Consider the following 121,359-nt stretch of genomic DNA (forward strand, 5'->3'; position numbering starts at 1 on the left):
AATTTGGGCTAGATACATGTGGGCCGGCTGTTGGATTGGGCTGAGCTCAATTGAAAAATCCAATCTGATTTCGCTGAATCCAATGAGAATGAGAGGCTGAATTCAATCTGATTTGAGTCAACTTGATTTCCGATTCGAATCTGACTCAAGCCAATTTAATTTCTTTCAATTTGAACCTCCAAAATTCGTTATCTTCATCCTAATTTTCTGCCAAATAAATTACCACAAAATTAATATCCATAAATATCTCAAAAATGATAAGAAAAATAGAATGAAGACAATCATTAATCCAAGGTAAAGAAACAAGTTAAAAGCCCAATTTATAATATAAAATGCGATCAAATCAGTCCAAACTATCCCTAATTTACCCGCAGAAAATGCCCTTCATCAGATTCCCAACTCAACCCGACCCGACCCGTTAACGAGCTTAAAGGGATCGGGCACTGTAGATCCCGATCGCGAGCTGCTTCTCCTTTCTCCCGATCGCGCGTGACATCAGTCCTTGCTTCTTCGCTGCCGACGCCGCACACGAAGGCTGGACGCCAGTTGAGTGAGCTCCATCGTCGGTGCCATACACAGGAGGAGAAGAGCCGGCGATCGGGGTTGACTGGTTGGAGCTCGAATCGGCAGTGAAGGAGCTGCGAGCGGCGGCAAATCGGAGAAAAGGGAAACCGATAGGTAAGGCTAGGGTTCAGTTTGTGCTAGGGTAAACTTAGATCTATATCCTTTGCTGGATCTTGATTGTGTTCTTCTCCCCACAGCTCAAGCTGCCGATTGGGGCTTGCGTTGAGTTGAAGCCGCAAGAACAAGAAGAAAGGGGGATTTGGTCGGCGGCTAATAGGTAAGGGATTCGTTGGGATTTCTTTAGTTGTCCGTGGATCTTTGGTTTTCTGGATTTTCAGAGTTGGGATTTCTAATCAGGAGCTTGATTTGGAGTTTGGTCGTCCGGTGGAATCGTTGGGTTTCACCGTGAAGAGGAAGAAGGTAGGAGACCACGGATCTAGGGCATCTATTGCTATTAGAGGTGAGACTCTTACCTTGTATTTGGCTATTCTTGTTCAATAGAAAATCTTGTAGGTTAGATGATCTCGGTTCGGTGAAAGGGGTTACTGTTGAATTGATTTGTGTTGGGTTCTTGAGATTTGATCTGTGGTATTTTCAGGCTTCTGAAATAGATCTTGAAGCAGAGGATTTCCTCTAGTTTTGGCAGAGAAGGGAGATCAAAACTGGTCCTAGGACAGGAATTGGTTGGAAAGAAGATAAGGTTATTTTTTTAGAATTTAATTAGCTATGTTGGAGTTGCTGTTGATCTTGTTACTGTTGGATCTATTAGCTTACTTGGATAGGTTTAACCGTGGGATTAGGTTATACTAGATGGGCTAGTTTAACCCAAGTGTTGGATTAGGATTTATTTCCTTGTAATTTAATATGGGTGTGTATTTAGTGTTACTATGTTGTAATTTGCAGGATTGTGACTTACGATCCTATTATTACACAGAGTTTGGGTTATTTTCTAGGGTTCGATTGTTGACAGACATCGAATTCAGGTGGGTACCCTGTACTTGGTCAATACAGGTTCTCTACAGTGCATGTTTCTTCCTGTTGTTTTCTACCACGTTGAAACTGTTGTTACTTAGTTTATTTACTCCGTTGACATCTATTGATACTCGATGCTTGATACTTTTTGTTGAACTTCATGATGATCGGTATTTATACTATCCTGTTCACATGTTAGAGACATGGTTGATATCTTATACCGTTGATACTTGACACATGCTGGTTGACCTTAGGATTACCTACCTATTGTTAGGATAAATCTTAATTGTTGTAACCCTGACCGATGATGTCCTTTAGAGATTCATGTTGAACATGTTAAATGATTGTAGCTATTACATGTTGGGATGATCACCATACATTCATAATAGTTGTAGTTGTTGTTGGTGGTGGATCTTACCTGCACCGTGTTGTGGTGCCACATAGGTAAGAGGTTGCAGATCTTACCTGCACCGTGTTGTGGTGCCACATAGGTAAGAGGTTGCACTATAGTTGGGAGCAACCAGGACTAGCTTCATAGCCCTCCTGCCACACTGTCACTCCCTACTTATTTTAGTGGTCAGTTGTTGGAGGTTGCGCAGTATGTCCTGTCGTGCACCCCACTTCACTGCCATGAGGAGTGACTGGGGACGACGAGTGCAGACAGTGACGGATATTTTGATTGCTATGGTTGCTACGTATTTACATGCACCGTTGGTAGGTTGATATATATATTTAGTTTACTTTCATCATATGCTTACGATTGTTGCATTGATATGTTATGATTGTTGCACTGTGTGCCATGTCATACATGATACATGTAGATTCTTTTATCTGTTGCATAGTATGACTTGTTCCTGATTACCATGCTGATATACCATGACATATCCCTGATTCATGATACCTGTTGATTATGTATACATGTTGTACAGTAGGATTTACTCCTATTTTGTTTTGTTGATATACCATGATCCATGCTGATACCTGTTAGCTGTAGTTTAATTCTTCCTCAGTTTATTCCTGCTCACTCCAATTGATTCTTATATTATTTCTGCTGTTGTACTTTACATGCACTTCTTCCTGTACCCACTGAGTATTTAATGCTCACTACCCAGACCCTGGGATTGCATTGATTTCTCCCCAGGTAGCAGATAGATTACTTGGAGCTTGGAGAGGTTGTCTGATCGTATCCATCTCACCTGTAGAGGTTTTCTGTTGGTTTGTGTTCAGAGTTTTCGTTATTTCGTTATGGTTTATAGTGTATTTGGTTATGGATTTGTGGTTTGAGGACATGGACTCTTTTATGGTTTATTGGAGATGTTTGTCGTTGTTTGGTTGTATTCCTACTTCATACATGTTTCCATTTGTCGCATATTTGGTTATCTGTGTTGTGGTATGGTTGTATGGCTGTGTAAACCTTTTATCTTCAGTATTATATTTTTGTATCGCTTGTGGGACGTGTAGTCCTTATTCCGGCCATATGTGGCCGCGTATATTTGTCTGTATTTTTAGGAATTGTCATAGTTACTAGGGAGATGCTGTCGAAATTTTTCAGACGGCCTCCCGGGACGTGACAGATTTGAAGGGCCGAATGTCTAGCAGTGGAAGTCCTCAAGGCTGAGGGTCAAATGTTGAGCAAAAGTTCAATAGGTCTCGAGAACCGGGTTGGCAAAGGTAAATTCTCCTGATAGGAGTGGGTGAGGACGCATTCTCGGGAAGAGAATAATAGGCGTCGATCTAACCTAGAGTTTCACTGGAAATCTAAAAGTCAAGACCAGACAATTGTTAAGACTGTCATTTTCTTACTTTATTTATTTTGGACTAACCTTGTGATGCAAGAAAGGAGGGACCGAAACTTTAGGTTCGGGGCACCCCTATCTGGATCCAGGCGATTGGACAGTTCAGGCTCCTGAAAGAGATCCAGGCTCTTAGACGTTAGCTGATCGAGCCAACAAGGCGGATGAGGTGGCAAGTTCCTAGTGTTCAAGGCACCTCAGCCTCCACACATCCAGAAAAGCTCTAGGGGCCCGAATATGGATAAGACATTGTGGAGCCAAAGTTGATCTGGTAACCTCCACGTTAGCATCCAAGCGCTTGGAAGGAATATAGACGCCCAGAAGATGGCAAGTCAGTGTTAGAAGCGGATCGACGGGATGACGTGAAGACACCCGAAAGGAGTACCAGGCGTCCAGATCGACCTATATAAGCAACTGCGAGGGGAAACCCTAGAAGACACATATACGCTACTACGACAACTGTTCTACATGACCAACACATCCGAGATGTCATCGTAACACCGAGAAACTACACCAACTTCTGCACTAATCTTCTACTCCTTTAGTCGGTAACTTTATTTTCTCTTTCTTGTACTTAAATCTTTAGAACGGTAAAAGTTTACCATTCCTAACATCTTTGTAAAAGCGAAAACTCTCTCTTGTAAGAAGGAAGTTTCATAGTGAATTGCCCGTCGAAAACGATCAAGGATCGTGGGTCTTAGAGTAGCAGCCTATGGTTGTGAACTAAGTAAACAAAAGTGTTAACATCTTTCTTTTTACTGTATTTCACACTCTAGTTTTACATGGTTTTATGAACTTGTGAAAAAGTGACAAACGTGCTATTCACCCCCATCTAGCGCTCACCTCGATCCTACAATTAGTATTAGAGCGAGGAGTGCTCAAAATTAGTGCAACCACTAATCGAGCAAATTTATTTTTTTTACTCTAATTTTTAATTTATTTTCCTTCACACTACTAATCCAAGATCAAATCTTAGAACATATTTTTGTTTATTTTCTTTTTTGTGCAAGTTAATGACCCATCAAGAAGACTACAGTATTGTTAGACCCCCTCTCTGCTCCGGTGAGGACTTCATCTATTAAAATGGGAGGATGGAATACCACCTAAAGATGTAGGTGGAGATGTAGATAGTGATCCAGACCGGGCTCACTCTCCCAACTGATGTAGATGGCATCCCGTAGCCATGCGAGAAATGGGACACCACCATAAAGCGTAAAATAGAGGCCGATGCGAAGGCAACTCAAACTCTACAATACGACCTCGCCAAAGAAAAGCTCAATCGAGTTGGTCCCTTTATAAGTGCTAAGGACTTATGAGACAAACTCATTGAACGACTAGAGGGAAAGCCAGACACAAAAATAAGTAAGCACAACCTCCTTTTAAATAAATTATATAACATTAAAATGTAGGATGGTGAATCCGCGAGTAGATTATATGCATGGATTCGAGACCTACTCAATGGTCTGCATGTCATAGGATAACCTATGAAAAATAGAGATGTAATTAGGTATGCTTTGAAAGTGTTCCCTCGGAACACCTTATGAGCATCAATGGTTGATGCGCATAAAATTTTTAGGGACCTTTCCAAAATTAAATTAGATGAACTATTTTTAGAATTTGAGTTACACTAACAAACTAACGCCAATCCGGCTAAGAAAGAGATTGCACTTCTTGCATGGCAATTAAAGGAGCACAAACCAAGATGTCGACTCGAGCTCGAATTTAAAGACATATCAGATTCTGAAAGCAATGACGAAGTCACCACCGAACTAGTTAACCTAATTTAGAAATTGTTCAGAAAAAAGAAAGGGTTCAAGAAGTCAGACATGAGGAAGGGGATTGATGTAGTGTTTTGCTATGGGAAATTTTATTTTATTATTTATTTACATTATTTCCCTTTATTATAAATGTGTCACTTACACCCATCAAAATTAATTATTTATTTATTTACCAAACCTCTTTAATATCGTCTTAAATAGTACAAAAGGGTCCGGGTCGTCTCTCTCTCGGACTCAACGACAGGATGTTATTTTAAAACTGTTGCGGGGTTTTTATTATTGCGAATCTTAGTTATTCCTAACAATCTATTTAATCCTCTTATTCCCAATTTAATTCTACAAATTACAAAAGAATAATAAGTACACATATTATACATTCCTAATCGTACATTTACTCAAACAACAACACATTTATACAAATATACAAATCATGCAACATACATCGATTACAACATACAATATACAAATCATTTATACAACATTCAATAGCTCATTTTATTAATACAAGTTTAACATACAACATGAAACACACATATAGTTCAATTTGTATATATTATACAAACATACATGAATTCTACAATATACACATACACAACAAATATTACAACATACAATCCTCAAATACATAATACTAATATACACAAAGCATACAAACAAAATAACTTATTCTTGAACATGAATCAACTTTACAATATTCATCTACATGTGATCATACATACTGTACAACATGACTAAACTACCATAAAACATACATCCTACACTCTACACACCATACAATTGGCCAACCTAAATAGATAGTTCCACTTCAATTCATGACACAAGTTTGAATTTAAATTCCCATCATACACAACCGGTTTCAACAACTATCCATCCATGTACATTTAAACAAACAACCATCTTACAATTCATTCCATACATCAAGCATTTACATGATTCATCTCATTCAAACTTAAACTAACCAGTAACATTCCCAAGAGAACTTCATGCTATAGAACCAAACCAAACACTACATGATCAATCCACAGAATCAGGGTTCTTATTCAATTAACAAGTTAACAGATTACAACACCAAAGAATAGATTAGGAATTAGAGTTAGGAATTAGGGTTAAAACAGAATTAGGGATTAGGATTAGCAATTAGAAAGTATCTACAGTGTAAAGGGGGTTCCCAATTCAAGTAAAACAGAAATAAAACATAACGAACAGCTAACGAAAAGCTACAAACAGAAAAGTAATGGATCAAACAGCAATCTAGGGTTTAGAGATATCGTTCCCCAATCAACCACAGAATGAATGCCAGAAACAATGAAGATCGATCTGTGCCAACGAAGGTGGACCTCGCCGCTAGCCTCATGGCGAGACAGAATCGGAGAAGGGAAAAGCATCGAGGAAGTCCACCGTGATCTGCCATCCTGCTACAACCGCAGACAAGTCAGTAAACCAAGATAAACCAATCGTACTTACCCTTATCCGGCGACAGTGGAGAGGTGGAAGAAGAGCGAAGACCCTCTGCTACAACCGCAGACAGAGGCCAAGGGGAACCCTGCTACAACCGCAGACAGAGCCCAAGGTTGCCTTCGTGCTTCTGTGGAGACGGATGCAGTGGCTGTCGCCGGCGACCACCGGATGGAACAACCTCTCACAGCGACGGTCTCGAACGACAGAGAAGAGGGCTTGCGGAGGATATGATCTTCGTCGACTATCGGGATGGCCGGCACTGCATCGTAGTTGATCGGGGACACAGAGGTACGGCGGTGTGGCGGAGAAGATGACCGGAGCTCGGCGAAGATGAAGAAGAGGCGGAGAAAGAATCGCGAACCCTAGCTTCCGAGCCCCGTTTGCAATCGAGCCGGCGACGTTCTTTTTATCCCTTCAGTGAACCGGCCCTCTGAACCCGGCTGAACCGGACCCAAGAGCTTGAACCGGTTGAATCCAATGTGGGTCGGGTTTAACTTGAGTTTGGGCTGAATCAGATTGAATTTGGGCTGAGCTTGTTAATTGGGCTGGCTGAATCACTTAAATTGAACCTTGGGTTGGACTTGAACTGAGCCATTTAAATTGAACATGAATTTGATCTTGAATTGCACTCAAGTTCAGTCTAGCAGCTTAAATTCAACCAATTTCGAATCCGATTGAACCAGTTTGACTCTGAATTGACCCGGACTCGAACCAAAATTGTAATTAAGCCCTCCAATTATCATTATCTTCATTCTAATTCCTGCAAAATCAAAGATCACAAAAATTAATACAATAATTACCAAAAATTCTTGAGAAAATAGAAAGAAGGCATAATTTCACCTAAAATACGAATCAAGCTCAATAAACCCAATTTCGACATAAAATGTAATCAATTTAGTCCAGACTAAACCCTAATTTACCCGATAAAATAGACAATTATCAGTGATCCAGAAAGTTGGATCAAGCAAGACTCCAATCAACAAGGGTGAAGTCACATGCAACGACTACAACGAGAAAGGACACTTCAAAGCGGAGTGTCCTAAGTAAAAGAAGGAGAAAAGGATCAAGAAGAGGACACTAAAGGTCATATGGGATGAGTCCTCCTTAGAAGTCTTAGAGGAGGAAGAGAACATGAGCTTCCTGGCTCTATTGGCAAGAGAAGAGCTAGCTGAGAGCGAATCTGAAATCGACACTGAATAAGCAGCTGAGTTTGAATCAAGCCACAAATCCGTATCTGATTCAAAAAGCTTGAACACCACTGTAAGCAATGAATAAGTGAAAAATTATATTCCATTATTTATTGTTTATGTAGGAAACTAGCAAAATCCACTATCCAGGTTAAGTTTCTCCAAAAGGAGGTAACACTCCTTAAGGAGAAAATTAACTTCAGCTCTTCAACTGAAAAGGTTCAGATTGAAATTTCAACTCAAGTCCAACTTAAGAAAAAAAATTGTAATCTAAAAATTCAAGAAAAAGATCTGAAAAGATCATTAAAAAAGTTTACTTCAGGCTCTAAGTATCTTAACATGATGTTTGAAACTCAAAGGGTTGTATACAATCAATCTGGACTTGGACACAAATCCAGACATAGATCGTATTTGTCGTTATTGAATTGAACCCAAAACCCTGAGTCTGAGCATGGGTTCCTAAGTCTAGCCTAATTAATTAAGTTGGACAGAACCAATACTGAGTCCCTAAGGATCAGAGTCACTATCTGATCAGACCCAACAGGGGTCATGATCTAGGTGGATCCAAAATCATCTTAGCTAAATAAGACTTGCTTGATTTTAATTTTTAATTTTTGTTTTAAACTTAGATTGAACCTAGGCTAGTTAAAGATATAGACCTGATTAATACTTGCCCAACCTAGTACCAAAGTGGGACGAGATGATAGTACGCTAGAAAAACTCGATCTAGGTAGTCAAGTAGGGTAAGGAGTACCCTATTTGATTTGCTTAGCTGAGTGGAACTAACCAAAACAACCTCACCAAATCTTAAACTAGTTAGACCAAAGTCTTTCCTTAGATTAACTAAGTGTATAATTTTATGAATTAGCTTTGTCTTAGAAAATGGTTGTTGTTCCGATATCTAAGAAGGCCTATGTGCTTCGCCACTATCTTGAAGCTAAAACCTGAAATGTGTACTTAATTAGTCGACAATTAAACTTGAATCTAACTTAAGGTTAATCAAGTCTTAGGAAATCATATTTTGAATTAATTAAGATAAAATTAAAAAATCATCTCACACAACCAATAGAATAAACTGGTTGATAATTGATGTGTGTGTGTTTTGGGAGTTTTATTTATTTATTTTGTTTTGTCACTCACACCCATTAAAATTATTTATTTATTTATTTACCAATCCCTTAACTATCGCCTTAAGTAGTATAGAGAGGTCCGAGTCGTCTCTCTTTTACTTAATGACCGGGAGTTATTCTAGACATTTGGTGCAAAATTTTTATTAGTTGAATTTTATTCATTCCTAACTCCATTTATTCACAATTAAATCCTATTTCACATAAAATACAACAACGTTATAAATGCTAGAACATGTTCATTATTCAATTAATGGCCATCACAACAATTAATTATCAAACATACAATTATTCAACAACTTATTTCATTTACAATAATGATTAACTTATTACATGAATTTTATTCATACAACATACATCTTCATACAACAAATTCAATACACAACATACTTCCATTTATATAACCTACAACATGAATTCCAAGTCATACATCATGTACAAACGACTTAACATACAACATATAAAATATTATGTACAAACAATATGCACAACCGTACAACATCACACAACCTATGCATGCATCTTAAACATGTTCAACTCGAGTTCACCACTAACCACACCGAATTCAACACAACCAACCAAATCAAATGAAACATGTTCACATTCTGTTCACTGCCCAAACAATCCAATCAACAACTAAAGTTCACATTCTAATTCATCCACAACTCACAACTGAATCATTAACAATCGATTTATCACAACCAACAAACAACTAAATCACACTTCATGCATGAAACAAAACCGATTAGCCATTCAAATTCTAACTCATTCGTCCAACACAACAAGAACAGAATAATCAATCGAATTGGGGGGTGTTTTGATGCTAACAGCTAACAACAGATTAAAGAAAACAAAGGGAAAAAATAAACTAGGGTTAAAGTTCCTTCCCTTTTGGTTCGGAACAGAGGAGATAGTGGAGAGTGTGGAATGGTGGATGGATGGTTGGTTCTAATCGGCACAGAACAACAGCCTTAGCACCATTTTAATCGAGTAACACCAACATGGACGGAAGAACGTCGCCGGAGATGGCCAATTCCGACGAGCTCAAGTCGGAGAAAACCACAAGCTTCGGTCATTGCTCAGCCGCTCCCTTGCTGCAAATCACAGACAAGTTAGAAATCAAACAGAACCTTACCTAGCATTCTCGATGGAGGAGACGGTCGAAGCACAGCCGGGCATCCCGTGCCGAGCTTCGGTGGATGCGGAAGGGTAGAGAACTCGCCGGAGCAACCACTCATGGTTTGCTCTCTATTTTGCGGAAGGGACGTCGCTGCCAATCGCTAGAGCTGGCAACTCTCAGCAATCTTCCATGGCTGACGGGGACTGGAAACCTCGCGTTCGCAACCACGTCGACGAAGCTTCTGCGGTGGCGTCGGCGCTTGTCGACCTTTGTGGACGCCGGCCACAGCTCTATGGCTGATCGGAGAGGGAGATGGAGGCAGTGGAGCACGCGACGGGGCTCGGGATCACGGCGGCGGTGAGGAGGAGGATGATGAACAGTGCTCGCGATTTTGGGAAGCATTGTAACTTCTCAACATCGCGAGTGAGCCCCCCATTCTGCGAAACCCTGAATCCCTTTTATCCCGCGTCGGAACCGGCTGACCAGATGTGATTTGGCTTGAACCAGATTGGATTTAATCAGATTGGATTTGGATCAGATTGGATTTGAGTTGAATCAACTGTATAGGGTTGAATCAAATGTGTTTGGGCTGAGCTGAACTGAATTAAATCGGGTTTGACCCATTTCAATTGAATCTGATTTATTGAACCAATTTGAACCCAAACTAAACTCAAATCATGCTAGAACCGATTTTTGAACCTAGTTGAGTCAAATTGAATCCGATTTGAGTCCAACTCGAACCAGAACTGATTTTTCTCCAAATTGAATTTCTTGCAAAATAAATTACAACCAATTAATATCCATAAATATCATAAATTAATGGAAAAAAATAGAATAACACCAAAACCTCATCCAGAAAAAGAATTAGCCCAAAAACCTTATTTATGATATGAAATACGATCAAATCGATCCAATCTAACCCTAATTTATTCGCAGAAAATACTACAAGCTCCTCATCGCCTCCAAATATCAAGAAATATTCTTTAGTTCTTCTCAAGTACTTAAGAATATTTTTGACGGCTGTCCAGTGACTGTCACCTAGATCTGACTGGTATCTGCTCGTCATGCTCAAAGCATACGAGACATCAGGGTGAGTACATAGCATGGCGTATATGATAGACCCTATAGCAGAGGCATAAGGGATCTGATCCATGTGGTCCCTTTCTTTCTTAGAAGAAGGGCATTGAGCCTTCGAAAGGCTCACACCATGTGATATCGACAGAAATCACTTCTTGAAATTCTACATGGCAAAACGTTTAAGCACCTTGTCAACATATGTACTCTGACTTAAGCCAAGCAATCTCTTAGATCTATCTCTATAGATCTTAATGCCTAAAATATAGGTTGCTTCACCTAAGTCTTTCATTGAGAAACAATTTCCAAACCAAGTCTTCACAGACTATAGTGTAGGGATATCATTTTCAATGAGAAGTATATCATCCACATACAAGATAATAAATACAACTGTGCTCCCACTAACCCTCTTGTAGACACAAGGTTCATCTTCATTCTTGATGAAATCAAACTTTTTGATTGCATCATCGAATCAAAGATTCTAGCTTCGAGAGGCTTGCTTTAGTCCATAGATGGACCTTTGTAGCTTGCATACCTTTCCAGCATGCTTTGGATCAAAATCAGTCATTAACCAATTAATTCTTTTACTTCCTTCAGGACACCTTCTATCTTCCCAATATTTCTCTTTAATTCCTCAATTAACCTTACAGCTTCTTCCTCAATCAGCTTAGGCTGTTTAGAGATTTCTAGCACAAGCTTTCTTACTTCAGCCTTAGTCAAAGGTTTATGAGTCACAAAGTCTTTTTCAAGATTTTGCACAGATTGTCGTAGTTTAACTACTTCTTTCTGTATTCTTAAATTCTCTTCTTCCAAAAGGTAGAAATGTTTCAAAGAGACTTTTGACAACAAACAGACTTTGTTATGGATTACACTTAGGTTTTTGGCTAGATCAAGTTGTGTTTCTGCTAAATCAAGATATTCAAGGTCTTTGGCTCGGGTTTTCTCATACCAATCCTCTATATTTTTCTCAACTCTTTCAGACATAGGGGTCTCATTTATTAGTGACTTATCCTTACGGCTTAGGGAGTCCTAAAACTTTCTTGCTCACCCGACTGGCTAACTACCTCCTCTTGAGGACTTACGTTGCTCGGCGGTCTTTTGCAATCAGTTAATTCCTCCGGTCGCCTTATCAAATAAGTATTTAATAAAAGAGCCTCTCCTAGGAATTTGAATGAAAACTTGAACTACTTCTGGAATATCCTTAATTGAAATCTTCAGACTTACCGCCTTACGCACTTACTAGCCTTACTTAAGCAGTGAAGGATGCTTTTCGGGTCTCCATCTTTTAATTTCATAATTCTTTCCAGAGAGTAGCTTAAAATTTTCGAAAATTCCTGGTAATTAATAAATTTGAGAAAACTCTATGAAATTTGGTATAATCAATTTACCCTTACCTCGACCTTGAACAAGATTTTTAACCTGTCATGAGCTTAGAAAATCCAAGCTCTGATACCAAAAATAATAGGATCGCTCCTAGTATTGAAATTAAACTTGAGACGATGCTCAAATTTTTATTTCACTCCAGGAGACAAAGCTCACACACACAAAGCTCAAACACTTGGACTCACTTATTCTGCTTTGATTCTCCTAACTTTACTCAATATCAACCACGATCATGATGGCTAGGGTTGGCAAAATCTAAATATATGTGATGAGAATTGATCCCCTTACCTTAGTCCTCTTGCCCCTTTGAAGTGACCATATATACCTCCATTGATTGTTACTAAGAATGAAATGGTGGTGATGCACTCTATGATTCATGATGTGAACACCTATAACACCTCCTGTATAAATTCCATTGAACTGAGTCAAAAGCTTTTTGCAAATGGATTTTTATAATACACCTTAGGGAAAGTCTTTTTCTTGTGTATCTTCTTAACCGTTCTTATGTCAAATGAATATTATCCACAATTGACCTTCCTTCAACAAATATTGCTTGACTTGGGCAATCTTGCTTTGCTAATATTTAAAAAATTACTTTATAAAATACATTACAACAGGATATTAACCTGCAGTCACTTACTCTGGTTGCATAGCCTCTAGTCACCTACTTTGCAAAATAGAAATCAACAGTATTTACTGATTCTTGCTGCTTACACCGAATTCCTGTTCACTGACTCGTACTCACTAGGTTTCTTCTTTCTTCTTTGTCAAGGAATTGACCAGACTATACTCTTCAGATGCCAGCCCGTATTCACACAATTACATCTACATGGGAATCTATATACATAAAAGGAGAAAAAAAAAACATGACACTTGAGTTACAAGCTTTCTATAATGTACAAAGTGTATATTGTATGCAACAGTGTCCAGAATCACGTCAGTCAAGTGTTAAAAAGGATGGCGGATCAGATCAAGCACATCAAGAATCGAAGCAATAAATCTGGAGAGAAAAAAAATGCACCGTTATGATCATGTACATTGGGAACTAAGAACACCTATCTATCTATATATATATATAAACTCAAAGATCAGTAGAACTGCAAAGAAGCATTGGCAAAAACTCTTCCATAATTTAGAAGAAACTATACGGTTAAGCGTCTCTATGCCTTGTTGGATCATGTAGTATGAACCTTGGGTAATCAGCACGTCTCAAATAACCAAGAAAAAGTATTATATCTATCACGAATTGTAAGTTAAAAATTTATCATGAGCTTTCATTTTAAACAAAGACATCACGCATTATGAACATTTTTTTTTTTTGAGGAAATAAATCATTACTCATTGTTCCATAACATTTTAAGTCATTTCTACACCTTATTCAAATTTAACTATAACCAGGTTTCACTCATTTTTCTTAACCAAATTATGGTTAAAATTGTTGAATTAATATATGACAAGATATAATATTCATCAGAATGATAAGAGTGTCAATTGTATGGTTAGAAGTAGCTCATACATTTATTAAAAATGAAGGTTTCTGATAGATTTATTAAAATCTCAAAAGTTTAGGTATTTTTTCCCCCAGAAAACGAAGAGGGAAGAATGAAGACATTATAAATTTCGTAATTAAAGGCCTAAGCAATAATTGATTCCTTGAACGATAAACATTAAAAAAAGCATAAAAGGCTGAACCTGAAACCGACCAAAATATATCACATGATATCAGAATTATACATACCCAAATCCATTTTACAGCACCAAAATACAGATAAAAGTAATATCTAGAGTGGGTATGAATTTCAGTAGGATTTTTTTTGTTTGTTTACCAGAGAACATGATATTGCAAATGATGATAGACAGTTAGAGAATAAAATATTGTATTAGTGATGTATAGAGTCATAATACATAATTAATTCCATCTAAACCTCAAACATAACACTAGGTATACCAGATTAGTTGCATTTATTTATGTTCTGCTTTTTATATAAATTATAAAGGGTTCATAAAAATGAAAAGACAAAATCACTAAGACGCTTAAAAATGACCCAAAAAAAGCACGGTACTGATACAACATGTAGATGCAAAACTCTGGAATGATCTTCTAGAGATGGCAGCAAGATTGTGATTGTTAAGAGAAGTTAATTAAAATCTTTGAAGTTGCTATCCGTGTTTCTTTTTGTATTTAGTTGGTGTTTCTATTTAGCCCTTTATGATGTTTGCATATGGACAGATAGTGCAGACAATACAAATGAAATGTCTTACAACAAGTGGCACCCTTCTATGCGAAGGGAGTCATTCTAGTTGTGACACTCCTTCAAGTCGATCCTCAATAACCTCTCTACAAAGCATTATCACCTGCTTACTTGGAGGCTGGATCTAGGGTTTCGGAGGTGATGTGAGAAGATCAAGTTTTGAAGTCTAATTGCAAATTGGGGTTTCAGTCCCCAATCTGAGCAACACAGTTGTGTCGAACAAAGTGTTGTTCACTCTAAGGAAGAGGCAGAGGAAGGAAACAGAGAAAAGTAGAAGATGAGGAAGCCTGCTTGGAGTAAAGTGGCATCACTAGGGGAAAGAAGAAAAGCAGAAAAAGAGGAAGCCTACTTGGAGGGAAGTGGCATCGCTGGAGCTGGAGAAATCTGAGTCACAATACATGATCATACATTAGAGCAACTTGAGTCATGATATGCGAGCCAACACTAGAGAAAGCTAGAGTTACAACGTGGAGGGTTTAGCAGAGGATTAGCCAATGGAGATTTTTATGATGCGACTTCTAGCATGGAGGGTTTGACATGGAGGAGCCAATTGAGGCTTCTTGCAACATGACAAAAGGACAATTCAGAGCTTATCAGATGAGCTATGGATTAGGATCTCGACACAATGAACCATTCAGAGAAGTCAAAGCTTCTCATGGAAGGCATAGATGAACAAAGCATCTAGCAATTAGGTTGCAAAAGCAGAAGTTAAGTTTTATTAATGCACCGGGGATTTTGTGGCTTCTCGCATGTCAATTGGTAGGTGGAATAAAAAATTTCACCCATGTTAACTAGCTTGATCAAGATTTTTTCTTTTTTTGATCCATAAATGTAAATTTCATTCTCAAGGAAATATGTACATCAAAACTTGTCACATATTGACACTATTAATGCATGTAAGCTATGTGTGTCTCTAAACCCAAAACTTCCTCATCCTCCTTCCCATTGTACATATAACTCCTGGACCTTAGGGTATAGGCCAAACAAAATCTTGTACATCTGTACCTTAATTTTGTGAATGATTCACTCTTGGATCACAACACTCCCTCAACAGACCCGTTTATTCTGGTTTATCCATATTTGGTACACCATGGAGGCAAAAGCAATCTTCTTGGCCCAGTTCTACTAACCAATTCCTCGTGCTTCTTGAATTCATTTCATGGCACTTTGAAGCATGATCATTTGTCTCTGGATTCCCACCTAGTTTCACACATGCTCCCATATGGACCTGCTGAACTCACAGTTGAAGAATAGGTGTTCCTTAGTTTCAAACTTGATGTTGCAGTAGTCACATGATCCCGTGAACTGCTAGAATGTAATATGATCCTTGGTTAGCAAACGACCTTTTGCTCCCAACCACAGGATGGAGGCTTATTTTAGCATTATACAGCATGGCCGGCTACACCCTCAGTTGGTCTGAAAAACTCATAGGCTTGAACAGTACATATCTAGGTTCCTTACTCCAGCTTGTGATGAGGTTAATGGCTGAATCTACCGAACCCATACTCTGTATAATCCTTCCTGACCTTCATCGGTTGCTTAAAAAATGGTGAATCCCCTTTCTTCGGTTGTCTATACCACAATGATTGTGAACGGAGGTATATTTTATTGATCCACTTGACCGATTGTGTGTCGGCCTTTGCATGGATGTTCCAAAGCACCTTGGAGAGTAGAGCCTGATTCCAACTCCTAGTATCCCTAAAGTGCAGTCCTCCCTCTGCTTTGGGATAGCACATATTCCTCCACACCACCAGAGACCTCTTGGACCCCCACAGGAAACAATATGCAAAGTATGGTAATCCAAGTAACTACTCCTGCTAGCATCGAGAAAACTGATAACTCCACTCCTTGCAACACTGATCGAATCAGCTCAGCTCTAGCGGCATAAGACAAGGATTTGCTGTCCAACTATTGGTTAGAGAAGGTGCATAGTGCATAATCTTGAGTTTGAATGCTACAATCTATAAATGATTATTCTTTTTTTTTATTATCTAATATCATTCATGTTGTATATGTTTCTGCAACATATACAACATGAATGATATTAGATAATTTTTTTAAAAAAAAACCAGCAAGAACTCCATATTGTGGCTTAAATCACACTAATTCGTCTTAAGAAACTCTACCCTGCTTTCACCGGTGGATCAAACACATGCGCCGAGAACTTCTGCCTCATGACTGTCAAAGCTAACAGAAGATTTAGGGCTACTGCTTTAGAAGTAAAGAAGAGAAACTTCACTTTTGCAGTGGAATAAGTAAAATGGGGAAGGAGATCTTCTTGCTACCTTGTTGTTGGAGGTAGTTGTGAACTGCAGCAACCAACAATAGTTGGTGGCAAACCAGAACAGCTTGCTGCTATGATGGGCATCGACAACAACAACGGCGGTGTCACTGACAATAGCGACGGCAGCGTTGATGGGCAACGGCAGCGTTGGTGGGTGACGGCGTACGACGATGTGCAATGTGCCACGGCATGAAGGAAGTTAGGATTTCACGAAAGATCAAGGGGCGATGCAGGAGAAGGGTTTGTGGGTGGGAGAAGGTGGGTTGGAGAAGATTAGGATTAAGGATCCTACAAGGAGCAGGGCTAACAAGGGAGGAAGAATAAAAGTTTTGGAATATACACCTAAGCCGTTAAAAATTTAAACAATATAACATCAAATAGTATAACCATCTTATTACATCATATAGTTATGCAGCATACCACTAAAATCTACTAATCACAATGAACATAATTAACCTACAAAAATCAGAACATATGAAACTAAGTTTGTTATGAACTGAAAATATGTCAATCAACAAAAAAATGTCTTTTCTACCAATTTGCATTCATGTTAAAATTTTAAATGAAGTGTAACAAAGAAGAATACCTTGATATCTCTATTGGAAAATCCTGCAAAAAGTCTCCCATGCCAGTACAATAAACAAGTTACCACTGAGTCACAGTTAATAGACCCAATATTACTAACTTCTGCTTCTAGTTCATTTTCTGACAACACCTGTAGATATCCACACAATAGAAATTGAATTAACAGATTTAGGTGATGCATAGTATGATACGAGATTAAAAGGATTATTTATCTAAATCTCTGTCGAAACACAGACCTGTAGATGAATGATTCTATCCCACCCACCAGTAAAAATTGACCCTTTATCTAAGTTAAGTGCAAAAATAGCACCATTATGAATTTGTTGTGATTTAAAAAGCTCATCGTTTCTCCACACCTGATAACAACAATTACAGGAGAAAAAAATAAACACGTATATATTCACAGGCCACAACTATAATCTTATCAGATAAAATGTCAATACAACACAGCTGCAGGTAGACAATTTTTTAAATGTACTTAGAAATGACTACTTTCTTAAAATAAATGTTCAATAGTAACTTTGCACAAACACTGCACATGGGGTATTATCAAGCTCTATACACTAAAAAAATTAATATTCAACAATTTATCAATGGGCGAATCCAATTTTAATGAATATCCAAAGGGCACACCGTAGTTTGGAATTTATGGAAGGACGTATTTGTTTTCCAAAATATCCTTTAGGCAACCTGCTTTGTCAGATCCATTACTGCCCAAACCAACAATCAATAAACCAAACGTCTAGATATAATGCCAGTGGATTGGCAAGTCAATTCTGATCAACTGGTGTCAAGTACTTTTGGCTAATAGGTTTAGTGACTATATGATTAAACTATAAATGGAAACCTCAGGAGTGCAACTATGCCTTTTAAGCGTGAATCTGAGGCTTCTAAGGTCATCAAATATTTTTTACTTTTAGCCAAAAGTGCTTGACAACGCTCTTGGAGTTTCCCCAAGTCTTTCTATGTTAATTTTTCCTAAGGACAATCAAGTACTTTTGGTCACAAAGTATTTTACAGCAACCAGTCAACTAGAGTAAAAATTAATTAGAATCACATCCAGTCGATTAGCTAATCAACTAGTCATTGTCAAATATTGTTGCACTCTCTTGTTGAACCCTATGACTGCAACAGTGCTCATTTGACACAAATTCAAGATCTCTATGATCGTTAAATATTTTAGCCAAAAAAATTTAACACAGCTCTATAATTAAAAAAAAATTATGTGAACATGAAAAAACGTATAGGAATGTCAAGAGTACAATAGTATACATTTGATATGAATCTATAGCCTCTACGACCATCAAGCATCATCTTAACATAATTGCTACTGCTCTATTTGAAAATTACTTTTATTTTTGTTTAGTTAGTCGACAGTTTTTAATTGCTTGTGTTTAATTAGCTTTTCTCATAATTTATGCATACCATCATATATTATTAAAAAATATATATCTTCATGTCGTCTGATAAAAAAGAATACCATTATTAGCATCTTCTTTAACTTACATTTTAATTTGTTTATTTATCGTATTGCTTTATTTTATAATCATCAGTAAATATATGAGAGATAAAGATTTTAGGAGTGAAAATATCAACCAAACTATATTTTTTTATGCAAACTAATATTCAATCAGATTATATGATAGCTAACGAAGAATTATTTTACCAAACATAATTTATTGTACATTTATGTTAGAATATATCAATGTTATAAATGGCGAAATCGAACTTTGTTGGACATGGTTAGGTCAATGATGAATCATGCAAGTCTTCCCAAATCCTTTTAGAGTTATGCACTCGAGACAGTTGTTTATTTGCTAAATAGAGTCCCGACTAAGACAGTCTCTACTACTACATATGAGATATGGAATGGTAAGAAACCTCATTTATCTTATTTGAAGATATACGGCTATCCTGCTTATGTGAAGAGGATTGTATCAAACAAAATAGATGCGAAGTTTGATAAATGTCTATTTATTGGCTACCCTAAGGAAATTAGGTGTTATCCTGCTTGGAACAAAAGATGTTTATTTCAAGACATACTATATTTTCTAGAGAAAGAATTTCTCTTGCAGGAAAATAGTGTGAGTGAGATTGAGTTAAGGGTAGTTCAAGAGACTAATAAACGCAGAAAAGATGTCTAATCAAGACCCACAGTTTGTTGCTCATAGGGATGAGATAATGGTTGAACTTGTTGGTACACTGCCACTTCGTAGATCTAGTAGGGTACATATAATTCCCAAGAGATATAGATTTCTCATAAGTGAATTGAGAGACGCGTTGCTCATTGAGGATGAGGAGCCTACTAGTTATGAAAAAGTTTTGAAAAGTTCAGAAAGGAACTCATGATTAAAAGTCATAAAATCAAAAACAAATTCCATGTATGAAAATCAAGTTTGAAACTTGGTAGAACCATCGAAGGAATAACACCTATTAGATTCAAGCGAGTTTTAAAAAAAATTGACATAGATAGTAATTTGATTACCCATAAAGCAAGATTGGTGGCGAAAGATTATCGTCAAAAATATGGTATTGACTATGATGAGACCTTCTCATCAGTAGCTATTCTTAAATCCATTCGGATATTCCTAGCCATAGCAGTTCATTACGATTATGAGATATGAAAAATGGATGTAAAAACAACTTTCCTTAACGGGAATCTATTTGAGGATATGTATATGATATAACCCAAAGGTTTCACATCAGTTGATAAAAATAAAATATGCAAACTTCAACGGTTCATTTATAGACTAAAGAAAGCATCCAGGAGTTAGAATATCCGTTTTGATAAAGTAATCAAAGAGTTTGATTTCTCACAAAATCCAAATGAATCTTGCGTGTACATGAAGGTTGGTGGGAGCACGATCGTATTCCTAGTATTATATATTGATGACATATTGCTTATAGAAAATGATGTGTCCGTTCAACAGTCTGTTAAAGTTTAGTTGTAAAAAACATTCTCTTTGAAAGACATAAGAAAAACAACCTATATCCTTGGGATTAAGATCTATAGAAATAGATGAAAAAATTATTTGATCTTTCACAGTCTACATACATCGATAAAGTGCTAAAACGATTTAGCATGAAAGAATTCAAGAAAGATTTCATTCCAATGAGACATAGGATTCACCTTTCGAAGTCTATGTGCCCGTGCACACAAGACGAAGGATTTAAACCAAATCTCATATGCATCAGTTATGAACCAGATCTCATATGCATTAGTTATAGTCACGAGTAGATACCAGTCGGATCCTGGCACGGATCATTAGCTGGTTGTCAAGGCAATCCTTAAGTACTTAAAAAAACTAAAGATTTATGCTATGTGATATGATTATACTAGATATATTGGTGCCGATGTATCATACGTATTTATCTGTAAATGTCAACAAGATTGTTGTTAATTCCACCACTTAGATATTGCAGCTTCTGAAGTAGCAAAGGAAGCGAATGTCATTGAACTTGGTGTGGTTTCGAACATTGTTAAAGCATTACAAATTTACTGCTAAACAATGGGGTCATTGCTCAGGCCAAGGAACCTAGGTCTCATCAACGATCCAAACATGTGTTTTGTCGTTATCACTTGATTAGGGATACACCAGTCCTTTTATAAGATGTATACGTTATGGTCACTTGTCAGAATTATTACTTGTAAGTCTTTGGTTAAAAGCAGAAATACATCAAGAGGATGGTGCTCTTGGATAGATGTTTGAGTTATTTGAATCCACAGGATAAGGAACTACTGCTTGGACTACGTGTGACGTGGTCAACCTAGTGGGAAATGACACATAGACTATATCCTGAATTAATCGGGTATAAGATGAGTGAAAAGAACAGACGCACGAACAATTATAATTGTTGAAGGGTTGAAAAGTGATTCTGGAATCAACTGTGATTTTTCGATTAATTGAGGGTCATGATTTACTACTAGATGTCACTCATGATTGATCAATAATTAATGGTTAATTATGGACGACCAACATAAACCGAAAACTTATAAGGTCATATGCACTACAAGATTATCTAAAAGACATAAAAAGAGTTTGAGAACTAAATTCTCAAATCGAGAGAGATTAAGTCTGGTTAGACCAGACAAAAGACAAATATGGAAGATATTTTGTTGAAATAGAAATGCGGATGGGCGACGTCTTTTCAAGACAAAGTAGACCCTCTTTGGTTTAATTATAAATTAAATTGGTTTGATTTTAATTAAAAAGTGATTTGATTTTAATCCAACATAATTTGGTCTTGAACCAAACTTAAGGCTATTGGTTTGGATTTTGGCTAATAGATACAAGTTTTAGATTCGCGAATCAAACCCATTAAAGATCTATAAATAGATCTCTATGGAAGAAAAATTTAACGAATTGAAAAACCTAAGGGTTAAATTTTCTCTTCTCCTCTCGTCTAGCCGCCACCTACCGCCCCTCTTCCTCCTTGCATCGTCGACCAGCACAGGTGCTACCGCCGCCGTCCAAGGTGTTGTGCCAACACCGACCAAGGGTGCCACCGATGGACTATCCTCCACCGGCCAATCATCCCCCTCCGGGAGAAGCAATTGGTTGTCTCAATCGGGCCCCTTTCCACTAGACAACAAGAGTTGTTCCAACGCGAGTTATTCCTTCGCCCTTGCTATTGTTCCGCCTAGCAATTATTGTTGTCAGAACTGTGACACCATTAGGCCTGCTGCCTATCGTCGGCAGCGAGCCATCCGACCTTCGAACGGCGGCTTCATCGCCTCCGTTCAATTCGTTTCATATCGTCAGGTTGTTTTGAGTCGTCGAATACCGAATCGAACCGTAGGTTCTCTCTCGGATCACTTTGTCTCCTTCCTTCAACTAGTATTAAAACAGAGACATGACACGTGACTTAGCAAAGTCGTCTTGCGGAGATCTCGACGTGGATATTAGTAAAGCAACTTTTCTAAGGGTTGTTAGTTGATGTCGTTTCCGTTTCACGTCATCCAACAAGTATAATTTAATTATGTCATCTATTTCTATGATTATGTATGCACACGTGTGTATCCTTGTGTGGTTTTTTGATGTGTGTGTTGTAATAATTTAGATTATTATGCTTCCGCTGCTTGTTTAGTGAAATAAAATTTTAAAACACGGATAGAGAAACCCAACAATTATTTCTTTTTCTCTGCTTGTAATTCTACTCTTGTGCCAAAAATTCTCCATCTAAGGAATTTTGTTAGAGATTTCTCCACTTCCAAAAAGGTATCTAAGAAGTCAGAGTAGGAAGTAGGAGTTTGGGTTTCTAAAACATGTAAAAATCTATCTTATTAGCATTACTTATTTTATTGTTCTTGTTAGAATATTTAAGGATAAATATTCATATTTTCTTTATAGAATAATTTTTTTCCTAGAATAGGTCCTTATACTCATGTATAAATAGGGACCTATGTCTTGTAATATCCCAAGATATTCCATAATATTTTACATGGTATCAGAGCCAGAGGATTTAGGTTTATCCGCCTAACCCTAATTCTTTCTCCTCTCTCTCTCTTCGCCGCCGCCTCCCGCGTCTCGACGTCACGCGCGCGTCTCTTCCTCCCAGCTTGTCTTTCCAGCAAGCGATGCGCCGTCTCCTCCGTCTGCAGCAACGCGCCGTCTCCGCTGCCTCCTCCGGTCACGCTCTTCGTCGCGCGCGAAACCAGCCACCTCCTCCGGCCGCGCTCTCCGTCGCGCGCGAAACCATCGGCATTTTAATTTTCTCTGTCTGTTCGTTTGGACCCGTCGCTAGGGTTTCCGTCTCCTTCGCGTCGAGGAAGATGCACATGGCTTCCTGTGCTCGGGCTCGGGATCACGAGAAGCAGCACATCTCCTGGTGCAGCAACGACATTGCCTTCTACTCTTCGATGTCCCTTAACCTGCTGCGCTATCCCTTAATCTGCTACTCTCCCCCTTCTTGTGGGTGTTGCAAGCAAAAGCGGCAACAGCTCTGGCTGTCTGCACCAGATGGCTGTCCCTTGTAGTGGACAGAAGCGTGAAGGCAAACAGAACAAAAAAAAAACAGCAGCCAACCCAAAACAACAAAACAGCAAGTCAAAATTAGATCCTAGGGCAGAAAATGTGTTTTTTTGGGCTATGCTGCAAATCGCAAAGGCTACAAATTCTTTAATCCTCTCAAAAAACGTTTCTTTCTGAAAGTAACCCACGCCACTTTCATGGAAACCTCAAAAACCATATTTTACCAAAAATTTGATTCAGGGGGAGAATCTAAGGGAACCAAATTTTTGGGAAATAACTAAAACTCTTCCAAATTTAAGTTATTGACCAGCCTCCAAAATCTCAAAATGGATTCCAAAATGAAAATAATGGGGAGTCCGAACCCACAATTGTCAACCATGAAATTGATCTATCGGAAAAGGAAATACTTTGAATGGAAAAAAACCGAAATATCCTTGAACCTTTGGTTTATTCTAGGCGAAATGTCCTTGGAAGAAGTAGAGATGAATTAACCATTCCAGCACAAGCCTCATTGGAAGCCTCGGGCAAAGGAATTGTGGATACTCCAGGTACCTCTCTTTTCCCTAACTCATATAAAAACTCCACTTTACCTATTATTCTTGAGCCTTCTAGTCCAACCTCAATTGTCCCACAAGAAAATGACCTTGACCTTCCCATTGCCCTTCGAAAAGGTACCCGAACCTGTACCAAACATCCCATTGCCAGATATATAACCCATGACCATTTATCCGAAACACATAAGGCATTTACTATTAATATTTCAAAACTTATTGTACCTAGAAACATTCAGGAAGCACTGGAGGACAAGGATTGGAGATTAGCAGTGTTTGAAGAAATGAATGCCTTAAAGAAAAATGGTACTTGGGAAATTGTTGAAGCACCTAAGGATCAAAAGATAGTAGGGTGCAGATGGCTCTTCACTATAAAGAGTAAACCAGAAGGGAGTGTAAAGAGATATAAGGCAAGGCTTGTAGCAAAGGGCTTTACGCAGACATATGGAATAGATTACCAGGAAACATTTGCTCCTGTCTCAAAAATTAACTCAATTCGAGTTCTTCTGTCACTTGCAGTCAATCTCAAATGGCCCTTGTATCAGCTGGATGTTAAAAATGTCTTCCTAAATGGAGATCTAGATGAAGAAGTACTTATGAGTCTCCCTCCGGGTTTTGAAAGAAAGTTTGGAGTCGGAAAGGTGTGTAAACTGAAGAAGGCCATGTATGGTCTGAAGCAGTCCCCAAGGGCATGGTTGGAACGCTTTGGCAAGGTTGTGAAGCGACTTGGTTATGTTCAAAGTCAAGCTGATCACACCATGTTTTACAAACACTCAAAGGAAGGTAAAACAACCGTGCTGATTGTGTATGTTGATGATATCATCCTAACAAGGAGTGACTACAAGGAACTTGAAGAACTTAAAGGAAAGCTTGCAAAAGAATTCGAAATCAAGGACTTAGAAGTGTTAAAGTACTTTCTTGGAATGGAGTTTGCAAGATCCAAGGAAGGTATATTTGTCAACCAACGAAAATATGTCCTTGACTTGCTGACCGAAACTGGTATGCTCGGATGCAAGCCGGCTGAGACGCCTATGGAGCCTTACGTCAAACTGCAACCAGCAGCGGCAGAATCAGTAAAGGAAAGGGAGCACTATCAAAGACTTGTCGGGAGACTGATTTATCTATCACACACTCGACCTGATATAGCATTTCCGGTAAGTGTAGTTAGCCAATTCATGCACTCGCCTGGGTCTGAACATTTCGACGTTGTGTATCGAATCCTAAGGTATCTAAAGAGAACACCCGGTAAAGACCTTCTGTTTAAAACCCGGGGACATCTGCAAGTTGAAGCCTACACTGACGCAGACTGGGCAGGAAGTCTAACTGATAGAAGGTCTACTTCGGGATATTGCTCGTTTGTGGGTGGTAATTTGGTCACTTGGCATAGCAAGAAACAAAATGTGGTAGCTCGAAGCAGCGCAGAGGCTGAGTTTAGAGCCTTAGCTCACGGGATATGTGAAGTTTTGTGGATCAAGAGACTATTATTGGAATTGAAGATATCAAAGTCAACATCAATAAAGATGCACTATGACAACAAAACAGCAATTTCGATTGCACACAATCCAGTACTTCATGATCGCACAAAGCACGTGGAAGTCGACAAGCACTTCATCAAAGAAAAAATAGACAATCGTGTGATTAGTGTGGACTATATCCCTACCATTGAACAGGTAGCTGATCTACTTACAAAGGGGCTACACAAGAGACAATTTGAATGTTTAGTAAGCAAGCTAGGTATGGAAGATATCTTTAAACCAGCTTGAGGGGGAGTGTTGAGAATACAGATTATTTAGGAAAGCTCTGAGGTGTAAATTATGCAAATATGTACCAGCTAGCTGTCTTGGTTATTCTTAGCAAGTCTTGGTTATTCTTAGCAAGTCTTGTTATAGGATGATTTATGTCTATCTTTTCTGTGATTTCTTCCCTCTAAATCAGTGATTCTAATCCTGATATTGGGCTGTAATTATGCTGTAAATTATTATAAATACAGTCTCAATAAAAGAGAATATTATTCCCTCAAGTCATTTCTTTCAAGTATTTGCTAAATATAGAGTCCCAACTAAGGTAGTCTCTACTACTACATATGAAATATAGAATGGTAAGAAACTTCATTTATCTTATTTGAAGATATGGGGTTGTCCTGCTTATGTGAAGAGGATTGTATCAGACAAAATAGATGTTAAATCCAAGGTTTAAAATATCGAGCCGTGCCAGAGTTTCGGTCCCGGACCGGAACGATACAGTTTCGGTACCGTATCGTACCGTGCCGGTATAGTTTCGATATTTTTAAAATATAAAATATATTAATTAAAATTAAAAAGTTAATATAAATATTTAAAAATAAAAAATAAATTTTTTGATAATTTTATAGGATTTAATAAAGTCTATTTAAATTACCCCAAATTATAATTTTGAACTATAGCTAGGAATTGATTATTAAAATCCAATTAATACCTAAGTTAAAAAAAAAAAGGAAAAATGATCGCGATGCGGTGCGGGCGGCTGCGCGGAGTGTCGCGGGGCCCCGGCGGCATCGCCGGCCCCGGGCGGCGCCTCCGTCGGCGTCGCCGGCCCCGGGCGGCGCCTCCGTCGGCGTCGCCGGCCCCGGGCGGAGCCTCCGGCGGCGTCGCCGGCCCCAACTTTTCCCCGATCTCGGCACGCGCGGGCAAGATCGCGAGATCGCGACCCTCCGGACGTGGTCGTGTGGTCTCGCGACCCCTTCGGCGCCGCCGCCGGGGTCGCACGACCACTCCGGCGCGGTCGCCGGAGACGCGCGACTCTGGCAGCTGGGATGGGCTGGTGCCGGGCCATGCCGGTGCCGGTCGGCGGGCGGAACGAAAAGTTTCACCCGTTTCGACCAGCTCGGCACGAGATTTTAAACCCTGGTTAAATCTGATAAGTGTCTATTTATTAGTTATCCTAAGGAAACTAGGTGTTGTCCTGCTTGGAACAAAAGGTGTTTATTTCAAAGCATACTGTATTTCTAGAGAAAGAGTTTCTCTTGCAGGAAAATAGTGTGAGTGAGGTTGAGTTAAGGGTAGTTCAAGAGACTAATAGATGCAGAAGAGACGTCTAATCAAGACCCATAGTTTGTTGCTCATAGGGATGAGATAATAGTTGAACTTGTTGGTACACTGCCACTTCGTAGATCTAGTGGGGCACATCTAATTCCCAAGAGATATAGATTTCTCGTAAGTGAATTGAGAGATGTGTTGCTCATTGAGGATGAGGAGTCTACTAGTTATGAAGAAGTTCTGAAAAATTCAGAAAAGAACTCATGATTAAAAGTCATGAAATCGAAAACAGATTCCATGTATGAAAATCAAGTTTGGAATTTGATGGACCCATCAATGAATAACACCTGTTGGATTCAAGTGAGTTTTAAAAAAAAATGACATAGATAGTAATTTGATTACCCACAAAGCAAGATTGGTGGCAAAAGACTATCGTCAAAAATATAGTATTGACTATGACGAAATCTTCTCACCAGTAGCTATTCTTAAATCCATTCGAATATTCCTAGCCATAGCAGCTCATTACGATTATGAGATATGTAAAATGAATATGAAAATAGCTTTTCTTAACGAGAATTTATTCGAGGATGTGTATATGATATAACCTGAAAGTTTCACATCAGTTGATAAAAATAAAATATGCAAACTTTAACAGTTCATTTATGGACTGAAGCAAGCATCCAAAAGTTAAAATATCTGTTTTGATAAAGTAATCAAAGAGTTTGATTTATCACAAAATTCAAATGATCTCGGCGTGTACATAAAGGTTGATAGTAGTGCGGTCGTATTCCTAGTATTATATGTTAATGAGATATTGCTTATAGAAAATGATGTGTCCATTCAACAATTTGTTAAAATTTAGTTGTCAAAAACATTCTCTATGAAAAATATGAGAAAAGCACCCTATATCCTTGGGATTAAGATCTATAGAGATAGATTGAAAAAATTATTTAGTCTTTCACAGTCTACATACATCGATAAAGTGCTAAAACGATTTAGCATGAAAAAATCCAAGAAAGATTTCATTCCAATGAGACATGGGATTCACCTTTCGAAATCTATGTGCTCACGCACATAAGACGAGAGGGGATTCACATGAACCAAATTTCATATACATCAGTTATAAGATCAACCATGTATGTTATGTTATGTACTAGGGTCGATGTATCATACGCTCTAAATATCATGAGCAGATACTAGTCGAATCCGAGCACAGATCATTGGGTGGTTGTCACGACAATCCTTAAGTACTTTAAAAAAAACTAAAGATTTGTTCTTGACATATGGAAAGGGTGATATGATTATACGTGGGTATACTGATGCCAGTTTTCAAATGGATAAGGATGATTCTAAGTCCCAATCTGAATATGTATTTACCTTAATGGAGGTGCAGTAATTGAAAAGGTTTCAAGCAAGAAATCGTTGTTAATTCTACCACTTAGGCGGAATATATTGCAGCTTCTGAAATAGCAAAGAAAGCGGTTTAGATCAAAAAGTTCATCACTGAACTTAATGTGGTTTCGAGCATTGTTGAAGGATTACCAATTTACTGCGACAACAATGGGGGCATTACTCAGACCAAGGAACCTAGGTCTCATCAACGATCCAAACATGTGCTTCACCGTTATCACTTGATCAGAGATATACCACTCCTTTTATAAGAAGACGTATACTCTATGGCCACTTGTCAGGATTGTTACTCGTAAGTCTTTGATTAAAGCATAAATACGTCAAGAGGATGGTTCTCTTGGACAGATGTTTAAATTATTTAAATCCGCAGGACAAGGAACTACTGCTTGGACTAGATGTGACGTGGTCAGCCTAGTGGGGAATGACACATAGGCTACTAGGTGTCACTTATGATTGATCCATAATTAATGATTAATTATGGGCGATCAACATAAACTGAGAACCTATAAGATCATATGTACTGCAAGATTATCTAAAAGACATAAAAAGAGTTTGAGAACTAAATTCTCAAATCGAGAGAGATTGAGTCTGATTGAACCAGACGAAAGACAAATATGAAAGATATTTTGTCGAAATAGAAATGTGGATGGGCCACATCTTTTCAAGACAAAGTAGACCTTCTTTGATTTAATTATAAACTAAATTGGTTTGATTTTAATTAAAAAATGGTTTGATTTTGAACCAACATAGTTTGGTCTCAAACTAAACTTAAGGCTATTGGTTTGGATTTTACCTAATGGATACAAGTTTTAGATTCACGAATCAAACCAATTAGAAATCTATAAATAGATCTCTATAGAAGAAAATTTTAACGAATTGAAAAACCTAAAAGTTAAATTTTCTCTTTTCCTTCTTTTCTAGCCGTCGCTTACCGCCCCTCTTCCTCCGTGCATCGCCGACCAACATAGGTGTTACCGCCGCCGTCGAAGGTGTTGTGCCAACGCCAACCAAGGGTGCCACAAACGAGGTTTAAAATATTGAGTCGTGCCGAAGTTTCGATCCCGGACCGAAACGATACAGTTTCGGTACCGTTTCGTACGGTGTCGATATAGTTTCGATATTTTTAAAATATAAAATATATTAATTAAAATAAAAAAATTTAATCTAAATATTTAAAAATAAAAAATAAAATTTTTTAATAATTTTATAGATTTTAATAAAGTCTATTTAAATAATCCCGAACTATAGCTAGGAATTGATTATTAAAATCTAATTAAACCCTAAGTTTTAAAAATCAATAAAAATAAAAATCGCGAACACAGCGCGCGACCGGGTACGTGCAACCCGCATGCGGAGGCGTCGCGGGGCCCGAACGACGCCTCCGGCGGCGTCGCCGAGGCCGCGCAACGCCTCCGGAGGCGTCTCCCAGCCAAAATTCCTATGCCGGCGTTGTGCCGGTGCCGGTGCATCGGCGGAATGAAATTTTTTACCCGTATCGCCCGATACGGCTCGAACTTTCAATCCTTGGCCACAGATGGATTATCCTCCACCGGTCAGTCATCCCCCTCCGGGAGAAGTAACTGGTTGTCTCAATCGGAGCCCCTTTCTGCTGGACAGCAAGGGTTGTTCCAACGTGGGGTCTTCTTCCTTTGCCCTTGCTGTTGTTCCGACTAGCAATTATTGTTACCGGAATTGTGACGCCATTAGGCCTGCTGCCTCTCGTCGGCAGTGAGCCATCCAACATTCGAACGGCGACTTCATCGCCTCCGTTCAATTTGTTTCGTATCATTGGGTTGTTTTGAGTCGTCAAATACCGAATCGAACCGTAGGTTCTCTCTCGGATCACTTTGTCTCCTTCCTTCAACTAGTATTGAAACGGAGACACGACACATAACTTAGCAAAGTCGTCTCGGGGAGACCTCGGTGTGGATACTAATAAAGGCAACTTTTCTGAGGATTGTTGGTTGATGTCGTTTCCGTTTTACGTCATCCAACAAGTGTAATATAATTATGTCATCTATTTCTATGATTATATATGCACACGTGTGTATCCTTGTACGATTTTTTGATGTGTGTTGTAATAATTTAGATTATTATGCTTCTACTGCTTGTTTAGTAAAATAAAATTTTAAAACACAGATAGAAAAACTCAACAATTATTTCTTTTTCTCTACTTGTAATTCTACTCTTGTGCCAAAAATTCTCCAAGGAATTTTGTTAGAGATTTCTCCACTTCCAAAAGGTATCTAAGAAGTCACAGAGTAGGAAGTAGGAGTTTGGGTTTCTAAAACACGTAAAAATCTATCTTATTAGCATTACTTATTTTATTGTTCTTATATTTTGTATTTGTTGCCTTTTTGTTGTTGTATTATAATCAATTGTAAAAGATCAAACTATCGGTTATTTACCCCTCTCTAGCCTCATATATCGATCCATCATATATCCCTCTTCTCTGCTTCTTGCAACTTTAACTTTATCCATCTCTGTAAAAAATACCACCTTATCTCTCATGTGTTAGGTCCCTCCTCTCTAACAAAATTGGATCCTAGTTCATTAGCACTTATATCTATTTGTAAACTCTAGAATGCATTTTGAGTGCAAGGATCACTACTCTGAATTTATAATGATGTCATAGATCTCTAATTGTTCTTGAGCTCCTTTATATGCATCTTATCACAACCAATCTAATTGATATACTATATCTAAAATCAGATATTGATTCATCCTACCCTTACACATAAACAAAAATATATACTTTTATAAAGTCTAAATCATAAACATCTATCTGATCATTCTTTCTCACTAAGTGGTCACTAGGGTAGTCAATTGGATATTTACTTGATTGGATACTGTTACTAATATCTTTGTAACAGTCACTATATTTTCATTCATCATTATCATTTAGCATCATTTCAAATGAATAGCAAAAACATAATAAAATGCTTTCTAAGGAACATAGATCCATCAAGCACTAGAGCATCATAAATTAGTGTTTTATATTATTTATAGTGTGTATAATATATGCATTGAGTGCTAATTTATTTTTTTCTTAGAAATTCATCACAACGGTAAAGGGGAGCCTTAGCGCAATGGTAAAATTGTTGTCGTATGACTTTGTCTTCACGAGTTCGAGTCGCGGAAATAGTCTCTTGCAATGCAAGGTAAGGTTGTATACAATAGACGCAAATATGGTCCAACCCTTCTCCAGAACCCACATTGACGAGGTGTTTCATGCACCGGACTACCCTTTTTAGAAATTCAACACAAGATGAGGCCTTGAAATTTGAACAATAAGCATTCAACAAAAATGTAAATCTAAAAGTTCAAGATGTTATATGCAGGAGTTGGATACCCTAATTGAAAATTTCTAGCCACTTGGATGGATATCACACCATATACAAGTGCCTAAAGGACTCCTAGAATTTTTGACATGGGAGTGAGAAGATACCTATTGCGCTCCAACCTAACGCAAGCTTTGCCATATTAGGAAAGAGTTCTTAATGACATGCCTAACAAGAACCTATTGCCTCAACAAACCACTTTTGTGGTAATGGTAATTATTTGCTTACCAATGGCATAATGTACTAAGAAAATCCAATCTATGGCCCATCACTAAAAGTTTGTGATGTATTGATACAACTTGAAGTACAGAACAATTTCAAAAGGCACCATATGCGCCTCTACATACATCAAAGGATTGTCTTGCATATTTGCATGTACAAGTTCCTATACAAAGTTGGCTTTAATAGGAGAGGCAGTGGTCTATGTAGTTGTATATGTGGCCTATGTAACTCGCACATATAGATACTCAAAAAAAGTTAATTATAGTTATGATTCAATTGATTTATTTTGAGTCAAATTAAAATAAATCTATAATTATAACTTGCCTAAGACTCTTCTTAAATATTAAGGGCCCTCCACCACCACCGCCCACCCCCTCCACCACCCTCCCCCACCATATTACATTTTATGCTTGTTATGAAACAGAAAAGAATAAATAGAGAAGAAGGGTAGTGAGAGTTTGTGTGAGTGAGAGTCAGAGGAAAAGTATTATAATTCCTAAATTGCAATCTAAAAGTGTCAAGTATATATCAATATATAGGCTTTACTCCAAAAGCAATGGGTTAGATTTTGGTAAAGTTTATATCTTGAAAGTGTTTTTGCATTTATAAGGACACCATAAATTTCTACAAGAATGGATCAGAAATATAATGCCTTAACACCACTAACCTTAAGAATGCCATTTTCATGGGCTGAGAGAAGGAAATTGTTTTCAATTGAAATGGATAAAATTGGGGCTGAAATGCCTGGTTCCTCATGTCCTAAAACTGCCAATGGACTGTGGTCATGGAGCCACCATGATCTGATGGTTCCATCCCAACTTCCACTATAAAGAACCCCATTAGCAACTGCCAAAGAAGATACAATGGATTTATGACCAGTCATGGTGAACGAAAGGGTGTAATCCTGGAAACACAACAAGAAGGGACACAAGTCAAAAGAAATTAATCCAAAATGATGGAGAACATTTTTATTACTAGAGAAGAAAAAGGCATAACACCTGCAAGGACCAGGCTTTAATGGATTTGTCTCCTCCACCAGTATAGAGATATCCTGTTGGGGAAAGGGCTAAACAGTGAATTCCGCTATAACGCCAATCATTATGTTCATACCATTTCTTGCATGGCTCTTGACCAAGAGATGCACCAATGTTCCAAACAAAAATGCCACTTCCACTGTCACCACTTATGCAAATTGGCATGTTCGTGTCATCTAAAACAAGGATAGCCATCACTCTGTGCTCATGGCCCTTCAAAGATTGAATATAAGAAAAATCCTAAGCAACACAGACAAATTTGACAAAAAGATAAGATCATTAAAGATGTTCCTCAGGAAGAATTTGAAATAAAATGTGAAAATCAAAATTCTAGAAGAGTTAGAACAGTATCCTTTTCGCTTACAGTCAGGCATTAACATGTGTTATCAGGGCAATTTTGGGAGGTGTATGTATTACAATGTAGATCATCACCAAAAAATATTAGCTTATGTTGAATAATCAGATACAATGTTAAAACATGGCTTTATTTCCCACAATTGTGCACCACCTCCTAGTCTCTTACTTCGGTCAAGAATAATCATATAGTTTATTTTTGCTTTCAGCTACCTCTCATCGTGCAAGAGTCTAGATACTTTTATTAGACATTTGTCAATGACACCCAGACTTAACAATAAAATACGATGGTTTATCATCCAATAAAAAGTGCAGCATGCAAAGAGCGTACCTGCAAGGACCATACATGGATTGTCTTGTCAAATGAAGAGCTAAACAGAAAATCCCCTTCAAAGAAGATACATTGGCCGTCAGTTCTAACTTTCAACTTCTTATAGGATTTGAAAAACAGGATGAGAAAGTGACTTTGTAAATCTCATGCATAAAACTATTATCAAAGCAAGAAGAATGAATATGTTTATGTTGTAGTTGTCAAGCAACAAACACACAAAAGAAAAAACAAATGTAGAAAACGTAAGCCAACAACATATGGAAATTTAGTGGAATAATTGTTTACCATGTATAGCCAGTCCAGTTACACAATCACTGTGGCCCTGAAGAGTCAGGGTTTTTGGGCAGTGTCCATGAATCCTTTTGACAAGGTCCTCATCAATTTTCTCCTGTTGTGGATTTTGGTTATTGGACACATTGCTACCTATAATGTTCATATCTGAGGTACTACAAGCACTTGAGCTGCCAGCATGTGATGATTTCTTAACCGAGCAAAGTGAATTCCCGAGAACAAGGCAGCACAGTAAAGTATCTTTTGCTGCAAATCCATCTAGAGGAGGAACATAATGAAGAAAAGTTTTTGATGAAATAAGGACAATGCAATGCCAAATATCAGAGACTTTAAGCCGATCATGCAAGCCATAACTCAAGCCCAATGTAAGAAGATGAAGAATTTGCTCGAATTGGGTTCCTAGTAACAAAAGTTTCAATTTAGATACGACTTTTTCCTTCCAAGCATCATACAGTTCAACAAAATTCTCACATCTCCCTTTTTCAAGCATTGAAAACCAACCATCAAATAACTCAGGAGAAATAAATTCATCCCCAGTAATAAGCATGGCCAAGATGCAGGCTAATGACCAAACATCTGAAGCATATTGAATTGGACCATCTGATCCACAATCCTTGCCAGAATCCTCATCATACACAAGCAGCGTCTCAGGGCTTACAAACAATTGGTACTTGTCCTTGGCACAATGCTCCCCTCCTTTTCTGGATACAAAAGACCTGATATCTTCCTGGGTTCTCCAACTTGTTAGCAAAACTTTGTTAAAATCAATATGGCAATACCCAAACTCATCCAAAGAGACGCAGGAAAGAGTTAAGCAACCACAGACAATGCCCTGAAAATGTAAACCCATCACTGCTTCAGATAGGTCCAAGCCTATATTAACGAATGCAAGAAATTTGTCAGTTGTATCTCCAGAAATATTAAGCTTACTCTCACCCTTCAATACATCAGAAAGGCTTCGATCAAAGGTTTCAGAAATCAAGTAAAGATCTGAACTTTCTTCCTCCGGTTTCATCCACAACCCATAAACCTTACAAACCCCGCGTCTTTCTTTCCAGGAGGCGTCTATTAGAAAACGCAGTGAAGCTCTAGTCCCGTCATCCAATTCACTCAGGGCCTCCAACACGCGCGCGATATAACTGAGACGAAACCACTCAGATTTTTTAGACACAGACGAGACAGAGGCGACCGGAAGAAGAGTTACGAGCTGGTTGGCGCGAGAGAACCATGGGCGACCGAGAGGAGAGGGCATACTAGCCACCAAAACCTCTTCAGTTCTGGTCCCAGCGGGGACAGGGTATATTGCTTCCTGAGGCAAGATGGAGTCTTTCCAGATGGCGTAGTGGCGACGATGGATTTCAGAGACAGGAAAGAACTCCAGTGTGCGAGATGGTTTGGATTTAGCACCGGAATCGGGGGAAAGGGATAAAGAGGAGGACGAGGAGACAGGAAGGACGCGGAGGAGATCGATGTTCTTAGGTAGGGCGGCGGGGCCAAGGGATCGGGAAAAGGGGACGATCTGGGTGCAAGCAGGGCATCGGAGGGCGTCAGGGAGGGCGGGGCTCGGAGGGGGGAGGACGACGACGCACTGCTCGCAGATGGAGTGGCCGCAAGCGAGGACTCGCGGCACGGCCTGCTGCTCGTCGTACGGCTGCAGACAAACAGGGCACTCCGGCGACTCCATACCACGCAACCCACGACGAAGACTGGGGTAGTAATACAATTTTTTAGGGAATTTTTCTAAGAGCATTTGTATGAAAATTTATTTCAAGTATAATAACAATTTTCTTAAAAAAATTGATCATTTTCTATTAATATTTTTTTAAAATATTTTCAACACATAAAAAAATATTTTTCTCTCTTTTAAATATTATATAATTATTTTCTTATAATTTTTGTTCCTTATTGTTTTTTTTAGTTGGTAAAAAAAGATATCTTTATTTTTATTATATTTTTCATTTTAAAAATAGTCTTATTCTAACTATTACAGTAGCTTTATCAAAACTGGTACAACGTATAATAATGCATAGTATTTTTATGCTATAACGTTAGAGTAATTTGATTAAAATTGTGTTCCAATTTTGAACAAAATTGATGCATGTTCTAAGTAGTTTTAATAAAACTAATACGTGTATAATAATTGATCCAGCGAGAATAATTCATAGTGACGTGGAAAATGAGTAAAATCCGGAGAAAATACCTGACCAAGAGGTGGACTAAGGGTAAAGGGATCCCGCTCTCGTAAGGTCATAACAAAGGTAAAAGAGGACCGCTAAGAGGATAGCAAATTCCTCAATACAATATCTAAGGTCTTCCTGACCTTCATACAAAATGTCCAGACCTCCCCTCCTCCTAGGTTCAATACTCTCACCCCGAGCAAACCGCCTACCTCACAAACTGCCGACCTCATTAAAAGGTCGGTGCATACCTTGATACTTTAGACAACCCCTTGAATTTTCAGTTTACGTCCGACCTCATCAGAAGGTCAAATCTCTCCAGCTTCTTCCCCTACAGAGCTCGGTATCGCACAATAATTCATCACCAACCTCACCAAGAGGTCGGCACCGGATTAGGATTTAAGGTATAAACCGATCTCGTCCTAACCTCAGTATTTATATGATCTGACCTCATACGATCATAGTAGTATCAAACTGACTTCATAAACCAACTCCGTCATAAAGTAGTTGCATGCCACAACACTTGGAACAATGGTATATACACTCTGCCCTTTTTCGACAAGCTCAACAAAGCATAGGTATCACATACCGACCTCATGACTTGGTCCTGGTATCACATACCGACCTCATGACTTGGTCCCGGTATCACATACCGACCTCATGACTGTTGGAATCGTACGTCCCAGTGCAATGCGCATGTCTACACATTTCGTAAACGTGCGTAGCGAAAATAAAACAATAATTAAAATTAATTATCATACAACACACGCATGCTAAGCAGGAATTAAATATGTACAAGGCATGACAGGAAATTAAAATTTTATAGAATAAAATTATTCTACTTGCACAATTAAAATTTACAGAATAAAATTATTCTAAACGTGTACCTCGCGATGACGATGTTGAGCCGTGTTGAATCAATCAAGCGATCCTCGTCCGAGTCCCGCCTCTACTGGTGATCCACGCCAAGCTCCCGTCTGGACGGCTTCGAAAGCCACGAGTCGCGTCATCGTCTTCGGTACTAGCCGATGACCAATGACGATCGAATCGAGAGGAAAGTCTAATTCCGGAAGCTACGTAACAACGTGTGTTGCGATCTTTCCGGGGCTTTCTAACTATCACCGTGAATCGAATTCTTAATGTAGTTTTCGATGGTCAACCGTTGACCGCCGATAACAGACAATCGACCGAGAACTTATTCCGATCACGATGGAATAATTTTCGAAACGCTTCATAAGCTTCCGAAAATAATTAGATGGCTATTCCATTCTTCTTCTATACTGGGGCGGCCCAACTGGCGGCCCAACTGGTGACCCTTATGTCGTCAACCGACGACCCTTGGCGGTGCCGTTACTCACTAGGTCTTTCCACCCCTGGCCAGTGGATTTTTGCCTTCCCCAGGATTCGAACTCTAGACCTCCAGGTTAAGTACTAGAGTTTATGAACTCTAGACCTGGAGGTCTAGAGTTCGAATCCTGGGGAAGGCAAAAATCCACTGGCCAGGGGTGGAAAGTCCTAGTGAGTAACGACACGGCCGAGGGTCGTCGATTGACGACATAGGGGTCGCCAAGGGGGCCGCTAGTTGGGCCGCCCAAGGGACCGCCGATTGGGCCGCCAATTGGGCCGCTAGTTGGGCCGCCCAAGGGGCCGAGGGGCCGGGTCGTTACAATAAAAGGCGCCCAAGGGGCCGATTGGGCGGCCCAACTGGCGACCCCTTATGGCTTCTCACTTGGCTACCAGGATTCACGATGGATTGTCTGAGGAAAAACTTGTGCAATGGCCTTTGTCATAGCAGGATCTTGATCTGTGATGATAACTTTAGGTGCACCATTGGGCATAGCTTCAATGAAGGTTTTAAGTAGCCAAACAAAAGAATCAGCTTTCTCATCACTTAAAAACCCGCAACCAAATATAATTGTTTGATGATGATGATTAACTCCTACAAATGGTGCAAAAATCAATCCATATTTATTGGTGTTATATGTTGTATCAAATACAACCACATCACCAAATACACTATATGCCCTCCTTGAGACATGATCTGCCCAAAAACATCTATTAAATCTTTTATCTGAATCAGTCTCATATTCATAGAAAAAACCACAATTCTTCTCTTTTTCACATGCAAATAGCTCAATTAGTGTTTCGGCATCAATACCTTTTTCTTTTTCTCTTAGCTCCTGCTCATAGTTTCTAATATCTCTTTCTGTGCAACCTACTAGCTCAGGCCCCCCATACTCTATCTCCAATATTCGCATTTGTTGACAAGTTGGCACATTGGCCTCTGAAAACTGTTGTGTCAATTTCTTTTTTGCGGCTGAAACATTACGATGTGAGCGTAATAAATGGACCTTTGAGGGAGTTGACAGTGGATGATTATGACTTTCCACGAACGTAGCGACCTTCCAATTAGATCCAGTTTGGTTCTTTACAAGTGAAATCATTGACTTACATCCAGTTCTAACTTCGCCACGTTGTCTTTCCTTTCTTTGTTGAACACCTTCACCTTTTGTCTGTTTATTCCGTTGATCATCAGTAAGTCCTTGTTTAAAGCATACAAATGTTTTCCAAATTACTTCATTTGTCACCCTATCTCTCTTGCTATTATTAATCCTTGCACTAAATCCGGCTTCTCTTGCATATTGGTTGTAAAATGCAAATGCCTCCTCTAGTGATGTGAATTCCATCCCATTTTTTGGCTTTCGATCATCTGCCACTTCAGGAGTATATAGATCATCATTACCATGATTTCCTTCCATTGTTGGGAAATTTCAGATTCAGTTTAACTGACCCTCTGCATATTACCATATAGTAATAACAATATTTTAAGTCAAATATACATAAACAAGATAAGATGACAAAACAGTTAAATTAAATTCACTCTATTTTCTTATAGAAACACAACATACTAATTTTCTAGAAGAGGAGCCGACGAAGGCACGGGCAGCGGCTTCTTCTCCGGGGAATGGACGCCGACTGCTCGCAGCGATTGTCTCGCGGGGGCGCTGCGTCTGCTACCGGCTACGGAAGGTAGGGAAGTTCGAAGACGAGTCGGCCGACGAAGGCACGGGGGGCGGCGTCTTCTCGCGGAGAATGGACGCCGACGGCTCGCAGACGTTGTGTGGCGGCGGCGGCTTCTCGCGGCGTCTGGTACCGGCTACGGAAGGTAGGGATCCAATCGCGATTTTCGCCCGACGCCGTGGAGCAGATGAAGATTCAGCCGCGCGATTTTGGGATTTTGGAAAACGCGGGATGAAATTTCGGCTTTTGCTAATCGCCACGCTGTCCACGGAGCTGAACAGTGAAACTCCTCGCCACGTCAGATGTCGCGGACGGATCGCGCAAACTGTTCGGGCAGGGTATCATTCCTGTATATATATATATATATATATATATATTGAACTTCAATGGAGAAAAATACTAAAAAAAATAAAAACTCTAAGCTTAGTCTTATATTTAGCAATCTGATCACTTAAATGAGGTTGTGGTAGCAAACGACCACTCACAATTAATATATATTTATGCAAGAGAGTTATATTGTTGTATATCACAATGAGAATTTCAACTTGTATGTTAAATGATATTATTACACTACGAGAACACTTACTCTAGTAATACACTTCTTAGAGGATTTATTGGTGATGGGTACACAGTGATATAGTTTTTTATAACAATTTTATAGGTAGCTCCAAATGGTGATAATTAAAAAATCTTCTTAACTTGTGATAAAAGATGATGATATTTCAGAGTAATAAGAGGAATACTAAATGTTGAAAAATAACTAGAATGAAAAATAGTGTTGGATTGAGAAAGCGCTAGAAGGTGGTGAATAACCACTACAAGAAAACCTAAATTTAGTGACGGAATTAGCAACGTAAGTTAATTTTCATCGCTAAATTAGTGATGGTTATAAAACTTCATCACTAAATTAGAGACGAAAATTAATTTTCATTATTTTATAATTTAGCGACGGAAGTTAAGTTCTATCACTAAATTAGCGACAGAAGTTTATTTTGCATTGTTATATTGGCGATGGAAATTAACATCCGTGGCTAAATTAGCGACGAAAATGAACTTCCATCGCTAAAATTGTGATTTTTAGGATTTTCGCCTGATTCTTTGCCCCTCGTTCAGTCAATCTCTCCTTCTGCCGATCTTCGATCTCTATCTCCGGCGTTCCGATCTTCAACGTTCCCAATTCTCCGGCGTTCCTGACTCCCCGACCTTCTCGAGTCTTCGGCGTTCCCGATTCTCCGCGATTCCTAGTCTGTAAGCTTCGATCTCCCCTCTTCCCTCGGTTTAATTAGGGTTTAGGGTTTGCTGACGTAAGGCTCAACCTGGGCGTGCTCATCAGCCTAGGCTAAGCTTGGATGACCTGAGCGATGGCGTTGGGCGAGCTCGTCGACGTCGAGCCCAACCTGGCAATCTTGGCCAAGCTCGATGGGGTCAGGCCTAACTTGGGCGAGCTCGTCTGACCTTTTTTCTTCGTGTCATGTGTGCATGTTGGGTAGGATCTTAAGGTTTAGAGGTTTTAAGGCATAGTGTCCTTATGTTTATTTTAATATGCAACTTCTCTCCTCGCAGTTGTTCGATAGACGTCGTTCGAGAGACTCCAAGCTTGTTCTTCCATTTATATTATAAGTGCTATTTTTTCTGCCATTATATTATATATCACTTTGTTGTTTGTGAATTTATATACTTATTGACACTAGATGATTGTAATGATGTTATAGAGTTTGTTATTGAATTTGAATTATATGATTGATATATGATTGTTAGTGCACGATATTAAAGCAAAACCTATGAATAGAATAGATCGCCAGCCATGGGCTCGACCTTCCCATACAACCTGATCAACCCTTTCATCATTAATTTTTATAGAATAGCATAATCCTTTCATTATTAGAATGCAACTAACATTATAATAAATATTATTAATTTAAAGTTAGTATAGTTTAGTAGAGTGCTTGAAGGATAATTTTTTTTCTTTTCTCACTCTTATTTTTTAAAATATCATGTTACTTATTAACCAATATTAACTATAATTTATTGGACTTATGGGACATACAAATTTGTTCGACTTACAAATTTAAAAAGGTTATTATTAATTATTATTTATTGGACTTACAAATTTAATACAAATAGGATAACATTAACCTTGTCAAAAACAAAAATATAACATGTAGGTTCTAGTGATTTAATTAAACTTTATATAGCTTGGTCGTGATACTTTTCCCTTGGCTAATCACAATATTAAGGTTCAAACTCAAACTGAATGTTTAGTTTAAGTTTAAATTTTATTGATAGTATTAAGTCTAAGTGCTTAAGAATTAGTTTAAACTATCTGTGTGTTTAGTTTTATATATTATTTCTATTCAATGGAAATTTTGTGTTACAAAAGGTTACAATGTATATGAATAAAGCTTGGATGCACAATAGATTAAAAAATAGATTTATTCGAGCTGAATATTATGCTGGAGTTAAAGAGTTTATGAACTTTACTAAGAGTCATCCAGAATGCATGAATGGTGCAGAGTTACATTATTTGTGTAATCATTGCGCATGTAGAAATAAAGCTATCCGTGATTAGGATAACGTGAAAGTACATATATGTAGAAATGATTTTGTTCCAAATTACTACAATTGGTACTGTCATGAAGAGTCTTATCTGTTTGATCCAATTAAAACTTCAGCTGCTTCTTCATCTGACACAACTATTTTAGGGGAATCAACATCTAATGAGAATGTGATGCAATTAATGGTTTATGACATGATGAATGCAGTTGATTATTCCAATGTAGATGAAATACCAACACTTGAAGTTCAGCAACTATATGACATATTAAAGGCTAGTGAAAGAGAAGTGTGGAAAGGTATTCCATCTGGTCATTCCCAACTATCAACTACTACAAGGTTATTAAATATCAAGGCAGATCGTCATTTCTCAGAATGATGTTATGATGACATTTGTCAATTGATGTTAGAGTTCCTCCCTGCTGATCACCAAATAACTGATAGTTTCTACAGTATAAAAAAATTGGTGAGGGATTTAGGGTTGCCCATAAAGAAGATTGATTATTGTATAAACAACTACATGATATATTGGAATGAAGATAGTGAATTGATTGAATGTAGAATTTATACTCACCCTCGTTATAAGCATTGTAGTTGCATACCAGGGAAGAAAAAGAAATATATTGCATGGAAGGTTATGTATTACTTCCTGTTAACTGCTAGACTTTAACGCTTGTATGTATCTGCCGTGACAGCTTGCCACTTAAGGTGGCATCATGAGCATGTGCACGAAGGAGGTATAATGTGTCATCCTTGTAACTCCCTTACATGGAAACAACTTGATACAACATTTTCCTCCTTTACGATGGAACCACATAATGTGAAATTGGGATTGTCTACAAATCGATTTCAACCATTTGGTCAGTCAGGACAGCAATATTCATCTTAGCCAATTATATTAACACCATACAATTTACCACCATGGATGTGCATAAAAGATGAATTCATGTTTCTGACTGTGCTTGTCTGTAAATGGATTTCAATCATTTGGTCAGTCGGGATAGCAATATTCATCTTGACCAGTTATATTAACACCATATAATTTACCACTATAGATGTGCATGAAAGATGAATTTATATTTCTGACTGTGCGTATTTCAGGTCCAACGAATCCGACAAAGAAGATAGATATTTTCTTACAACCTTTTATTGCCGAGTTAAATGAATTATGGAATGTAGGATTAGAGACTTATGATATTACAAATAAAACTAATTTTACCTTACATGATGCCTTATTGTGGATAATTAGTGATTTTTCAGCATACTTAATGTTGTCAGGATGGAACACGACTAGTAAGTTAGCATGGCCACATTGCATGATAGAGTTTGATGCATTTTCATTACCTTGTAGTGGGAAGATATCTTGGTTTGATAATCATCGCAAAATTTTACCAGTTGAATACTCTTTCAGGAGAAATAAGAAAAATTTTCTAAAGAATATTATAGTAAAAAAACTTCTGCCAACAATCAAGTCAGGTGCAAAAAATATTGACTAAATAGACAACTATGAATTTCTACCAGTATATGAGCCTAATTCTGATGAGATAAATAAATATATTGTTAGGATGTGCAAATGTGGTTGGAAGAAAAAAAGTATTTTTTGGGAGCTATCATATTCGAAGTATTTATTGATTCGACATAATTTAGATGTGATGCATGTCGAAAAAAAATTTGATAATATCTTCAATGCAGTGATGAATGTTCTTGGAAGAACTAAAGACATCATAAAATCACGTGAGGAATTAAAAGAACTAGTTAACTAACTTGAGTTACATCAGGATAAAGAAACAAATCAATTTCCAAAGGTTTGTTATACATTAGAAAGAGAAAGTAAGCAAATCAAATTCCCTAATGAATATGGTTCCAATATAGCCTGATGTGTGGATATGAATAACTTAAAAATATTTAGAATGAAGAGTCATGACTGTCATGTGTTCATACAAAGACTTATTCTGATAGCTTTCCATGACCTGCTACCTAATAATGTTTGGCAAACACTTACAGAATTGAGTCTATTTTTCAGAGATTTATTTGCAAGGTGTATTATGACAGTCAATATACTTAAGCTAGAAACTGACATTGTTGTAATACTATGTAAGCTTGAGCGCATAATCCCATCAAGTTTTTTTATTCAATGGAACATCTACTCGTTCACCTACCTTACAAGGCACAACTAGCTGGTCCTGTACAGTATAGATGGATGTATCCATTTGAATGATTTTTAAGAAAATTAAAGAATAATATTCGTAACAAAGTAATAGTCGAGACGTCAATATGCAATATCTATTTGGTTGAAGAAGCAACTTGTTTCTGTTCATATTATTTTGCTGATAATGTCAAAATCAGACACCATAAGTATCCTAGAAATTCTGCTGATACTTAGCCAATTGACCCAACGATGCTTTCTATTTTCAAGTTTCCTAGTAAGCCAATTGGTGTATCTATTTCGAGATAATTAAATCAACAAGAAAAACATGTTACAAGAACATACATACTCCTGAATTGTAAAGAGGTCAAACCCTACATAAAGTGAGTTGATTGATATAATCAAACACTAATCCCTTTTTGTTTGTTTGGCATCCCAATTGTCTTAAATTTACCTTTCATGCATCACAACTTCTACGAACAACAACTTCAGTATCAAAATTCATCAATTAGTGTAAGTGAGGTAGAAGAAAAGTTAGAGATGGAATTTGCATTGTGGTTCTAAATTTATGTATGTTAAAGAATAAATAATTTTCCATATATCAATATCAAATTTTGACCTAATTTATATCATACTTACAATTGTAGGTGAATGATCATAGAATATCAAATGTAGAAGATGGAAGGATAATCAATCTTGCATCTGGACCCCTCCGTAAGATACAAGTGTATTCTGGTTACTACGTTAATGACTTCAAATTTCACATGGCATAACGAGATTCACAAAGACTAACCTTTAATTTTGGTGTTTATGTAAAAGGCTCTATCAACAACAATAATTTTGAGTTTGATTATTAAGGGAGACATGAAGAAATCATCGAGATTGAATATCCTACCTTACCCATAAAAAGATATGTGTTATTCAAATGTTCTTGGTATAATTCAACTCTCAGAACAGGTACTAAAATACATTCAAACTATAATTTAGTTGAGATTAATGCAAACAAAAGGTTCAACAAATTTGAACCTATCATTTTTGTAGTTTAAGCAAGTCAGGTTTTTTATCTTGAATACCTGACGAAGGCAAAAAGAGTTAGTGAATGGTTAGCAGTTTATCGAACGAAGGCTCGCTTGACCATAGAAATACTGAACTCCATCACGACCCAACACCATGATGCATTTTAAAATGAAAAAGTGAAAATACATTTAGTAGATTCTCATATTCAATCAACATCTACCTTACTTGTAAATGCTAATGTACCTTACTAGGAGTCCAATAGTGAGGAGCTTGTTGAATTAACTGAGTCTAGCAAGAAGGATCCTAAAAATGTTGATGATTTAGATTGTAATGATGATTGAATATTAGTATTATTATAAATTAATTTAGAACAAGTTAAAAATATTTATTTTGTTACATGTAGATCTCATTAATGATTTGATTATTATTTCGAATGTGTATTTATTATAATGTTATTGTGCAGATATAGATATATTAGATCAAGCAACAACACCAGGTGGCTAGGCTGTCTTGCGGGCTATTGAGGGTTGGTAAGTATTGGTGTTATTAGTAATTTTTAATTCATATATTTTTTTATAACATATGTTTAATATTTATATATTTTCTAATACAATTTTACTTCAAATGACCATCGAGTTACAGCGTACATATCTGGTAAATTTAGAGAAAGAGTGTATTTTTCTAGTACTACAAGGAGGCATGTAGATAAGCGCATGTGAGATTTTTACTACTAGGAGTTTTTGATAAGTTATTTTTATTATCAAAATTTTTATTGTCAGATACGAGAATTATTATTATTATTATTTTATTATTATTTTTATTTTTAGTGGATCAGTTTTGAATCAAATTAAACCAACTTGGTTTGGTTCATGATGGAAGAAAATTTTAGAAAATCAGAATAGATTAGAAATTTTATCTTGAGAAGACGGAACAAACAAAACTAGTTTGGACCAAATCGGAAGATTGTTTGGCTAGTAAACTAAGCAAATCAATTAATTACAGAAAATCCTAAGTTTTAAACTGATGTGAACCGCAAGTATACGATTGTCGTCAAGTAATAAAAAGATATCAAACCACAGGGACTGTGTATTAGCTATAGTGATATCACTGAAATAGTTATCTAGACTCCAAAGGAAGTGAAACAGTTGAGGATTGTGTGTATGTATGGTAGAGAAAGAGATTGACTTGGGGATTTATGGGTGAGATGGATAAGTTTAGGACTTCGATTTCACATCTATGCTAGGTGACATCCCTAATTCATGTTTGTTCCCTTACTCTCAATGTTTACCACCTTGTGGGGATTCTAACCAAGATACCAACTCGACCTCATCAGACTTTGTCAGAATTAAACCATGATACTCTAATGCTACGATTAATAGTTAAGGACGACACCAGATAGCCTGATTATGGCTCTCCCGCTATCACCCGGGCACCCCAGCATACTACTAGTGTACTACTCTCTATCATCGAGCACCCACTTAAAGAATCCTTTCCTAGTCATCAATAGTCATTAGCTATCCCCTAAGAGAGTCTACCACCATATAAAGGTCACTTCGAAAAGTCCGATTAAAGGTTCACCTTCTGTCACAAGGCACCCCGGTCATACGATCTTAAGATCCCCCTACACAGTAATCTACTCCACTTAATCATGCATATGTGCTCACATAAACATTTCATTGAACACATTCAAGGCACTCAACACATGAAACAAATGCAAATACTTCATTGAATAGGAAAAATAACATAAACTAGTTCATACATCACCATCATTACATAGATGTTCATCCTACATCCTAAACTCAAGGATCTACTCCATTACAAGAAGATTACAACAAGTATGCAAGAAAAACATCATCCACCAAAGAGGGGAAGACTTATCTTTGAAGCGTGGACATCCGTTGAAGATCTTCTCGCTCCGGTGTAGGATGGATCGATGGAGATGAAGTGTTTAGGGCCTCCCCAAGAGTGGGGAGGTGCCGTCCCCCAAGCCAAGACCTAGGGTTTGGAGAATGTCCCAAGATACCCTAAAAAGGGTGCAAAAGTGATATTTATAGGGTCCAGGCACACCCCCATCACAGAGCCGTGCTTGGGAGGCACGGCCATGTCCTGTCGTCCCTCTGGAAAATGGACATGGTCATGCCTGGGAGGCACGACCGTGGCCTGTCGTTTCTCTGGAAAATGGGCACGGCCATGCTTGGGGGCATGGCCGGGAACAACCGCTCCTCTGGAAATCAGGCACGGTCGTGCCTAGTAGGCACGACCCTGGACTATTGCTTCTCTGTTGGAGGGATACGACCGTGTCTAGGCCGTGGGTATGTGAGGCATGGCCGTGTTCTGATTTGTTGCTCTTTCTCTTCCATTTCTTCGTGTTTGCTACATAAGAGACTCACCCGTGACAGCGATCACGGCCAGTGTGAGCCTCTTATCTCCACTTCTTTCTCCACCATCAATAATGCATCGTTTTAGCTCTAAATCGCATCCTATCAATCAAAATATACAAAGAGCAGATCTCCGAGCAAAAGAGTAGAAATAATTAATAATAAATGAATAAGGTGCAATAAAGTAGATCATATGTAATGAATTACAAATAGATGAGCGTTAAACAATGCTAAAAAATCATATATGACCTACGCTCATCATAAACCGGTCTAACCCAAATCTAAACCCCAATTTGAGGAATTACTGTTACTCCTCAAAATAACTACCGCTATCGTGACTTTCTCTTCCGCGCCCATGTGACCCGTGCCCGCATCTCGCACAACGCCGAATCTGACGGACGCCTACGCCCGCGCCCGAGTCCGTCGATAAAAAACTCGGGTAGGGAGAGCTATAAGAGGGTCGTCGATGCAAGCAGCCCTAACCACCGCTTCTCTTCTCCTCTTCTTCGTCCTCATTACCGCCGTAAACTAGCATCCCCGTCGCCACGTGGAGAAGTCGTTGCTCTGTCATCGCTACCCTCTATCGCGATCCCTCTCTACACGACGCCACCCCCGCAACTTCATCGCCAATCGCTTGGAGAACGACACCCAACCGCCGCCACCGCCGTTGTACCCTACCGACTGGTGCCACCACCGTCCTCTATTTCCTGGCATTGTCGCGTGGAGCAAATCAAGCAGCGACGCCACCGCCACTAACCGAAGCTTGATTCTAAGGCTTCGGAAGTAGGATCTTGATTTGTGGATCCTATTATATAGAGAAGTTCTAGTTTTTACATGCGTCACATCAAGTGGGTAATTCCTGTATTTAGTCAATACAAGATATTTCTTCTCTAGTACATGTTATATTTCCTTTGTAGTTGATTTGATATATTTATCATAATCCTGTTCATTGTTATGTGGGTACCTTCTATCTTTGGACTCGTATAATTTTCCTGTGCATGAATACATAAAAATTTAATGGTTATATATTTATATATGTTTTTAAAAAAGGGGATTTAAAATGATCTTTAAACTATTGAAATGGGGTTAAAATAATTAAATTATTAAAGAGTAAATAATTGATTTATTCCCTGTTCGCTCATGGGTTTATCTAGGGGAATTAAAATGAGAAAGGGTATTTTTAAAATTTAAATAGATACTCTACTTACTCTGCTTGTTGATACATGTCTTTATACTGCTTGACCTTTTATTTCTCATATTGATATTGCATCTGGTTGATACTTATCCTTACCTGCAATCTTATAATGATACCTAAATAAATGAATTGATTTGATTTGATTTGAGTTGGTCATTTAGACCAAGTCAAAAAAGATACATATTGAGAATGTAACCATTATGATAATTGATGTAAAAGATATAACGTGAAATGAGATAAAAGAAAATGATAAACATTAAAAAGGTGTTAACTATGAGTCTAATTTTTATACCAAAGTTTTACCAGAATATTGGACCGTACACCTGAGAAGTGGTGGCATGATGTACCCTCGGTCCAAGGATCGTACACCTGAGGAGTGGTGGTCTGATGCAGCTGTCGGTCCAGAGACTGTACACTTGAGTAGTGGTGGCGTGGTGTAGCCCTCGGTCAACCATTTTTCCGAGCACTTGACCGCCCACATATTATTATGGTAGAGCAGAGGCTGCAGTCAGTGTTTATCTTGTCTTCCACCGATGAGGGTTCTTTAGCCCGTACGTTAGATAATGTATACAACAATAAATTATGAGACTACGTATATGATAATAAATTATAAGGGACTATAGTTGTTAGCCTATATATGAGTTATTATTATTCTCTGATAATGTTGACTCCTGATTGATTATATAAAATGTTGACACTGATTTTTAATCCTGTTGAGATTAGACTGATGATGATTTATATATAACTTGATTAAATTGATCGTAATTGAGTTGAGATAATCTATAGTTTGATTAAACAACAAAGATTAAGAAATTATCATAATTGATGATAATAATTAATGCACATACATAAAAATGTTATCTGATTCCAGACAATGATAACAGAAGATAATGGTAAGTACATATATAGTTATATTATGTATACACGGAGAACTTTTTGAAGAACTTATGGTTGAGATAATAAATTATAATATGCTGCTGTTTCTTTGGCTTCTTAAATAATATTAAGTTCATGCACATCTGTTCTGATTACCCACTTAGTCATTGGCTAACTATCTATATTCTTTAGTTTTACAGACACAGATTTGATACTACCTTGGTTCAGTCTTCTTTAGAGTTACTCAGAGACATTGACGTGCGGCTTGTCGAGTTTGGTTTATTTTGTTTAAGAGTACTTTATGTTGTCTTATATGTACAGGTGAAGGTTTTTATTAAATCGTCACTAAGTGAGGTACCTCCCAGTGCACGGGAACAACACCTCCGGGTGTGACATTTATTTGTTTATACTAATTTGTAAACTTTTTTGGAGAAAAAATATACTTGGGAGCCAGGGCACGAGGAAGCATTTAAAGAAACCTAGAATAATACTTGTGCCAAACTATATAAGGATCTACTATACAAATGCAGAAGAAAGGGCGTAAGACTATCTTTTATCCCAAATGATGTTTGGGGTGCATGGCAAGCCATATCTAGGCTATAGAAAGATGGTAGTCAAATTCAGTGACAGCTTGAGCCAATAGAAACACCGAGCTGGCTAACCCTAGCACTTGATCCATAATGCATACTATTGGATCATGTTCCTTCATCGAGCATGCCATGGACTTGGTGAGTTTACAACTAATATATTTATATTAAAATTATTTAATTATCAATGATTTTATTATATTATTTAATATTTAGGAACATGAATTAATGATCTCCTACTTGTTGAGAGATTTTTACCAAATACACAAGTCAAAAGATGACACATTTATTGATCCTCGATCGTAGGCATTAGATGTAAGAATTTAAAATTTAAACTTATTTAACTATTAATAATGATTAGCTTTTTTAATTTTATATCTTATATGAATTTATTTTTAAATAGGATGAAATGACTGTCAGAGTTGTTGGGATGTATACCAGAATCCTAGCTATCTATGTAAATAAACATTCTGAAATAAGAATCACATTTGGTCAATGTTTACAATTAGTTTTTATGCAAGTGTCCATTTAATTTATATTATAGATAAACATGGTGTGCGGAGTCACACACAGAAGATCATGTTATCAGTTCCTTATAGATTACAAACAGTGTTCACAACCAAGATGAATTGGACAAACCATTGGATTGGTTGTAGTGTAATTTGGTCTTAGTCTGTCTTGACTATAGAATTACACTAGTACACTCAGTGTGTATTGAGCAAGACCATCTGAGGATTGTTCGATTTATACTGACTATATAATCGAACTAAATATCTATTGCTATGAATGTACATGCTCTTAATCCCTATATAATAACAAGCACATATACTTAGTATATACTTCCTTGATTCATCAAAGGGTGAGATTTAGAGCGATAGATCAAAAGACCCGATGAGTTGGGAAGTATTATTATGTACATGGTGTGTTGTTGATTATAGAAGGAAACTATGTCCTATAATCTAAGCTGATGATGTCCCCTTGAGGAGCTCATAAAGGATTATCATGTAAACCCTGTAGGTAGACTTAGATCCGCATGATAACAAAGGATGAGTGGTACTACTCTCGGAATCAGAAGTTAATTAAATTCGAGTTGTCAGTAACTTATTTAATTAACGGACATATGATATCTTAAACATAGGGAGATTAATGTACTTATAGTAAGAAGGAGCCCATACTATAATTTGAGATTGGTACGGTAGTGCAATAATAACTCTCTAGTGGAATGAGTTATTATTGATGGGCTTGAAGTTGGGTGTTCAGGGAGAACACAGGAAGCCCAAGTCCATCAGGAGGCCAAAACCAATTTCTCCTTTAGGTCCCTGTTGTAGCCTCTAGATAAAACCTCGTATCCACCTAAGAAAATTATATGAAATTTTGGATAAAAATTTTTAAGAATTTCTGAAATTATTTTTTCAGAGAAAAATTTTGTTAAGAAATTCCGATTAAAATTTTCGTTATGAAATTATTAATTTTCTTCCGCAGAGAAAATTAATTATGATTTTTCTAATCAAATCTGGATGAGATTTGATTTGATTAGAATCAAATCTAGATGAGATTTGATTAGAATCAAATTTGGATGAGATTTGATTTGATTAGAATTAAATCTGGATGAGATTTGATTTGATTAGAATCATAATTTTATCTCTTTCGCAGACAAAATTGGTTGTGATTTTTCTAATCAAATCTGGATAAGAAGATTTGATTTGATTATAATCATACCAAATTTTATGAGATGACATAACTATATAAAGGGGGGTTTAGGTGAGGCAAAAGAACACACAACAAAAGGTTTCTCCTCTCCTCTAGGGCCGACCAAGGAGAATCAAAGCAAATATTTTTGCCTTCCGCCACCCACCCTCCTTCTTCTCTTCTCTTCTTTTGTGGCCGATAATCCAAGCCCTCCCTTCCTTTAGGGCCGGCGGCCAACAACAAGAAGGAGGAGAAGAGAAAACTAGAAGGAAGAAGAGCTTGCTTCATTGCTTGCATTCTTGCCATCGGAGAGAAGAGACTTGGTGGAATCATCTCGAAGGATCGTTGTCCACACAACGTTCGAGAAGAGGAGAGGATATACAGCAGAAGATCGAGAGGTCTTCAACTCCTTCTAGACATCCCGTTAAGAAGAGGTATAATTTAATGTTTCCACTATAATTAAATTATTCCTTTTATCTCGGATCCTGTAAACCAAACACAAGAGCCCAATGATCTAAATGCGTTGATCAAACCTTGGTTTGATTAACTATGAGGGCAACTTGAAATCGTTTCCAGAAAATTTTTATTCTGCAAGAATTCACCGGAACGGTTTTTCAAGACTTTCTCATCAAGAGTTGTATAGACGTCTTAGTCTGATAGAGAGGGAGGTGAGATGCAGACTCTCTCCACTGACCAGATAAATGAGATCTATTATGATGTGGTTGGTGGAAGGAAAAAACTCCACCCTCTATGATCTTGTATCCCAGGCAAAAATCGTTTACGATCGTGTAATGACCTCTAGGGCTAGGGGTCGTCTCAGCGGATCATCTACTAAGATAGAAGTCCTAGAACAAAAAAAATGCTGCATTATATTGAAGAATCAACTCTCCACATTAGAGCAAGAATTTCAAGAGTCTTGCCAAGTCCAATTGAGGTAGGAGAAAATTGGGCAGGAAATGTGAGAATTCATGGCTTGCATAAGTCAAACGCCGCATGACTTTGACTCTCATAAGACTTAAGACCCTCAGGACCCTAATTAGTAGTTGCATGAGAGGTATGTTAATATTTTTAACTTTTCTTTTTTTATTTATCACTTATGAACATGTAAATTTAATTTATTAATTTTTATAATATATATCCTTGTTTTATTAATAACCTTTCTTTCCATATTTTTTTGTAGGGTTCGATACTAGTTGGATATTTTAGATATTTGATAGGTTGTCATGTATTGAGATATTTTATATGTTATGATTGTATTCAGATATTTGATATGTTATGATTGTATTGAAATATTTGATATTTGTGATTGTATCGTGATTTGATTAGTTTAACTTGAGATATTGAGTGGATTCATTTGTTATATTTGATATGTTGTGATTGGATTGGTTTAAGATATTGAATTTGTTAAGTTGTTGGATTGGTTTAACTTGTATCATGATTGGATTGATTAAGATATTGAATTTGGTTATGTTATTGGATTGGTTTGTGATTGTATTTTTGTTTATTGAAGTATAATTGTATTGTTGTATATTAGATTATTCAAAATCATCGCTTGTGATGATTTATGGTATTTATGACAATGTAAACAGGGAACATACAAGAACCGAAAGAAGCTATAAAAATTTGACAAATATTAGTGACAAAATTTTTAAATATCCATCGATAAAGGTAGCGATGGAATTAAACATTCATCACTAGATCAAAGATGGAACATTGTATTCCTTTTACCGTCTTAGCGATGAATTTAAATTTTTGTTGCTAATTAGCAACATATATTAAATATTTATCAACGACGGATTTAACTTTCCATTTTTAATATTAACGATGGATTTAAATTTCTATTGCTAATATTAATGATGGAAATTAAAATAGTCATCGCTAATATTAGCGATGAATATTATATATTTCATCGCTAATTAATGATAAAAATTTAAAAATTAATGATGAAAATTTAAATCTATTATTAAATCACGTCAATGACTAATTTTTTAAAGATGAAAAAATTCGATCGCTAATTGATTGTTAAAGACTGTTAATGATCATTTAGCGATAGAATTTTTTATCGCTAAAACTGATTATTCTAGTGTAGCAAGCCCTTTATACAAAATATTTAACCCACTGGCATTAATAACGATCGAACTTTTTTTTTATTTCAAGAAAATATTTATATAGAAATAAAAAGTTGGTCAGGGAAAAAATACTCTGCGTCAATTGATTGGTGATGAGCTAACATTGTGATCAACGCCTCCGGGGCATAGCTGAGTTGGTTACGACGCAGCTGAGTTGTAGAAGAGAGCAAGAGTTTGAATCCTGGCGAAGCCAGATAATACCCTTCTGCGTCGTGACCAACTGCAGTTTCTTGATTTACCTCCTCATAGATGATAGTGGAGCCGACCATTTGGGGCCGCTAACACCTTTTACATAAAAGTGATCAGTTTCTTACGTTGTGGTGATGTCGTCCATCTTAACTTGAGCTCTTCAAATTTATGTGTCTTAACTGTTAGGAATCGGGAGATGGCTAGAGAAGGGGGGAGTGAATAGCCTCTCTTCGAAACTATTTTTCTCCTACAATCGATTAGTATGCAGTTGAAACAGAAAGAAAAACAACTAACAAAAACAGGGAAAGAGCTAACACAGGGATGTACGAGGTTCGGGGATAACTTGCCCCTACTCCTCGGCGTGTTCGTAAGGTGGACGATCCCTTGATCTTCGGTAGATCACACCCCGGATGAATCCGGCTAGATAATAACTCCTTCTCGGTGGAGTGACCTCTCCACAACAAATCTCACAGATATGAATTAAAGCACAGAGATAAGAAGGAGGTTGAGGCAGTTAACAGATAAGTAACTTACAGAACGATTGCCTCAACTTAACCAACCACAACACCAACAGAAGATCAGAGGATTCACCCGAGAGCAAGAACACCAACACCTTGCAGCACCTCAGGCAGTGAACTCAAGCAAGAGCAATGAATGCAAGTAGAGAGTGCACAATTCACAGATTCACAGTTTTCTTTTTTTTGTTTTGCTCTCTACTTCTTCATCCTCTTCTTTTATCTTCCTCTCTTCTGCTCATGCACCCACGCCTACTGAACCCACTGAGCCCCTCTGAGCCCTCCAACCCACTGAAGTCATCCTCTCCAGTTGCCAGCTGAGTTCAGTTGTTGCCAGTAGCCGTTTATCCAGAAATTGGCTATCAAACAAACCTGGTAAGATGGAAAGCCAATCCTTGACTCTCCTCATTATTTCTTTATTTGAATTTGAATATCTGCAAACTCAGAGCAAACTCAAAAATACATCAGCACGAATCAAAGAGAATCAAAGAGCAGATCAGAAGAGCAGAAATACGCAGAAGTATAGCCATAATCGATCAAGACATCGATTAAGAGAGAGTGGAATCGATTACCACCCTTGTAATCGATTCCAGCGTGACTTAATCGATCAGACGATCGATTAAAACTCCATATAATCGATCACGTGATCGATTAAGTGTCGTAACCTGGTTTCTCAGAAAACCCTGTAATCGATCAAGTGATCGATTACACTTGTTCATAATCGATCAAGCAATCGATTATTATGGGTTCTGTGGGATATCCAATTTCTCACAGAATGCTATGTAATCGATCTGGTGATCGACTAACCATCTTAGCCATTGGTTAATCGATCCACCCACCGATTACACTGAAGTGAATTCGATTCTCACACAATCTGATCACCTGGTCCACTCGTGTCTCACCCGAGCCAACCACAATGGACCATGTATTCAGAGAACAGGCTCTCAAGCCTCCTCTGACAATGATCCGGTCTGGAGACAAGCTACCAAGCCTTCTCCGACGATAGTCCGGTACAGAGAATGAGCTATCGAGCCCTCTCTGACCTGGTACAGAGAACGAGCTACCGAGCCATCTCTGACCTAGTCCGGTACAGAGAATGAGCTACCGAGCCCTCTCTAACCTAGTCCAGAGAATGAGTTACTGAGCCCTCTCTGACTCCATCTAGTCCAGAGAATGAGCTCTCGAGCCCTCTCTGACCTAGTCCGGAGAACGAGATCCCAAGCCCTCTCCGACTCCATCTGATTCAGAGAACGAGCTCCTGAGTCCTCTCTGACCTAGTCCGGAGAACGAGCTCTTAAGCCCTCTCCGATTTCATTCAGAAAGAATTCGATAAGAATTCATTTCAGCCATTTTTCACTAGTGACAGTTGTTGGATCTTATGAACACGGCTAGAGAGGGGGGGTGTGAATAGCCGTCCACACTTTTCGCTTTTTCTTGCTTAATCTTTGGTTACGCAGCGGAAATAATCAACTTGATCAGAGGCAAATGAAGATCAGCAAGCTAAGACGAGGATTTACGAGGTTCGGAGATAACTTGCTCCTACTCCTCGGCGTGTCCGTAAGGTGGACGACTCCTTGATCTTTCGGCAGATCAAACCCCGGTAACACCGGCTATAAACTTTCTCCTTCTCGGTGGAGGAACCTCTCCACAGTTTGTCTCAACAGATATGAATAAAGCACAAGACAAAGGAGAACTAAAGAATGCGTCAAAGACTAAGAATGAGAAGAACAACAAAGACCGCTTGCAGCTCAAGCCTGTCTCTCCAAAACCAGGACGTTGCTCTTCTTCTTTCTCTGGCTTCGACTAGCAGATTGATCTCAAGATTTTAGCACTTCAAAGAATGAACGTTCAAAAAGAATAATCGATACTTTCCTTAGCGCCTCTTCAGCTTCTTTTATAGACCTGCATCCTCGATTACTGTGCCCAACGGATCTCTGACAAAAGCTGTAGTCTCCCTTCCCTGCCAACTGCAGGTACTGCTACCTGCTTTCGTGCGCCGTTTGCTCGTAATCCTTTTTGCAGAAAAGACAGCTCGAAGATCGCCTTGGAACTTCCACTGTTCGTTTGAAATCTCCCTCCCAAACCTGTCCTGTATACCTGCACACTCAAAAGTAGCATTAGAACGTTCCAATATTAGGACAGTATGAAAGAAAGCAATGTAACAGTCATGTCCGAGCTTAGCTACCAAAGCATTCTCGGACTTATCAGGTTCTGAGTCTCAAAGACTCCCTGATGATCGAGCTACCAAAGCTCACGGTCTCGAGCCGAGCTACCAAAGCTCTCTCAGACCAAACAGGAGACCGAGCCACCAAGGCCCTCCTCCTAGAATCAAGAGACCGAGTCACCAAGACTCTCCTCTTGAGATCGAGCTACCAAAGCTCACAGTCCTGAGCCGAGCTACCAAAGCTCTCCCGGACCATCCCGGCCATTCGCACCAAGCTCCCGGCCACTCAGGTTCCGAGCCACCAAGGCTCCCTGAAATCGAGCTACCAAAGCTCACGGTCCCGAGCCGAGCTACCAAAGCTCTCTCGGACCATCCCGGCCATTCGCACCAAGCTCCCGGCCACTCAGGTCCCAAGCCACCAAGGCTCCCTGAAATCGAGCTACCAAAGCTCACGGTCCCGAGCCGAGCTACCAAAGCTCTCTCGGACCATCCCGGCCATTCGCACCAAGCTCCCGGCCAATCCGGTCCTGAGCCACCAAGGCTCCTCCTGGACCATCTCGGAGACAAGCCACAAAGGCTTCCTCCATTCATTCCCGAGCACCAAGCTCCCTGGTCCTGAGTCACCAAGACTCCTCCTGGACCATCTCGGAGACGAGCTACCAAAGCTCTCTCCATTCGAGCACCAAGCTATCCTACGAGCACCAAGCTCCTTCTGGCTATCACATTCGTCCACGAGCCACCTAAGGCTTCTTGTCTCTCGGCCAAGGGCAATACCTTCCCGGCTTCACCTCTCCCGATCAGATAATCACTTTCCCGGGCAAGATCTTATATCTCCCGGGCAAACTCTCACTTCTCCGGTTAAGACACTCTCCTCCAGACAGAAGTCACGCTATCCAAGCATTCTCCGGACAAACTTCTCTCGTCTTTGTTTCTCCCGGCCAAACATCTCTTCACCCGGCCAAATGTCTCTCGACGAAGTTAATCTCCTTGCCGGGTAAGATCTTACTTCTCCCGGGCAAAAGCTTATTCCTCCCGATCAAATTCCCGGGCTTTCCAGACTTCCAGAAACCACCAGGAAGGGGGTAACAAGGGGGTGATCGACCAGCTGGTCGATCACCAAGGCTGATCGACCGGCTGGTCGATCGACTGATCGACCGGCTGGTCGCTGGTCTGATCGACCGGCTGGTCGATCAGCCTGTGCTGATCGACCGGCTGGTCGATCAGCCCATGCTGATCGACCAGTGAGTCGATCAGCGGCCTGGTCCTTCTCCTTTCTGTCTCCCGGATCTTCTCTGTTTTCTTCCGTTCTCCCGGCCGTTGTCGTCATTTCCCCGGCCTTATTGATTCCTACCATGATAACCTTTTTCCCGGGCAAACTCATGTCCATGGGATCTATTTCCGGATAACTTTACATCATGTATTCTTTATCTCCCGGGACGCCCTCACCCTTGACTCATCCTTCTCGGTTGCCTTTGCTAAACCCGGACAACACTCTCTTTTACCTTGATTGATCATAGTCAATATGAACCTTACCCGACCATGTCAGGGTGAACTATTTCCTACTTCTGTCGGTCGAAGTAACCTCAACACTATATGCCTGGCTCCATCTCCCGGCCAAACCCGAATACGTCTTATATTACCAGGGTAATCTCTCCTTGTTACTTACCCGGCCAGATCTTTCCTGGTTAAGTTTATTTCCTTCCCGGGCAAGGACTTGTCAGTGGAACCTATTTCCGGGCAACCTCTTTTCTCTCGGTCAAAATAATGTTCTCCCGGGAACCTCATCAATCAACCCAGGAGTTAGGAAATCTATCTGGAAACCAGGTATCCCGGGCAAGTTGTCAATTTCCCGGGCAATCTTCACCTTAAACTTTCCTAAAACAAATTCAACAGGTAGAGCTAAACTTAAATCATGATTAGTTGATCTAATTAATCTTTGTCAAACATCAAAATAGACTCAGGTCTGACTCGAGTCAGACTCGGGTCTGACTAGGCAATGGTGGCTGAGAAGTCTTCTCACTTTGTGTCTATCACTTTATTTTTCACAAGCATCGTCAATGGATTTGTCTTACATCCTTTAACTAAATTGATGCTTTCTTTAACTGAATTGATGCTGATGAGGCACATAGTCAATGATGAGAGTGGAGTAATGATTAGAAGCAATCAATGTGGAAATGCCCTGATGCACATTTTATTTCAAGTATTAATGAAATGAAATAGATAACAAATTTTATCTTTAAACAATGTGAGACATGGACATATATTTGGTTATGAGTCAATGTTGATATGCTCCATGAGTAATATTTCCCAATTCAAGAGGATATTAAATTGTTAATTATATTTTATGATGAAAAGATTATTCCGGATAAGGCAAGAATCTTTAACATTTTATATATTTTAGCTGGATGCTACTACTTGTGATCGATTCAATATGTGATTTGATAATTCACCTAAAACCATTTATGAATTCAATCTCAATCTGACAACCTTGATTCGATAATAATGCTTGGTCATTTAAACATTTTTTCTGCCTATGTTCAGTACAGTTTGTATTTCATCTCCCTTTCCACTCCAACTCTAGTTAGTGCAATTTGTCTAAGTTTGGAACCTGAGAAGTGTCTTCGAACATGTTTATGCCAGTTCTCAAATTTTGACAACCAACAAGGGTACGCCTTAATGCATGCAAAATGTCAAATTAGATTTCCAAATAGAATAATTAATAAAGTCCATGATCTCCACAAGTTCTTTCTGCTAGGTATTCTTCTAATGAATTCTTTAGGTACATGGGTTGTTGAATAATATGCACAAAATAATTGTTTTTTGCTCTATGATGTGGATCAGTCATGTTGTTGTTTCAATAAATATAGGATTTGAAAGAACTCTTTTTTCCGCTCACGGATGAAGAAGAAGAGGAAGTGTCCTGCGTGTTGAGTGGTAGAAACAGGTAACACATAGGTTCATATTTCATAGAGTATATTTGAGAGTTTTGTGGATTATTTTCTTCTTTCTAAATGAGTTTCTTTTATATCTGTGCAGTCATGAAGTCCTAGTTGTACATGAGCCTTCTAACATATCACCAGAGAGGTCTTGCGGTGTTTAAGCTGCAATGCTTGGTTAAATGATGAAGTAATCCTTGAATAACATATATATATATATATTTGTATTGAATACTTAATATCCCTGAGTTGTTGCTTGTTGTGTTAATGATTTTTCATTATTTTCCACGAACATTATCTTCTTTTATTGTGCAGGTCATAAATCTCTATCTTGAATTGTTGAAGGAGAGAGAGAAAAGAGAACCTAAGAAATTTTTAAAATGCCATTTCTTCAACACATTTTTCTATAAAAAGGTAACCATTTAACAACTGTTATACTACCTTAAGTGTTGTTTGCATACTTTTTCTGTATGCTTGTAATCTTGATTAGATTACTAACCTACTTCCACACTAGATCTTCACATATTCTTTTAAGACTCAGAAGGGCTCACTCTAATGCTTAGCCTTATGTGCCACTTGGGGAGTTAACTGTTTAATAGGCCTGAGTTTTAGATTACGCCCTTTTCTCATGGATTTGGTTGCTGAATAGTGATTCTCTATTGATGATGCACTGATGATGATGGTAGCATTCTAGAAGGCATCTTGTCTTCCTCAAGAAGTCATTGACATTTTGCTTAATTGGAGAAGCTTGAGCATTGGTGTGGTGATGGAGATGGGAAAGCCTAGCAAACACAGTTCTGGCAGGCAACAGCTGACTACATGGTGGGCAAAGTCGTTCGATGAAAGGTGGTGGGAAGACTATCATTGACTACAGATTTTTAGAGGCGCAATGATGGGGGCCTTGGTTGCGGGTAGTAGTAAGGGTGTGCTGGTCTTGGTGGGGCTGCAGTTTTTTCAATGTAGAGGGCAACAATGGGAGGTAGACTAATGGTTGATTGATGTTTGTTGTGAAGTGGGATCATCAAAACATGGTTTGTGTGCCTTATTCAATGATCTCAGAACAAGAGGGAAGAGGATGTCAATTTTGTATTACTGATTGAATGCCTTAAAACAAGGGCAGAGCCTCTTTCATAATAATTGGTCTTGTTGAGACTCAAATGTACTTTAATCAGGTAGGAATGAATAAATTACATTCAGTATCTGTTTATTTGGATTTTTAGATTTTGTTGCATCATTTTCACAATTTTAAATAACTTTTTTTTATCAGTTTTGAAAATACGACTCCAATGTGGCGTTAAATTAAGCACATCATTGGTTATCACTGCAGTCAATATTTATTGAGTTTACTTGTGACCATGTGATGAAATTTTGTCACAAATATTGCCACTGATTGTTTTGATAGCGTTGACTCTGATTGATTTATAGTTCATATTTTCTTAAGTTCTTTGAAAGTCATCTATTTGTCTCTTGTTTGGAAGAAACGGACAATTACGTGGTGTGCTACTTCACTCCATCCTTTTTTTGATATTGCTAATATTTTTTGCTTTATTTTTTTGTCACTACCTTTGTCAGTTTATTCACCTTCATTTGTTAAACAAAATTGAACATCCTAGTTAGTTCATCATTTAATTTTTTTCCCTGTTTAGTTGGTCAGCGGAAGGAATGGCTATGACTACAAGGCTGTAAGAAGGTGGACAATACAAAAAAAGCTCGGATATAGTCTTATTGACTGTGACAGAGTAAACTTGTTCATTTGTTTCAATATACTTGCATTAGTTTTCTATTCCTTTTCCCAACCTTCTTACAATTTAAATGCAGATATTTGTTCCAATACACAAAAAAATACATTGGTGTTTGTCTGTAATCCATGTAAAGGAGAAGAAGTTCGAGTATCTTGATTCACTTGGTGAAATGGATATGACAGTGTTGAGGGTACTGGTATGTTTCAGATACATATTGAAAGCAAACAGTTTGATAGAAAAATATCTTGGAGATGCTTTTCACATATAGACTCTTTAGCTTTTCTATCCTTTTACAAATAACTAGTTATGTATGTAAAATGATTACTAGATTGCACAAGGATCTAAATCTAGTACCGTTTTGGCCAGCTCAGTGAAATCGAACCATTACATCAGGTGAGTGCAGACATTTTTTAGTTGTATCATGGCACAGTATTACGTGGTGGTCTGTGGTGTTGCATGCTATTGGGGATCAAATGATTGAGTTAGAGGAGGGTGAATGCCGATTTTTACATGCAAGTGATGATCCTATACTCTTGCTATGAACTAGCAAGTTCACATAAACAAGAGTAGTGCAATGGAATAGAAAACAAGCAATCAGCCACTTACACAAACACTAACACGTGTTTACGTGGTTCGGCAGTCCCACACTCCTATTCCACAGTCTATAATCCAATTGTGGATCACTCTTTGGAAGGCATATATTTCCTCCTCGATCAATTAACCTCTTACAATGTACAAAAGCACAAGGATTACATGGAGACTTTAGAGAGAAGGGAGAAACTCTAATAAGACTTTTCCAATCCTATTTTCACTAGCCTTGAGGGCTCCACCAAGCTCCCCTTTTATTGCCTTCAATTTTCAATGTTTCTTGTTGTCTGCTGCTCAACAGTTGATTGTTAAGTTGCCAGTAGTTGGCTAGTCCTCACAATTCGATTGTTATTTGGCTGTAATAGTTCCTTTCTACTTTTTATGTCGACCACTAGTCAACTAGTAACTTCACAAACAAAATCATTTTGTTCATTGGCTCCTTTGACCTAGTCGACTACCTCAGTAAACTCAAATCTATCTTCAGTCGGCTACTAAATCCTAAACCCTTAATCAACTTGGGGTATTACATTTTTCAGCCATCAGTCTACTAGTAAGATCACTTCTAAGGTCGAGTCTATTTATATCAAGTTTTACCTTCATCTCCATAGATATAGGTCATTAATACTCAATCCTCACAATTCAATCGTTATCGAATTGTAACAACTCCTTTCTAGTTTCTACGTTGGCCACTAGTCAACTGGTAACTTACCATTGCCTAGTCAACTCAGATACGAATAGAACCATTTTGTTTATTAGTCCTTGGAGCCAGTCGATTGGAATCTATCTTCGGTCAACTACTAAACCCTAAACCCTTAATCAATTTAGGTTATTAAGTTTCTCAACCATCAGTCGACTGATAGTACCACTTCTAAGATCGAGTTTGCCTATATTAAGTTACCCTTGCCGTTGTGGATATAGGTTACTCAATACTCAACTCATTGAAATCCTACCATTTTGGCTTGACTTCATTCATCGGTCATCTATTGTCAGGCTATACGCCCCTCAGATGTATTCAAGTCCACGACTCCTCTACATGCCTTCTTTCACACCTCATGCCTACGTAGTCCATCGCCAATGGTTGTCGTTCTTGCTACCTCAATGCTCCTCATTTTATGGTCTCTCGGTTTGCCTCATGCAATCTTATTCGATCGCTATGGACGTTAAGTCATCCTGCCCATGCTAGGTCAATGCTTTAGTGCCACCTTGCTTGATGCCCCCAGGGCATAGCACAGATGGTGGGCGCATGGTATTGCTGACGTAATGATCAGGGGTTGATTCTCAGGAGGTGATGACTTGCATGGTCGACTCCGTCATACGCCTAGTGCCTGTGTACTTGAGTGAACCTTCTCTCCATATCCGTGGGGCCGTCTCTAGGAGGGCCATTGAGGTAGCGGATCTATCTTTTAGTGCCACCTTGATGCTTCTCGTCCTGTGGTGCCTCAGATGCCTCCATACCATCCTTCTCCGTTCATCGAACCTCCAAGCCACTTTCCATGCCACCTTGGCCACACTAAGCCATGTGCTCTCCAATCTCCATCTGTATTCTTGCTGTCCCTACACACTCAAATATACATCAAATATAGACAATTCTTAATTTAATCTTTTGCCCAAATATCAAAAACCAAAATTCAAGGTCACACCGGACTACTTGGGGTACAATTGCACCAACAGGTATTGCATTGTATCATAAAGTATCTTGGAGCTAGAACCTTGCCATGTTACTAGGAGCACACTAGAACCATGAGGAAGAGAAGTGATTGTGATCAGTGGTTCAAGTTATGAGGAGAACTAGCCGAAGTTGGTGGGGAGGATTTGTTGCTGTATATGTAGAAGAGAACTAGAAGTCCTAGTTCAAGAGTTTGTTTAGAATGTCATGAAAGAGGTGGGGTGAGCCATGAGAATGGGTGGGTTTACTTAATATTCTATCATTTGGTTTAGTTCAATGTGGTTGAGGGGTTGATCAATAGATATTAATAATATGTGATAGGGGTGAGTGCAGTCAGAGGACGCATGGAATTTAGCGAGAGACATAAATAAGTTATTGTTCAATGATAAGATAAATTATTAATATTTTATAATTTCTATTCTGAATTAATAATATGGGTATTGCTACATTAATAGGATTTTACATTTATTAGTAATTGCGATTTATATTTTTTATTTAAGCTAAAAATATAACTTTAATTACTAAATTAATAGTTATATATTTTAACTTTAAAGATTATTATTATCTTAAATCTAATATTGCTATTTTATATCTTTACTAGCTTTTGTCATAGGTGTCTAAAAAATAATGCATATTTGCCAATTCAAAATTTAATTTTACAAATATATCACTAATCATGCTATTTTAAAATTTCACATATATTTGCTAGGAAATTTATCTATCTTAACTAAGTAAATTAATAATTGTAATAAACAATATTCATTTTTATATATTCTATTTAGCTAGGTTTGAAATCTTGCTTTGAGTTGAAATTTTTAGTATTCGACTTAAGTTGGATTATGATGGCTGAGCCAAATCATAGAAGAGGAGGGGGATAGAACACACTCTGGTGGCTAGTTGTCACTTGTGGTTTGATGTGCATGGAGAATGATGCAACAGACAACATGCATGCAGTAGCTCCCATTGAGGCTGAGACTGAATAGTGTGGGGCTTCTCTGTGTTTGATTTAATGCTAAAGAAGGAAGACAACCGCGTATGAATAAAAATGAGGCTTCTCCATGTTCAATTTGGCCACGGAGAAGTAGACATGTGATTCCACGGAGGGTAGGCTAGCCTCAATCACGGACCACCTATGAGTGCATCTCTGAGTTCAATTCAATGTCGAAGAAGGAAACAAACTCGTTTGTCATGCTATTCCTTGAGGATGGCTCACCTCAATTGTGGATCACCTTCTGGAGCTTCTCTATGTTTGGTTTGATGCTAAAGAAGGAAACAAGCACGTGCATTGTGCAATTTCATGGAGGGAAGGTTTGCCTCGATTGTTTTGTTGTCTCGAGTTGTTCCGTGTGCCAATTGGCTACGGAATGAGAAGTTTTGCCTATGTCGACCAACACAAAATGCGATTTTAAATCGATGATATCTAGTGTGTCGGGATTTAATTGGTTATCGATTCTTTATTTTATTATTTCTATATATATTTATTTAGCATATGAGAATGGTATTTGAATACTAGGATAGATGATTAAAAGGAAATAGAATGGAAATCGGATATAAAAAGAAAGAAAAGAACATTGAAATTAATTATTTATCAAGATAATTAGAAGAACATTTTGGGTATATAATCTTAAACAAACATCACTAAATTTAATTTATTTTGAAATAGGTGGGTTATGAAATATTTATAGATTTGGAAGTATATATATATATATATATATATATATATATATATATATATATATATATATATATTAGATTTTTCTATTAAAAAACTTACTATTTGATTTTAAAAGGGAAAATATGTATTTACCCCAATAGGATTAATTGATTCTACTTAATTTATTCTTGATTGAAGTTAACAATTATTAGTTGAGATGTTTATAAGTTGATCTTGCTCAAATTGGAGATAAATGTTCATTGTGGTACTACTAGTAAAGACTCCCTAATGAGAAGTTAATAGACTTATTAATAAGATGTTGGCATGTGTTAGACTGTGTTGGGTATTGGCATTGTATGGTATCAAAATCTGACCATTTGAGGTGGCGATTGATACCTTGGCATGGAATGGTGCTTTAAACCTTAAGTTTCTGTATTGCTAAAGGAACAAACTGTGGTATAATTGGTTTTGCAAAATGGGTTTCCTTCTCGAGTTTAAGTTGCACCTTTATCATGTTCAGTTGTGAATAGGGCCTCTAATCTCATATATTGACAATGTGATCCTAACATCCACACTTGAAAGTATTATTTTAACCTACTGTTTCATCCAGTAAATATGTGATACTATCGTTATTATTTCAGGCTAAATATTTAATGGATGAAGTGAAGGATAAGAATGGAAATCAGGTTGACACTTTATCTTGGAAAGTCGAAGCAGTTGATGGCTTACCTTTGCAGGAGAATGGGTATTTTACTTGTTTTTTGACAAATGCTATTGCTCTAATGCTGAATTTCCATCTACTTTTTTTCTATTGCATTTATTCTTTACTTTTTTTCCCTTGAATGTTTAGTTTTTTTGCTTTCACCTGGAGGAAAAACTGCACTAAGTTTGCATGATAATCTGTTTGTAATTTCCCACCCTTTTGGTCCTTTTTTGTATGGCTCTGCTTTGCTAAAACATATGGTTCTTCTTATCACAAGTTCTTCTACATGTTCCTATTCTGATCATGTGAGGTTGTAGTGACCAGGAACAGACTCAACAACTCATTAACACTCTAATTTTATTAAATTGAAAGATGACTTGACATAGGGGATTGAGGTGTTTTTTAAAGGTATCTAATCAAATAAACTTGGAACTAAAGCAAGATGAATTTGAAAAGAAATAATCCTACATTTAAAAGTTCTTACTCAAATTTGGAAGTGTGTACATTGTACCCTTTTTTCTATATAGTTTTAATTCTCCAAAGTAAATAGCCTAAGGAGAACTCAAGTCTAAGCGAGTTGCCATCATCTTTGATTGGGGTATCATTTCGAATGAGTACTCCATCTAAGACTTACCTTCATTGAACATCATTTCTATATCATGCTTTTCTTTGGTCTAGAAAAAATGATGCAATTGATGACTCAATGGAATGCTCCCTACAGCTCTACTTAATTGTGGTGTTGAAAAATGATAATGACATGACAGATGAGAGTGTTATGCCAAGACTAAAAAAGTACAATATGTGACAACATGTTGAGGGTTTATTATCTTCCTGAGATATAGTAAGTCATTAATCTTGAAAATCGAATTAATGTTCAATTAACTTGGCAGTATGAATTATTGAGTTAAAATCAATTTCCCTTACAATATGATTCAAAATGACCAAAAAGGTGTTTAGAGGAGTTATATTTCTATGCATACTCATTCTGGACTTCATTGGATTAATTGGCATGGTAGTTCTACTCATTTTTTCATCCACCTTAGGCACCTTAAAAAAAGGTCCGGATACTTTTTCCTTTTTTTGAAAAATGATTAGCAATTAGTGAAACCAAATTCAGTACTTGCAAATTCAATTAAAATTTTAATAGAGTCTACATCAGTCTAGTCAAGCTCAAAAAAGACAGATATAAGAACATAGCTGAATAACTAAACATGTTCAAACCTGAGCCCTTGAAAGAATAGCTTTTTCTTCTTTTGAAGTGCAAGAACTCCAGTATAGGATGCCCTTCCAAGCAATTTCTGACATTGAAGCATTTGTTTGTTTTCTGTGGTTGATAAAAACTGAACTATCATGCCCTTTTGTATTAGTCCTACTTGGGTGCCGTTCAGCTTAATATGCCTTTTATTATTTTGTCTTCTTTGGATAATTTGAAATAGTTGTCTATGTCAATAGGTGGGATTGTGGAATGTTCATGCTCAAGTATACAGATTTCTACAGCCGAGGGTTAAGCCTCTGTTTTCAGCAGGTGCTTCCGTAAACTGTCACATGATCACTTCTATCTGTACTCTGGTGAAGTTGCCAGATTATTAGTTCAGGTTTTATGACTAGTGGATTGTACGTTACACAATTCCTTTGCCCTTTCTTTAGGAAAACATGTCATACTTCAGGAAGCGGACTGCCAAGGAGATTCTTAGATTAAAAGCTGACTGAAGGACGACAAAAAGTTTTGGCTTGAGTTTAGCTGAAGTTTTTAGTGCAGGTGATGAACTGGGAAGATTTAGCGAACCATGGAGGCAGATGAAAAGCTTTTGATTTTGAGAAATGATAGAAACAGTACACGGGGAGTGTTGGGTATTGGGAAATGATGGAGCTGCATTCATCCATCGAATTATCTGCATGTACATAATCGATTATAAGATGTTGCCAACGTTCTCTCAGGTAAAGTTTTTATTTTTTTGGTTTCAACTAAGTCTCTCGTCAAGTTACTCAATTTGTATATGTTGGTTGCATCAATTGTGTATATGTAATTATAGCGATTCATGATTTTGTTAGCTAGGAAGAGGTATTTGCGTTTCAATTTCAAAATATGGCACATCTCATTTGATTAATAGTTCCTTAGCTTACATGAAATGCTCTCTATATGTGTTCCGGCTCGATGCCGACGATAGTCAAGCCACCAGTCAATAAAAATACCACCTCAATCTTCGTTAATCCGCCGATGAGAACTTGAAGAAGAATGAACTGAACGAACGGATTAGCAGAGCGTCGGGATTCTTGGCGAGGTCACTCCGACGCTTAAGTTAGAAGAGAAGAAATAGAAGTGATAATATATGTCCAGAATTTCAGATGACTTTCTTTCATACCTGCGGGGTTTATATAGTGGTAGCGGGGACGTGATCTTCGGATCTCACTGTTTGCGATTGGTTGTGACGGCGCCCTCAGCGGCTTGATTTCTGATAGTTTTCAAACATCTAATGGTTTAGCGGTGTTGATTATTTTCATTCGACGATTGAAATTGTCGGGGATCAAGTCTGGGAACTTGGTCACTGCCCTTATCCTTTGAGATGAGATGATAAGTCTTAGCCGAGAAGAAAAAGTCAGTATGAGGTCAGAAGATATGTGGTCGAACTGGATTGGGCATGAGGTCGAGCTAAACTGAGTGTATGACCGAGCTTATCTGTAGGTGGCTAGGCTGAACTGATCATGTGGCCGAGCTCATCTGTGCAATACCAGGACCAAGTCCTGAGGTCATCTCGTGAGATTGGGATCAAGTCATGAGGTCGTCTCGTGAGATTAGGACCAAGTCATGAGGTCGGCTTGTGAGATCGGGACCAAGTCATGAGATTGGCTCGTGAGATCGGGACCAAGTCATGAGGTCGGCTCAATACTTAAGGTCGCATTTCGAGACCTGATAGTGACTCGACACAATGTTGAAGAGAGATCGTGGCTTCCTAACTTGATGAATGCTTTTTTTTTACTTATTTTCTCGTACTTCTCCTTATACTCAACGTCCACGTCATCGCTAAATATTCTTACCGGATCATAAGCCTCCCGACCTAGTCTAGTCGAAGGAGGCGAAGTCCGACTGACTGGACTTGAGTCAAACCCAAGGCGCAAAATTTTCTCAACCCTTCTTAATCTTATCCTGACTTATGTTGATCGAAGTCATTGCTGTATTCATCAACTTATCTCGTCCTTTGCTTTGGTTTTCAACGGCGGAGATTAAGTAGCCGTTTGGTTTAAGCCCGACGCCCTTATTCTTTGCCACTATCTTCCTCGACGAAACCCTAGCTCTCTACTCCCTCGTCTTCGCGCTCTCTGTCGCCCTCCTTCAGCTCCGCCTGTGATTCTCTTAACTTCAGTAAGTCATTGTTACTTCCTTTTCCTTGTTACTCTCGTATTCTCCATTTTCCTTCAACGTTTCTATCCTCGAGTAAACCCTAACCCCTCTGCTGAGTCGCATTCTAACTTCGCGACGACCTTTCGCTCTGTCCCTTGTGTCTCCTTAGCTTTCTCATCAACTTGCGAACTCTAGACGTTAAGTCCCTACCTCCGTATTCTTATCGCCTCATAGCAACCAATTTCTCTGACTTAGCGAATACCTAATCTCAGTTTTTTAACCCTTAGTAATCTTCTATGGCGACCTCTGTTCCTTGGTATGAGGTCCAAGTGTCAACCTTGTCTACTGAGGATGACGAGATACTGTTGAGAGCTCAGTTCGGTATCCCCTCAGATCATCAACTCATTCTCCCCACTCCTGACCAACGGCCTCACGAGCCTCCTCCTGGCTTTGTCACCTTTTTCCAGGGACAACTAGAGGGAGGACTACGATTCCCTATTCCCTTCCTTTTTGCAGAACCTAGCTTCTTATTTTCAGTGCTCTCTGTCTCAGCTCGCTCCTAACTCTTATCGTTTGATCTGCAGTGCTTCCATTATCTTTCAGGTTTACCAAATCCCTTTTGATTCCTCTACCTTTCACTATTTCTTTTTCCCTAAGAAAGGTGAGGTCGGGGTGATGTATTTTACTGCTAGACCTAGGTTTTAAATTTTTAGCTAAGTGTCCGACTTCACATAAAGGTTGGAAGCATAGGTTTTTCTTCATGAAACCTCCTTGTCCTTACACATGGCCAACCTTCTGGCGACCTGAAATACCTCCTCAACCTTCCCTAGGTCAGTATAGATTAGAGCCATCTTTCTTGAATGCTACTGAAACCCTATCAAATTTGAAATTTGATGTGAATGTATTGGTTGCTAATGAGGCCCTTCTTATACCGAGCTGGCTTGAGTCCCAATGCCATCCCCTTGGATGCTTCTTTACGTAAGTTTTCTTATTTTCTTCTGAAGTTCATTTTTAATACTAACTAATTTTCTTTTCTTTTGGGTGTAGGTGAAATCATGTTGGGTGCTTCTGTTAAGAAGAACCTGAAGTGGGACCTCACCACTACCGATAGTTGGTGGGTGTCTGAGGATGCTGCAGAGTCTTTCAGCTGCTGAGAGAAGAGGACTCAGGAAGAATGTCCAGCCTGAAGGTGAGGTTCATATCTATGCTGCTGTAAGTCTTGCTGAGGCAGAAGTCTGACCATGTGGTAGAGGTGCCAAACTATAAACCAGAGTCAGAATTACAGTCCGAATCAGGACCGATCATCGTATCTGAGACAGTTAGGGAGACACGATCTAAGAAAAGGAGCAGGGAGGAAAGTGAGAAACCTATCAAGGATCAATTTGAACTGGAACAAAGAATAACTCCCACTGAAGCTCCTGAGACCCAAGGTGGTCCTTCTGAGGAAGAGCCTTTAGCCGTTTCTCCTTTGAGATCTGTTCCTCCGGAGGCACGCACAAAGCATCGGCATGACAAGGGGAAGACTCCAGCTACTTCCTCCGAAGCTGTTCCTGTTCCTTCCGTATCAAAGAAGATGGAGAGAGAACCAGATCCACACGTCCTCCTCGGGCTCCTCGAACTAGTTCTGAGGGAAGTCAGCGTGCCACTTCCATGGGAGGAGAGGAACGAGCTCGCTTGTCTGTGGAGGATTTCCGTCGATATGAGACGGAGGTGTTGCCTCGGCTGACCACAGGAACTTTGTGTCAACACCTGAATGGTTCACTGGCGAGGGTAAGGTATCCACAGATTCTTTGTTAACCACTTGTCTGCCTAGGATGATTTTAACTGAGCTATTTGACTTTCATTTTGATATTTTGATCAGATTTGGAAAGAATATCGGAGTTGGAACGCCGTGTCCCTTTGATGGAAGCCCACAACCGTCAACTAGAGGCTCAAGTGGCAGATCTCAAGAATCAGCTGAAGAGTCCTATTGTGGATGTGGAGGTAGCTCGAGCCTGAGCTGATGCAGAGAAAGCTCGTCTGGATGCTAAGGAGGCTCGTTCTGAGGTGAGGAAGAACTTCAGAAGAATTACTGAAGATGAATAAAGATGCAGAGCTTAGGACCTCTCGCCTTCTTCAACTAGAACAAGAGCTACAGACCTGTCAAGCTGCCTTGAAGATTTCCCAAGGGGAGACCATCCTGGCCAAGGAGGAGACTAGGTCCTTACGAGAAGAGAAAACTAAGACTGAAGGCCAACTTGGCTACTTATTCTATTCAGCAAGAGGAACTTCGTTGGGAGGTACAAGAGGTTACATCCAGAGGCAAACCCTAGAGCTCCAGTTAACCAAAGAAAAGGAGCTTCGAGAGCAATTATCCTCTGATCATGAGAAGACTCTTATCTGATCTGGAATTACTTCAGAAAGAGCTAGCCGATTTGAAGGAGGGGGAGGAGCACCGCTGGCAAGAGAAGAAGGCTGCCTTCCTGAAGTCTCATGAAATTCTATGAGTTACTGGGAATCAAGACCAGCAAAATGCTGAGGTATGGTTTCGATGGGGTCGGCAAACAATTTGTACAGTCTGGTCTGATACCAAAAGAATCAGACCTTAGTTTTCTGGATCTCCACAAGGTTGGGATGAACTCCCCGAATCAGAGAAACACAGTTGATAAATGGAGACATTTTTGTAATATTATTTCAAAAATCTTTGAATGTGCTTACATGTTGGATGATCTAAACTTTTTTCCTTTTTAATGTAATGCTGCTAGGGTAAGGTACTAGTGTCCTTCCTATGCTGAGGTTCTTCTTTAAAGCCTATTAACAACTTTCTTTTTGTTTTGGTTACAACCCTAGCATTTGCAAGGACTAAGTTATTTCCAAGATTTTGACTTGACAGCAAATAATCTGAGGATCTCCCTTGAGGTCATACTAGTGCTTATTAGCTAAGTGGGGTACCAGGTTATGAGGGTTCGGTGTCAATCATGGATTAGTTAGGTGCCGAGTTGGGAATGTCTATGTTTAGACACCCGTCTATTCCGACCAGATTTGGCTAAGGAGACTGTGTTATAGAAAGGGTCTGCGGGTGTCAGCCGAGGTTTGGTGAGTTTTGATGAGGTTGGCGACCACGGATCTATTCACATTTGTTAATCTAGGAGCTTCCGACCCCTTTGCCGAGCCTGAGCTTGGTCTGCTTCCTTGTACTGCATCAGAGCTCGATATGTTTCTATGTGCATTTTTCGAGCTCTCTAGGAGCTTGGTCACTTCCTTGTGCCTTTGCCGAGCTCTCTTTGAGCACAGTATGTTTCTTTAAGCATATACTGAGCTCTTTCTGTAATTTTTCCTTATCTCCTCTTCCTATGCTGGCTTTATGGCTTGGTCGTTCAGTCTAATCCAGAGAAAACAGAGTCGATTCTTTCACAAAAGCAGGAACACTAGGGATAAGCATACACAGTTCTCTCCCAAAGCGGAACGAGTATGGCAGAATATTTCTCACATAGTTAGAATATTTCAGAAACCCTGCTATAAAAGGGGTAGCGACCGCCATGGGTATAGGTGTGCACACCCATTTTCCCTAATTTCTGCAAACCTTTTAACTCCTTGGTGTCGAATCGTCGTACCCTAACGGCTTCCCTTTAACCGCGTCATCTCCGTCAGATGATTTCGCCAATATATTTGACGTTTATCAAATCCGAGTGCTGTTGAACCTGCACCCCTTTTACTCCAATCGCTTTGCCTGTGCCCGACCTATTCTTACGTAAGTCCTGACCCACATGGCTTCCTCATTTCCAAAACTTCATGGTTCAAAATCCGATGCAGTGTTTATGATCGGGATGCCATCAGCATGTTCCGGACCCAATTCAAAATCCCTCTTGATCATGCAATTTATGTGCCTTTATCCGATTATCGACCTTGTCGACCTCCCGCTAGCCATGTAACTATTTTTTACGACCAGATGACCAGCGGTCTCAGGTTCCCTATCCCCACCTTCATTTTAGAATTAGCCCATTATTATCGCCTCAATCTCTCCCAACTTGCACCTAATTCATATCGCCTCATCTGTGGCACTGTCATTATATGTCGGCTGTATCAGATTCCATTGACCCTAACCTTGTTTAATGCCTTGTATGCCCTACGCCGGTTTGAGTGCGGGGTTTTCTACTTCTCGGCCAGATAAGGACTCAACTTTTTAGCTAAGTATCCGACCTCCCATAAGGACTGAAAAGATTGCTTTATCTTCATTAAACCTCCTCAACCCTATACCTGACCGACCCCATGGACGACCGACCTGCCCTCTGTTCCTGCTTCAAGTCGGAGCAGTCAATCCCAACCTTCTTAGAGGCGTCGGCTAAACTAGAGGGATTGAGTTTTAATGTCAACGATCTAGTGGAGAACGAGGCCCTGCTATATCGAGCAGAGCTCAGCCCTATCCGAATCCGACTGGGGGATCGCTTAAGTAAGAGTTTTATTTGATAATCAGATTCACTGTTGATCATTAACCTTCTATTTTATTTGTAGGTCACATCATGCTGAATGCTTCAATGAATAAGATCCTGAAGTGAGATATGACATGCATTGAGCGCATGTCGGTGATAGGAGACGCTATTGAGGACCTCGGAGCTTTGCCCCCGTCTCGTGTGTCCCCTTTGAGCTGACCAGCTGTTGTTGCCACTCCTCGTCCCAAGACCAAAGGAGCTAGTTCCACCCAAGGTGCCCCCGAGCTAAAGAAACCTTCAATTGTCGAAGGCTCATCTCAACACCAACCAACTAGAGAGAGCTAGAAGAAGAAGAAGAAGACCCGACCTCCTAGTACAATGGCTGAGGTTGAACTGTCTAAAAAGCGACATCGTCTTGCTATTGTTGAAGAGGCCAGCTCGGGGCCAACATCATTGCGTCAACCTCAGGCCCTTCGAAGCAAAGGCAAGGAATGCCTCGACAAGAGGTTGGAGGCACCTTTGCCTTCTTTAATTCTTCAATCCCGTGGTGCAGCTTCTGAGGAGCAAAGTCCTTTGGCACGCTCTTTGCCTTCATCGCCTTCTCATTCTCCTTCTGCACATACACAGATTGACCCCGAGAGTTTATTTTCACAAACAGTGGGCTGCTACTGAACGCCTCGAGGCACACCAGAAACTCCTTCCTCCACTTGGAATGGTTATTCTAAGTGACAACCTATATGAGTCCTATGTAAAGGTAAATTCGATTATGTTAAGTCTAGTCTACTGTTTTGTTTGTTAACTGAGTATATTGATTTGCAAACCGGTATGGAGCAAAAAGTCTTGCACCGCCATCTAGTTCGATCGGAGAAACGTATCACTCGGATGGATGGTGAAATAACTCATTTGCAGGCAGAACTAGCTAACCGACCTCCCTTGCCTCAAGGGTTGGCTGAGGCCTTGATGACGTTGATCAGGCTCGAGCCAAGGTGATCATGGCTCAGAGTACTCAATCAAGAGCGCAAGCGAGGGCCGAGGAGTGGAAGACAAAGGCTCAGTACAATTTGTCTCGTGTCCAAGAGCTGGAGTTGGAGCTGGCTCGGGTCAGGTTCGAGGCCCAGGAATTGCACCAGGCCGAGAAGCAAGCTCATGAGTCTTGCTTACAGGTGGAGCACCTAGCTATGCAACAAGATGCTGAACTGGCTGCTGTCGAGAATCAGCTTCTGCAACTGAAGACCAATTTTGATAGGGAGCGAGGTCATTGGGTTCAACAATTGGCAGAGTCCCGAGCTAAAGAAGAACAGCTCACTTCTGAGCTTAATACATCCCAAGTGGAGATGGAAGATCTCCAAACGAGGGAGGAGGCTCAGTTCGCAGAGTGTCATCGAGCCTTCCTGTCCTCGCCAGACTTCTTTTATTTGGTTGCATTGAGGTCAAGCAAAATGATGGAGTATGACTTTGATGGTGCCATTCTACAATTCATGAAGTCAGGACTTATAGCTCGAGATGCCGACCTCCGCTTCTTAGACTTGAAGATGGCTTGGAACGCTCTACCTGAAGTTGATCAACATGATTATCCTGATACCGATGGGTTTGAAGTTCCCGTTGTGTTAACCAGTCAAGCTGACATGCCATCCGAGTCAGCCGATCTCTCTTTCTGCCAATCTTTTGTTGAAGCCTACTGACCCTCCTGCTTCACCAGACCTCGCATCAGTAGCCGAGGCCCAATGAGCCTCGGATTCTTGTATTTTTTATTTTTTGGTCTTCTTATGCATTGCAAGATATTTGGAAACTTGTGTCTAATTTCTTGTCTAGTTTCTTGCCTTTCTAATGTGCTTAGCACTGCTAAGCGTTACAGGCCAGTTAGAAACAATATAGGTCGGGTCAGGATTGTGAAATGTCGAGAAAATATGAGTGAGAGATAAGCTGACCAAGCGAGCGTAAAGTCGCTCAAGTGGGTGTGAGGTCGAGACGTATCCAAGCTCTTGTTGTCCTTTGAGGGTTTTCATAAGTGAGTACTGTTAGTGCAGGAAGCACTAGCAGATCAAACCAGAGTTTTGATTATAGAACTAGGATCAAGTTAAGTATGTGTTTGGCTAACCAAGTTGAACTGAGCTTACAGAAGACAGGTTAAGTCCTAGTGCTGCTAGGCATGAAGTCTTGACAGAGTCAAAGTGCACCAGGTGAAGTCTGGGCTGGTCAGGAGGACCACGCCGCAGTAGAAGTCTGGGCTTGATTAGGAGGACCAAGTTGTAGCAGAAGACTGGGCTGATCAGGAGGATCAGTTGCAGCACAAATCCTTGGGGGCAAAGATAGAGCCGAGCACAAGTCCAACGAGTCAGGGGGACTCAGTTGACAATCAGATAAATTCTCCCGAGGGGAGTGGGTGAGGACGCGTTCCCAAGAGGAACATTAGGCGTCGGTCTAACCCAGGGTCTCACTGGAGATCCGAAGTTAAGACTCATAGTTGGTTCGGTGAACCAATTTAATCCTTTGCATGTTATCATTTTAGCTAACATCTTTTACAGGAAGGAAAAGTCAGGCGAATGCGAACTCTGGACAAAAAAGTTAATTTTCGGGTCTGGAGTCGACTCAGATGGGTTCTGGAGTCGACTCCAGCCGAGTCAGCTGGAATCCGGAGGTCAGCACGTCGACTTTCCGCCATCTCAGCCTGGAGTCGACTCAGGTAAGGTTTTGAGTCGACTCAGGATCAAAAGTTATCACCGCTGATGCCACCGCGACTGGAGTCGACCTAGAAGTCAATCAGAGTCGACTCAAGAATGATAACGGGCGAAGACGATAAAGCAGACTGGAGTCGACCCAGATCTGCATCTGAGTCGACTCAGCAAGGCTATATAAGCACCCGCGACCAGCAACCGAGTATACAACTTCCAACGCCTCCAAACTCTGTTCTTGCGACTCCCGAGCCTTCTATTGAACCACACGCCCAAATGGATTAATCATGGCCATTGGATCGAAGAGATCAAGTTATATTAAAGGAGATTATATCGTAACCGTTAGATGAGATTAAGTTGCATCCGACGGATGAGATCTCTTTGGTTCAGTTTTATTTTCTTTTTTAATATAAAGTTGGTTCACGGATTGAACCAAGCCTATCCATATGGCCGGCCACTTATAGATAAGGTTGGAATTATTTTTTAACTAATTTCGAAAAGATCTAACGGTTGGAAACCAAGCAAGCTAATCCAAAGGCCTAGATTTGAGATATTTCTATAATTTAGAATTGGTTCACGGAATCAATCAAAATTAAATAAATATTTTGAATGGGTGGCCAAGACTTGGTTTGGGCGTGAGAGCTATAAAAGGAGAGGAGGGGTGGGCGGCAAGGAGATCAAGAAATCGAAGGGAGAAAGGATTCCGAGATCGAACTCTCTCCTCCTTCTCTTCTAGTTGTCGCCGCCCCCTTCCCTTCTCTTCCTCTTCTTTTTCTTCTCTTCCTCTTCTTTTTCTTCTTCTTCCTTTGCTTCCTCTCTTTTCTCTCTTGTGGTGGCCGAACCTCCTCCAAGGTGTAGTGGTCAGATCCAAGGTGGGAGACAAGAAGAGGCGAAGTTGCTGCGAGAAGAAGCAAGGCGATCTAAGGCATCATCATCCGAAGGTTGCAGTTTCCTTATTTCTGGAAGTTCGTTGTCCACCCAACGTCCAGGAAGAAGTTGGGAATACAGCGGAAGGCTCCGAGGTTATCAACAAGGTTCGGGTATGATTTATTTTTCTGCAGTTTTTTTTGTACCTAGAACTAGTCGTAAACCGTAGTTAAGTAATTTAGGAATCGGCGATCCTGAAGGATCGATTGACTTAGTCTTTTGTAGACTTTGTCAATTGATCCTGGCGGGATAAAATTTTTTATCCTGTGGGGTTCTATGCTTTTCGGAGCGGATAGAATCCGGAACATAGGACGGAGATCCAGAACGCCAACAGTTCTATAGTGGATTGCCGTTACGAAAATGATCACAGATCATGGACCTTGAAGTAGCAGCCTTTGGCTGTGAACCAAGTAAAAAAATGCACGTGTCGTTCTTGCTTATTTACTTTACTAGTTTTCCGCTGCACCATACACGCTCGAATTTTTGAAACCAGAAAAAAAAATGCTTAAGCGCTATTCACCCCCCTCTAGCGCTTACGAGATCCTACAGACGTGACCTAAATTTTCATCCCCTTATTGAATGCCTTGGTAATACATGAGATATGCATCATTAATATGGGTGATACACATGATGGTGTATCATTCTTGGGATCAACTTATCCTATATGATCATAATGTTGCCTAGTCCCAAGTTAACACATGTTAAGGATGTGCAGGATGCTTGGTTTAAGACAATTATTGAGATTCTATCGGTTCGGATGTAGGATTGAACGACTTAGGGTGATTGTCTACCTTTTTTAGTGCCCCATGTTAGTACCCCGGTGGTGTTTTGATGTGTTATCAAATAAGTTTAAGTTATGTCTTTATATGTTTGATGCGTGTATTTAAATGTACATGGACTTAGGAGAACACATGTAACTTGGTAGAAGACACAAGCGAGCAAGAAGGGGGCGTGGGAAAGGAGCCGACAGGCTCGGTGCAACCAAGGTACGAAGTGTAATCACTTACCTGTTCTTCTGAGAAATGTTCGGCTTGGAATCACTTGTGTCAGAGGAGAAATCATTGAGGAAAACCCCTCAGGCTTTCACAAACCAAATCCGCTATTTTTGGTGTTCACGGATCTTCTCCGGCAACCTGGTATTCCTCTGTTCTTTCTATCGCTTTGCTTCTCTACTCAACTTGGACGCCCCATTATTAGAGCTTTCCTCTCCCTTTTAATAGGGAGAAGAAGCATCGCTCACGGAGTGCACATGACAGTTACCAAAACTGCCAACACAAAGAGCTACGGAAGAGTACTTCGGCAGAGCGAGAAGGATGTATAAGAGCAAGCCAGGAAGGCTTGGTGCATTCGAGGGACGAGAAGCTAGAAGGAAATCTACACATGGAAACCAAGACAAACCAGAGGAGCTGAACTCAGACAATGGTCAACTCAAGGCTAACCATTTCAAGCACCTAGAATTGTTCTAGGTGCCTGAAGTTAGCGAGCTGTTGTCAAAATGACATCCACGTTAGCAGATTCCAAGCACTCGAATCGCTTCCAGGCACCCGGAATGTAAGGAGTCATTACAAGACCGTTGTGTGAGTGGATTAGGTTTTGACGAGTCCAAGCACCTACAAACGTGCACAACAGAAGAAAAATTAATAATTACATCAAATTATTACAATACTTGCAATACACACATATAGGATATAATAAGTACATGACATAACTAAAAATTAAAAATTTTAAGAATAATAATTATTTTAAGTATACTTGACAAATGCCATGGAATGAGATTGACATCAATCGAGCGACTTTATCAAAGCTTCACCTTTACCGATGATCCACGCCAAGCTCTCATCTAGAAGTCTTCGTAAAAAAAATCTCTAATATTAAAAAACACGTAATAACACACGTCGCGATAAATTTTTCGGGGTTTTCTACCTATCGTTGATAATCTTATTCTCGGCATAGATTCCAATGGTCAACCTTTGACCATCGGTATAGGGCAAACACTTGAAACCTTTTTCGGCAAAGATTGAACAATCTCTAGAAGCTTCACAAGCCCCTAGTGGTAAACCCCAATTGCAACCTGGAAGCGGCTTCGGCAGCAACTCAGACACTCCGACAGCAACTCTGGCATCAAACCTCGGTAGAAACTCTGGTGGATGGAAATGATTTTTGACAATGGAGGGTGCTACAGTGGTAGGTAGAAAGAAACCCTCCACCAATAGCTCCGATCAACGGTAGTCGATCATGTTGGTGCAGAGAGCACTAGATAATCGAGTCGTGATTATGATCATGGAAAAGGGTTAAAGTTAAGCTTGTGACATTTACTAACGAGTTGAAATGAGTATGCAGGTAGCACAAGAAAGTCTTAGTCTAAAGGATTGGGCAACAAAGTCGTAGTCTGAAGAACTGGGCTAGGAAGTTCTAGTTAGGAGGACTGGGAGGACAGATCAAAGCACTAGGCAGGAAAACTTGACAGATCAAAGCACTAGGCAGGAAGTCTAGATAGGTCATAGATTGGACGTCAAGCGGAGCGATGGGCCAGCAAGGACTGGACATTGGAGGAAAGTCCTAGGGGCTGAGGATTGGATGTTGAGCAAAAGTCTAACCAGGTCTGGAGGACTGGATGGTTGGCAGAGGTAATTTCTCCTGAGAGGAGCAGGTCAAGACACATTTCCTAGATGAGAACAGTAGATATTGGTCTGACCTAGGGTTTCATTGGAAATCTAAAAGTCAAGACCAGACAGTTAGTAAGCTGTCAAACTCTAAATTCCTATAATATCTGTTTTGCACTAACATTGTGATGCAGAAATTGAGGGGCTGAAACCTCGGGGTTCGGGCACCCCTATTGGATCCAAGCAATCAAACTATCCAGGCACTTGAAAAGGCTCCTGAAGATGGATAAGGCACGACAGAGTTAACCCTGATCCGACAACCTCTACGTCAATGTTCCAAGCACCTAAAAGGGATACAGATGCTTGGAGATGCCAAGTCAGTAACGAGATTGAATCGATGGGATGACATGGAGGCATCTGGAAGGAGTTCCAGGTGTTTAGATCAGGCTATATAAATAGTTGCGAGGGGAAACCTTAAAAAACACAACTTATGCTACATCAACGTCCATTCTGTGCGTGACCGAAGCACCCAAGATGCTGTCATAATATTGAAAAGCTACACCGACAATGAAGCAAACTTCTCATTTACGTTATCGATAAAACATTTACTTTTTGCCTTCAATTTTGTACTTAATTTATTAGGATGGTAAAACCTTACCAATCCTAAACTCTTTAAAAGGCGAAACTCTTTCTCGAAAGTGAAAGAGTTATTTAGTGGATTGCCCGTCGTAAACTATTAACCACCGTGGGTCTTAGAGTAGTAGTTAGTGGTTGTAAACCAAGTAAAACAAACATGTCTAGTTTTATATTACACTATATATTTACTTACTTTATTTTTATGAAGCTTTTTCGAACTCATGCAAAAGCAACAAATGCACTATTCACCTCCCTTAAGTGCTTACCTCGATCCTACAATTGATATTAGAGCCAGGGATGGTCGAAATTAGTACAATCACTAATCGAGCAAGTTTTTCGTCGTTCTAATCTTCTTTTAAGTTTCTTCCGCACTACTAATCCAAGATCAAGTCTTGAGATAATTTTTTTTCGTTTACTTGTGTGCAAAGTTCTTTCAATGACCCATCAAGAAGGCAACAACACTACCAGACCTCCCTTATTTTTCAACAAAGACTTCATGTACTGGAAGGGGAGAATGGAGTACTACTTGAAGACTTAAGTGGAGATATGGATCGTGATCCAGACATGCTTCATCCTCCCGACAGATGTAGACGACATCCTTCAACCATGTGAGAAATGGGACACCGCCACAAAATACAAAATTGAGGTCGACGCGCCAAAGCTACACAAACATTACAATGCGGCCTCATCAAGGAGGAGCTCAATAGAGTGAGTCCATTCATAAGTGCAAAGAACTTATGCAACAAACTTATTGAGTTGCACGATGGAACTTTGGATACTAAGGTAAGTAAGCGAGACTTACTTCTCAATAAATTATATAATATTAAAATCAGGACAGAGAATCCACTAGTGGGCTACACCCGAGGATTCAAGACCTCCTTAATGGTCTTCACACCATACGACAACTAATAAAGAACAGAGACATAATAAGTATGCTTTACGGAACACCTTATGAGCATCAATGGTTCATGCGTATAAGATTTCTAGGGACCTTTCTAAAATTAAATTAGACAAACCTTTTGCTGAGTTTGAACTCCATGAACGGACTAACACCAATCCGACCGAAAGAGATATTGCACTTCTTGCAAGTCAAACAAAGGAGCAAAAAAGCAAAACACCGACCCGAGCTCGAATCTAAAGACGCATTGGATTCCGACAACAACAATGAAGTCGCCACCGAACTAGTCAACCTAGTTCGAAAAATGTTCAAGAAGAAGAAGGGCTTTAGGAAGTCGGATATGAGGAAGGTGATCCAAAAAGCTAGATCAAGCAAAAATGCCATCAACAAGGCTAAAGTCACGTGTTATGACTGCAACAAGAAAGGACACTTCAAGGCAAAGTGTCCTAAACAAAAGAAAGAAAAGAGATTGAAGAAGATGGCGTTAAAGGCAATGTAGGACGAGTCTTCCTCGAAGACTCAGAAGAAGAAAACATAAGTTTCCTGGCTCTACCGGCATGAGAGGAACTAGCTGACACCGAATCTGAACCCGACATCGAATCTGAAGCTAAGCCCGAGTCAAGTCACGGATTCGTATCCAGTTTAGAAGACCCTAACCCCAATGTAAGCGATAATTTAGCTGACAAATTACATTTAATAATTTATTGTTTATCTAGAAAACTTACTAAGTCCACAATCCAAGTTAAGTTTCTCCAAAAGGAGATTACACTCCTTAAGGAAAAGACTAACCTTTAGAATAGAACTTCGACTCAAGTCTAACTTGAGAAAAGAAAATTCTTCTCTGAAAATTCAAGTTGAGGATCTAAAATGATCACTGGAAAGGTTCACTTCGAGTTCTAAGTATCTTGACACGATGCTTGGGACTCAAAGAGTTGTGTACAATCGATCAGGACTTTGACACAAGTCAAGACATAGATCATACTTATCTTTGGTTAATCGAACACATAAACCATGAGTCCAAGCATAGGTTCCCAAGTATAGCTTGATCAATTAAGTTGGACGGAACCAATACTGGGTCCCCAAGGATCAAATCCATTATCTAACCAGATCCAACAAGGGTCATGATCTAGGGGGAGATAAAACGAAGACCATTATACTAGATAGACTTGGTTGGTTTTATTTTTTGTTATTTCTTGAACTTAGATTGAACCTAGGCTAGTTAAGGATAAAGACTTGATTGATACTTACCCAACCTAGTACCAGGATGGGGGTGAGATGATAATATGCTAGGGAAACTCAGTCTAGGTAATTCAGTGGGGTAAAAAGTACTCTATTTGGTTTGCTTAGCTGAGTGAAACTAACCAAAGCTACCTCGCCAAACCCTAGACTAGTTAGACCAAAATTTCTCATTAGCTCAGTTAAGCTTATAATTTCATGAATTAGCTTTGTCTTAGAAAGTGGTCATTGCTTCGATAACCAAGAAGGCCTCTGTGCTTCGCCATTATCTGGAAACTAAAACCTGAAATGTGTGCTTAATTGATCGACGGTTAAATTTGAATCTAACTCAAGGTCAATCAAGTCATAGAATATCATACTTGAATTAGTTAAGATAAAATTTACAACCATCTCACACAATTTATAGGATTAATTATTTGACAATCTAGAACGGGTGAGATGGAAAATAGTAAAGTGAAAATCAATCTACTATTAACTCCAAAATTAGAGCCAAACCAAATATCTTATGTGTAGAAACACAAATATTTGGACCAATGGATGTTGGATAGTGGATGCTCCAGGCACATAACTGAAGACAGATTAAAATTCATGAAGTTTAAATTTAAGAACCTAGGATCCGTTGCGTTCGAGAACAACATAATACTTAAGGTAATTGGAACAGATAACATCGAACTAAGTTCCAACTTTGTTATTCGCAAAGTCTTACTAGTAGATTAATTTGAGTTTAACCTGCTAAGTATTAGTCAATTGTGTGATGTTGGTTACTTAGATTTTCCAAATTCAAGTATTTAATTGAAAATATTGATAACCCTAAAATAACACTTAAGGGAATTAAAAAATAATAATATTTATAAAATTGACTACCAAGCTCCTCAATCAAGTGTCCATTGACACAGCAAGAGGAAACTAAATTGTGGCACAGGAGATTAGGTCACACTCATGTACAACTCATCTCATAGATGAGTCACAATGGCTTAGTCAAAGGTCTAACTAAATTAATCAACTTAGAAAATTCAATTTGTAATGTTTGTCAACAAGGGAAATAAATCAAATCCACTCATAAAGTAACAAACCTAAATCAAACAAATACAATCCTTGAACTACTACACTTAGACCTATTCGATTCACATGGGGCAAAGTCATTAAGCAGAATTCAATACTGCTTAGTAATAATTGATGACTATCCTAGGTTTACTTGGGTTAAATTCTTAAAAACCAAAGTTGAAACATTTAAAAAATTCACTAACTTATATAAATTAATAGAAAATGAAAAAGATATAAAAATTAAAAGAATAAGAAGTAACCATGATAGGGAGTTTTAAAAGGCTAAGTTTAATGAATTCTGTCAAATTAATGGGTACCTCCATGAATTTTCATGTCCTAGAATCCCACAATAAAATAGAATAGTAGAAAGAAAAAATAAAACCCTACAAGAAGCAACATAAATGTGTTTATTAAGGAAGAAGTCTATATAGGTCAACCACCTAAATTTGAAGATAAAGACCATTAAAATTATGTTTTCAAACTAAAGAAAGTATTATATAGATTAAACACTACAACAAATTTGACTTTCCGCAGCACGTCATTAACAGTACACAATTATAGTATGCTGTTAATAATAGTTTTTACAGCACACCTAATTAAGTGCGCTGCGGATAATATTTTATATTTAGAAAATAACAACGTACAAATAATAATACGCTGTGAATATTATTTTTCACAGCGTATAAAAATTATATGCTGTTAAAAGGAGTTAAAAAAATATATTATTAACAGCGCACACGTGGATCTACGCTGTTAAAAGAACGCGGTTGAAAAGGTTAATTGAATTTTCTCCCGGCCCGCTCAGTTACGCGCTAGGTTTTCCCCCTCCCCGCTCGCTCTGTTTCCCCGCTCGCGCTCGGCCGCACTCTTTTCCCCCCGCCTCTCCGTTCCTCTCCACCGTCGCGATCGGCTTCTCCTTCCTCTCCATCGTCGCAAGCTCCCCCTCCGTCCGTGCCCGCTTTGTTACGCGCTCGATCGGCTAGGTTTCCCACCCCCCGCACTGTTTTCCCCGCCCTCTCCGTTCCTCTCCACGCGATCGAGCTCGGCTTCTCCTTCCTCTCCACCATCGCGATCTCCCCCTCCGTCCGTGCTCACGTCGTTCCCCTCAGTCTGTGCTCGCGCCGGTCCTCGTCAGTCCGTGCACGCGCCGTTCCTCCTCAGTCCGTTCTCCTCCGGCCGTCCATCGCGAGCTCCTCTCTGCGTTTTCCTCCACCGTCGCGAGCTCCTTCGTCCATTCTCCTCAGTCTTCTCCTCAGACTACTATTCTCTTCTGTTTCCTCCCCTTGCAGCGGCAATCAAAGGTATTTCTAAGTTTTGATTTCGTGTTTTAGGGTTCTGATTTCGTGTTTTAGGGTTTGGCATGTTGTTGAAACCTTGTGCTCCCAAAGGATATCAACTCAAGAAAAATTGGATGGGTGATCCTTGTGCTCCCAAAGGATATGTTTGGGATGGTTTGAGCTGTAGCTACGGTCTGTCAACTAGTGAAGATGTTGGAGAAGTCAATCCAATTGCAATCTCATTGTAGAATGTAGTGGTGGTTCTCTTTTTCTTGAAATATTAACATGAAAGAAATGAGTTTCCCATTGTCATGATAAGCTAGAGAATCAAAGGTAAACAACGTCCTGCCATATATTTGAGTCTTTCTATTGTTATATCTACGGTTCTTTCTTATATAGTGATGTCTGCTCAAGATTCCATTGGTGTAGTCTTGAAGTGCATGCTAAAGGGTGCTGTGGATTTTTTGGTGAAACCAGTATGGAAGAATGAGTTACGAAACTTATGGCAGCATGTTTGGAGGAGGCATTGTGTAGGTTTATGTACTTATTAGCAATTGATTCCTAGAGATCGAATCCAATTAGCTTGTGAAATATCTGAGGGAAGGTTGCTTGTTTCATGCAGTTGATTAATTCTTCAAATGCCTCTGACAATAATGCTGCGGCTAGTAATCATTTGAGTACCAATATTGTTGTTGGATCCAAGACTGGGGAAAACAGTGATGATGGTGATGTTCAGGTAAGTAAATCTGCTATGTTGTTGTCCAAATAACTGCAAAGATCTGTCAAGGATGATTAATTGTTGTTCCCCTACAAAATATTGACAAAATATTTTTGTTTGCTTTGATCTCACTATTTTCACTTTCATATGTTTATCAGAGTTCTGGCAGTAACCCAGATGTACAATCCAGAGTTCACTGCAGAATGGCTATGACAAGATCACTGCAGAATGGCTATGACAAGATCACTTTCATATATTTTCACTTTGATCTCACTACTAGATCTTACTCTGAGAAGATCACTGCAGAATGGCTATGACAATCCAGAGTTCAGAAAAAATCACGTGTTGAACCATTCTAATGCCTCTGCTTTTTCAAAGTAATCATTTTATAAATTCCCTTCTTTTCCCAGCTTCTACTTCATACATACTTAAAGCCTATTTTCTTTTAGTTCTCAAGTTTACCTATAAGCCATACACTTAACTCTTTTTTACATTGATTATTTAACTCAGACCACTAAGTAATTGATAAAGGGTGGTACGCTGATTTTATTTATATATTTATTTCTAGGATGAAGGCGTCCATCAATCCTAAGTAGTCATTTTAAGTTTCTAATGAGTTGCCATGTTAATCAAATCCTTATTTTCTTTTCAACACTTAGTACCAGAATGAACTTCTCCACCAGAGATTTACCTATAAAAAGCAAGTCAAGAAAAATCTTGTTGATTGTAAGTGTGCCCCCGCATTGGAAAATTGTTTTCTCAGTCCCTTGATCCAGTAAAAATTTCTACAATATGTGAAAATAAAGCTTATTTTCCCTAGGAAAATATATATTATTTCCCCATTTCATAAGAATTGTTATTAACAGTGTGTACAATTATTTTAATTTTGTTATCTATGAGCATGGTCATGGTTTCATATATGTACCTAATACTATAGAAATTCTATATTTACTGATATTGATGTACCAGATTCAAGTACCTATCCTATTAGTATTTCATTCTATAATCTATTTGGAGTTTTTTTTTCTTACTGGTACGTAGTTAGTTTTTCTATGAATCTTGATTTATCATTGCTTTCCCTCCCTTTATAGACTACATAAGATTTTGCCTAACTTCCTTCTGTTGTGAATTTTCCATGTTAAGTTATACATTGGTTATAATTATCTGCATTTTATGCCAATTGAGTCACCCATACATGATCTGTGTGTGGAATAGATATGGTATTCTTGTAGGTTTAGCATACTTATAGTCTAATTTAGTTGCTTTAAATAGCATTACTCATTCTGTAATAGTAATTGTATTGATGCTAATTCTCTAGATTGATTTGCTTGGGAAGGAAGACCACCAAAATTCTCTGGCCAGTCAACTTTGATTCTAATTGAAATTTACTCTGTGATGTCAGCTCGTACTTGTTTGATTCTGAAACAACAATTGCTCGCTATAATTGCTTCTACTATGTGGTTACTCCACAGCTGTGCTCATAAGTTGCCCTTCTACATAGTTTTATCTTCCAGGATTTTGTGACTTTTATTCTTCATTTGTCATAGAAAGTACATCACATTCCTCTTGGTGGATTTTATTAGAAAGTTTGGATTGATAGAGTCTTTGTGGAGAAGGTGGAGCTAATTCGACCAAACGAAGAGATGTTTTTTCTTGAGGATGTAATAGAAAGCACAGTCGCTTGGGCATCAATGTTTATATTTTTGTCTGACTGATATAGATTTGATCATATACTGTTTGTAGTAAAGATGAATTTTTGTTTAGATTGTTTTATCTAACTAAATGTAGATGATTATATCTTATATATATGCACATTGTTTGAGCTCTAATTTGTATGTGGTATTTATGTATTGGATTACAAATATTATAGTTTTGAGCAGGTTATATTATTTATATTTGTATTATATTTGTGTATATAGGTATATTATATTTTAAGAATATAATTATCCACAGCGCGCGGGATGTGTGCTATGGAAAATTACATCCGCAGCGCGTGCTCGTGTGCTGCGGATGCAACTTTCCGCAGCGCGCGCTCGCGTGCTGCGAATGCAACTTTTCGCAGCGTGCGTCCTGCGCGCTGCGGATGAATTATAACTTTCAACAGCTTAGAGTTAAGCAGCATGCGATGTGCGCTGCGGATAGCTTAATTGCGCGCTGCAGAAAGTCAAATTTGTTGTAGTGAAAACAACCACCTAGGGCATGGTATGAAAGATTATCAACATACCTAGTATCTAAGGATTTTAACCAAGGATAAATTGATCCATTACTATTTGTTAAAACCATAGAAAAAAAATTCTTCATAGCCTAAATCTACATAGATGACATCATTTTTAGTTGAACTAATACCAAATTCTTAAATGAATTTGTTGAACTAATGAAAAATGAGTTTGAAATGAATTAGGTAGGTGAATTACACTTCTTTCTAGGGTTACAAATTAAACAAACAAAAGATGATAATTATATCTATCAAACTAAATATCTAAAGATTTAATTACAAAATTTAGCATGAAAAATGCAAAAGAAATCAAGACACCAATAGCAATAAATGTAAAATTGATAGTGATCCAGAAGGAAAATAAGTAGACTTAAAATATTATCAAAGTATAATAGGTAGTTTATTATACTTAATTGCAAGTTAACTACGAGTCACGTCATCATCTTTGATACTAGCTGATGATCGATAATGATCGATTCGAAAGAAAACCTTATTCTGGAAAATACGCAATAACGTTTGTCACGATCATTTTTTGAGATTTTCTAACTATCACCGGCAATCGTATTCCCAATGTACTTTTTGGTAGTCAACTGTTGACTGCCGATTTAAGGCATATTGGTTGGAACCATTCCGATGATGATGGAACATTATCCGGAAGCTTCGCAAGCTTCCAGCAACTATAAATCCAGATAACAACACGACGGTAAAACCCTAACTTTTGGCAGCTACTTATGGTGGCCAAAAATGATTTTCGGCCATCGAGGATGTTCTGATAACAGCTTCAAAGGGTCCTCTCCGGCAACGACTTCGACAACGGGTCCGACAGTAGCTCCTCTCTAGCAAAGGCTCCGATAAAGCAAGGGCAGTGGCGGCAACCCAATCTGGCAATGTTCCGGCGACGCTCCGATGATGGCAATAGCCAAAACTAGGTAGCGGCGGTAGTAGTAGAACCAGAAGAGAGGATTGCTGACATCGACGATAAACAGAGGTGCCTGAGACTCCTTTTACAACCAAGGGCTGGTGGTGGGAGGAAGAAGCTCGGGCCGACGATGCTCGGGAGAAGCTCTGATTGGCAATCGACTGTCTTCTTACGTAGCCAACAGAGTTAGGCAGAGCAGCGCGTGACAACGGGGAGGAAGAAAAGTGGCACAGCTAGGGTTTTGACCTCACAACCTCCTTCCCTTAGGGTTTCGACTCCTCCATCCCTCGTCACCGCGGCCGACGACGTCAAGATCGCGAGAACACTTCTCACAATCCTTGTGCATGGCGGCTAGGGTTTGCAGTGCCCTCTCACTTCTCCCTCCATCTATCAACCACCTTTATAGGCTTCCTCCGCGCGATCATCATCAGTGAACGCAGGATCGCGCGATGAAATTGCGATCCCCATTCTGGCAGACGTGGTAGCGAACAGAGATCGTGCATGTACGGGGTGACAATAAAACTGGTTGGTGCACAGGGAGGGAAAGAAAAAACTGAACTGGAGAAAAGAAAACCCAACTGAACCGGACTGGGTAATTTAGGATTTACTGTAGCAAATCAAGTTCATAACTAAATCGCTTGGTTCAATAATCAAACGACCTATTATTTGACCTAAACTAGTTTTATTGATTTTGTCTTTACAAGACGAAGCTCCTCATCTCTTCTATTTTGCTAAAATATCTTCCATCATGAACCAAATCAAATTGTTTCAATTTGGTTTAAAATTGAATCATTTGGTTCAATAATCAAACGACCTTCGATTTGAATAAAATCAATTTTATTCATTTAGTCTTTGTAAGACGGATTCCATCATTTTGTCCTTTGTCCGATCTAACCAGACTTTATTTCTCTCATTCTAAAAATCTAATTCTTAAACTCGTTTTAAGTCCTTCGAAGAACTTGTAGTGCGTGTGCCCTAATAGGTTCTCGGTTATGTTGGTCGTTTATAATTAACTATTAATTATGGAACGATCATGAGTGACACCTAGTAGTACATCATGATCCCTAATTGATCAAAAAATCAACGATTGATTTCAGAACATTTCTAAACCCTTCAGCAGCTACAATGAGATATGTCTCGTTCCTTTCACCATCTTATACCTGCTTGGTTCAAGACATGGTCTATATATGTCAGTTTCCACTAGATTGACTACATCACACCTAGCCTAAGCTTGCTTTCTTGTCCTATGAATTTCAGTTACTTATATATGTATCCAAGAGTACCATGCTCTTGATATGTAATGCTTTGGCCAAAGACTTTTAGTAACAATTCTGATAAGTGGCCGCAAGGTATATGTCTCCTTTTTCAAGGAGCGGTTAATTCTCTGTGGGCTATTCAAACACCTTTGAACACTTTGACTTATACCCAATCATTCCATATCCACATCTCCTCGGAGATGTTTATTTAAGATGTCAAAGTATAAGCCTCTATAACCAAGGTGACTTGAATACTGCAAGTCAAAGAAAACTCACATTTAAACTGCACTGACATCTTTATTGACATATGTATAGAATCATATGAAGTCTCAAGGTAGGTCACTCCAATGAATTGGTTACCTTTAACCAACATGATGATGAGCGTAGATCATATAGTATTTCTAGCCTTGTTTTAACGCTCATCTACTTGTGATTCATTGCATATGCTACACTTTGTCACACCTTATTCTTTTATATTGCATATTTCTACTCTTTTGCTTGGAGATCTGCTTTTTGTATATTTTGCTTAACAGGATGTGATTTAGAGCCAAAATGATGCATTATTGATGGTGGAGCAAATAGTGGAGAAAAGAGGCTCACACTGGCCGTGCTCGCTGTCACGGGTGAGTCTCTTATGTAGCAAACACGAAGAAATGGAGGAGAAGAAGAAACAAGGCAGAACACGGCCGTGCCTACCAGGCACGGCCGTGCCTCATATTTCCAGGCTTAGACACGGCCGTGTAACACCAGGAGACACGGCCGTGTCCCTCCAACAGAGAGACGACAGCAGGGGCCGTGCCTATCAGGCACGGCCGTGCCCACTTCTTCAGCCTGATCCAGCTTGGGCCGTGCCAAAAGGCACGGCCGTGCCTCATTTCCAGAGAAGCGCCAGTTACTGGCCGTGCCTCAAAGGCACGGCCGTGCCTCCCAACAGAGCCGCGACCTTGTGAGACCGTGCCTCATAGGCACGGGCGTGCCTGGCAACAGAGCAGCGGCTGCACATGGCCGTGCCTCCTAGGCACGGCCGTGTGACGGGGGCGTGCTGGGGCGTGTCTACCTAACAATCTGGACAGTTCTGCAGACTTAAAGTAAAACGGGCATAACTTTCAGCTCCGATTGAACCACGGGCCGTGCCACCCCTCAAAATGGAGCTAACTTCAAGATCTACAACTTTGCTTCAGGGTGAACAGAACGATGACTGCTCTAGGCCATGCTAAATGGCACGGCCGTGCCTCCTGATCGCGGCCACGCTGGGTGCTCTGCCCAAACTGCAGACCAAACTTCGAACCAACATAACTTTCGGCTCAGATGGAGTTATGGGTCGGTCCACCACCCAAATTGAAGATAATTCAATGCTCTACAACTTTGGTTCAGGGTCCAATTGAAGAAAACCGGGTTTACTAGGTGAAAAACCCATTGAGGCGGAGCCTTGTAAACCAGGGACAATCTGGGCAGTTTTGGGTGAGTATAAAAGGTGGAAACAAACCCAATCTTGGGTTATCTTGGGTCATTCTCCAAAACCCTTGGTCTTGGCTTGGCGGCGGCGCCTCCCCCTCTCTAGGGGAGGCCCTAAACGCTCCATCCTTCGCCGGTCCACCTCGCCATTCATCTCCACCGATCCATCCTACACCGGAGCAAGAAGATCTTCAAGAGGATGCTCACGCTTCAAAGATAAGTCTTCCCCTCTTTGGTGGATGATGTTTATTATGCATACTTGTTGTAATCTTCTTGTAATGGAGTAGATCCTTGAGTTTAGGATGTAGGATGAACATCTATGTAATGATGGTGATGTATGAACTAGTTTATGTCATTTTCCCTATTCAATGAGATGTTTACATTTGTTTCATGTATCATGTGCCTTGAATGTGTTTGATGAAATGTTTGTGTGAGCGCATATGCATGATTATGAGGGGTAGATTACTTTGTAGGGAGATCCTAGGATCGTATACCCGGGACGCCTCGTGACAGGAGGAGAGTCTTAACCGGACCTTCCGAGGTGATTCCTACATAGTGGTAAACCCCCATAAGGGATATCTAATGGTTGATGGCCACTGGGACAAGGTCCTTAACAGGGTACTCTGTGACAGAGGGTAGGCGTTGGATCGTATACCGGGACGCCTCGTGACAGGAGGAAAGTCTTAAACTGGGCTTTCTAGCGCACCTTTACTAGAGGGCCACAACATAGGACTTTAAGGTCAATTGCCAACAAAGCCTGACGAGGTCGAGTTGGTATTTTGGTTAGAATCCCTACAAGGTGGTGAACATTGAGAGTAAGGGAACAAACATGAATTAGGGATATCGCCTAGCATTGATGTGAAACCGAAGTCCTAAACTTATCCATCTCACCCATAAACCCCAAGCCAATCTCTCTTTCTCTCACCACACACAACCAACAATCCTCAACCAACCGTTTCCCTCCGAGTCTAGATAACTATCTTAGTGACATCACTATAGCTAATACACAGTCCCTGTGGTTCGATATCTTTTTATTACTTGACGACAACCGTATACTTGCGGGAGCCTATCAGAGTTGGATATCTAACATAAAAGACTTTAAACTACGAGTGGATATATATTGATTTCGGGAGGTGCAACCATTTTGTGAAAATCTTTTAAGCAAATCGTAATAACTAGAACCACGATGGAATCTGAGTTTATAGCTCTTGACAAATGTGGTGAAGAGGCTAAATAACTATGATAATTTTTAAAAGATGTTCCTAGATGGTTGAAACATGTGCTGGCAATTACATACATTGCGATAGTTAATCGACAATTGATCGAGCACAGAGTCATTTGTATAATGGTAAGTCTAGACACATATGCTGTAGACATAATATCATTATGTAACTATTTTCTATGGGAGTTATCACTATTAACTATGTGAAGTCAAAGGATAATCTAACAAATTTGCTAATCAAAGGGTTCAACATAGAGTTAGTTGCAAGCTCATCACAAGGGAAGGGCTTGATGTCAATGAGGAATGTTGGTGCAAATAAAACCCAACCTATATAGACTAGAGATCCCAAGAGCTAGGTTCAAAGGGACAACCTAACTACATTGACTAAGTAGCTCATAGTGAGGGAACGATCCAATGAATTAGTGAAATATGGAAGTTAGGCATACGACTTTTAATGATTCAATAGAGTATTATGGAATACTCTCGAGAGATCACCTATGTGAAAAAAAAAGTAGGGCCTTTTCAAAGAGAATTGAAGGCATAATTCTTAAAACTTCTACAAAATCAGATGTGTTCATGGCTAAAAATGAGCACACTCATGAGAACTGAGTTGTATCAGGGAGAGTCATGAGTGAGATATGTCAATGCTTACATAGACGATAGAATAGTTCAAGACATCGTATCTACTACTAGTCAGTAAGCAAACATTTCTTCACAAGAAAAGGTTCAAAGGATAAAATCTATTTGTCTTATACTGGACTCAACTACTGAATGTTGTCACATACCCTATTTTCATTCATATGGAGAATTGTTAGAAATATGAATGGAAGAAAGAGATGGATGAAAGAAGGATATTCCATTATTCATCGACTTTAGTCCCACATTGGTAGTTTCATGGCTTTATTATTGGTTTATATTGATTCACAAGCATTGATGTTTTGAACATATGTGTGGGGAGAGGCTCTCTCTCTCTTGCGTACCTATGCAAGCGAGTGCAAATCTAGGACTTGGATTGCATGATCTAAATTGACTCATGTGCAAGCACCACCTATGTACGTCAAATATCAGATCGGTAGGGGCAAAATTGCTTAAGAGAATGAACCAACATTTTGACATTCGATTCAATCTTTTGCTTGCTCAAGTGTAAATGGATGCATTAATTTGAGGATCTAGACTAGTAAAGGTAGTAAATAACCATTAACTGGTCATTTACCATTGCCTAAGGTCGACAGAATACCCATGATAGTAATAAGGTACTTCTTAGAATAACCTATGCTAGATTGCGTTGTTGTTTCTGTTGTTGTATCCTAGGAAACAAATACCCGTCTTAACCTTGTAGCACTATTGGAGGGGATGAATTTATTTTAAGGAATCTGTGTTGAATTCAAGCCTCGACTTCTCTATTTTTAAGCACTCGAAAACCCATTCGACCTCGGGACTCGACACTCGACCTCTACACTCGGCTAACTTAGCACTCGACTTCAATTAAATCGGCATTTGACCTCGGCACTCGGCTGACTCAACACTTATCCTTGGCACTCCATGACTCGCCATTTAGCATCGGTTAACTCGGCACAACACTCGAGCATCAATTGATTTGACACTCGACTGACTCAATACTTGACTAACTTGGCACTCGGTAAATTGGCACTCGACAACTTGGCAAAGGCATCTCGGTACTCGACAACTTGGTAAGTCAACTCGGTCATACAAGACAACTCAATCTTCCAAGCAACATAGCCATCCTAAGTAGTTCATCCTTCACTTTTTAGCAACTTGAGATTATCCACTTAAACCACCTCGATGAATAAATTTGAAGTTGATTTTTATATAATTTTAATTCAGAAAAATTCCTATTTATCTCCGATAAAAGATTGTCTAACACATCTAGCTCCAATATGATTACAATCAACCATATATAATTGATGAGTTTTATATTCTACATAAATGAAAAATCATTACATGTGATTTTGTGTCCTTTCTTACTTCCGTCTTAACTTATTGCCCAATTAAACCATTAAGTCGACTCATTAGTTTATAAATGCGGATTGAAGTGGTGGTTTTATTTATTGTTAGAAGAATCTAAAATAACCACGGTTAATTTTTCAACAGTATGAAAAAATTGAGACTAATTAAACAAGCTATGCTAAATCTACATCTTGATGAAGAATTAGATGTTAGCTGAAGATTTGCAAGAGAAGGGATTCTGTGAGCTCTGGAAAAATATTGTTTTATTTCCCAACTAGAATTAGATGTTAGATGCAAGATGAAGATTTGCAAACAGGAGTACTCTTGTCAAACTATCTTGTGAGTCCGTTCTCGTTAGTGGTTTACTCTTCCATGGACTTAATTTTCTTCATAATATGTCTTTTGCAGAATGTCTCAAGATTCTAATTGCATGGTTTAAATGAAGCAGACTGTGCAGATTATTACTGTCTGCAAGAACATTACAGAGATACATGAAACCACACCTTGAAGTTCAGATTTGAAGCCAGAACTTGGAGCTCCGAACCAATGGTTCTTAAAGACATTAGAATGGGAAAAACAGGTGGAAGAGAAGAAATATTACACGCAGCTTCTGCATGAAATGTTTCTTTCTTGAAACAAAAGGGCTTTCGATTGTTGCTGTGAAATGAAGAGCGTTCCAAGTTTGGAAATATCTGAAATTTTAAAGCACGTTCACAACTCGATCATCAACTTTTCCCCTTCTCAAACTTAGTCCTTCCCTTGATGGAATTCCAGGTCATCAAAGCTGATCATACTCGTCTCATTCCAAGCAGAACACCCAAGAACCTGAAGTTTATCATGTGAAGTTGAAGGTTAAGTGCTATATGAGCATATTATTTTAATATTCCAATCAACAATTAAAATGAATGAGGATGAATTAGGCCCAAAATATAAAATCATAAGCTATTTGGAAATATCTCAATTTACATATTTATGTTTTAACTGGTGTAGAAACAATTACATTGAAGCTAGCGTGAAACTGGATAGGTGCAGCACTGATGTTTTGGAGCAGAGTCTCTTGTGGATTCATGGCGATGTGTGGACCCAAGAAATCATTAGCAGATTGCAAGAGCTCCGACTGATCATTAATGAACGGCAGGCTAATTCCTGCAATGCTGCTGGAGTTGCAGGATGAATTTAACTGCACCATCAGCAGATCATATTAACTGCACCATAAGATTAAATATGGCTATTTGTCGGAGCTAACAACTTATATAAATTACCTCTCCATGGAATAATGAACTGCTAACGAAGGGCATTCCAGGATTTACAGCAGCCAGCTTCATTGACAGAAACTAAGAAAACAAATTAAAGAACACAACTCATAATTCTGCATATAATTCAGCAATTAAAAGTTGGCAAACACACCTCGATTTGACTTTGGAGAGACTGCACATAGTTTATGATCTCATCAAGTATGCTGGCTTTCCCCATGATCTTGTTGCAACCAGGCACCAAGCTTTGCAAACACTTCATCCTCTCACTTATCCTTTCCCTTCTAACCTGCACACAGTCAACATCCACACTGAAGAGCTAAAAGGCAGAGAGAAGAAAAATGAGCAACCATGGAGCTCCTGAATGACAGTAAGATTATTTACTCTTTCAGCTAAGCTATGACTGTCAGTGGCTTGACCTCGGCGAGCTCGTACACGGATGTAGTCACTCTCCGGCAACTTGCCCTTGGCTTTCTTCTCAGTCCTGGCTTCTGCCTTCTCTTCTCTCTTTCTCTTCTTCTCGTTGCTAGTCTCTGTGCCAGAGGAAGGAGGAGCTCGGAGGCGCTGCATGGCCTAATTATTTCTTATATTTATGGGTATATTCAATCCCAAGCAGGAATTCAGGAGCTCTTCAAACTTGTGTTTTGCCTAAACAGTTTCTTCAAGTCCTACAGGATGAGATACTTTAATTAAAGGAATAGAGAGCTGTGGATGGATGCTTATAAATTGGCAATGAACCAAATTAAATGACAAGGGAGGTGAGAAGAGGAAGGTGCGGTGGAGTAAATGAGAGAAAGGGACAGTTCCTTCTTTCTCTACAGGGAGTGCATGGATTGAATCATCATCGACACTATTGCGTTCACCACACATGGCAGTAAAATTTTTAAGATTTAACAGCCCTATATATTTATATATATATATATATATATATATATATTGACTATCTAACCCATAGTCAATTCTTAAGTCAACCTCATGACTCATCAATAATGTTGAGTAGGCAGTGATTTGAACAAGTTTTCCGGCATTTTGGAGAAGTGCATCTGTCCATGAAGGTATTGCAGACTGAACTTTGACAAGAAATAGTAGTATGAGCAGATGTTCCAGAGCGTTTTGCTTCGTTATTTTAAGCGCATTTACTGTCGGTCTCCGACATCTTTATACGTGTTACGCTAATCGACGAGTATAAATTTCCAGGGAGTGGCTACCGAGCAAATAATTGCAGCAACCTCGAGGTAATGGAATCACTCAAAGATCAATTTTGAAAGGGACCGGTCACTTATTTGGCTGATTCATTGCGGCTTCTCTTGACTTTTCTCTCTTTATTTTTCATCAGCGCACACAGAAAAAGCTTCCTTTTTTCTCTGATCCTTCACGTTCGATGAAGTCTGAGCAAGATCGTGCAGCTACATATTTGTTAAACAAACTACAAAACCTGATGTAAAATTGGTCAGTGGATAAAACCGGTTCAATGACAATAGAATCGGATGGCCAACCTCTCGATTTTATAAATAATTGTAAAATTTCACAAACAGCCCTCGCACTGCTCCACTGCTCAGAGACGCAAAGACCCAATCTCCACACCACTACAGTGTTAGCAGACACAAAGGCCCAGCCTCCACGTCGCTCCATTAACTATGCACACCATCGTCGTAGTCATTCTTCCCCGATGCCACCAACCAACTGGTCCATCTAGTTTTGTTCGTCGGACAACGCACTGTGGGTCAACGCACAACCATAGCTATAGTCTTTCTTCTCCGATATCGTTGGCTAGCACGCGCCACAATTGCACTGGAAGGATGAATTCTTGGGCAGGCAGAACGCTTCTAGTGGAGCTCTTAAGTAGGAGGTTGATACGCATACACTACTGGAAGCTAGCTATTTATTTTGAGGCAGCAGCCTAAAGCATTCTTCGCTGACGATGTTGTCTATTGACCATCTTCTCCGGAAGTAGCTGGTTAAAGTTTACATATTGTCAATTTCCATCGTAGTTGTTTTATTTTCGATTATACTTTTTATTTTCTACTTCGGATATAAAGTATTATGTTCTAGTTAATTTATATAAATTAAGTAATTAATAATGCATGACATATATATATATTGATGTAACCATACTCCTTAAGTGATCTGCAAAGATTGGTAGCACGACAAAGCTCATAAATTTATGACTTTAACCGTACCATGTTGACTTGAGTCTATTTTGATGTGTTTGACGAAGACTTACTTCATCACATATGATTTGGGGATGAAGATCTATTGGATGGTGAGTTGTGAGGATTATGTGTGTGAAATTGTATTTGACATTCACACTTTAGAGCAACATGATCAATGAGGATCACGCGGGTAAAATTAGGTGGTGACTATATAGTTGACTTTGTAAAGAGTTTTTGATTAAGAGGCAACTAGTTCTTAGTCCTTGTAGTATGCGGTCAAGTTCGACACTAGAGCTTTGTGTAGGTTTATAAGTAATAAGCCAACTGAAATCAAGATCTTAGAATAGATTGAGTAGAAAGGTTTACCTTGTCAACTATTGAGTTGATTAGTTAATCAATTAAACTCTTTCTTTAGAAACACGTTCTTTATTTCTTGATTTGACTATGTTGGTGTAGTCTACCTCGAGAGTTTCAATGTTTGATAATATACATAGGTCTAATCAATTTGACTAAGAATTGATCTAACAGGACCTGATATTTGAATTTGAGTGAAGTCTAGTTAGGTCAAAGTTGACTAGATGACCAATAAGGGAAGTTCTAGTTGGAGGCTAGGCAAGAAGCCTTGGTAAGTGAAATTGTGTAAGAAGTCTTAGCAGACCAATGACATCAAATAGGAAGTTTAGGCGGGTCAGTGGACCGGATGTCTATCAGGTCGATGAATCAACTAGGACCAAACATCGAAAGTAAAGTCCTAAGGATCAAAGGATTGGATATTGAGCAAGAAGTCCAAGTAGGTGATCGGATGTTTGGCAAGTGGGAAGTCTACTGAGTGACTAATCCTAACTAGAGGTTAAGCATGTTAAGATTATCCCAGTGTAATGCACGTGTTTATATGTTTCACAAACGTGCGCATCGAAAATATATAAATAATTAAACTAATTATTATCACAACACATGCATACAATACAAGAAATAACATGTACAAGGCATAACTGAAAATTAAAATTTTACAGAAAGTAAATAATTCCTACCTCAATGATGACGTTGAGCGATGTTGGCATCAATCGAGCAGTTCTTGTCGTAGTCCTGCCTCTACGGTGATCCACGCTAAGCTCTCGTTTGGACGGCTTCGAAAGCTATGAGTTGTATCGTCGTCCTCGGTACTAGCCGATGATCAATAACGATATGATTGATTCGAGAGAAAAGTCTTATTTCGAAAAATATGCAACAATGTTTATCGCAATCATTTTTTAAGGTTTTCTAACTATCACTGGAAATCATATTTTTGGTGTAGTTTTCGATGGTCAACTTTTGACTGTTGATTTTGGACAAATTGGTCGGAACTATTCTGATAATGATGGAATGTTATCCGGAAGCTTCGCAAACTTCCAGCGACAATAAATCCTGGTAACAATACGATGGCAAAACCCTAGCCTCTGGGAACGACTTGTGGTGGTCGAAAATAATTTTTGACCATCAAGGATGTTTCGATAACAACTTCGAAAGGCTCCTCTCCGACAGCGGCTCTGGTACACGAAGAACAACAAGACAACCGGAAGGAGCTTCACAAGCCCTCCAAATAGTTTCGTCTCTTATGGGTGATCATAGCAGGGAAGATCAACCTGTCGGTGGTCAACCGCAAGCGGCAATCCCGAGAGAAGAAACATGGGGAGAAGCCAGCCGGATATTTTCTCTTCTCCTCCGACGATAGCCGCTGCAACAAGAAGAAAAAGAAACAGGTGGCGACTTCTGCGACAGGGAGGAAGAAACAACCCACAGCTAAGATTTTCCATCCTCGCTTACGGCCGACGACGGCGAATCTCCGGTCCAGCGATACCCTCGTGTGGATAGGGTTTTGAATGGCGGCGCACCCACGGGGAAGGAGAAGAGCAGCACTGCAATCCTCCATTTTCTTGCTAGATTGGGGCTTTTCATTTGTCGGCAGATGCCCGAGGAAGTGGGAAGGCGGCAGGGATCAAGTGTTCCGGCACCTTGCTTCTCCGGTGAACACACCAGTAGCGAAGATAGGCGGCAGTGATAGCGCAAACAGGATGCAAGGGATGGCACAAGGAGTCATCCTCCACGCAACTGAGGCGGCTTGTGATGGTGGCTTTCGGCCCGGTGACACCGTCGCGCAGATGGGGCTTAGACGGCGGTGCACCTGCGGGAAGGAGAAGATCAGCGCCGCGATCCTCTGTATTTGTTGCGCGCACAAGAAGCTATAGGAGACAACCTTTTTAAACCAAGATTGGTTAGGGTTTCTAGGCTGAACCGGAGAAGAAAAACAACCCAGGCTGAACCAGGTTCAACCCATGTTCACTATAACGAACCGGATTCATTCTTAGTTTGCTTGGTTCAATAACCAAATGACCTCCGATTTGACCCAAATAAGTTTTGTTCAATTCGTGTTCAGAAGATGAAGCTTCTCATCACATCCATTCTGCCAAAATCTATTCCATTATGAACTAAACTAAATTGGTTCAATTTGATTCAAAATCAAATCATTTGGTTCAATAATCAAACCACCTCTAATTTGAACGAAATTAGTTTCATTCATTTTATCTTTATAAGACGAATTTCATCATTTTGTCCTTTGTCTGATCCAATCAGACTTTATTTCTCTCATTCTGATAATCTAATTCACAAACTTATTTTAAGTCCTTTAGAGAACTTGTAGTGTGTGTGATCCAATAGGTTCCTAATTATGTTGGTCGTCCGTAATTAACCATTAATTATCGAATAATCATGAGTGACACCTAATAGTACATGATGATTTACAATTGATCGAAAAATCAACGATTGATTCTAGAATATTTCTAAACCCTTTAGCAGTTACAATGAGACGTGTCTCGTTCCTGTCACTGTCTTATGCCCGCTTGGTTCATGACATGGTTTGTGTGTGTCAGTCCCCACTAGGCTGACTACGTCACACCTAACTCAAGCTAGTTTTCTTATCCTGTGGATTTAAGTTACTTGTACATGTGTCCAAGAGTACCATACTCTTGATATGTAATACTTTGGCTAAAGACTTTTAGTAACAATCTTGACAAGTGACCACAGGGTATACGTCTCCCTTTTTAAGGATCGATGAATCCTCTTTGGGCTATTCAAATACCTTTAGACACTTCGACTTATACCCAATCATCTCAGGTTCACACCTCCTCGAAGATGTTTGCTTAAGATGTCAAAGTATAAGCCTTCATGACCAAGGTGACTTGAATATCGCAAGTCTAAGGAAACTCGCACTTAAGCTGCACTGAGATCTTCACTGATATATATATGGATCCATATGAAGTCTTATAACAGGTCATTCCAATGAACTATTACCTTTAACCAGCATCCACGTTTAACTCTCAACATTCAATGTCTCCAGCCAACGAGATTAGCTACTTGGCTAACCAAGGAATTTAAATGTGCTAGTCTCAATAGAATCGATGACGTGTGTGTTTATCAATTCCTCTACTAGGAATAATTTCAATACATTCATAATTATATATATTGAGATGCTCACTAGTTGTGATCCAATCACAAATTCTCTCATGCTATGAATCGTATTGCTAACATTCAGTGTTTGAGTTTAAGATCCAATCAAATATATAAAAAATATGCACTCAAATAATAAATTATTATTTAGTCAATAAATAGTATAATCATAAGGCGATTGCCTTAGGACACTTCACAAATCTAACAGACTCCTACTTAGCCTAAGGTCAATCGCTATGATATCCAATACCACACGCCTCTATGTGTTTCTCAAAATTACTTTGAGGTAGACGTTAAAGGTGTTAGTAGAAGCCATAGAGCTAATTATGTGATGATTGACTAGGACTTTTGTATCATATTCTATTATTAATAAAGGCAAAGATTTTTTAGTTATTATACTTACTTTGTATTTGTTGTGTCAAATAACTAAGTATAATAATGTTCTTGGGTAGCTAGTTCTTATCTATATCATATCGATTGTTTGAATTGATAGTGAGATGATGTAGAGAACACTACTCTTAATCTTTCCTAGTCAAGCATTAATATCCAGGGACGATGTTAATACGTTGAGACTAGCATGTAGGTCAGCTAGATGACTTGATTTCACAAATCATGGATATGGGATATCAAGTTGACACATGGGTATACATTAGAGAATGTATACTAAATTGACTCGTCATGAAAAAGTTTCATGGATCGTTATATGAGTGTTATAAACTTTCTCATGTGACTATTGGTATGAATAGTCCTTACACCTGAAGTCACTACGGTTCCCTACAAAAGGAGTTATGTACTTTGGTATCGTCAAACGTCACCCGTAACAGGGTGGACTATAAAGGTGATCACTGGGTATGTAACAAATTATGCGGAGGGATGTGAGTGATGTAGATGAGATCTATCCCTCCCATATAACGGGAGTGATATCGTACGACCTCTTGATAGAGCAGGACCACGAAATGCATGACCATTCTCAAATGAGTCAATATGAGATATTGAGCTCATTTGCTTGAGTGAGTCTACTTGGGGATTAAGAAACATAAAGATTGATAAGAGGATGACACAGTCTATGTCTCATTGATCAATCTAGATATCGAGGATAGAAGGACATAGTCATACATTATAGTAGTCACTGTAAGGTTATGTCGGATCTCGATATTCTTACCACTTGAGTAGCAATGATGCATTGCTAGATGTCACTCATTGTTTATGTTTCTAAAAGGGTTTAGAAATATTGCCAACGTGGCAAGAACCTATTGGGTCACACATAAAGAACACGTTATTTTGGAGACATGATCATCTTAGTTTGACTAACTGAATCATTAGTTGATTGAATGGACTAAAATGAGTTAGACTCATTACTTGGCCAAACTTGAGTTGGTTTAATATGAATTAGATTCAAATGAAATCAATTTAAGAAGGCAAATGCATGCAAAGAGATTAATGCATGAAATATGATTTAATGCATGAAATCTCAATGTTGCATGCAAAGGGATTTGATGCATGAGATGTTTCAACGTTGCATGCAAAAGAAAACAAAAAGGATTAATGCATGAAATTAGATTTAATGCATGAGAGTTTGATGTTGCATGCAAAGAAAGAAAAAAAGGGGTTATTGCATGAAACCTCCTCAACGTTGAAGTTGAGAAGTTTTCATGCAATAAGGAAGTTGAGAAGTTTTTCTCAATCTTGCATGCAAGTAGATTAATACATGTAAATAGGGATTAATGCATTAAATATGATTTCATGCATGAAACCTCCTCAACGTTGCATGAAGTTGAGAAGTTTTCTCAACATTGCATGCAAGTGGGTTAATGCATGCAATGGGATTTAAGCTCTTCAAAAATGTGAGAGAGGTGTGATTTTTCATTCCCTTGCCGTGGAGCATTTTTCCCATTCTTCCTTTTTGGCCAAACAAACCTAGTCTACAAGAGGAGAGCCTTAGTGTGGTTTCTAGCACAATCAAAGGTTTTGTCTCCTTCTCCAAGATAGTGTTCGTGTGGATACCGTAGAGGCGTGACCATTCTGATCGTGCTGAGATCCGCCATCAAAGAGTTGCTGTCGGGATTGCGAAGGGCTACGTTACAAGGGTAATTTCTTGACTAAGATGTAGTTAAGAGAAACACTTTCTTTATGTATACACATGGATCCTTGGAGGGATCAAAATTTTATTTTAATTTCCGCTGCATTTGCGATTGTTTTTCGCATAAAGATCCCTACAAAAGGATCTGCAAGGTTCCTTTCAGTGAGATTATTCTAGATTTGTATTTCTCTTTTACTAATAATTTTATAATCAACTGATATCGCCAAAGCATGTATTTGGATCGATGGTGAGACCTAGGTTCCATTGCCTGCGTGATTATTCCATTGTTGTCACAGTAAACAGTTAATGTTTCAACAATAGTTGGAATCATTCTAAATTTAGTAATGAACTTCCTAATCCAAACAGCTTCGTTTGCTGCTTCACAAGCTGCAATGACGTCTTATTTGAAATACTTTCAATTTATTACACCATAATTTAAAGTGAATATGTACCGAGACTATGACTTGGAGTCATCCTCATCTGTCTAGTAGTTGACATCCGTATATCCGCGTGTAACCATATTATCTTCTCCATGTACCAAGAATAAATCTTCAGTTCCTTGTAAGTACTTAAGAATTGTCTTGACAGCCACCCTATGATCTATTCCTGGATCTGATTGATATCTGCTCGTGACACTCAGAGCATGTGATACATTAGGCCTTGTATACATCATAGCATACATGATTGATCCTATAGTCGAAGCATAAGAAATCTTACTCATGTAAATCCTCTTGTCTTTTGTCCGTGGACACGTAGACTTTGAAAGGTGAATCCCATAATTGATGGGTATGTAACATTTTTTGGATTCAAGTATGCTAAACTGCTTTTAGCACCTTGTCTATATGTGTAGACTGCAAAAGACCAAGCAACCTCTTCGATATATCTCTATAAATCTTAATCCTGAGTATTCAAATTGCTTCTCACATGTCTTTCATGGAGAACATTTGATTAACCATAGTTTGACTAATTGTAGAACAGGTATATATTTCTTATTATTAATATGTTATTAACATATAATTATAGGAATACGATCACACTCTCACTAACTTCCTTATACACAAAGGATTTGTCAGATTTCGTGAGAAATCAAACTCTTTGATTGCCTTATCAAATTGGATATTCCACAAGTTCTAAACTTGGCTTTAATGAAATCCATTTTCAACTTTATGGATGTTAATCATTTATCCCTGTCTGAACTTTTTAGAACTTCTTCATAATCAGTAGTTTACTCTTCCTCGATGAGTAACACGTCATTGATTCACTTACGAGAAATCCAAATTTCTCTGGAATATTACGTGCCCTATTGAATCTATGAAGAGACCGCGTCTCTAAAGGTTCAGCCAATGACTCATCACTATGAGTAATTGGTTGTGGTTCCTGACTAGGTGTCTCATTAATATCTATTTGAGTCTCTTGAACTTCATTAAATTCAACTCTACTCCCACTATTTCTTGTAAGAGAAACTCTTCTAGGAAAATAATATTCTTTGACACAAACACTTTTATTCTATGAGAGAATATAATTGGTAACCCTTATTTTCTTAGGGTATCCAATAAATAGACCTTTATCAGATTTAGCTTCTAGCTTATCTGATATAGTCCTCTTCACATAAGTAGGATAACCCCATATCTTTAATTAAGATAAGTGAGATTTTACTATTCCATATCTCGTATGGAATAGCAGAGACTACCTTGGTCGAGACTCTATTTAACAAGTAAATAGTTATCTCAAGTGTGTTGCCTAAAATATTCTGGGGTGATTGCATGATTTATCATTAACCTCACCATGTTCAATAAGGTTCGGTTTCTCCTCTCAATACACCGTTACGCTTGGATATATATGGCGGAGTCCACTGAGATAATATTCCATTGTCTCTTAGATAATCCTAAAACTCTAGACTTAAGTATTCACCACCTCGATCGGATTAAAGTGTTCTAATACTTTTGTCAAGATGTTTCTCTACTTCAATTCTGAACTCTTTAAACTTTTCAAAGGTCTCAAATTCATATTTAATTAAATACACATACCCTAATCATGAATGATCATCGATAAAGGCAATGAAGTATTTATAACCTCCTCGTGTTTGAGTTGGCATTAGACCAAACACATCGGTATGTATAAGGTCAAACAACTCTCCCACTGGTTCACCCTTTTAGGTTAATTTAATCATCTTGCCCTTAAAGAATAATTCACATGTACCAAATGAATGTAATTCAAATGATTTCAAACTGCCAACCTTTGGAGTTCAGTCATGTGTTTCTTGCTTATATGGTCAAGAAGATAATATCGCGAGTAGGAGGTTAATTGATTATCTTTTTGAGCATGCTTGTTGATGCGTGTTCCGCAAGTGCACGGAATGTCGCCAAGTAATAAAAAGATCGAATCCACAGGGACCATGGAATTAGTTACTAACCTAGCACAATAAGAGTGGAGAGTTCATAGGAATTGGTCTGGTGTGGGGGAGAAAGAGTATTCTAGAGCTCTTAATCCTTAATTCGGAGAGAGTTCGACTGTGACAGAATGTGGGAAGGCGATCCTAGGACTTCGGATTCCTCGAGATATTGATTGATTGACTTGGATCCTCTACCATTCCTCAATAAATGCACAATTGTAAGGATTCTAACCAAATTATCCAATTAGACCTCGTCAGGCTTCCTCGGAATAAATCAATGGTGTTCTAATGTTACTATTGTCGATTTGAGATGACTCCAGATAGTCTGGTTTATGGCTTTCCCGCTGTCACTCGGGTGCCCCAGCGTGCTACTAGATGTCCTACCCTCTGTCACCGGGTATCCATTTAAAGACCTCTCCCCAACAATGAGTAACCGTTAGTTATCCCTAATAAAGACTCATTATAGCCTAAGCAATTCCTCGGAAGGTCCGGTTAAAGACTTTTCTCTTGTCACGAGGCACCCTGTGTTGGAACTTAGAGGTGGCTAGAGGGGGGTGAATAGCCTTCTTTTCGAAAATCGAGAGGTTTTCTCCTACAAATTTGTTAGTGCACAGCGGAAACAATAGCAAACAAATCGAAAAAAAGAAAACACAACAATATACGAGGTTCGGGGATAACTTGCCCCTACTCCTCGGCGTGTCCGTAAGGTGGACGAAGCCTTGATCTTCGGTAGATCACACCCCGGCAAAAACCGGCTAATCAATTCCTCCTTCTCGGTGGAGAGACCTCTCCACAATAATCTCAACAGATAGAGTTAAGCCCAGAGATTACAAGGAAGTGAAACTGAGGCTACAACCAAGTTAAACTTACAGCACAAGCCTCACAAGCCTGCCTCAATCAAACAAGAACTGAGAGCAAGAAGCTCGTTGCACCACCTCGGGCAGAAGAGCTTCAATGAACACCAAGGAACCAACAAGCAAAGCACAAGTAGGGTTTTTTTTCAGCGTTAACCCTCTTCTTCTTCCTTTCTTGCTTTTAAACAACTTCAACGGCCTCTGAGTTCACTGTACTGATCAACCTGATCATCCTCTGCAGCTCAGATTCCATTTTTGCCTGAAACTCAAAGTGCAGCCAGAGCTCGCCAATGTCGCACAAACTAAAGCAAGCTCACGACAACCTGACCTGATCAAAGTCGAAGCCTTGACCCTCCATTTTCATTCAAATTCAAACGTTCCCTGCACACTTATCAGACGATTAGCGAAGCAAAATCAGATAATCAGAAATCAGAGCAGTCGATCAGAATAAAGTATAATCGATCAAGTGATCGATCAATTATCGTAAACTCTTCTCAGTAACGTGGGTAATCGATCAACCGATCGATTACCGCCTGCCTTAATCGATCGGACGATCGATTAAGGCACGGTAATCGATCAACCGATCGATTACCGCGCGTAAATTCCGTTTCTCTTTAAACCTGTTAATCGATCAACCGATCGATTAAACCTTAATTCCCGGAATTCACAGAAGGTCCCGTAGTCGATCACCTGATCGATTGAACTTTTGACTTCGATCCCAGAAGGTTCTGTAATCGATCATCTGGTCGATTACGCCTTTAACTTGGATCACAGAATGTTCTGTAATCGATCATCTGGTCGATTAACCAAACTACCCTTGATTAATCGACTCACTGATCGATTAAAACAAGTTAGACTTTAAGTCCTAAATCAAAACACGATCAGGTTAGCTTGGATCTCACCCATGCTAACCACATTGGACTCTCTAGCCTATTCTGTTAACGATCCGGTCCGGAGGTAGATTATCGAATCTTCTCCAAACAAAGTTCGGTGCAGAGAACGAGCCACCGAGCCCTCTCTGACCTAGTCCGGAGAACGAGCTACCGAGCCCTCTCCGACTTCATCCGGTCCAGAGAACGAGCTGCCGAGCCCTCTCTGACCTAGTCCGGAGAACGAGCTACCGAGCCCTCTCCGACTTCATCCGGTCCAGAGAACGAGCTACCGAGCCCTCTCTGTCCTAGTCCGGAGAACGAGCTACCGAGCCCTCTCCGACTTCATCCGGTCCAGAGAACGAGCTACCGAGCCCTCTCTGACCTAGTCCGGAGAACGAGCTACCGAGCCCTCTCCGACTTCATCCGGTCCAGAGAACGAGCTACCGAGCCCTCTCTGACCTAGTCCGGAGAACGAGCTACCGAGCCCTCTCCGACTTCATCCAGTCCTCGATCAATCTGAACTTAAGTCTTATAAACTTAAATCTGTGCCAACATCAAAATAATAATCGGGACAAACTGCATCAACAATCTCCCCCTTTTTGTTGTTTGGCAACACGATTTAAGTTTAGATCAGAAGTCTTTAATTAAGAATTAAGTTCACATCTGTAAAGGGATCAGATCCTCCCCCTACATCAAATGCTTATCTGTAGGAGGATCAGGTCCTCCCCCTACATCAAATCGTCTCGGTAAAATTTGGTAAATCTAAACTTACGTACTTACGTTCCTCTCCCCCTTTGTCAAACACAGAAAAGGGTGAACAAATCATCCAATTAACAAGTCAACAAGTCAACCGGTCAACCGGTCAACAGGTCAACAAGTCAACTAGTCAACCTGACTCCCCCTTAACACAAGCGTGTCCCCTCTCGATCGTACAAAAACAGAAAGAGGAAAAGACATGTGACAGACACAGCATAAAACAAATGATGAGCATAAGAGAAAATAAACGCACCAATGTAAATATAGCCGTCAACATAGCAAGTCAAAGCAAACAAGTCAACAAAATGGTACAACATAACAGAGCAGCAAGTCAAAGTAGATCATCACAAAAGAAAGAAACAGTCAGACCATGCAAGTCAAGGAAAAGCAGGAAATGACATCATGCCAGTGTCGGGGTCGACGACAGGATCCCCGGTGAACATATCTGGATCCGTAGCATCTGCCGGAGGAGCATCTGTCGGAGGGGCACTGGACGATGGCTGTGGAGGCGGATGCCCGCTCATCCAGGTCTGCATCATATCGTATAGACCGGTAATCTGGCCTCGCATCTCTGTGAAACCAGAGTCCACCCGCGTGGATTTGATATGCTTGTTTGTTACAGGTTTAATGTATTTATGAATCGATCCGATTGGATCGATATTGTTTGTATGTACAGGATATATCAACAAATAAACTGGTCTGGGAATTTTTTTTTTGTTTTGCAACGATATTTGTGATGAAAATAGATTTCGTCGCAAATTGGCGACGAAATTTACAACGAAAACACGTTTCTCGCAATTATATCGTAACTTACTGTTTATCAAATATTTACGACGCAACCATAATTCGTCACCAAATTCGTCGCCAATTGGCGACGAAACAGAATTTCGTCCCCAATTGGCAATGAATACATGAGTTCGTCGCCAATCGTCGCCAATTGGCGACGAATTTGGCGACGATTTACTTGTTTCGTCGCAAATATTTGTGACAAACAGAAAGAATTTGTCGCAGAATTTTGGCGACGACTTTATAGCAACAAAAATTTTTTGTCGCAAAATTCGTTGAAAAACTGTTTGTGACGATTTTTTTTAGAAAATTCGTCGTAAAATTTGTCCCTAAATTCTTTTTTTTTTTGTAGTGATCTTTCTCTGTGAAATAGTTAGCGGAAGCAAATAACAATAAGAAAGAACAATATCAAGCGCTAACCCGGTTTGATTTATTTGGTATCCACCTCAAAGAGGTGACTAATCCAAGGATCCACACACGCAGCCGACGATTCCACTAAGAAAACAATCTCCTTCTCAAAGCACGCTTCGAAGGCGGAGAAACCTTTACAACAGAGTTCCTTCCTCGTACAAGATTTGTAGTGAAGTTTTAGGAGGAAGAGAAAGAGTTTCTACAATGTCAGAGAGCTGTCAGGAAGATGAAAGAATTAAGTGTTATACTCTGCGACGTTGACCGCTCTTTTTATAAAATTTCGTGCACCAGTCGACTGCTCCTAGGGCCAGTCGACTGATGGGCTTCAACGGCTATTTAATACGTATTTAATGTGCCAGTTGTCACCCAACGGTAGTCTATCAGTCGACTGCTCCAACACTAGTCGATTGGTACCAGTCGACTGTACCTCTCGACTGATCTTTCTGTTTGATACCAGTTGACTAGAATTCAGACTTCAGTCGACTGATACTTCTGAACTTGGCTGTGTGTTCTTCGGATCAACCCAGTCGATTGCTGGCAGGGCCAGTCGACTGACTAAGCTGAAAACTCTCTTTTTCAGCTTCTTCTTCATCCCTTAGCCATGACACAAGTCTTCAAATGCCTTCCACAAGCCTCGTGCACTTCCTTGCACTAGCTTGAGACGTTTCCCTCAACTTTGTCGTGCTAAGTCTTCTTTTGCCAAGAGGTCTTGTCTTCCGGACTTTGTCCTTTGCCAAGAGGCCGCGCCTCCGGGACTTCACCAAATGCCAAGACTCTATTTCTGGACTTTCCTGTGAACTCAAGTCACACATGTTAGATCACAAACATTGCCTAACTTAAACTGATTCAGCCAAACATTAAAATCCAAATCAATTGGGGCAAAATTGCTCCAACAGATTGCATATCTTTATTTCAAGGAGATCGTGCGTTTAGATGACATTTCTTGATCCATGACTTCAGATTGCATGTGATACCAAGTTCATCAGTCATTTCTAAAAGAGCTTATGGGAGAAATTAGGAACACAGTTAAACTTTAGCAGTGCCTACCATCCCTAGATAGATAGTCAGACCGAGGTAGTGAGTCGAAGTTTGTATAGTTTTTTGAGGTGTTTAACAGGAACTAAGCTGAAGCAGTGAGATTTGACATTATCTCAAACAGAATTTGCTTATAACCGATCAAGAAATAGAACCATATATTTAAGTCCTTTTGAGGTTATCTATGGGTGAAACCCATCCGGGGTACTGAATTTAGTCTCTATCCCACAGATATGATGATCTAGTCCAAAAGCAGATGAGATAACAGAACATCTTTGGGGTATTCATGAGCAGGTGAAATATGCTATTCTTGAGAAGAATACTAAGTACAAGACTTGGGTTGACAGTTATCGTTATAAGGTACTTTTTGATGTTATTGATTTTGTTTGAGCTATATTAACCCATGAGTGTTTTTCTATTGGAAAGTATAATAAACTTAAAGATTGGAAGATTGGACCTTGTGAGATATTGCAGAAGATGAATGATAATGTTACATATTGTGTCTTCCTAGTCACTTGACGACTTTTGATGTTTTTAATGTGAAACACTTAAGTCTCTACTTTGTGAATTTTGATGACACTATCTTAGACTCGAAGACGAATTCTTTTTAACTCGGGTTGAATCACAAGACTTTTAAGATGCATAATTTTTTATTTGGATTGAATCATGAGACCTTTAAAATATCAAATCGAAGTTCGTTCAGAGATTTACATTTTGTTATTATATGTAACCTGTAATAGCCCAGTGTTGAGTACAAAAAATATCGTTTAAAGTCTTTTTGGAGACTCCGAATAAATTTTATCATTATTTTAGAGTTATTTTCGTCTTTGACATCATTAGGGGTTTGAGAGACTATTTAAACTTTTTGTTTAGTTGAGGTTAAGATATTATCTTTTATTTTGAATTAAATTTTAATCAATTAAAGCTAGAGATGGTGGTTTTTTTACATTTTATGATTTTCGTGTCCTCTCTAAAATTTTACTTCCAGAATAATCGCCACTCTGTTTGACGTCAATTATATTATAGGAAAAGCTTTCTTTTGTTTATATTCCATATATTTTGAATGCATGCCATTGTTGATTAATGAATTGTGAATTTGAGTTTCATATTAATTTATCAAGTTAAGAGATTAATTGGTACCATATAAAATATATTTAGATCAATTCTGTTGTTTTTACTATGTCAAACCAAATTAGTTGGTCTTTATTAACTAAAAATGTCTTGGGGATTTTGGCTTGTGATTAAATATAACATAGTGATACAAAAGATATATAACTAACAAAATGAATAGAATAGGTGAATTGCTTCACAGTCAGTCGTTAAGTATGAGATGGAAGTGAAACATTTTTCTTGACTCACTATAAGATAGAGGGTCCATTGTGGTTGCGATTACGGTCGCAATAGATAGGTTCCGATTGAGAAAGTCTAGCACTGTTAATGTAGCATTCAGGATGTAATGATTGAGGATTTATAGAGGCAAATTGAAGAATTAACCTAGTGTCTAACTGTGTGAGTCTACTTTCGAAAACTCATATCATGATCGTGTTAAATTCCGAAAACGCTATGATCGGGAGGAATGATATGGAGATCTCGATTTTCGAATTGATCTACTTAAATTTTTAGTACATTACAAGCAGAGAGATTCATTGATTGAATCAACGAAGTAGAGAAAATTTTTGAATATAAGGAAGGCCCGATCGTGTGAAGATGAAATTGATTGCTATCAAACTCAAATATCGAGCATCAACATAGTAGGAGCAATTGTGATGCTCACAAGATAGGCATGGCAAAGTTAATATCATTGATTGAGAGAAGATAAAAAAAAGATAAAGAGTCACTTTCTTTCATTCGTTCACACTCAAACTTTGTTCCAATTGTTAGGTCCCCAAGGATGTCTGTATCTCCACAATGGCATGATATTGTCCACTTTGGGCTTAAGCCCTCATGGTTTTGTTCCTGGGCTCAACCCAAAAGGTCTCATACCAATGGAGATAGCTTCCATCCTTTTAAACCCATGATCTTTTCCATGTGTTTTAGATGTGGGACTATGTTTGCACCCAGAGACGGATCTTCTTAGGGGCTGTACTGGGCTGTAGCCCAGCCCTGTTTCCCGCAAGTGCGGAGTGCGTGTGGATGACTATGTGGAGATCTTCCCTGCTCTCCCTTCCCTGCTTGGAGGTGTTGGGTTGTAAGGGTGCAAACATAGTCTCACATCTAAAACACATGGGAAAGATCATGAGTTTAAAAGGATGGAAAGTATCTCCATTGGCATGAAGCCTTTTGGGAGAGCCCAAGAACAAAACCATGAGGGCTTAGGCCCAAAGTGGACAATATCATGCCATTGTGGAGATACGTACATTCTTTTGACCCTACAATTGGTATCAGAGCGACGCCGCTCTTCACCGGACTAACCGCCGGATGAGCCATGATCCAGATCTAACCATGTGGGGACCCTCGGGGAAAACAAAGGAAGTAGGGGAGGCTCGGACCATGTGGGACATGACAGCCGGACCATGAGGGACATGACAGTCGGACCATGAGAAATGGCAGCCGGACCATGAGAAATGGTAGTGGAGCTTCCAGTGGTCCTTTGTTTGAGGGGGGATTGTTGGGTTGCAAGGGTGCAAGCATAGTCCCACATCTAAAACACATGGGAAAGATCATGGGTTTAAAAGGATGGAAAGTATCTCCATTGGCATGAGACCTTTTGGGGAGAGCCCAAGAACAAAATCATGAGGGCTTAGGTCCAAAGTGGACAATATCATGCCATTGTGGAGATACGGACATCCTTTTGACCCTACAGGAGGATGAGGAGTTGTTTTCCTCGTTGCGAGGCCTGGAGGTTGGTTCCACCAAGGGGAGGTGCGCTTCGGAGTCTCTTTTGTTTATTGTCTTTGTCGAGCATTATTCTGATGGTGTTGTGTGAAAAAAAGATCAGCTTTTTGTTGGCTAATGCCTTTCCCTTCGCTGAAGTAGAAAACGTTGTTTCGTGCACAACACTATGTGGTTCGTTGTTTCCACTTCTCCCTTCCCTGCTTGCCTCGACGACTATGTGGAGATCTTCGGAGGTTCCGCTAGCTCCTGTAGCATCCCCTTCCTCGATCTACCTCCGTCTACGGACGGTCTTGACGACGGCGAACCTCCTGAGTTTCGCAACGGCCCTGGATTCGACTACTCTGAGGTCTTCGGAGGCTTGGAGTTTAGAGGGTTTTCTGTATCGTATGAGGAGTTGTTTTCCTCGTCGCGGGGCCTGGAGGTTGGTTCCACCAAGGGGAGGTGTGCTTCGGAGTCTCTTTTGTTTGTTGTCTTTGTCGAGCATTATTCTGTTGGTGTTGTGTAAAAAAAATATCAGCTTTTTGTTGGCTAATGCCTTTCCCTTCGCTGAAGTAGAAAACGTTGTTTCGTGCACAACGAACTAGAATGAGAAGATGTAGGAGGATGTTATGCGCTAGTCATTTCGATCTGGCTACACTATAACATATACATTGCATTCTCTCTAATACTCCTCTATTGTTTAATCTTCTGTATTGAGTGGATTCCAAGAGTTTAATTCCTGCCCATTTTGACATTAGAAAGTCGCTCATCCAGGCTGAACTCTGTTTAATATAAACTAACTCATCGATATCTCTTTTTTTCCCTTTTTTTGTTTGTCTGGTGGGGGGGGGGGGGGGGGGGGGGGGGGGGGGGGGGGGGGGGGGGGGTTCAAAGATCGATACCATTTGGTTGTTCTCTCTTATGGCATAGATTTCCTTTTTTTTTTGACGCATATTAAACTATCAAAGCAGCATCTCATTCATTACGAGTGGCTAAGTTTCCATTCATCATTAACAGGGACTTTGAGGATCCTACCATTAATATATAGTTGCATAGCTTTGGAGTTTCCATTCATCATTAACAGCTACTTTGAGGATCATACCATTAACAGGGACTTTGGCATAGATTTTATCCTAAAGATTTCATAAAGCAAGACATTGTTATTTTGGAGTATGAATTGGTTTATTATAAACTTGACGTGATGAAGAATTTGAAGGTTTCTACACTTGTTGAGTTGTGTCAGCAATTGACTGAGAGTGGGCGATCAAAGGTTTATATTATATTGACCAGATTGATTCATCTTGTGTTGACATTACCTATTTCTACCGTCACTACTGAGTGAGTCTTTTCAGCAATGAAGCATGTGAAGACGTCACTTCGCAATAAAATGGAGGATGATTTTCTTGAAGATTGCTTACACTCTATATTGAACGAGATTTAACTAAGTATATAGATGTAGATTCTATTATAGATGAATTTTATATTTCAAAATCTTGTAAGACACAACTTTATTGAATGGTATAGTGTAAATGACTTATTATTATTATTATTATATATATGGATAATAATATATAATTTATTATATTAAGTCAAGCCCCCCTAACTCTAATTTCTAGATCCGTTCCTGTCACAATTATAAAATCATAGCTCAAATATATCAAAGATAATCATTTACATTTAGTTAGACAAAATAATCTAAGTTCATGTTCATCTTCACTACAAACAATATATTGATTCATCCAAATCAGTCAGACAAAACTATAAACATCGATGCCCAAGCTACTGTGCTTCCTATTGCATCCTCAAGAAAAAATATTTCTTCGTTTGGTCGAATTAGCTCCACCTTCTCCACAAAAACTCTATCAATCCAAACTTTCCAATAAGATCCACCAAGAGGAACGTGATGTACTTTTGCTTTTGGATCCGTGGATGCAATTCGACCTTCTGCAACAGCTCCATCAACAGACCAATGAAGCAGCTTACATTTAACATTAACACTGATATCTCCAGCAGTCATCTTCTTTAGTTTTGACTATATCACAATAAACAATAATTAATGATTAAACAAATATTATAATAGAGCATGCTATAAATAATAAACGAAAGTATAATATTGGGTTAAGATAGTTAACTGAGCTGCAATATTGCTATCGCCACTAATATAATTTCCAACACCGCTTCCAATGCCACCACTAGCAACCTAATTTGACAAACAAATTAGTTATTGTTAGTCTAATACACAATAAGCTTATCTTATAATATCAAATGTAGTATGACAAATATATATATGTATGCACTCTATATAACAAAATGAACATCGTGCCACTTCAAAATGATACAACAAAAAAAGGGGAAAAGGGAGATACACTACCTTTACCAAAAAAGGGACAGATATGACTACATTCAGAAAACCTTTACCAAAAAGAAAATTCTTTTGCAGCTCCATCGTGTTATGCTTCCATGTTGCTGTCTGCATTGTGAGCATGTGAACCATATTCTTAGCATATTCTGTGTTGTTATGTAGCCATACTCTTAGCATATGACCAATATGTTTGCTCTGGATAAGTCATATATCTAAAGTAGTATGTCCAAGGCCCTGGATAATTCATATTTTGGATGTAGTATGCCCAAACATAATTGACCAAGTAGTGGAAACAAACAAAAAAAGAAAAAAGACTAGAGCTTGTAAACCATTTTGTAAATTTACCTTAAATTTGAACAATATGGCAAGTTTAAATTTGAACAAGCACAAACAAGTTTAGAAGATTATCTGGAACTTCAATGAAAAGTCAAAGCCACAATAATTGTTCATTGCAATTGGAATGCAATAGGAAAGTTGTACCTCCATGATAAGTAGGTGGTGAAACTTATTCCAGCTTTCAGCAAAATGTACTTTCAGATAATCAGCCCTTCTCCACCAACCAAAGCTCTCATACAGGTGCAAGACAGATATAAAAGCTACAGGATAAAAAAGTTCAATAACACATAAGAAAACTCAGTGGAGGCAAAAGGATTTGAACCTTGAATAATAGAACAAAATATAGCATGGTCAGGAAAAGGTTAATATATTAAAAAAACATATAGAGAACTCACCAAAGTATGGGACTCTAGCTATGGTTTCCAAGACATAGAATCTTGCATAGTGGCGATCATGATATAACAAATCAAGGATATTGATTGTTGCATCCTATAAGAAATATACCTTTGCAAGTTAGCTATTAACCTAATCCACTTCCAAAGAATCCAGTGATTAATAAAGGAAAACAACTATTGTAAATAAAATTTAAACTTTAAGCGATAAAAGAGGAGAGAAAAGGCCAAGGCCAAAAGATAAACTATCACTCTAACTGTGTTACATATTAGGCTTCACAGACATATATAAAGTATCATGGTTGGAAATATCAACGGGCTAAAAAAATTCTCCAAATACTTTGTTCACTTCAATTTATATTCCAAAACATGCACTTGTTTGCTGCTATGTGCAATTTGCAACATAAGTGTATAAGCACATATAATATTAAGACAAATGAACAGGTATGGAGAGGTAAATTTCATCTAAAATAACATCTGCAAACAATTGAAGCATAAAAAAGTAAAAACTTACTGTAAGAAAAATGTTAAAGGACTGTTCAAGCTTAACATTCCATGATACAGGTTCACTGGTTTCTGGTTCTTAATTGGTTGCTTCTTTCTCATTGTAAAGTAGTTCTTTTGCAGGAAAAGATTCCTCCACTTTCACCTTCTCATCTTTCTCTTACACCGTTGCGGCCTTCACTTGATGCAACCTCCTATACACAGAACTGACCCTTAATGCTATTTCTAGATGTAGTGAAATACACATTGTCATAACCAAGCTTTCCTCAGGCCCTTAATGCTTTCAAAATTCTGTTGTACTTCAGAAAAAAGAACTAATTTTAGTCTAGGACAGTTTTAAGTAATTTAAATGCAAGCTTCAAGATACCATAGCAATGCAATTTCTAAAGAAGAATCCTAATTATTCGGAGAGGCTGAAGCTTCATCTATGTGATTTTATCTCTAATAGGAAAAAATGCAGGCTTCAAGATACCATAGCAATGCAATTTCTTTCATTTTTCTAATCCTTTTCCATTAGAAACACACGAGTTCCTTCCCTGAAAGAAGCATCCTGAATATCACTAATAAAAAAGAATCTAAACAACAAATTTATTCTAAATAAGGAGGCAGATTAGTTATTTATGAATGATATCAATAAGTATCCCAAATTTATTAAAGGTAGAGAAACTTGGTATCCCACTTGTTTGATGAGCCATATATGCAAGAGAACTTAAATCTGAAATTGTTATCAATGAAGTAGGAAACCCCTAAAACAACAAGATGTTATCATTGCATTTAAACCTTCAATGAATTAGCAAATTTACAACTTCCTGCTTACCTCTGGTTGCCGCTGCAAGGGGAGGAAATAGGCACGGGAGGAGTGAGGGACGACCGGGCGGACGACCGGACGCGGGCGGTCGGGCAGAGCACGACCGGGAGAGCGACTGTCGAGAGAGCGAGCGCGGCCCGGAGAGCGAGCGCGGGCGGGCAGAGCACGGGCGAGGAAGGGGCAGAGGCGATCGGGAGAACGACGATCGTGCTGCGAGGAAGTGGAAAAACCTATTAGGGCGTAAAGGTGGGCGTAAAGGTTCGTACGGGTAAAGGCCGGATGGGAAAAGAAATTAATAACGTATTTTTTACAGCGTATCATCTATCCGCGCTGCTAATACCATTTTTTTAATTCTCTTTTAATAGTGCATAATTTTTACACACTGTAAAAAATACTATTTACAGCGCACGATTATACGCGCGCTGTTAATTTTAAAATATAATATATTATCCGCAGCACACTTGATTATGTGCGCTGTAAAAACTATTATTAATAACACACTATAGATGTGTGCCGTTAATGACGTGCTACGGAAAATCAAGTTTGTTGTAGTGTATATCCTTTTGGGGATTTGCTCTAGACACCGCAGCCTTTACACTTAACCGTGTTCCATCCAAGGCTGTAATGAAGACACCATATACGATATGGACTGGGAAGAGTCCCAAGATGTCTTTCATGAAGATTTGGGATTGTGAGGTTTATATGCGACGTCAAGTCTCGGACAAACTGGGACCCAAATCCGATAAGTGCTATTTTGTAGGATATCCCAAGAAAACAAAGGGATATTACTTCTACATTCCCAATCAGCCCAAAATGTTTGTGGCTAAGACTGGGATATTTCTAGAAAGGGAACATGTTTCTAGAAAACTAGTGGGAGTACATTCGATCTTGAAGAAGTTCAAGATATAGATAGCACTGAGGCCTTGATGGAGACTGAACAGGAGTCACAAAGTGTTGTGGATGATGAGGTTGTTGCACAAAGAGTTGTAGAACAACAACCTGTTCATGTAGACCTACCTCTTCGCAGGTCTGATAGGATATGTCATCAGCCTGAGAGATATTCATTTTTCTTGTCTGACCATGATGACGTTATGCTCGTTGAGAATGAGCCTACATCCTATCTAGAAGCTGTGATGAGCCCAGATTCTGAGAAATGGCTTGAGGCCATGAGATCCGAGATGGATTCCATGTACACCAACCAAGTGTAGACTTTGGTTGATCCACCTGAAGGGGTCAAACCCATTGGGTGTAAGTGGGTCTTTAAGAGAAAGACTGACATGGAAGGACTTACACATACCTATAAGAGTAGATTGGTAGCTAAAGGTTTCAAGCAGATTCATGGTATTGACTATGATGAAACCTTTTCTCCAGTTGCGATGTTTAAGTCCATTCGGATCATGCTTGCTATTGCAGCATACCATGATTATGAAATATGGCAGATGGATATCAAAACCGCGTTCCTAAATGGGAACTTATTCGAGGATGTGTACATGACACAACCTGAGAGTTTTGTAGATCCACAGCATACTGGTAGAGTATGCAAGCTGCATAAGTCCATTTATGGACTGAAGCAAGCTTCTCGGAGCTGGAATCTTTGATTCGATGATGCAATCAAATAGTTTGGTTTCATCAAGAATGAAGATGAACCCTGTGTCTACAAGAGGGTTGATGGAAATACAGTTGTCTTCCTTATATTGTATGTGGACGACATACTACTCATTGGAAATGACATCCCTTCGCTACAGTATGTGAAGACTTGGCTTGGGAGTTGTTTCTCAATGAAGGACTTAGGTAAAGCAGCCTGTATTTTAGGCATCAGGATCTATAGAGATATATCTAAGAGATTGCTTGGCTTAAGTCAGAGTACATACATTGACACGGTATTACTTCGGTTTGCCATGCAGAATTCCAAGAAGGGATTTCTGCCGATGTCACATGGTGTGAGTCTTTCGAAGACTCAAAATTCCTCTTCTAGAGAGGAGAGAGACCGCATGGATCAGATCCCTTATGCTTCTGTCATATGATCTATCATGTACGTCATGCTGTGTACTCGTCCTGATGTCTCGTATGCTTTGAGCATGACGAGCAGGTACTAGTCAGATCCAGGTGAACGTTACTGGGTAGCGGTCAAGAATATTCTTAAATACTTGAGAAGGACTAAAGAATATTTCTTGATATATGGCGGTGAAGAAGAGCTAGGTGTAAAGGGTTACAATGATGTCAGCTTCCAAACCGACCAGGATGACTATAGATCGCAGTCGGGGTTCGTGTTTTGCTTGAATGGTGGTGCTGTGAGCTGGAAGAGTTCGAAGCAGGACATAGTCGCTGATTCTATAACAGAGGCCGAGTACATTGCTGCATCTGAGGCAGCAAAGGAGGCTGTTTGGATCCGCAAGTTCATTACTAAGCTTGGGGTGGTTCCTAGCACAGCAGAGCCTATAGAGCTCTATTGTGACAATAATGGAGCTATTGCGCAGGCCAAGGTAGAGGGGTGGCTCAAGTATACAATTCATTGCCTCTTGTCTTGCCTCCTAGGGCCGGTGCCCAACCCTTTAGTTTTCACCCTTCTCCTTTGCTTAGGGCTGGCGCCCAACCTCCCTTCTCCTTGCTAGGGTCGGCGCCCTTCATCTTTCCCCTTGGTTCTCTTCAAGCTAGGGCCACCGCCCACACCTCCTTGTCTTCTACCTACGGTCAACGCCCAAAGAAGGAAGAAGAGGGAAAGAAGGTGGCAGGAAGAGAGGAGAAGAAAGGAAGAGAGGAGCCCCTAGCTCTAGATTCTCTCTTGGTGGTGGGCGGCTTGGAAGCAAGAAGGAAAGGGTGATGATTATCTTGGTAGATCGTCACCCACACGACGTCCAAGAAGAGGAGAGGAATACAACAGAAGATCAAGAGGTCTTGGGGTACAAACCATCTTCTATACAATCTACAAAGGAAAGCTACAGTTTACAACTAATTTATTTATTCCAGCTACGGCGTAGTTCCTCCAAATTTTGGCCATCTGGATTGGCCGCCGTATGCGCTTCCCGATTTACCCTAGTGGTCGGTGGGAAATACCATTATATAAGAGTTCTAGCGATCTTGTGCTTACCAACATAAAAGTTCCAGCGATCTTGTGCTTTCAATTGACTGATCAAGAACTAGCTTGATCGATCAAGCACATGTCTGATCGAAGATGTAGGTTGCTTGGAAAGGTTTCATCCCTGTAAAATTTTTATCTGGCAAAATTGAATAGACGGAATTTTAGCACCTTC

At 39.2% G+C, this 121,359-nt stretch overlaps 3 protein-coding genes across 4 annotated transcripts; 1 reads left to right on the forward strand and 2 right to left on the reverse strand.

The window, feature by feature from the left end:
• Nucleotides 1-13,135: 13,135 nt before the first annotated feature.
• On the reverse strand, nucleotides 13,136-35,781 carry LOC141845236 (uncharacterized). 2 transcript variants are annotated; one of them, XM_074733297.1, is made up of 7 exons: nucleotides 34,092-35,781; nucleotides 33,807-33,862; nucleotides 33,086-33,334; nucleotides 32,755-32,991; nucleotides 17,814-17,933; nucleotides 17,579-17,707; nucleotides 13,136-13,456 (listed from the first exon to the last, which is right to left on the reverse strand). In XM_074733297.1, the coding sequence occupies exons 1-7, from the start codon at nucleotides 35,779-35,781 to the stop codon at nucleotides 13,436-13,438; spliced, it is 2,502 nt and encodes an 833-aa protein (XP_074589398.1). In that variant the 3' UTR covers nucleotides 13,136-13,435. The 2 variants fall into 2 exon arrangements, with proteins under 2 accessions (XP_074589398.1, XP_074589397.1); XM_074733296.1 differs by having other exon boundaries at nucleotides 33,086-33,361.
• A 4,875-nt stretch (nucleotides 35,782-40,656) lies between these two features.
• Nucleotides 40,657-68,062, forward strand: LOC141845376 (ubiquitin-like-specific protease ESD4). Its single transcript, XM_074733442.1, is given in 10 exon segments — nucleotides 40,657-40,719; nucleotides 59,601-59,677; nucleotides 59,770-59,801; nucleotides 59,804-59,859; nucleotides 59,985-60,083; nucleotides 61,316-61,408; nucleotides 61,488-61,607; nucleotides 65,961-66,064; nucleotides 67,475-67,547; nucleotides 67,670-68,062. Coding segments are annotated over 10 exon segments (780 nt in total). The 3' UTR covers nucleotides 67,733-68,062.
• A 27,490-nt stretch (nucleotides 68,063-95,552) lies between these two features.
• Nucleotides 95,553-96,640, reverse strand: LOC141844695 (basic helix-loop-helix protein 79-like). The gene is made up of 5 exons (XM_074732694.1): nucleotides 96,455-96,640; nucleotides 96,225-96,359; nucleotides 96,080-96,151; nucleotides 95,818-95,997; nucleotides 95,553-95,642 (listed from the first exon to the last, which is right to left on the reverse strand). Exons 1-5 carry the CDS (start codon nucleotides 96,638-96,640, stop codon nucleotides 95,565-95,567), a joined length of 651 nt encoding a protein of 216 aa, XP_074588795.1. The 3' UTR covers nucleotides 95,553-95,564.
• Nucleotides 96,641-121,359: the final 24,719 nt, after the last annotated feature.

This window comes from Curcuma longa, chromosome 14 (assembly GCF_044706935.1).
Source record: "Curcuma longa cultivar G26 ecotype Majalengka, Jawa Barat chromosome 14, ITB_CL_G26_1.1, whole genome shotgun sequence".
Lineage (NCBI taxonomy): Eukaryota > Viridiplantae > Streptophyta > Magnoliopsida > Zingiberales > Zingiberaceae > Curcuma > Curcuma longa.

Coding starts and splice junctions, on each gene's coding strand:
- LOC141844695 (XM_074732694.1), bottom strand. CDS start 96,640: ATGCAGCGCCTCCGAGCTCCTCCTTCCTCTGGCACAGAGACTAGCAAC. Junction 95,998..96,079: donor GTTCATTATTCCATGGAGAG/GTAATTTATATA, acceptor CTGATGGTGCAG/TTAAATTCATCCTGCAACTC. Junction 95,643..95,817: donor AGTTTCACGCTAGCTTCAAT/GTAATTGTTTCT, acceptor GATAAACTTCAG/GTTCTTGGGTGTTCTGCTTG.
- LOC141845236 (XM_074733296.1), bottom strand. CDS start 35,781: ATGGAGTCGCCGGAGTGCCCTGTTTGTCTGCAGCCGTACGACGAGCAG. Junction 33,863..34,091: donor AACTGGACTGGCTATACATG/GTAAACAATTAT, acceptor TCTTCTTTGAAG/GGGATTTTCTGTTTAGCTCT. Junction 17,934..32,754: donor ATGAAAATGGCATTCTTAAG/GTTAGTGGTGTT, acceptor TGTTGTTATCAG/GTGTGGAGAAACGATGAGCT.